This window comes from Engystomops pustulosus, chromosome 5, assembly GCF_040894005.1.
Source record: "Engystomops pustulosus chromosome 5, aEngPut4.maternal, whole genome shotgun sequence".
Lineage (NCBI taxonomy): Eukaryota > Metazoa > Chordata > Amphibia > Anura > Leptodactylidae > Engystomops > Engystomops pustulosus.
The window spans coordinates 58,659,272-58,803,450 of record NC_092415.1 but is presented as its reverse complement, the minus strand read 5'-3'; the positions used below and the strand labels follow the sequence as shown (position 1 = coordinate 58,803,450).

The 144,179-nt window shown below is 42.2% G+C and overlaps 2 protein-coding genes across 3 annotated transcripts in view; both read right to left on the bottom strand.

Moving 5' to 3' along the window:
- The window catches only part of USP14 (ubiquitin specific peptidase 14), a 16,954-nt gene extending 540 nt beyond the window's left edge, over positions 1 to 16,414 (bottom strand). The window contains exons 1-16 of the mRNA XM_072152100.1: positions 16,206 to 16,414; positions 13,502 to 13,647; positions 12,995 to 13,027; positions 11,970 to 12,074; positions 10,920 to 11,023; positions 10,377 to 10,435; positions 9,525 to 9,655; positions 9,224 to 9,304; positions 8,445 to 8,521; positions 7,347 to 7,461; positions 6,811 to 6,876; positions 3,432 to 3,524; positions 2,721 to 2,849; positions 1,906 to 1,960; positions 829 to 936; positions 1 to 127 (exon numbers count right to left, since the gene is read on the bottom strand). The exon at positions 1 to 127 is cut by the window's left edge and continues 540 nt beyond it. Of these exons, the coding sequence (XP_072008201.1) occupies positions 1 to 127; positions 829 to 936; positions 1,906 to 1,960; positions 2,721 to 2,849; positions 3,432 to 3,524; positions 6,811 to 6,876; positions 7,347 to 7,461; positions 8,445 to 8,521; positions 9,224 to 9,304; positions 9,525 to 9,655; positions 10,377 to 10,435; positions 10,920 to 11,023; positions 11,970 to 12,074; positions 12,995 to 13,027; positions 13,502 to 13,647; positions 16,206 to 16,221 (1,445 nt within the window). The 5' untranslated portion in view covers positions 16,222 to 16,414. The remainder of the gene's footprint in view (positions 128 to 828; positions 937 to 1,905; positions 1,961 to 2,720; positions 2,850 to 3,431; positions 3,525 to 6,810; positions 6,877 to 7,346; positions 7,462 to 8,444; positions 8,522 to 9,223; positions 9,305 to 9,524; positions 9,656 to 10,376; positions 10,436 to 10,919; positions 11,024 to 11,969; positions 12,075 to 12,994; positions 13,028 to 13,501; positions 13,648 to 16,205) is intronic.
- Positions 16,415 to 29,843: 13,429 nt separating this feature from the next.
- Positions 29,844 to 117,327, bottom strand: ROCK1 (Rho associated coiled-coil containing protein kinase 1). 2 transcript variants are annotated; one of them, XM_072152098.1, is made up of 33 exons: positions 116,740 to 117,327; positions 90,026 to 90,107; positions 85,899 to 85,999; positions 84,049 to 84,186; positions 81,892 to 82,067; positions 79,425 to 79,509; positions 77,261 to 77,405; positions 75,714 to 75,852; positions 70,840 to 70,931; positions 66,902 to 67,061; positions 66,714 to 66,780; positions 63,776 to 63,864; positions 63,031 to 63,079; positions 62,749 to 62,884; positions 60,793 to 60,884; positions 59,668 to 59,914; positions 57,126 to 57,232; positions 56,454 to 56,604; positions 54,717 to 54,877; positions 53,556 to 53,740; positions 51,358 to 51,427; positions 50,321 to 50,424; positions 49,956 to 50,121; positions 47,996 to 48,089; positions 47,648 to 47,733; positions 46,678 to 46,866; positions 46,329 to 46,494; positions 42,961 to 43,037; positions 41,767 to 41,855; positions 41,583 to 41,661; positions 40,039 to 40,300; positions 32,750 to 32,954; positions 29,844 to 31,588 (listed from the first exon to the last, which is right to left on the bottom strand). In XM_072152098.1, exons 1-33 carry the CDS (start codon positions 116,830 to 116,832, stop codon positions 31,585 to 31,587), a joined length of 4,086 nt encoding a protein of 1,361 aa, XP_072008199.1. In that variant the 5' UTR covers positions 116,833 to 117,327; the 3' UTR covers positions 29,844 to 31,584. The 2 variants fall into 2 exon arrangements, 1 of the variants encoding a protein (XP_072008199.1); XR_011855723.1 differs by lacking the exons at positions 29,844 to 31,588; positions 32,750 to 32,954; positions 40,039 to 40,300; positions 41,583 to 41,661 and adding an exon at positions 43,387 to 43,435.
- Between the last annotated feature and the right edge of the window lie 26,852 nt (positions 117,328 to 144,179).

Genomic DNA, 144,179 nt, shown 5'->3' with positions numbered 1-144,179 from the left:
GCTTCAATTCTCCTGGGTCCATATAGAAGAACGTATGCTATATGCCAGTCACCTCCTCCGGACAACCGCAGTATATCCTCAGGAGACACGATGCTTACTTTGTCGTCATCAAATTTAATCCACTCATCTAAAAGGGAGATAAGATAGATGATCTGTAATGCTGTGCCAGAGCGGATACACCGCACCAGTCCTTACATAGGGAGAATATATACAAAGCAGGGCAGATTGTGGGGATGATCGACAGTATATTCTAAATCTAAAACCAAATACATAGAAGAAAATTCTCTGCCTCCAGAATATATACAACTATCATCATAGCAGGCGTCAGTACACCATATGCCAGTGGTGGCACTTTGGCAAACTCTGTGCTAGGTTGATGGTCTAGGTGCCCACAGAGATTGCCCAGACAGAATGAGTTACTCAAGTAGACTCTTGCAGACCTGGATGTGCAGAGTTCAGCTCCATTTTAAAGCAATGTTACCTGGGCTTGCAGGAGGACTGCAGTTCTTCCTGTTCAGGGTGACCCTGGAGGAAAGCTACAATGATATTTTAAATTTCCGCTCCCTCTTTCAATTATGCGTTCAAAAACTTAAAATCAGGGAACACTAAGTTGCTGATTAAATTGGAGTTTTAGCTGTAGTTTGGACACTTGACCTCTAAAAGGTCCACCATCACTCCTATATGTTCTCAGACATTTATGGCATCTCTGCAGTACAGATCAGAAATATCTTCTGTATGAAGGAAAGCAAATAAGCTGCATCAGGAAAATAGAGCCCAGACCCAACGAACACATGTCATAAAGCGAGTTAGATGCTGCCAGTTATTTACCATGTTTCCTCCGAACCCATGATACGTAGTGACCCGAAGAGCTGGACCTTCCCTGATGGGTGAGAACTGCCTGCAGCTCATAGTAACCACAATTGTTGGAACCAACATCTATGGGGAAAAAAGAACATTGTAGAAGATGAAAATCCACATGATCCATTATTCATATTTTATAGCAATACCTGCCCCTCTCTGAAATGGTACTGGAGAACTGCAGATCTGCTTTTACCTACTTTTTTTTTCCCAGCGACACGATACACTGGAAGATGAATTCTGCGCCTAGCTAGAATCTGATCGGTGAAGGCTCAAATAGTCACAACCCCAGAAATCACATCTTGTGGAGTGGATAGTTCAAGATCAGCAATGGATGAGAGGCCGGACAATCCCTTTCGTACGTACACATATATCAATTTACATTTCAGGAGACCTCAAAGGAGTATTCCCATCACAAGGACAGTAAAACCCCGTCCGAGGTGCAGTAAGTTCCTGTCCTGTCACTTCTATGAGAATGATGCACAATTGCAGAGAGACTCCTGGGAAGTGAATAGAGCAAGCCACAGAGGTACAGATCTCTCTCCGCTCACTACCGCCGAGACAAGGATTCCTGGTCAAGGTAGATAAGGGTCTTGGATGTGGGACCCACATCTTTTGGACACTGACAGCAGACATTGTGGATGTCTTATACATGTTGCGATGGCAATACACTTACTCCTCGCTCACAGGAACCAATAAAGGTTATACCCCATGATCTTGAAACTTCCTACAAGAAGTTTGACCATGTGTGCAACCAGAATGGGCTGCAGGGAGCACACACGGCTACCAGTAGTTAGAAGGACACTAGCAAAACTATAACAGAATCAGTCAGGAAGGGTAACAAAAGTATAACCTCTGTGGCCACCACCTACCATTAATTTCTGGGAGCTACTAAAGCTCCCAGATTTACAAATCACGACTAACAGCATATATTACATTATGGTTTGTACTTGTTATTCTTTATGTGTTCCCTTATTTATTTTTTTAGGCAGTGTATATAAATACAAGCATCGGCCTGCAGTAGTATGCATTGTGCTATGGACTTACCATCTGGAAAGGAAAAGGGTTCATACTTCACTTCTTTTTGGGAAACCGGCTTTATCTAAGATTATATCAAGGAAACAAAGAAACAAGATTATTATTAAAGTACAACAACATTTTTACACACATTACACTATGCCTGATCTGGGTAGACTAATCCAGGAGGTAATACAAAGTGATAGAAAGTAGTCTAGAATGTGTATTGGGTTACACAAGGTAAAGTCACATAGTCAAAAGTGGTCATAAAATATCAAATCTGAAAATCAAAACTGCATAACCCCTAGAGGAGGCTGATGGCAAAACGTGTGTTGGGCTGCCGTGGTGGTGGTCCCTGGTCATGCTAACATGCAGCCTGGATTTTGACACACAGTATATATAGTGGTAGGATATTCTAGGTCATACTATATTGAACTTTGTTGATCTATACGGCTGGGAATAAGATATTACTCTATAACAACAAGTGTATCCATTGTTGCTATTGTGTTCATGTTAGTATAGAACTCAAGACCCAAGAAGTGTCATGTGACCACCACCACAATTGCGTTTTATGCTGGTTTTTAAGTCCACGTGACTGTAATTTTTCTGTGTATATTTACATGATATTTAAGTTTGTATCATTTGGATAAGAATTACTTGGATATGATATAGTATTGTTTTGGGTGATCCTATTTGTAGGTATATTAAATAAACATGAAGATTATGCTGTATTACTGGCTGTGGATTTCCATTGCCAGGCAGTGCATTAGAAGGTATCCCACAAATCTGCTGCCTCCATTAGAGAGCAAACAAACACTCCCACCAGCAGCTAACAAACAACTTACTTTAGGGGGCTGTCCTGAAACTTTCTTATCCTCTACCGCTTTAAATTTAGATCGGTAAGGGACCATCTTTTCCTGCAGCTCCGGAGTACATAGCTCAAATATATCCAGCATGAGAGGAAATTTGACATCCTGTGTAGCAGAGAGAAAAATTTAGGTTTCTGAAGTTTGTAAACAGACAAAGTCAAGTATCAACACTTGTATTCCCCATGGTGTTTAGGTTCAGACTTCCTTATGTCTAATATTAAGAGTGGACAATTTATAAAAGGTACCAGATTTATTGCAGTGGCTGACAAAGTAACTTTAGACTGTATAGTATGTGGTGAGACCACCTAATACCTGTGTAATACTAGTGTAGCACTAGTATTAGGAGGCCCACTATCATAGTCATATGTCCTTGCTAGGTGATGCAAGAAAGCCCACTTCCCACAAGCGACTTTGGTTTGACAAACTCACTCCATGCACTTGCAGGATTTACTGGACTGAACCTAAAATCACTGAGCCTAAATGGTTCAGCGGGTCTAGGTTCATCTCCGTAAATCCTGCAAACATATAGAGCGAGTTTGTTGGACAAAACTTGCTTGTGGGCAGAGGTCATATACCAAATAATAAATGTGGTGCAGAACTTTCCAAATGTTAGACACTTTTTTTTTCCTAAATGTGACTGATTAATGAAGTGATTGTGAGAAAATATTAAACTTAACAAATCCATACCTTAAGAACTTTGGCATTCACAGACTCCTTCTCTTTATAAAAGAACCGAACCATCTGGATCGTCAGGTATGCGGGTGCACGGCTTATCCTGGACTGCGGTGGGGGAAAAAAAAAAAAAAGAATAGTAAATATTCAATATGTTAGTGGTTACAAACCCAATAAACTAACTGTTTCTCGCAAGTTAAAGGAAAACTACCACCAGGATGAAGGATTATATAATCAGTGTCAGAAGCGCCCTAGATGAGATGGACTACTCTCTATCCGAAATTTTCAACACAGATGCAAGCAACCTTGGCACACGGGCAAAACTTGTTTCCTTTGGCAGTGCTCCAGGATTGCCGCACATCTGCAGACTTTCTACACTTCAAATTTATGTTCAGAACCTATAACTCTGCCCTTCACCTTACTAAACAGGTCTATTTAATCTAATATCCTCTCTCTCCAACAACCCCAAATGCTCTTTTATGCTCTTCACTCCTTCCTAACAGTAACTGTAGCTGTCACATGCCTTGGGGCTGAAGCTCTGACCCCTAAAGATAAAATTGATTGAATTTGCCATGAATATAATTGCTCAATCCACTGACTGCATTAATCCCCTTCCCTCTGGTAATGCACCCTGTCCGCTCTCTTCATTTTAGCCAGTCACAGAAGAAGAAGTGTCCAGGCTCCTTTCCTCTGCTCACCCCACTACCTGCATCAGTGACCCCATCCCCTCACATCTCATACAGTCTCTCTCCCCAGCAGTCACTTCTCACCTCACTAAAATCTTCAATCCCTCCGTTTCTCTCTTCGGGTGTCTTTCCCTCATCTTTCAAGCATGCTGTTGTTACTCCATTACTAAAGAAACCTTCCCTGGACCCATCCAGTGCTGCTAACTACAGACCAGTTTCTAACCTCCCTTTCATCTCCAAACTCCTGGAACGCCCGGTCTATTCTTGACTAACTCGCTATCTCTCAGCTAACTCCCTCCTTGAACCCCCGCAATCTGCCTTCCGCTCTATGCATTTTACTGAAACTGCTCTTCCTAAAGTCTCAGATGATCATCTCACTGTTAAATCCAAAAGGTGACTATTCTCTGCTCATTCTTCTGGATCTCTCGGCAGCGCTGGATACTTTGGACCACCAGCTCCTCCTCAGGGGCTTCGCTCCATTGACCTGAAGGGCACTGCACTCTCTTGGTTTTCTTTCTATCTCTCCGACCGCACTTACAGAGTCTCTTTTCCCCCTCTCTGTCGAGTTCCTCAGGGCTCAGTCTTCGGTCCTCTAGTCTTCTCCCTCTAAAGTGCCCCCGTCAGACAAACCATCATCGTATGTTCAATCTCTTGCTCGCTCTAGCCACATGCATTTCAGAAACATCTCCAGAATCCGCCCATTTCTCAAATTGAAACTTCTTAAATGCTAAATGTTGCTCTGATTCACTCTCGGCTAGACTACTGTAACTCCCTACTAATCGGTCTTCCACTCACTAAACTCTCTCCTCTACAATCTATTCTTAATGCAGCAGCCAGACTCTTCTTTCAGAGCAAACGCTACACGGGTGCCTCCAGTTTGTGCCAATCACTGCACTGGCTGCCCGTCTCCTTCCGGATTCAGTTTAAAATAACAACCCTCATCCACAAAGCTCTGCATAATAAATTTATATATAGCATTATAACTATAGTCCAACCAGAGCTCTTTGATCTGCCAGTGACATTAGATTAATCTCTACCATAATTCAAACCTCTCAGGCACGTCTCCAGGACATCTCCCGGGCTGCACCAATTCTCTGGAATGACCTTCCTCAGACTGATACCCAACCTCCAAAGTTTCAAACATGTTCTTAAAAGCCATCTTTTTAGGCAAGCCTATCACACTCGAATTGCATGAAATATCATCTCTCTCTTTACTAATCCATCCCACGTCCTCTTCCTTATCTGGCAATCACAAAATATATACCAATCTCTGGGCTTCTCTGTAGTCACACTGACCATGGACCTTGTATATAAGAGGATGGTTCAAGCAGCAGAATTTTTATTAAATTATTTATACTGTTCCCTAATAAAGAATGTCTGGACCATTATACAAACTCTTAAACCTCATGTGTCATCCTCGCTCCTGTTATGCCATATAACTGTTTGTACTCTGTAATGTAATATTATATTTGTACATGTGCCCTAAGATTTGTAAAGCGCTGCAGAATTTGATGGCAATAAATATTATTATTATAATAAACAAAGCACACTTGCATGCTGGTTGGTGCCCCCTCTGTCAGGATCTGCTCTTATTTGCACTCTCTATGCCCTGTTTTTTATGAAAAAAAAAAAAACATGGTTTCTGTTAAAACCAGGGCATAAGAAGCTAAAAGAAAAGCAGATCCTGCCAAAGGAGACACACACCAGTATGTCAGTGTGCTTGGTTTACAAGCCTTCGTCCTGGTGGTAGATGTCAGGAGGGGTCCAGCAATCCGAGTCTGCAGCTCTATTGCAGTTGTCCAGCCATTTCTGGTTGTGCAGCAATTTGGTCAGGAGCTTTAAATGTGGGAAAGGATGTCAGGATCAAAAGTTGTACATTTTTCACCAGTAGAGGCATGCTGCCTGTACCTTCTTATTCCAAGTTTTGGGCCAGCAGGAAGCCCCATGAAGACAGAGTGGTGATACATAATTAAAGGGGTTGTCCAGAGGTTGAAAGATATGGCTGCTTTCTTTAGATTTAAAAAAAACACAGCGCCATCACATCTGACCATGAGTAGTGCGTGGTATTACAACTAAGCGCCATTCATTTCTACACAGCTGAGCTGTCATCATAGTCAGGTGTGGATCTGTTTTTAGAAGAAAGCAGACATGGTTATCAACATCAGGTCAACCCCTTTCGGCAATCCAGGTCTTGGTCAAACCTGCAGCCATAATGGACAATATTTGTGCGCTGAACATATACTGGCAGACAGAGGCATAGTTGTTGCTTGTGTCTGACCACTATACACTGATCCGGATGGATGGAAAGACATAGCAAGCTACGTTTTCCCATCCTGCTGAGTGGCGTATGCGCTCACAGAGGGGACAATAGAGGGCTAAGGGAACTAGATCCAACGTATTGCATCCTTCCCCCCAGCCTCGCCAAGCGCATATGTCACTCATCAGGAGGTGGGGGGACCCCGTGAAGTCACTGTAATATGCCACTAATATGAGGTCACCCCCATAGCTGGCGCACTCCATGCCCTGCATTCAGGAATTGCCCCCTTTCCCCCACGTGTCCATACAACTATGGGAAAAAACTCAATCCTCAATGTGAACCCAGCCTAAATAAGGCAATATTTATTAAAATGTCACGTTCTGTCTAGTACCCAGCATTAGCCACAGGGATACATTTCAGACTGCCCAAATAAAAGCCCTTATGTACTCACAGTTTTGTTATATAAAGCATCCCTTTGTAATGACGGCGAGTGTTTGGTGATTTCATCTTGAAGACGCTGCAAAAAAATGTAACAAATTCCCTGAGCCACTGTAACAGAACTACATCCAGCATAAATCCATGGGAAAGCATTTAAAGAATCATCTATTAAACCAATAATATTCTGACCATCATCTACTGAGAAGTTACATTTACAGGGGTCCTGGAAGGCGAGACACATTTCATGGACAATTATGGAATGGCATTGTTAAAGTTTTTTTTTTTTTAATTTAATGGAGATTAATTTGCATCTATGGCTGCATGTTAATAACATACAAAATAGAGCCTATATTTTAATTACCTTTACCAGGTACATACACTGCTCAGTGCTTGACTGATGGATATTAATTGTGCATCCAATGGTTAGTGAACAAACCCCTTTAAGACGTACGCGCACATGCAGAAGGCTAGTATTTCATCATAGACTAACAAACCACCATCATCATCATGATGATCTCACTAATACATGACACAAGGAGCAGCCCTTACCAGCTTGAGGCCTGTGAAGAGATACTTCACTTCTTGGTTTATGAAGCAGCTGAGCTGGAGATGATTTTCTTTGCTTTTGGTTACATCTTCCTCTTCAGATTCAGTACATTTCATGCTTTGTGCATCATTAAGGAAAAAGCAGCACATAGAGATGACCAATATTTGTGTAACATGTAACATGGTGACTGGTGTGAACACGGCCTTATAGAGGTTTACTGTTCCTGCTCATATCAACTATCCACATCTCACAGCAAAACATTTCAGAAGCCCCAAAAGCCCTTACATTAGGTTTTTTTCACTAAATAATTGCATCGCCCATGTCTGGGGGAATATTATTGCCAAATCTGTGTTGAGCAATTCCTATGAGTAGAATTATTATTATCATGTCCTCCTTAACACCTTCGCAACTACCATACGGCTATATACGTATTATTTGAACATGTCCCTTGCAGATACCACGTATATATATATACACACATATCATGACAAACAGTCATAGCTCCTGAACCGTGGCACCAAGAAACACAATTCTAGTGGCATATTAAAGTGGAGAATCTGTAGTTGAAACAGAAATGGGATTTTTAAATACAAATCTTAATTCCCACTGTAACTTTAACAGGGGTAACACCATAGTGTTTCTATGTGAAAGGGTTCAGGACTGTTAAAAGGAACCCCTTCCAGCCAGTCATCTGAAGGCAGAATGACCCTCACGAATGAGTTGAAGAAAATGAAAGCTGTACTGTGATTACTAGCTATGGACAACAAAGACTAGCTTTCTTTTATACAGATTCCCAAATCTTCCTCATTTTAGCCAGTATGTACCATATTTAAAAAGGTAAAAATTTGGGGATTAACCCTTCCCATTAATGCCCTTTTCCGTTTCTTCCATATTTTTAAATTTTTTTTTTACTTTATATGTAGGCCCCCTAGGGTGTGATCACTACATTACTACAGTATATGGTGGATTTGCAGATGATCTGTTGCTACTCAATTTTTAAAAGTCTCAGCATAAGGCTAGAGGTTCTAATGTTGCACATCTTGTTAGTAAATGTGGAATATGTATTACAGATCTCACTTTTATTGGGCATAAAAGGATACGTTGCTTCAAATTCAAGGCCGAAAAATTGGTCGATAAAACTCTTCTTCTTTGGTGCAGCAGCTGCTCCTGAATCAGTCTAAAAAAGGTAAACCATAATTATATATTATTTAGCTGCACAAAACCCAGGGAAAGGTTTCAATATCATATTTCATACTGAAAGACTCCCAACGGGTGCCATAAAGAACACCATTGATGTCCAAAAATGCCACAAACTACCACAGATCCTACTGGGCTTTTAACTGTGCGAAAAGACATTTTCATACACAAATTTTATCAGAATCTACACATTCTGATGCCATTTTTGCCAGAATAAAAATTTGCTAAATTGTTACTTTATCTCTTAAAAAAACTATATGGGAAGGGAGTCAACATGCATTATTAGAATACCAGAGGAGTCAATATTAACCCTTTCTGCTTGCAGAGGGTCATGGCCTCAGCAGGTGTCAACTAGAACTTTACCTGTGCCAAGGTAATTTCACTAATGTTTAGGTCATTATTTTTCTCCATACATATGACCTCAGTCACAAGATACTACTAGTAAATTTCCTACAGTAACTTGTGACATTTTCCAAATGGCAGTACAATATAACTGACAGAAGGCATGGACATGCCAGGTTACCGGCAATGTTTTGTGTTTGCCCATAGTAATGTTTTATATGGCATACCTTCTGTATTCCATTTCCTTCAATAAGCATTAACCAGATGATAGGACTGACTGATGCTATATACGTCCAGAGAGGTATTGAAAGACATCATAACCCATAATCTAAGCTGTTACCTCCATTTCTGTGTCGCCTTCTATAGCTTCTAACTTCTGCTGCAGAACCCTCATAACTTGTACCCAGCATTCATTGGCATCCTACAAGAAAGCACACAAGATGAATCGTTTTGGAGGCATTACTCAGTTTGGCACACTTTCTTCATTCATTGGTTCAAAATCCATTGAGAGGAAAACATCATATAATAGAGTAGCACAACCACTAGCTAAGGTCTGAAATAAGGTTCACAGATCCGCTCACATTTCTTAAAGACCTCTAGTGTACATTTAACATAAAAATTGGCACCCTCATCATATTTACCTGTTGTAGATACTGTCCTTGTTCACCTTTTTCTGCAAACTGTGGGAAGGCCATGTGCAGGAACTGGAGGAGGATGATCGGTGGGATACTTGAAGAGGTCTTATCCATGGATTCAAACAGGTCACGAAGAGCTGTAAAAATATGGATAGGTTTTACCCTTATGGTTTAGAACATGAAATCTGCAGATTTACAGAACATGGAGGCATTCACAACTTCATCCATAGAAAGATCTCTAAATAGAGGCACAGGAAAATCATGTTGCATTAAAGACATCTATTCCCAAGACTCATTAAGACGTAACTCTTAAAAGGGCATTTGCCGCCAGGATGAAAGACTGTATGCAAATGAGCCTGAGGGGCTCCAGGCGCCTTAGGTGTTAATGGAGCAATGAGCCCCTCAGGCTCATTTGCATATCATAGTTTATATCATAGTTTATACGGTTGAAAAAAAAGACACTTGTCCATCAAGTTCAACCAAGGAAGGGAAGGGATTGGATGAGGAATACAGTCTTTCATCCTGGTGAAAGATATCCTTTAAGTACGGAGCCCAAAAACAAATGGAATCTATTCAATCATTTTCAAGTGCAAAGTCCTCACAATGCAGTGCTTTAGATCTCTGTAGTGAAGTGCTCCACCACCCCTCACCTCTGTAAGACTGCCGCTTACAGCTTCTAGTCAGAGAACCAGGAAGGTGCCGTGTAGCAGCTCAGTGCAGAGGTAAGAGCAATGCAGTGTGAGGAAAATGTATGCTTAATGAGATTGCCAGGACTGCTAACCCCATGCCATCTGCTGCTTTGTACGATCCAAATCGTGACAGATTTCCTTCAATAACATGTAATAATAGGACACAAACCTGCAGTAATATACTGAGCAGAGGCCATTTCTCCAGAAGCTCTCAGGGCACCTGCATAGCTGAACATAGACATAATAATAAATATTAGTATGCAAACTATATGAAGAAAAATATTAACATGATTTACATGTAATCCTGCACTACAGAACCCAAACATGGGCAAACATTAATGACTTCACCCTAACCAAAGCCAAACCATGTGCTATCCTTTGATTATATGGATGATACAAAGGATAAAGTGATTTCAATAGGCTCTCACACACGGTCATGGTTTCCACAACGTTCAGCTGTAAAACCGTCACTATTCCTTCCCGACTATATTCTATTTTAGTCCATGAATATTACCCATTAATATTGTGGAATTTGTCTTTAAGGATCAAGTAAACTAAACAGACCAGATACATTTTCATTTTCCACAATTATTACTAAAGTCGTTAATTCAAATGACCTTATCTATTCCTATTAGTCACAAATAGTGTTTGTGGTTCTTTTACCAAAAATCACAACTGTTAACATGTTATTCTTCATGGACCACAATCTTACCGCTTAAGAGCCTCTTTAAGCTCTGGCACTGAGCGGATACACTGAACGGTGGCATTCATGTAACACGTGTTCCCGAGGTTTGTTAATCCACAAGGCAATTCCATCTGCAAAAGATAGACATTCAGAAATTATATATCATAGAGAAGTTATGTTTTCAATACATCTAAGTACAAACATGTAGAAATAGATGGTTATTTCACCCTGTGTGTGTGTCATGATCTTTCTCTGCCAGATCCTGCGCCAATCACCAACAGGAATAATAAGCCTGATATATAACGTGCAACAGTGTTTTCTCTGAGGCTTCTAGAATATTTTTTTTCATGCAGGATTGGCTGACAGACAGTCTCTATATGAACGACTGATGGATTCAATATGCTTAATACTTTGCTCACACATACCTTTATATCTCACCCCCTTCCCCACAACCCCTGCCCTACTGCCCATTAAAGTAAACATGTATTTAGTCAATTCATGGTTGCATGTTTATGACAGAGTCCAGAAAGTAGTCAATGCAATGCTGATCATTAGGGATGTAAAGCATTACATTTTAATAGGCAAGACTTTCAGAAACATAGTAAGAACAATCATGTTGTGGTTTAGGAGCTCACCCAAAGATCACTCAAATGTGTATAGTTGTCATAAAAGTTGCAATGAGGTTTCCACAGGATAGGGCCTAACTTGCAGATCGTTGATGAGACTCCCATAGATCACAAGAACGGGGAGTCTGACTCGTTGCTTCCCGACATAAACGGATCAGCCGGTCCCACGTGGCCAGGCTGCCCTGCACATCTCTATGGAGCTGACAGAAATTGCCGAGTGCTGTACTTGGCAATCTCAGTCAGCTCCATAGAGATGAGCAGAGCACCCTGGCCATGCGCGACCAGCTGCTCCACTCATCTCAGGGAGCGACATTCTGTTCTCATGATCACCAAGACCCCCACCAATTAAATTAGACCTTAACCACGGGGCCTAAGAAGTTGTTTTGTGAGAAAACCCCTTTAATATATTAATTGACATCCAGAACAAAAGATCTGATATAAATAGACTTACTGCAGAGGCCAACTGCTCCTCCGTCATGTCTTCTACAAATATGGGCCTCACTGCAGGCTCCTCGGGCAGAGCCTCAGCAGAGCCCATCATTAACAAGCTCATCCCCTAGAAATGGAGAATATTATACATGTTATGGAAAATGACAATCATAAGAATGTGTATGTTTCCCCCATCATACCTTACACATATGTAATCATACGTCCCCACCAACCTAATGGAAGGCAGTAGAGTGTCCTTTTTACCTCTAACACAATAGTAATAACATACAAAAACAAATGCACACAACAGTATGGCTATACTCGACCCTTGAGGCTTCATGTCCCTGGGCTCACACCTCCTTCCCGCTGAAGATACCTAGTTGTTAAAGGGGTTATCCGGGTTTACATTTTTTTTTTATGTCCGGGCTGGGGAGGGCTATTTAAACACAATAAACATGTACTTACCTCCTCCGGTGCTGCCAATGTCCCGCGCCGCGGCCCGTCTTCTCCGTGCGCCGGTTTCAGTACAAGGGCGCACAGGGAGCTTCCGGCCGGCCGGATGCTCTCATGCGCACCATCTCCCAGCGCTTACAACGCTGAGAGATAAGGACGGATGGGAGGAGCCGTCCACAACGCAGACCGGAAGCTCCCTGTGCGCGGCTTCCGTGCCCCTGTTTGTTTACAGGGGCACGGATCGAAGTGACCGCAGCGCGGGACATCGGCGGCACCGGAGGAGGTAAGTCCATGTTTATTATGTTTAACTATCCCTCCCCAGCCCGGCCATAAAAAAAATTTTAAACCCGGATAACCCCTTTAATATATTTAAATGACAGTGGCATTTAAACAGTTAATGTCTGTGATCAGAGCCACAATTTTGAGTGTTCCGGTACCGAGACTGAACTCTCAGGATTAGGTTTGCCAAACTTTGGAAACCCAAACGGGTCTTCTCATTCCTACTCCTTGAGTAAATTTCCCACATCACATATTATGAGTAAGATGCAGTCTTTAGGTGATTCTAATTTTTGTATAGGTAAAGGAACAACTTACATTTTTTATCTTGAGGTTACCCCAATCATCATCCTGTGATAAAGAGAACACAATGCACATTAACACAATAAAAGCCCCCTCCTATTATTCGGTACATAATTCTACATACTAAAGGCACAACAGAGGAAAAGCAAAAGGAAAATTGTAGGTACTAAAAACAATTCCACATTTTTATTTTATGTAATTGTGGATTTAAGATGTGGGACCAATGTCCATCAGGGATTTATGGCATATCACTTAAAAGAAATATGCTCAAGATGAGAACACCCCTTTACACTGGATGACTATCCTGGGGATAGGCCATGAATTTGTGATCTGACCCTGGAAATGCCTTGGATTAGCAGAATTGGGCAGTTCTGTGACCTTTACATCAATGTGATCACACACTCCATAGAGCAACATTCTGTATATTGTTCTGTGTTCGATACTGAAGCTCTGGCCTATTCGTGTAAATAGGATATGCAGTTCCTGAAAACCTCTTTAAAGGTGGATGAGCCTTTGACATACCTTCAATGTTCCTCCTTTCACCATGACTTTTTGTCTGTCCGGCTGCACCCCAGTCAGAGCAAATAGCTGGGCCTTGAAAACCATCGGAGGCTCATCCGTGTTAAGTTCCACATTATCAAACTTCTCCTTCCCCCACTTCACGTTTACTGGCGGCACAAAAAAAAAACAAAAAAAAAACAAATTACTATAATTTAGGTTTAAAAAGAAAAAAAAAAAAAAGTTATGGTAACAATGAGATAAAAACTACACAACCACAAAAAGATTTAAGGAGGACACCGCAACATGACCAGAAATACAAACAGATGATGTTACACAATGTTCAGAGAGGGAGAAAGGAGCTATTGTTAGGATGATGGATGGCCCCCGCTGTACATAAACATACTACCAAGTTACTATCACCCACTACAGTACAGTACATTTGTAAAATCCAATTGTCACAGAGACCAAAAAAAATTTGTCTGGAGCTAAAATTATAAAATATACCAGTTCTGACTTACATACAAATTCAACTTAAGAACAAACCTAAAGAACCTATTTTGTACCTAACTCGGGGACTGCCTGTATATCATACAATGTTTCATAACCCGGGCATTTAGAGGTGCATAGGATTACACAAGTAGCAATGATGGCATGTTCACACGTTAGTACTTCACGTGATACTCAGGTATATAGTCGATTCACTTATAGACTTAATTCACTGGTGCCAGAGCAGTGCGTTTCGTGCCTGCCTTGATATTTCCCTACCCCCGAGTAGCATGGGTAAAAAATACGAGGAGGTACAGGCCTTGTTGTACATTATGGGGCAGATTTATCAAGCTGTCTGAAAGTCAGAATATTTCTAGTTGCCCATGGCAACCAATCACAACTCCACTTTAAAATATTCATGAGCACTAGTAAAACAAAAGCTGAGCTGTGATTGGTTGCCATGGGCAACTAGAAATATTCTGACTTTCAGACAGCTTGATAAATCTGCCCCTATGTGTACTGCCCGCTACAATTCACTCCTATAAGGTACCGACGGCAATTTAAGAGAGTTTTCAAACTAGAAAGCCATTGGCTTTTCCCTGCCCCTCCCCTTTCCAGGAGCAGGCAGGGGAGCTGTTCTCAATTTGTAAATGGAGTAGAAAAAGATGCAAACTGGGCATTTGCACTCTTTTCTATGTCAGATAGGTTTAACAAATGGCCCCCAGTAGTTATAATTTCCATAATGGCACACTGCGTGGGTGACATGGTCACAGGAGCTGCACAGCGGTCAGTAACAGCGTGGGTGTATGCAACCTGTGACCCCACTCCCAAGGGTTATGACAATATGTTGGGGCATTGACAGGTTAAAACGTGACTTGGGCTGTGCCCTACGGGAATTAGGTTTTGTTCATATCTTGTGTTTGCAGTGCGTTGTAAGGATACGTCAGACCTCACAACCCTTACATCACAGAGAGGCAGCGTTGTAAGGATGTAGTATTCCCTGAGGAAGCCGATATAACAGGCGATACACGTGGGGTTCCTTTTACTCTCCTTGGACTTGGTATTCTTAAGGTATATTACCACCGTAATACTGCATATGTTATTGCCCTTTCATGTCACTCTATGCATTTGATATTATTTAGATTTATCTTTATTATCAGGCATGTTATTATAAATAATTTCATATGCTAGAGTACATTTCCATACAATCTTTGTTATCTAAGTATTCATTGAGAGTGGGGGTGGGGGAGAGTGGGGGTGGGGGAGAGTGGGGGTGTCGATCTGTGTCCACATTTGCTCTGGTTTTTAATCTGTAAATGTATTTGAATAAAGTATTTTTTGTCCCTTATGCACGTTTTTTTTTCTTGGTTGACTCCTCTGTGAGGACCCTCTCGGGCACCCAGCGCACCCCGCCTGCCACCCTCTCGGGCACTTTCAGCACCCCGCCTGCCACCCTCTCGGGCACTTTCAGCACCCCGCCTGCCACCCTCTCGGGCACTTTCAGCACCCCGCCTGCCACCCTCTCGGGCACTTTCAGCACCCCGCCTGCCACCCTCTCGGGCACTTTCAGCACCCCGCCTGCCACCCTCTCGGGCACTTTCAGCACCCCGCCTGCCACCCTCTCGGGCACTTTCAGCACCCCGCCTGCCACCCTCTCGGGCACTTTCAGCACCCCGCCTGCCACCCTCTCGGGCACTTTCAGCACCCAGCCTGCCACCCTCTCGGGCACTTTCAGCACCCAGCCTGCCACCCTCTCGGGCACTTTCAGCACCCAGCCTGCCACCCTCTCGGGCACTTTCAGCACCCCGCCTGCCACCCTCTCGGGTACTTTCAGCACCCTGCCTGCCACCCTCTCAGGTACTTTCAGTAACCTGCCTGCCACCCTCTCGGGTACTTTCAGCACCCTGCCTGCCACCATAAAGGGTATTTTCAGCACCCTGCCTGCCACCCTAACGGGTAGTTTTAGCACCCTGCCTGCCACCCTACTGGGTAGTTTTAGCACCCTGCCTGCCACCCTACCGGGTAGTTTTAGCACCCTGCCTGCCACCCTATCGGGTAGTTTCAGCACCCATCCCTGGCACCCTATCGGGTATTTTCAGCACCCTGCCTGCCATTCTCTCGGGAAGCCTCAGCCTCAGCATACTATCATATAGACATGCCATGACTGCCGGTGCTGTAGGGGCGCATATATGATGGTACATTACTGTCAGCACAGGCGGGCGGCACCCTCCGTCAGTACCTGTATACATGGGCATGGCGGGTCCTCGGGCGCCTGGCAGCCGCTTTCTCCTAGTCTCATTCAAACAGGGCCCCGCAAAGCAGTGACGCTGCGAAATCACACGCTGCACCGAGCGGCGAGCCAATCCCAAAGTACAACCCGGTAACGTCTCCAATCACACTGCACTATGGAGACCTCGCCGCCAATCAGGGAACGCAATTTTGACAGCTTGACCAATGGCTGCGAGCTCTCATGATCAATAACCCGGAAGCGATTACAGTTTTGCTTCCTCAGATGTCACATGGTTGGGCAGAGTTCCGAGAGGAGAGGAAGTCGTGTGTTTCTACTTGTAGCGCGCGATCCCGTATCCCCTTTCTACTACACTGCTGTGTGTTGGAGCAGCCGATAGGGGGCGCATGTTCTCCCTCAAACTACAGGTCATATAGGAACAGTTGGTAACAATATGAGGTGTATGTGGAGATTGGACGCGGTTCACAGCGCCTGCTACTGGTGGAGGACTGTAACAGAAAGCAGTGAGATTAGTGGCTATAGTGAGGTCATGTGTGCAGTTAGATGTATTGTATACTATAGATCAGTGATGGTGAACCTTATAGGGACTAAGTGCCGAAACTACAAGCAAAAGCCACACATTTTTCACAAAGTGCCAAAAGCCAATTTAAAGTATTTCACAGGTTTCAAACGTATTGGCGCCCTGAGGACAGCAATACAGGAGAAAGGAGGAGAAATTCGGATTATGATTGTAGTTTCCCTCTGAAGTCTCCTTAACAGGATGAATCACAGGTTCGGAGAAGGGGCTACAATGCTAATCAAGCTCTTTCCACACCTCCTTGATTTATCCTGAGTCCTGAATGGTGACCTTTGGCTGGGTGATGGCCTGGGTGCCCACAGAGCGGGCTCCGAGTGCCACCTCTGGCACCTGTGCCATAGGTTCACCATCACTGTTATAGATTATATGTACTATAGTGTGCAGGGGGAGTATCTATATTATATTGTGCGAATATATACAATATTGTGCAGATATATTATAGTTTGCAGTGAAATTAGATATTGTTATTGTTAAGTTGCAACATCCTCCCACTAAAGCCTGACCGTTGTGTTGGGGGCAGCCGGATTCCCTGGTACCGGAGTGGCTGGTTTATCGTGGGGCCTGACACCAGTGTTATGTCACGGTGGCTTGATCCAGGTAATCAGACCTCATCCATGCTCAGCAGGGCCATTAAGGGCATGCAAGAAGAGGGGGAAGCCGCAATGTAGTGAAGGGGCATTTCCTGTGTACATGTAGTGTAGGATCCAGGGGAAGGGGAGGACCGTGATGTTAGCGGCAGCCAGGGATCATACGTTCAGACGCTGTCTCCAAAGGGAGACAGCATCTGCAGGCAGACTGTCTCTGCTGACTCCCTGAGAAGACTGATGCAGAAAGACACAGGGGGTAAACAGGGGTGCACCGTCCATGAGGCTAGTTAAGGCCTCTTGCCTAAGGAAGCACCACCCGCAGCAAGATGAGGGGGGGGGGCAGCATCAGGGGCACAATCATCTGCTATAAAGCAGGACCTAACAACTAAGAATAATGATGCCAGCATGGGTGTGAGACACTGATTGGAGAACCGACTTACTAAAAAATAAAAAAAACCTGATACATTACTTCTGGATGGGGCAGAGCCCTGAGTGTAAACAATAAGAACATTAATCCTCTTAACACAGGCATATCACACATCCGATATAGTACTTCAGAGAGTCACTAAGTGGTAGCATAGGATAAGGAATGTATCTATTGGCAAGTGGTAAAATATCTAGACTTGGCTTAAAGAAAACCTACCACCACGGATCTACCTATTGAGGTTGATCTGGTGCTAGGTGCATCTAATGTATGTAGGAATAGCCCTTAGGATTTTATGGCTAATCTTTTACTCCACTATATCTTTTATTATCTTTAATCGGGGAATATGCAAATTTTCTAAAGAGGCTACTGGGGTGTGGAGTAGCCGGAGCTGAGGCACAGCTACTCCACACCCCAGTAGCCTCTTTGATCCTCCTACCAGAAAGCTTTGGCACTCGTCTGCGCAGAATGCAGACCGACGGCTGCACAATCTCGGCTCCGAAGCCTAAGTTACTGCGCTGTCAATCGCATATGTTTAGCTGGAATTGCAAATGTGATAGGCCCGAGCCCTTCCCAATTGCGTTTGTAAATGCCAATCATTGTGCTCCAGAACTGGACTGGCTTCTTTAGATTTTTTTTTTTTTTTGTCAAAGGGAACCTTTCACCGGGGACCACATTTTCACTAGAGACCGGTTGCAGAAGCCCATTACAGCTGCAGTGCAAATATGCCTTTATGCATTTGTGGGCATTTGCATTACAATATAATTGTGTGTTTTAACTTACCTTGCACCCTGACAGTATCCTTTTTTTGAGCCCCAGGTTTTTTTTCTTGGTTTAAGTGCTTTAAAAAAAAACGGGCTAAGTCTGTGCTGCTCAGTCACTCCTCAGCTCTCAGCCCCAACCTTTCTGCTCCTGAACAACCCTTCACTACTTCATTCACACAAGAACAGAACTTTTTGAATTGAAATACTGAAAAAATAACATCAGTTGCCTCTTTGGTTTTCCACAAGCTCCCTCTCAAATTAGTACATGAGGTTCCTCTGTTTTTTCAAGATTTTTACTACAAAAAAGTAAAAAACATTACCACTGCACTCTGCATCATAAAACAGCATAAGCAGGCAAAAAAAATCCTATAAAACAAAATTCCATTAAAACACACATCTACCAATCGTACCTAGAAAAAGGCAATCATGTCAAAAACTAATGAAACTGAAAGAAATGAAAACTAATAAAATTGAAAGAAGAGAAACTGACTCGTTCTCACAGGAGCTGACATTCTCTAAGTCATGTGGGTACACTTCCAGGGTGCATCCACTTCTTTTCTTTCTTGATCCAATCTAGGTATTCAGGACACTGCTCAGATCAGATAATGGGGCCTATTTTGGATGATAATTATAGTTTTCTCCACATAGAAGTGAGACATGTCTGCTGTAGTAAATATACAGCAATCCAAACCACAGGTCATGTGATGGAAAACTAGACAATGGAACTCAAATATGGAACGTATATGTTGGTCAAGTCGGACTGGCCAATTGCAGCGTTTTGAGGCTGAAATGCGAGGTTTTATCTCCTTCCTCCAGCTGCACCATTTTGGTTTGATAACGCTGGAGAGAAGAGCTAAGCGTTACTGTTAGGGAAAGAGAGGTGCATTTGTAGCGCCTTGTTCCGCAGTGAACATTGTTGTTTTTTCCTCCCGGAGTGCCCATAGGGTTACCCGTAGTTTGATGCTCTTATCTAAATTTTGTGTGTTCTGGTTGTGCGGCTTGACCATGTAGTTGGATGCACGTGACACACAGTCAGCTAGTGGGGACGATATTCCCTTCTACCTCTCCTCTTCCTCATCTTCCAGTGTCCTCTAAGAACCCCCAAGAAGGCACCGCAGGGTTTATGCTGAAGAAGTGCCACATGGGTAGCCCCAGATAATTATACCTTTCAGGACTTTTAGGGCCAACCTGGAATTAAATTTGACAAGGCAGGGCCCAGAGCTGTGGACTTTTTAAAGTATTTTTTATTTTTTTTTTTGAGCTATTGGATTTCGTTTTAGTCCAGACAAATCTCTACGCTGCACAGCATATTGTCCAAAACCCCTCTTCATTTTATGCACAACCCTACAGTATTGGGGCATAATACTTCTTATGGGGATTGTGAAGAAGCCATGAATCAGGGACTACTGGAGCACAGACATTCTGTACCACACCCTGATGTACTGCATGGTGTTGCTCTTTGAAGCCATCCATAAGTTTTTGCATTACACCGACAACACACAGTGCCCACCCAGAGATGACCCTTGTTATGAATTTTTGTTTAAGGTCAGGCCCGTATTAGATCATTTTAGTGGCAAGTTTTCCAAGGCATATACCCTGACTCTACTATAGAGCCCCAAGAATGCCCCCCCCCCCTTCCTGGGTAAAGATTGTGTGGGATTTAGTGCACCTACTGTCCAGGGCTACCACCTCTACCTGGACAATTTCTACACCAGCACTACCCTGTTCAAGTGCCTCGCTTCCAGAAATACTGTGGCACGGTACGCAGAAATCAGAGAGGTCTCCCTAAGTCGCTGCTTGGGCAAAAACTTAAAGGGCACGATTGCAGGGCACTATGCAGCGACTCTGTATTGTGTGTTAAGGACAAGAGGGATGTCCTTGTACTAACAAAAATACATGGGCATACCACCACCCCTGTCCCAGTACGAGGTACCAGTACAGAAACCCTCAAGCCGGACTGTATATTAGATTCTAACAAGTACATAGGAGGGGTTGACTTATGGGATTGGCTGCTTCAACCGTACAACACCATGCGGAAGTCGAGGGTGTGGTACAAGAAGCTGGCCGTGCAAATCATGCAGACAGCACTATATAATGCTTATGTGCTACATTGATGTGCAGGCCAGAGGGGAACTTTCCTGGAATTTCAAGAGGAGGTAATAAAGTACTTTATTTTTATAGACCAGGAAGGAAGGAAGGGATGCTAGTACTTATGGAAGCGAGGCAATATCATGGATTGTGCAGAGGTGCAGGGTGTGCTCCAAAATGCATTCAGAAGGACACCATTTATCATTGTGAGACATGCCCAGAAAAAACAGGACTAAGTATGAAAGATGCTTCCGAATTTATCACACATCCCTGGACCTTTAGCTGTTACCCTGATGTACTATGCACAGGTTATACATCATGCCGCACCTTCCCTTCTAAGCCCTGCCATGTGCCTAGCCTGTAGTTTATTGGCCCATATGAGGTATTGCCTTACACAGGAGAACATGCATCATTTTTTTGGGGGTGTTTGTCTCCCATGGCAGGAGCTGGGCACAAGACTATTCACTATCCATTATGCATTTTATTTAGGGTCCACCTGTGGCGTTAAAATGCTAACTATACCCCTGGATTAATTAATGGAGGGGTGTAGTTTACAAAATAGGGTCAGTTCTTAGGGGTTTCTACTGTTATGGAAATATAAGGAAGACGAATAAAGATTTCTACAAAAAAAAGTTGTATGACTTTTTGTCTGAAAAGTAAAACATTTGAAACTTTTAATTTTTTTAAAATTTTCCTAAATTGTTCAAATTTTACACCCCAAAAAAGTAACTGATCAGAGAAATTATACTACTAACATAAGCTACAGTGTTTCACAAGAAAACAATCTCAAAATCACAGGGATATGTTAAAGTGTTGAAAAGTTATTACCACAGGAAGAGCCATTGATCAAATAAAAAAAAAAAAAGAATTGAGCCGTAATGCACAAACCGGCTACGTCCTGAAGGGGTTAATCTAGTCTCTATCTTGAAGTTGTATCTAGCCTCCTTGTTAGTATATTTTTGTTCTATTGAGGCTTCTTGGGCTCAACTTCATTTACAGTTTCCGATATTTTCTGATGTTTTATTTTTCAATTACTTGTAGACCCCATTCACTGTTTTTTCGGCTCATCATCCTTGTTGAAACCAGTTGGCAGTGTGCTCTCAATTTTCTCTGGACTCTTCTACCTTGGTGTGGCCTCTATGCTGGTTTATGATTACTAGGTCCTTTACCTAGAGGTGGTGTTGGTGGCTTTGTGTCAGGTACACCCTCTTTTTTTTTTTTTTTTTTTTATTTATTAAAAATTCCCTATTTTGTCTGATGTATTGTCTGGCTTAGTCTTGTCTACATGTCTTTGTTAATAGGTTATATACGTTTCATATAGAAGTCACCAGTTACACTCATGGACCTTCTCTGCTTGGTCGACACCAGAAGTTCAAAGCCACCAAAGTAGGTCAGCCTACAACAGTCAGCCCAGAAGTACAAACTGGGAAGTACATGCCTGTCTTCCGTAACCCTATCTTGTAATAGGCTATGTGATAATTAGACGTACTGTTTTTCCATATTCTAATGTAGAAGAATATATTGCATATCTTGTACGCCAGTCATATGACCCGGAATATTATCTCATGCCTGCTAATACAGGCGGTCCCCTACTTAAGGACACCCGACTTACAGACAACCCATAGTTACAGACAGACCCCTCTGACCTCTGGTGAAGCTTTCTGAATCCTTTACTGTAGTCCCAGACTGCAATAATCAGCTGTAAGGTGTCTGTAATGAAGCTTTATTGATAATCCTTGGTCCCATTACAACAAAAAATTTATAATCTCCAATTGTCACTGGGGCCAATTTTTTTTTTTGGTCTGGATCTACAATTATAAAATATACAGATTCGACTTACATACAAATTCAACTTAAGAACAAACCTCCGGACCCTATCTTGTACGTAACCCGGGGACTGCCTGTAATGCTGTCTATTGTATCATACTGTTTTTTGTCTTATTGTAAAGGATGAAACAAAAATTAATAAAAATTACACTAAAAAAAAACCCCCTCTGTCCGGCCACTCCCAATTCTAGATGTGTGCTACATGTTAATGTTCTACCTCTCAATCTAGCAGGGCTTGAACCTTAAAGGGTTAATGCCAAATTACATATTAAAAGTACATAATTGTATCAGGACTGTGTAAACACAATAAAAACCTTTCGGAAACACTGCAATCGTGCAGAACATCACAATTATTAACCCTTTAGTTTAGGTGGAATGGCCATAACAATATATTGTTATAAAGGAAATTTACAACAATATAGAATCCCAAAAAGTTGTTACCAAATAGCACAAATAAAATTCAACTTAACCTACAAATAAGTTCATCCATTAAAAATTCAAAGGAAAAGGGTTAATCATTTAAAATAGAGTACAAACATGGGACAATTCATGAATAAAGTATCAGAAAAACATGTATAATTTCATATAATGTATACCAGATTAAAAACGCATAAGCCAAAATAAAATGTGCGCTGGCTACAGTTCCGCAACAGGTCTGCGTGTAAGGCCCGGCCAGCACACAACTGTGATGTCAGCAGCGATTTAGCAGTGTGCACAAAACTATTGTGGAGCTGGAGCCAGCGCACATGAGGAAAGAAGAGAAGCTGCCCGGGGCTAATGGGCAGGCTATACACTACAGGGGGCTGGCTATATACTGGGGGGGCTGGCAGGCTATATACTACAGGGGGGTTATACTCAAGTCAATAGGTTTTCTGTGTTTGGGGTGGTAATATTAGGTGCCTTAGCTTATACTCGGGTATATATGGTATACGTATTTTGGCTTATGCATTTTTAATCCAGTATACATTATATGAAATTATACATGTTTTTCTATTACTTTATGAATTGTCCCCTGTCCCATATGTGTACTGTATTTTAAATGATTCCCCCTTTTCCTTTGGATTTTTAATGGATGAACCTTATAAAATATGAATTGCTATTTATTTGCTTTTTACTTTATATGCCCCACATGAGGTCATAAAATACCTTTATTTTATTTTTTTTTTTACAAGTTTTCCCATGTAATTGAGGCATCTGTAAAAACCCCAGTTACAAAGGAAAACCACTACCTGTTACTGGTGGTTCTGATCAGAGCTGGACTGGGGGTAAATAGATCAAGTAGCTCTGTTTAACTCCTTTAGACCCGGCGGTAACGTGACCACCAAGTCTATAGAGCCGGCGGCAGCGCTGGCTCCGGCTCCTCCGTGCATCGCACTCATTCAGGCGCTGCTGCAGACACAAGACCTGTGTCCGCTGATGTCTAAAGTCAACGGACGTCCAAGACCAGTTAAAAAGATCAAACAGCATATTTGTGTCTTGTATAAAAATAACCCAGTCACACTATTGTCCAATTGTAAGTGCCAACTTTGGGCACTATTTTCTGTTACGAGGTTAAACGCCGGGAATACTGCACAGAGCTTGCGATCCCTGTCCCCAATGGGGCTCACAATCCAAAACATACTGGTAGGTTGATTAGAGTGTGGGAGGAAACTGGAGCCAGGGGAAACCCACACAAACAGAGAGAACATACAAACTTAGACATTTTGGGACATGTTTATGATTTTTACTGATTATTTATTTCATAAATATTTGAATTTTTAGGTTTTTATTTTAACTTTTCTTAATTTTTTTTTCTAAATTGAATCGAAGCGCAAATGTGGGAAGCACCCTTAGGGCATTGCCACACGTGGCGTTTTGGTCCGTTTTTAAGCAGTCCGTCCATGCGTCATGCATTTTTGACCAGTTTTAATTAAGATAATTGGTAAAACCTGTCAAAAACAGATGAGTTTTCAAAAATGTGGCGCTATCAGGAGACAGGCCAGTACACCAGGAGACCTGGCGGGGCCGTAGGAGTGGAACAACTCAGCAGCAGGACCCCTACACCTCTGCAAGTAGGAACAGGAGGAGCCCTCCCAGAGCCCTGCAAAATGACCTCCTACAGCCACAACCTCCTACAGCTGTTTCTAACTGTCTGCACAGACAGTTAGAAACAGCCTCCATAAGGATGGTATGAGGGCCGATGTCCACAGATGGGGGTTGTGCTTACATCCCAACACCGTGCAGAAAGCTTGGCATTTGCCAGTTCACACTGAGCAGATGTGACAAAGTCTTGAGATGCTAGAGAGATCTGCTGCCTGCAACATCCTCCAGTCTGGTAGTGGGTCAGTAATGGTGTGGGGTAGCATTTTTTTTGGAGGTCCGCACATCCCTCCATGTGCTCGCCAGAGGTAGCCTGACTGCCATTATGAGATCCTCACTCACCTTGTGAGACCATATGCTGGTGCAATTGGCCCTGGGTTCCTACTAATACAGGGCAATGCCACAACAGACTGTCCAGGACTTGGCATGTTCCTGATGAGGTTGCGGATGGTCTTCTGAAAGATCTCTCAGACCTGGACTAAAGCATCGCCAAGGCATTGTGGGGAGGTCATACAGACACAGGGAGACCACACTGAGCCTCATTTTATCTTTGTTTATTGCATCAAAGTTAAGTGTGTTTTCCACTTAAATTTTGTGGGTGAATACAAACACAGGCCGCCATGGGTAATACATTTGATTTCCATCAATAATTTTTTGGCAATTTTGCTATCAGCACATTCAACTTTATACAGAACAAAGTATTCAAAGAGAATGTTTAATTCATTCAGATCTAGGATGTGTTGAGTGTTCCCATATATATATATATATATATATATATATATATATATATATATATATATATATATATATATATATATATACACACACACACGAGAGATTAATAATGAATTACCTAAGATGAAGCATATTTGTAAATGCAATGATATAAACCCATGTCAAAATTTTGTTCCAGCAGCAGTCAAACCACATGGCACCCTCCAAAACTGGCCATACACAAGAAACTGTATTCAGAGAAACTTGCTCTGTTTTCCTGCTAAATTTACTGGTCCGAATCCAGAACTGCTGAATTGAACACGACAGTTTAGCTGCTTCAGGGTGCGTTCACATGTTCAGTTTTTCAGATCAGGAGTGGATGGGAGAAAAAAAAAAAAAAAAAGGAGTAGCGCCTTTCAATGATATGTTCTCACACTTTATGAAAAATCTGAAAGCGTAAAGGCACCCCTTTAGGGTCAGCCCCATAAATCTAGTAGATACTTGGAGCCAGTGGAGCCACTGGCCTCACATACAGTTGGGAATTATGGTCCGTAAACTCTGCATTTTGAAACTCAATCCAGACAACATGTGAGCGCAGCTTCCGATTTGTGTGTTAAGCCGTTATGGACTGGCTTTTCAGGTCTTTTTTCACTGTGTGGGGGTTTACCCCATAATCATTGTTTAATGTATTTTCTACTTTAAAGAGGACCTGTCACCCTTAAAAACAGCACTAGGAGCTGCTTACTAAAGTGCTACAAGAGTCCCAGCCATGTTACACTGCTAGCGTTATCAGTGCTAGCGTTATCCCATAACGCTAACAGACACTGCTGCGTTGTACTAGAAACGCCGGACCGCTCTGTGCCTCTTCCCGGACCGCCCCGCTCACTCAATATGCTGGCAGTGACTGGCGAGCTTCATGCGGCAGTGACCACCACTAAATCTGCCCTTTCATGAATACGCAGGACCAGTGTTTCTATTGTACAGTGTTTGTTAGCGTTATGGGAGGTTTCCGATATCGCTAGCAGTGTAACACTGCTGTGTCTGTTGTAGCACTAGGAGCTGATTACTAAACTGCTCATAGTGCCGTTTTTAAGGGTGACAGGTCCTTTTTAACATCTCTTACCTTTAAAGAAAAAACCTTATCCTCCTGAACAATTTTCCTTAAGCCGTTTGTTAGGGAGGAAAAACTAATGTGCAGTCTGCATTTTCACACAATTTGAAATAAGGAACCAAAAGAAATGAAGGAAGCACTTCTCTCTAATTAGATATTTTAAAATGTCATACATAAAGACCATTACGGAGTTATTTAGAGGCTTTTCTGCCCCCACAGATTTTACTGTATGGTCAGAATTATAGATCCACTTCTTTGGGTGAGTACCATGTTGGAGATTCCACATTTATATGGGTTTTGTTCTTTTCTGTAGAAACATATTTCCACATGCTAAACATTTCAGGCCCAGTATAAACACCCGCATAGGGGCTATCAGTAACATACTCTGTTTCAGTAAAGTGAAAGGCCAAGTTCACACCAACGTTCAAATCTCAGTTCTTTACCTCCATCAAAAAAGGTAAAGAATGAATGAAGACACCAATACAGTAGAAAGATGGAGAAATTCCATCTAAGGTCCCCTTAACATAATGAATCACAGGAACTGTGGAGGGGCTTCAATGATAATCCAGCTCTGTCCACACCTCCTTGCTCCTCTACTTCAAGTCTCTATAAAATAGTGTTGAACACGGCACTTTCTGGGCTGCCTGTCACTGCAGGAGGAGGAGTCCTGAATGGTGACCTTTGTGCTGGGTGGTGGCCTGGAGAGGGCTCCGTGTGCCACCTCTGGCACCCCTGCCATAGGTTCTCCACCACTGCTATAGTGGTTGTGGTACTGGAAGCATTTAATTAACATATTATAGTAGAAGAAGTGGTCCTTGATTTAAGGACACCCAACTTACAGACGCCCCCTTGTTACAGACAGACCCCTCTGCCCCTTGTGACCACTGGTGAACCTCTCTGGATGATTTATTTTAGTCGCAGGCTGCAATAATCAGCTGTAAGATGTTTATAATGAAGCTTTATTAATAGTCCTTATTCCCATGACAGCAAAATATTTTGAAAATCCAATTGTGACTGGGACAAAAATAAATAAATAAATGTTTGGAATTACAATTATAAAAAAAATCCAGTTCTGACTTCCATACAAGAACCTTTCTTGTACATAACCCAGGGACTGCCTGTATTATATATTCGTGATCTACCTTATGGAATGCACATGCGGTCTCTAGTACATAGGTCGAACATCACAGCACCTAAGAACCTGTATGAACAACCATCGCAGCAACACTACCAATGGTTTCACTAAGCATAGTGTTTCCAGACACGCTCTCACGCATCACCAAACAGACTTTCTAGCTTTTTCAATAACCCCGATAGAAGCAATCCCTGAGGGGAGCCAACGACTCAATATACTCCGCCAGAGAGAAATGTTTTGGATCTTTAAAATAAATTGTCTGGTCCTGAATGGTCTCAATGAATCATTAGAAAGTAATTTTTAGAATAAAAGGATAAAGGTAGAAAGGGAAAAAAAAAAGAGAAAAAGGAAGCCACGCCCCCATTTTTAACACAAGCCACTCCCCCATCAATCTGTTTAAAGTGACCACACTCCCACCACACCTTTACAGCTCTGAGCTTGTAGGTAAGAACCCCAGTCCCTCATTTATCTATTTGCCTCATGTTCCCCTGCATTGCATTATTTACTTTTTGTCTATATGACCACTAAATTCCACAAGCTATAAGTATTCCTTTGTTATCTGCCTACTTCATTATTGGGATCCATCATGGACACTCCACTTCCAATCCACATTCTTTTTACCCTGTCGTTTTTATATATTCATTGATATGTCTATTGTTGTATCTATATTCACATTTATTTATATCTATACTTATATTTACATTCATATTTATCTATATTTATATTTCCGCTCAATTTCATTATACGCTTAATCCATTTTTACTAGACTCTGTATCAAACTTATTCCTTTTTAACTTGGTTGATGCTTTTTATGCAATTTTATGTTGGCTTACCTATTAATACTTGTTATGTACGTTTTATACCATGCTATCAGTTTATACCATGCTATGATATCATGCAATGTTTTATCTCCATCGCCTTAACACTATTGGCATTTTTATACGGATTGCTTTTATTTATTTTCTTGTCCTTTATCGACACATTGTACCTATATGTTCTTTTATTCTCTACTCACTTGAAAAAGGAATCGCCGCTGATTCCAAAACGCATTGTGTTACCGAGACATCCAATAAACAGATTTGTTGTGAAGTACTCTCCGAATCACTTTCAACTACCAGTGTGCACCATAGTGACAATCACCTCATCATCCCATGCATCTGATCCAGACCGGTGTGGCTACTGCGCTCTGATGATCCCGTCAACAGGCAGCACCTGATTGGTACTCAGCTCAAACCTTCCACTAGTGTTGTCCCTGGGACTTGCACAACTCTATCTGGTGAGCCTCATTCTTTCCTCCCCCATCGGAATTTGTCCATTGTTGTACAAACTACTACTCTATGAGTGCTTTTTGGTCTCTCCTATACATATTTTAAACTAATGTTCACTAATTTTCTATTCTATTTCTATTCATACACCCAACCATACTGTATCTGCATATTTATCATGGGGGAAGGAGGGATTCATTAGCTTCACTGTGTGGAGTATTTACCCCAATGGTTGTGGAAATAGTAGATACAACAAGTAGGGTCCATGCATTGTAGATGGTGGGCTTAAACTTGTGTGTGAGATTTCTTCATTGAAAGCCCCCCCCTTTGATTAAGAGCAGTAGCAGGTTTCTGTTTAAATATTACAGCAGAGGGTAAGGGCTGGGCAGCAAGTCCAGCTACAATCCTGGAATATAAATGCATTATCCGCTACGCACACAAGTCTGGTCACACAGAACTCCACATTTTCTGCCAAACACGGTCTGCAACTTTGTAGCAGCATCCTTAAAGGGGTTTTCTCACAAAAATGTTAGGCCCTATCCAAGTGCAGAGAACCCCAGAGAGCACGAAAACAAGGGGTCCAATGGGGTCTCACATAGCTCTGACAGACTAATGGAGCCGTGCATGACTGCTCTGCTCCATTAATCTCTATGGAGCTGCTGGAGATTGCTGAGCGCAGCGCTCGGCGATCTCCGTCTGCTCCAGTCTACTCCATTAGTCCAACGAGGGGTCGGGCAGACCCCTAGTTTTCCTGATCTCTGGGGGTCTCATCACTAAGATTAGCAGGTTAGGCCCTATCCACGGGCAGGGCCTAACTTTTGTTCGTGGGAAAACCCCTTTAAAGGGAGTCAACCATACAATCTTTAATTGCTACCTCCAATAACTTCCACATGGTGGCTCTAAACATATTAAAAGTAAAAAAAGTTACATACAATTCTCATCAGTACACCACGTCAGTACTAGATATTGCTTTGTCCCGAGTGGAAATACTGGATGCTGGTATAATTGTAAAAAAGCAGAAACAAATCCCACAAATATTAATGAAGAGAAAATCCAGATTTCTATAAATAATTTTTATTTCTTTTCAAATGATCACACACTCATTAGCATATTAATAACAGATATGTTCATTACATATCCATCAGTGCGGATTTCAATACCACTTGTAACATGCAAATAGCCTTCAGACAAACTAGGGTTCCAGTGCTTTTTTTTTGTCTATTTTTGTTTAAGAAATGAAATTGCAAAGCCATTATAAATTACTGAGGAGGTATTTGGTAAAACAAAAATAAACCATTATTGCCCATACCTTAATTTGTCTCTGCTAGTAAGCAGGGGTATTTATATTAGAATCCCTATATTATCAAGAGTTTATAAACATGTCAAACACTCTAGTTTAATGCTTTCTAGCTTGTATGCTCAGCATATTGTATTACAAAAACCAGAACAGGTAGTTTAGCTCAGTGATTGTTCAGAAACCACATGATATGTCGTATCACAGATCATGAAATAGCAGAAAATATCCTCCATAAAAGAACTGTAATGGTAAGGAATGGGCACGTCAATGTAACCAGCCGCCGGGCATATAAAACCTATGGGAACCTACAAATAACGGGCTGGCTAATAGACTGATTTGCTCCAATATGGAGCGAATCAGAGATTTAAAACCCGAGAAATAATGGGTTTATCTACTAGGAATGTAATACGGACGTTATAAAAAAAAAAAAAAAAAAAAAACCTCTTACAACTTCTAAACCCTTCTGCAATCTCTGTATCCTTTCAATCTCTCTCCATTAAAAGCAGTGTGATCCGAGACAGATAAAACCTGTGAATTGGAAAGGGTATTACTTCCAGGATACAAGTATTGTGCCCAAAAAGAAAACAAAACATGGCAGTAAAATAAAGGAGATAAGGCACTAATAAAAAGATAGGACAAAAGCAATACCCAATAAAGTGTTCTAACCAATAATTTACAAGTCCACACAGTGCATACATATTTTATATGTCCGTTAACTTAACGTTCTTTATCTTTAAAAACTGTAAGGCAAAAAAAAAATTATAATAATACAAAACAAACAAAATGATGTACTCCAAACACACATAAAACTTGGATTGTACTGTTAGTTTCTAATGCCTCTATGTATTAAACACATTTCAATATGGCTTGGCAAAAAAAATTTAAAAAAAAAAAAAAAAAAGTATAAAACAAATAAAATGTATAGATAAAATTTTATATGTTGACCTTTCACTTTGATGAATGGCTGTAATATATATGCAAAGCACAAAACAAGCTCCGTCCTCCTGCAAGTGCTCTTGCCATAAGGCTATTAACAGCCGGGAAAAAAGTGAAGGCACTAGAGTTCAAGTGGTCACATATTCAGTCTTCAGGAAGATGGAGACGGCATCCAGGAACTTGTGTTCTCACTGAGACACGTTCCTCTGATGGAGCAGTAGACGCTCCAATCCTCTTCTATGCATGAGCTGCTTTCCACCCACAGGCTTTCATAGATATCCCCAGAATATCTTTACATGGATTTGAATATTATAAATATATATATGAAAACATGGCAAAGCTCTGCTTAACAACTTGCATTACATAGTAATAATCAGTCTATTCTATCTTTAGACAAGCCCACAAGAAAGAGACCCTCATATTATGCTTCTGTGCTTTAGCAAACGTAGGAGGAAGAAAGTGTCACCCTGAAAGCCTGTTACTCTGTTGCTGATGGATATAGCAGCTTCTTTGCATCAGTCTATTATATGGAAGACCAGCTTCATGAATGCAGTGACCAACTAAGATTAGCTGAAAGAGAAAGCACAAAAATATATGTAAAAATAAAATACCATGGCTTCTATTACGACAGTCTAGCCCCTTTGGGACAATTTTAAGCTTTAAGGGAACCCATCACCACATTTACAAAAATACAGCTAGGTGGCAGTTAATAGGGCTTTATGGGAACCTGACACCCTTCTTTTAGCTAAACATTGCTTGCCTTACATCCCCATCAACTTTATGTTATAGTCAAATGGCACCAGAGGAGGCGTGTCTTAGTCCATTGTAATCCTCTCATCATGTGACCAGGGTGATGTCATCTAAGGTCCTTTAACTGGCTTCATATGCAATATATACCACATGCACGTATCTGACCACATGAAATTGTAAAGCGCTATATAAAGATTTTTATTCTGAAATGTATATATATTATATATATATATATATATAAATTTTGTCACAGTGTGGGACTTGAACAAGTTATCATTCAATGTTCACAGTACAGGCAGTCCCCGGGTTACATACAAGATAGGGTCTGTGGGTTTGTTCTTAAGTTGAATTTGTATGTAAGTCGGAACTGTATATTTTATCATTGTAATCCCAGACAGAACCTTTTTGGTCTCTGTGACAATCGGATTTTTAAAATGTTGGGTTGTCATAAGAATCAATATTGACACTAAAGCTTCATTACAGATGCCTGTGATAACTGTTATAGCTGATTATTGTAGCCTAGGACTAAAGTACAAGAAATTACCAATATCCAGAGGTCTGTTTGTAACTATGGGTCGTATGTAAGTCGAGTGTTCTTAAGTAGGGGACCGCCTGTAATATAATGCAATGCTAACAGCCTATTAATAGTTGGGAGGAGGACCCCTAAAGACGTCATAAATGGTTAAACAGCCCTGCTGTGCGATTGCCCGTCCCAAGGTGATCTCATCAGCCCGTGCAACCACCATGACGTACCTGCATGTCAGCGTGCGCCAACTACCTGCACACAATGACCTACAGTTAAATCAAGGTGTGGGAAGGGGGTTAATAAATTTATAGTTGTGGTGATGCTGTATCAGGACCTTTCACATAGTGATGTGAAAGTTTAGCAATAACAGCCAAGCAAGGTCCAGTCCTAGGAACCAAGCAATCCCCTCCACCCCTAGTAGAGTAGATCACCGTAATCATCACAGAAATTCTTACCTGGCTTTTCCTGAACCAGTTTTCATAGGCTTTCGGAAGGACTGGTTTGTTGACCTAGTAGACATACTCCTTGGGGAGGCACGGACAAAATTTGATGGTGGCGTTTTGGGCATCTTCTTCAATAAATGAGTCACCCATTTCTTCTGGTCATCCTGAGTACACGCCAACAGCAGCATATCTCTTGCACTTGTCACATCATAACTCACTAAGAAATGAAAATAAAGATGGAAGATATAAAAAAGATTGAATCAAGAGAATAATAAAAGAATATTTATTCAGGAAAGAATAAAAACAAACCAGCGGTCCCACAATCTGTCTGCTTCCTCTGTAGCAATGACATGCTCAACATCCATGTAATTGCTTGTGAATTACTGGCCTCAACGTTCACATCACCGTTGAGCCAGTGATTGGTTGCAGCGGTTACATTTATGTATACCACCTATTGACCAGTGAAGGAATCCAAAATTTTACATGTGAGTGGTGGTTGTTTTTATCATGGGAAATTATCAGATGTAAATCTGATGGTAGATTCCTCCCGCCTCTGTCCTAATCTGTCATTTAATAATCCTGTAACCTAACTTGTAATATGTAAATTAACTCTAGAAGTAGCCTCTGCAGTTAATTTGCATATTACTAAAATAACATTACATATTAGGGCAGAGGCAGGCAGGAGGAATCTACCCAAACTACTTCTGATGGTAGATTCCTCATGGTAGGTTCCCTTTAATTTTAGAACATTTCCTGCAGATACTTGAACGACTAAGTTTTTTGGTGTTTTCATTTTTCACTCCCCACTTTCAAAAATCTATAACGGGTTTATTTCTCCAAGTAAAGATCTGTGTGACGGCTTGTTTTCTGCGTAACTAATTGCAATTCATAGTGACAGTATTTAATATTTCATGCGGTGTACTGGGAAGCAGTAAAAAAATTCTGAATGCAGTGAGAATAATATAAAACCGAATTTGCTGCATTTTCTTGTGGGCTTCGATTTTACAGCTTTCACTGAGAGCTCTAAATGACATGTCTCCTTCATTTGTTGGGTCAGTACTATCACTGAGATATTAAATTTGTATAGGTTTTATAATGTTTTCATAATGTAGGTACATTATGCACTGTATGCACCTACAGCTCAGAGTTAAAATAACCTGACAAAGTGTCTAATAACTCTTTGCAGAAAGTCCCCAAATAGTCATATCTCCTCAGAGAGATCAAAAGGAAGTATGCCCAGGTATAGCAACAGTTAATCATTAGCCCCCTTATCTGTCCGTAGTGGCAACTACGCTGCTCACTACAGAAGAAAGGAGGAAAAAGGTACAGACAAGTCATTTTTTTCACTAAGGCAAAGTTCAAAGAAGATAGGAAAAGATGGCACTACTCCTATCCACCAAATAAAGGAGTAAATTATCACATTTAGGAGTGCATGGGTTCCATATATATGGAGGTATGTATCCTCAGTGGTGCTCAATTCCTCAAAACGTAAAACGAAAGTCCAGGCAACAAAAATGTTATGTAGAAAGCAAGGATGGCACTCACCGAAAAATGGTTGTGGATATCTTCTTTTATTTCATCAAGTACATATACTCACACGAAGTGGGTGCGGGGGAGGGAGTGGGAGCTGAACGCCCAAAGGAGGGCAACGGCCGTTTCGCGCTGTGCTGCGCTTCTTCCGGCCCTGAAGGTGAAGTGATTAAAAGCCGTGGGGTTTTTAAATGCTGGTGGATCAATTGGACAATCCCACAAAGGGGAGTGTCCGAAGACCACACTCTTTGGAATAGGCTAATGGCACCCTGAACTCTATAGCCAATCGAGGGATAAACAACACCCGAATGGGAAAAAGAAACAGCTGGGCTTACCTCTCGTGCATTGGGTCGTTCTTCCTACTAGGTGTGACGTGTTCTCACCGCCAATAGTGGGTTCCGGCGGGCGTTAGCCTATTCGTCCTGAAACCGGACCGAGACCCCACCCCTTCCGGTATTTCCCACGTGGGGTTTGTCACGTGCGCGGACAATTTGTCAACACCTCTTTTCTGGTCATGTGACTCGTTGCCTCGACAACAAGGCACGGCGTCACTACACCAGGGTGATCGAGGGTTTTTCTGACGCTGTCCGTACCTGGGAGATAGACCACACTGTGCACTGTAGAGAGGCATGTAGCCCGCAAATGTAAAAGAGTAGGTTGTGCCATGTACCTCGCCATAGTTCTCGTATTAAACCATATAATGCATAGTAAACCTGTATCTAAAAACGGCATATATTAAAAACAAAAAGGTGAATAACACCTATAAAAATCACATTACACAGTGCAAAATACTTCGATACTGTACATACATTTTATATTTGCTGGCATACACCTAGCCTATGTTGACACTTTGACAGGTCGAGGAATATATCATCTGTGGGTTTTCATAAAAACACCCCCATGTCTATTTTGTCGTTAAGACCAATGGGCCCCATAGCGTTTGATCTCAGTATCCATCTGCTCTCTGCTTGTAGTAGCAACCTCTGCCTGTCCCCTCCTTTTTTCGGGGGAGGGACCACCTCTATACCTGCGAACCTAATAGAGTCTACATTGCCCCCATGCTCTTCTCTAATGTGTTGAATCAATCTCGGGGCCCCGGCTCCTGACTTTATAGACCCTAAATGCTCTCTGACTCTCAGGTATAGATTTCTTATGGTTTTGCCAATATAGAATCTCTGGCAATCACAGATAAGGATGTACACGACATAGCTTGTTTTGCAATTAATAAAACTTTTTACCTTAACCTCCAAACCACCAAACGACACTACCTTACTACTTGAGTTATACGGACAGCACTTACAATGACCACATTTGAAGTTCCCGACAAGTGGGTGTTCTTTAAGCCAATCCCTGTTCTTCTTCCCTGAATTAAAGGCACTATGAACCAATTCAGATCTAATCGATTTACCTCTCCTAAAGCTAATGAGGGGTCCTCCCACGGCTTGCTCAGCGAGATCCCTATCGTTCTCTATCAGGTGCCAGTTGTCCCTCATGGCTTTTTTTATGGTGTCGGCTAAGGGAGTGAAGTCAAAGGAGAAGGTAAATCTTTCCCTCTCCTCCTTCTTATCACTATTCCTCAAGAGTTCTTTTTGATCTTTACTTTTGACTCTTTCATATGCCTGGTCAAGTATTTTTTCTGGATAACCCCTCTTTAGGAGTCTCTCTTTTAGCTCCCTGGCCTGTGTTTCAAAGCCTTCTGAGGTATTATTGACCCGTTTTACCCTTAGGAATTGTCCATAAGGGACGGCTTCTTTCACGTGCCTAGGGTGGTAGCTTTCAAAATGTAGGAGGGCATTGGTGGCCGTTTTTTTCCTATGGACCGAGGTGCGTATTTCGTTATTTTTTACTTCGACCAATACATCAAGGAACTCTAGTCTCTGTTTGTCTATGGTGCACGTGAACGACATGTTCATTTTGTTGGTCTGGTTGAGGTACTGTACCATTTCATGGAAACCCTCTTCCGTGCCGGGTGGGTTACTAATGTCCTTATGTATTTTTGGTAGGAAATACCAGTCTGGTTTTTTAGGGAACTGGGGTAGTAGCCTTTCGGCCATTTTTTTGGACAGAACTCCTCCTATGACTTGTGATCTTAAAAACATTCTTAGTTGTTCACAATAGGCTTGCGTAGGATCCTTAGACAGCTTATTATAGGTTCTGGAATCCCCCAATAATCTAAGCGCTTCATTTTTATAATAATCACTTGTCATGACCACTATGTTCCCCCCCTTGTCTGCGGGTCTAACCACAACCCCTTCATTGTTCTTTAATTCCTCCATGGCTAAGATTTCTTTTTTAGTTAAATTAGAACCCTCCTGTTTGTATATTAGGGATTCCACGTCTTTCATAACCTGCCTGCGAAAGAGGTCAAGAGAGCCGCCCTGTTGTACTGGTGGATTAAACCTAGACTTTACACCCCCTCTAAAGGGTTCTTTTTTTCCTGATGTTTCTTTCTCTTCCTCACTGGCTAGAAAGAGTATACATTCTTTCTCAATGTCAGATAATTCACCTGTTACAAAGAACCCTAGAGGGCCTATCTCCAGTGGGACCTCTGCATGCTTCTCCTCTTTCTGGTCACCCCTTGATCTACCTTGTGCTGTAAAGAATTTTTTCAGATTCATCTTTCTCAAACCCTTAAACATCTTTCTCAAACCCTTCTGCATTAAACGAACAACAATGGCAGGAAGGCTCGTACTTGGCATCAATTGATGTCGAGAGCCTTTACACGTGTATACCGCATAAGGAAGGAGTTTCAGCAGTGAGCGATATCATCAGTAAGGCCCAAAAAAGTGAAAGTTACAGGACCTTTGTCTGTCAGGCTCTCATGTATATATTATCACATAATGCATTCCGATTCGATGGCACCTGGTTTATACAAATAGATGGAACTGCCATGGGGACCCCGGTCTCCTGTACGTATGCTAATATTTTTCTTGCGGTCTTTGAGAGTATATACATCTATAGTGAAGACAATCCCTATGTGCGTTTTATTCAGATGTATAGAAGATTCGTGGACGACGTGTTCATAATCTGGACTGGCACGGAAGAGGGTTTCCATGAAATGGTACAGTACTTCAACCAGACCAACAAAATGAACATGTCGTTCACGTGCACCATAGACAAACAGAGACTAGAGTTCCTTGATGTATTGGTCGAAGTAAAAAATAACGAAATACGCACCTCGGTCCATAGGAAAAAAACGGCCACCAATGCCCTCCTACATTTTGAAAGCTACCACCCTAGGCACGTGAAAGAAGCCGTCCCTTATGGACAATTCCTAAGGGTAAAACGGGTCAATAATACCTCAGAAGGCTTTGAAACACAGGCCAGGGAGCTAAAAGAGAGACTCCTAAAGAGGGGTTATCCAGAAAAAATATGAAAGAGTCAAAAGTAAAGATCAAAAAGAACTCTTGAGGAATAGTGATAAGAAGGAGGAGAGGGAAAGATTTACCTTCTCCTTTGACTTCACTCCCTTAGCCGACACCATAAAAAAAGCCATGAGGGACAACTGGCACCTGATAGAGAACGATAGGGATCTCGCTGAGCAAGCCGTGGGAGGACCCCTCATTAGCTTTAGGAGAGGTAAATCGATTAGATCTGAATTGGTTCATAGTGCCTTTAATTCAGGGAAGAAGAACAGGGATTGGCTTAAAGAACACCCACTTGTCGGGAACTTCAAATGTGGTCATTGTAAGTGCTGTCCGTATAACTCAAGTAGTAAGGTAGTGTCGTTTGGTGGTTTGGAGGTTAAGGTAAAAAGTTTTATTAATTGCAAAACAAGCTATGTCGTGTACATCCTTATCTGTGATTGCCAGAGATTCTATATTGGCAAAACCATAAGAAATCTATACCTGAGAGTCAGAGAGCATTTAGGGTCTATAAAGTCAGGAGCCGGGGCCCCGAGATTGATTCAACACATTAGAGAAGAGCATGGGGGCAATGTAGACTCTATTAGGTTCGCAGGTATAGAGGTGGTCCCTCCCCCGAAAAAAGGAGGGGACAGGCAGAGGTTGCTACTACAAGCAGAGAGCAGATGGATACTGAGATCAAACGCTATGGGGCCCATTGGTCTTAACGACAAAATAGACATGGGGGTGTTTTTATGAAAACCCACAGATGATATATTCCTCGACCTGTCAAAGTGTCAACATAGGCTAGGTGTATGCCAGCAAATATAAAATGTATGTACAGTATCGAAGTATTTTGCACTGTGTAATGTGATTTTTATAGGTGTTATTCACCTTTTTGTTTTTAATATATGCCGTTTTTAGATACAGGTTTACTATGCATTATATGGTTTAATACGAGAACTATGGCGAGGTACATGGCACAACCTACTCTTTTACATTTGCGGGCTACATGCCTCTCTACAGTGCACAGTGTGGTCTATCTCCCAGGTACGGACAGCGTCAGAAAAACCCTCGATCACCCTGGTGTAGTGACGCCGTGCCTTGTTGTCGAGGCAACGAGTCACATGACCAGAAAAGAGGTGTTGACAAATTGTCCGCGCACGTGACAAACCCCACGTGGGAAATACCGGAAGGGGTGGGGTCTCGGTCCGGTTTCAGGACGAATAGGCTAACGCCCGCCGGAACCCACTATTGGCGGTGAGAACACGTCACACCTAGTAGGAAGAACGACCCAATGCACGAGAGGTAAGCCCAGCTGTTTCTTTTTCCCATTCGGGTGTTGTTTATCCCTCGATTGGCTATAGAGTTCAGGGTGCCATTAGCCTATTCCAAAGAGTGTGGTCTTCGGACACTCCCCTTTGTGGGATTGTCCAATTGATCCACCAGCATTTAAAAACCCCACGGCTTTTAATCACTTCACCTTCAGGGCCGGAAGAAGCGCAGCACAGCGCGAAACGGCCGTTGCCCTCCTTTGGGCGTTCAGCTCCCACTCCCTCCCCCGCACCCACTTCGTGTGAGTATATGTACTTGATGAAATAAAAGAAGATATCCACAACCATTTTTCGGTGAGTGCCATCCTTGCTTTCTACATAACATTTTTTTCACTAAATGAATTGGCCAGGTGAGATTAGTAAAAGTAATATACTTTATTAGGAGAAAAAAAAAAATCAGCGTTAAAGATTTAGTTACACTCTATAAAAGTTAACTTAGGTTCTTTATATTACCATGAGAACTAACATTGCAATGGATCCCTGGGCCTCTGTTTTGCTATATTGACGGTGCAGAGAGTAATACATTTCCTGCTCTGCCACAACACACAGCAAAGTACCGCGTCACCTGCAGTGGGACACGGATGTTCCTTAAGTTGCTTAGTGTTATATAGTTTATTACTCTCTGCACTCAACCGGTTGGGGATAGGGTGGAGGGGGGAAAAAACATGTAAGTGCTCAGTAGAGCTGCATTATTGTGTGCTGTGCAGCTGTGAATGTTCTATTTATATATGTATGTAAATTGTGCAGAAATGTGTTTATTATAGGTTTATATGCTTATGTAAATGTATATATGCATATGTATGGATGTGTATATACATATGTGTGTGTATTAATCACAGTATAGCATGAATATTTCTGTATTGGGAAACTATGGCAGTAATATAACTGTTGTTATGGTGGTGGACATCATCATGTAGCATTATTTGCTGGTATTGTTGGTAATATTAGGCAGATATAACCATTTAGGGACTTCGATAGATCAGTGTGTTAGTAGTTGCAGTTTGGACACTCGCTCCCAATTGTAATCTAGCCTATAGATCAGTGATGGCAAACCTTTCAGAGACCAAAAAGACGTTATAATTGAAATACTAACCTTTGCAGGGGGCTATGAGCTCCTCTTTTTTATCCAGGTGGTCCTTATGGCATTTAACATGGCACTTTCTGCATTCTAGTGCAGGGGGTGGTTTGAAGACGTGCCATAATGGTTTAGAGCAAGCTTCACAATTCGCTGGGAAATGATAGAGTGTAGGGATGAACTCGTGTCCCTTGTGGTTGAGGAAATTTGTCTTCTCTACTTGCTGCACTGGATCCAACTCCAAATCTTTTCTGCATTCTCCTTCATTGGCATAAAGTATCTGATAGGATGAAAATGACATATGGAGAATTCATCTTATAGTAAAATCCAACCACAAAAAGGAAATCTCCAAACACTGTAACCTGCTCATTTGTGTAATTCAATTTAACTGGTTAAGGACCGGGCCCTTTCCTGTTTTTTCATGTCCATTTTTCACTCCCCACCTTCAAAAATCTATAACTTTTTTCATTTTTTATACGTAAAGAGCTGTGTGACAGCTTGTTTTCTGCGTAACAAATTGCACTTCATAGTGATGGTATTAAATATTCCATGCCATGTACTCGGAAGCGGAAAAAAAATTCCAAATGCAGTGAAAATGGTGAAAAAACGCATTTGCGCCATTTTCTTGTGGGCTTGAATATTACGTCTTTCACTGAGCGCCCCAAATGACATGTCTACTTTATTCTTTGGGTCGGTACGATTAAGGGGATACCAAATTTGTATAGGTTTTATATTGTTTTCATACATTTACAAAAATTAAAACCTCCTGTACAAAATTATTATTTTTTTTATTTTGCCAACTTCTGGCGCTAATAACCTTTTTATACTTTGTTGTACGGAGCTGTGGGTGGTGTCATTTTTTGCGAAATTTGATAATATTTTCAATGATATTTTTAGGACTGTACAACCTTTTGATCACTTTTTTCCATTTTGAAAAATATAAAAAAAAATCTATAAAAAGTGCCATTTTCGACTTTGGGCGCTATTTTCCGTTACGGGGTTAAACGCATTGAAAAACCGTTATATTTTGATCAGGCATTTTCGGACGCGTCGATACCTATTGCGTTTAAGATTTTTTACTGTAAGACCCGAGGCTACCATGGAGACGGATCGCCGCTCCCCGATGACGTCACGGGGAGCGGCGATCCCAGGTAAGATGGCATCGCCCATGCGCCGCTATCTTTTTGAGGCTGCCGGCAGCCATCGCTGTTATAACACCCGCGATCGGCGCTAGCACCGATCATGGGTGTTACTGGTAAGCCTTTGCTGCAGTATGCAAGAAAGACTTACCGGCTATGGAGAGGGCTCAGCCCGTGAGCCCTCTCCATGCAGCGCGACCCAACCGCCACCGTTAATACACAGCGGGCGGTCGCGATCCGGTTAAGGTGAGGGGTCATGTAAAAAACATAATCTAAACCCTATGTAAATAATCAGAAAAGTGTCCGTGTAATACAGGTCTTCAGGATGGGATAGGTTTTAAAAGGCCAATAAAAAAACAAAAATCACTAAAATGTAATTTATGATGGTTCACTCCCGTGGCTGAAATATAATATGGTATTTACCTGGAATATCTTCGGGATCTCATCAGTATTCGCTCGGTAAACATCTCCTTGCGTTACAGGGCGGACGTGGAAAAGCTTACTAAATAAATAAAATGTGTTACCAATGAAAACCATCAAACATGTATTTAGTCTCATTACACAGGTTTAGCTATGGTTTAGAATTAAATAATAAGGTAATACTCACTCTATGTCAAGTACCATTGATGGGTTAGACTGTTCTTTATCCAGCTCATCGTTGTAAAATAGTATCTTCTTACTGCTGACCACAACATACTGTTTGGGAGAGAAACATCATCACAGTTAAAAAATCATAAGCTCATTAAAAACATTACTACATCAAAACCAGTTCCCAGAATGTATTCATCTGAATACAAAGCATAAGAGCTATATGTAGCATTTTGACAATGGTCTTTCATCAAAGGCAACTAAATTGGACTACTGTGACCCAACTGCAAGACCTGGAGGAGTGGCAGTATGACCATCGTTCCACTAACGCTTCTAGCTGAAACTTCTATGCAAAGTCTTGGCAAAGATGGATGGAGAAGACGATGATCAATGGTCAGAACAATCATATCCATTTGTTGTGTACACAGTTGAAAAGTGATATGTTTTAGGGCAGGATATGATGTCATTTACCAATATATTTCTATGTTATGTGATCTCGAAGTGTCCATGACCAGCTGCACTTCCAGGGCCTTAAAGGGGTATTCTCCTCTGGGCACTCACATTCAGTTTGATAAATCTTCCATTTATAAACATTTCTTCAATTGGATGTTATAAAAAAAAAATGTTCCTGTGTGAAGATAATTTCTCATAAATGTAGTCATATGGTCCCTTAGAAACGAGATGGCTTCCTCGGATACGGCCACTTCTACTGGAGAGATTGCACAAAGAAACAAAAGGTTTTTGTATATGAAATGTCTGGGAGTTACTGCATGTTCCGCAGCCGTCCTGAGGTAATGATTGCTGAAGCCAGGAGGTCAGGCAGGGCTCAATAGCGCATGTCTGGCCACCGCTGCCAGAGTGTGAGGTGGTCGCATCCGAGGAAGCTATCTCGTTTCTAAGGGACAACATGACTACATTTATGAGAAATTATCTTCACACAGGAACATTTTTTTTATTAACATCCAATTGAAGAAATGTTTACATATGGCAAACGAATTTAATTAAATGTAAATGCCCAGATGAGAATACCCCTTTAAGCTTGTATTCATGAACACCATCATACGGTCCTGAAAGGCAGATCGTTCAACTACAGTTACAATCATATGAACCTCCATTTTATGGACAGCAATGGTAAGACACATTTCTGATCCAGGGAGCTTTACTTAAAGTTTAAAACGTAGACAAAGGGACCAACAATTTAATCACTTTATACCTGTTTCTTCCAACCATGTCTTTTAATATTCCCGCGGTTCGGAATGGAAAGCCAACCCTCAATTCTTGATTCCGATTCTAAAAATAAAAGTCAAGTTAAGCATTTTGTATGGGTGAACCACCTGTCACGTCACAGTGCAAGACATAGAAACATGCAGCATGAAGACGCATGGCAAAATTAGGAAACAAAGAATGAAAACTCTGCGGTCAACAGTTCATGCCCACAAAACAGAACAATTACTTGCAGGATCAAATGCAAGTTGAACATGAAGATCAAGGTAAAAGGAAAAAAAAGTAAACTGCAAACAATGAAAATAGAATAGAAATGACAGTCACTGACTCCAAGGCGAGAAATCATATTTGGAAGGGTAACAAGCTGAACAAGTGGTCAACAACAACAGGTAGATGTAGGTTGCCATTTACTCACAGAAGACAAGAATAGGAGAGAAAGAAATAAGGAATGCAGGTAGACTCGACTAAACGGAGAATAAGAGACAAACGTTTTATTTAGTGGGAAGAAGAGACTCGAATCATCTCAAATTTGTTCTATGCCAGAGCTAAGCAGATGTGCCAACCACTACTGCCCATATGCCTAGTTCTGCTAGTAGCCGATACCCATAATTACGTTAACACTTTCTTCCCCATGTAAAAGAGACACTGCAATGACACACACACACCTACGAAATGATGGTCCAGCAACAGCACTGAATGCTAGCAAAATGAAATACATTATTTTGGCATACTAGGTACAAAAATATGACAAGTAAATAGGGAACTTCCCGGAGCTAACATTCACATACATACGCCACAATAATGCTGTTGGCTGGGGGTGAATGCACAGGTAGCAGATCGGATGCAGAGACTGGTGCCTGTGACATGCGATTGCTGAGGGCCCTATTCACATAAACAGAATAGCAGCAGAGATTTCTGCACCATGTATCACTTGTGCATTCACTTTGGGGGGATTTTTCATGTTAAACATATTAGTGACCTCGGGACAAATGATATTAGATTGGTGGGGTCAGACACCCTGCAGCCACTAGCATCATAAGCCGCAGAGAACTGAATATGAAGCACATATCCATTCACTGGGGCAAACGTATCATTTGTTTTTCCTTTGTGGCTTTCAGAGTCGGCTGAAGTTGGCATACTTTATCAGTGCTTTGTATATTTCTAAATTTGACGTTGTGATACAGGGTTTTTTCTTTGTCTCTGATTTGTGTTTTTTTTTTTTTTTTTGCAACTTTTTAGGTGCATATTTGAAACTCAACATGGGGCTAGCTGTACTTCGTTTTGCACCTTAAAATGTCTCTAATTTGCAGCTAAAAAGAGGCAAAATAAAGAAAACATATGTCTTGGAAAAAACATTTAGGAACACTGCAACAGACAACCACCTGCTAACTTCTTAAAGGAAATCTACCGTTTTCATGTATTGTGAACCAAACATACCTTGAGAATGCTGTAGCTACACTGATGCAGAAACATATGTTTAATCCCTGAGCCGAGTGGTTTTGCTCAAAAACAATTATAAAATTCAGGTCATTGGGAAAGCAGAGTTGCAGGCTGTCTACATACCATATATACTTGAGTATAAGCCTAGTTTTTCAGCACAAAAAAAATGTGCTGAAAGCCCAAACTTGCCTTATACTCAATTAAAAATAATATAGGTTTTACCAGTTTTTGTGGTAAAATCAGGGGCCTCGGCTTATACTCGAGTATATACCTTAAATACTTTACACTGAGCTTAATGAACTGTATAGGACTAATCATCAACCTGAGCTAGACGACTCATACACAGCAGGTGGGGGATGGTGCAGCGATTGATTACTTCTGCCTGTCAGGGACAACTCCGTAAATAAAGCGTTATCTGCAGCAGTGCATAATTAGGGTAAGAGGAGAAGCGCCGGAGCAGCCAAAGGAACGCCAGAGCATCATAATCATAATTTTATAATCATTTTAGCAAAATTACTCAATCTCAGGGATTAAACAAGATATGTTTCTGCATCATTGTAGCTACAGAATTCTCAAGGTATGTTTAGTTCATAATGCATAAAAACAAATAAGATAGTAAATTTCCTTTAAGATCTTGGCATAGTCGCAAAAATGCACCCAAAAAGTCCCCCCAACAAACCCCCACAAAAACAGAAAAAAAACCAAACAGATCACAATAAAGATACATGTCCCCCACTGTGTAGTTACTGCACCTTAAGGCCCCCCATTTACTATGATACTCTGCTCAGACCTAAACACCAATAAATTCTGATGACAAGATGGGTTACCATCAACATTTACACAAGATATTTTTCTTAAAGTTATTGGTAAAAATGGGACCGGTCACCAAGAAAATTTAATGCAATCTGCAGGCAGCATGTTATAGAGCAGGCAAAGTGGAGCAGCATATACATAGTATTCTATGTAGAAGTAGCACATTGTGGAGCAGGAGGAGCTGAACAGATTGTACTTTGTGCCCTATCTGCAGGCAATGTGTTCTAGAGCAGGAGGATCTAAGAGGATTGTACCAAATGCCCAATCTACAAGCAGTGAGTAATAAAGGAGGAAGAGCTGTAGAATGTACAGATTGTTCTATCTGCAGGCAGTTTGGGATAGAGCAGGAGAAGCTGAAGACATTGAGATGTAGTTTTGTGGGAATGGATTAGCTTTAACTCATGGTTTATTTGTTTCATTATTTTTGTTATGTTATAGAGTACAAAGCAGAGAAAAGAATTACTACAATAAATATATGTGTATATGGGATTAGCCCATAAAATCCCTAAATCTGTCTAGCTACTGCACTATAACATGCTGCCAACAACTATTTAGTGAACTTGAAAAAGCAAAGTTGTACTTACACATATTACACATAGATCTTCCTATACTGAAGTCTAATTTAATACTTGATGCACTGGATGTTACAACCAGAGAAGATTTTCTAGTTTATAGAAAAAACTGGGAAGACTAAAAGTAGCTACTAGTCCTAACTAGATCGTAGACTGCGAAGGAATCTGAGCTTAGCATAGTCCTCGCATGTCAATATAGTTAATATGCTCAAAACTACTTGTAATCAAAGCTAATGTCACCACTGTCAGTTTAGAGGAATACTTGTGAAAGTCGTAGCGCTACTTTTCTTAGTACTCTGTTTTGTGCAATTCACCGTGATTCCTCCTATAAAACTTATCAAGTAAGTGGCATATTACTACACACAGACACTGATCTGTGTAACAGGCAATGCCCATCTGTCAATTAAATGATACTACAGTGATCCAGGTAAATGTGCTCTAGAACTTATTTAATAAGGAATACAAGTATTTATCAAATTACACAGTCAGTAGAGGTGACAAGACGATCTGGACTCAGATTAATGTTTCTTACCTCCTATTGTTCCATCAGCTTCATCCGTCTGCAGACTGGCAACACTCGTAGAGTCCATACGTAGCTGTAGCTCTGCCAGCCTGGCACGCAGCTGTTCAATGTCACTTTCTTTACTGGCGAGCTGCATCTGAAGTTCGTTCCTGGTATTGCTTTCTTCAGTTAATTGCTATAAGATGTATATGACAGAATTCATTACCAAGGGAAAACTAGAGATACCACATGAGACTCTATAGAAAGCAGACAGTCTTCAATTGTGCTGGATCATCAAGACTAACATTTAAAGTGTGTCTTTTTAGTAAAAAAATAGAAAAAGGTTTTCTAAAAACTTGATTTAAAGAACGTTTCTCACCATTAACATATCTTCTGTCTCTTTCTGAAATTTGGTGACCATCTGGTTGTATTTCTCTTTCTCCTGGTTAAGATCTAACTGCAGCTTCCGGTTCTCCTTTTCCTTCTTTCTCAGGTCCTGTGAGCTGGCTTTCCTTCTGTCCAGTTTGAAATCTTTCCTATTCATTATCTCAGCTAACTTGTTCACAGCCTAAATCAAAGTACAACGGATACTTGTTACATGCCAGCGGCACAATTTCACATTTTGGCGAGAAAAATTAAATATGTGCATAGGAGACAGATTTTGCTTCCACTAATACATAGATGGGGAAAATGAACTTCCTATAGACATTGTTTTATATCCCATGCAAAACACTGTAAAAATAATTAAAACAAATTTACAACTTTGAAGAAATGAAACACATTTGGCACCAATCGTTGGTGTTACCCTTTAAATGCTGTTGATGGCAGATAAATGATTTGATCAGTGCTGGAACTGAGGGCAAGTTCGGGTCCTTTCATCACTATTCAAAAGGACTGTATGTTTGACCTCCAAAAATCTCACTGTGTAGTAGAAATCTGGCACAGCCATTACAGAGAATGGAGGTGTACTTCCGGCTCCAGTGCCTGTCAATTACCCAAAATATTAGCTATTCTCGCTGGCCAATTTGAGCTGTTTAACGGAAATTAATACCCAACACATGACTTTTTTTTATACAAAATATATAGCAAATAAAGAGTTAAGAGATAGCAGAAGTTCATTGAGTGCAGTAACGGCTGACAAAGATAAGTAATGTATCAACTTGATAAATTAGATTTGAATTAAAAGGACTTGCGCGACACATTCTGCGGACTTGCTTATCCGAGCTCATCAGGAAGATCTTTGTTTCCGTTAGATTCAAAAGTTAAAAATATGACGTTTATTTACATTAACCGTCTAAAAAAATTCCATAGACACCAGGCCTCTGCTGTATAGGTGTTCACTAGATTACCTGTGTTTTAAGGGTTCGCTCAGTATTTATATTCTTCTCATATGTGATCTTCAAATTACTTATTTCTTCTTGCTTCAGTTTAAAGTCTGCAAAAAATGCCAACGCATGGTCAGATTATAGGGCATCTGTCATGAGACCCCCTTTAACTCGGTATGTACCAAACAGTTGTTTCTTAGCCCAACTAACTTTAGAGTGTAATGTATCCACATCTACCGCAGCTTTGAACTAAGGTCATTTGTCCGTGCGCTCTCAGTAATAACTATAGTAGCCAAGAGCCCAGAGCCCCAGGTGACATGCTCAAGGTGTAAAACCTCTGTCCCAATACTAGGTAATATAATGGAAAGGTACCTTCATCCAGCGTCTTCACCTTTTCACTCAGAACAGCATTTTCTTTGGTTAATTCTTGAACATTTTTGGTTAGTGTATGGTTCGATTCCTCCATCTGCCAAAAGAAGTTAAAAATTGTGTTATATTCCTATTTACCCAAAAATAAGACACCCCCCCCCCAAAAAAAATAAGAACTAGTGCAATTTTTTCAAGCTCCCCTGAAAAGCAGCATTTGTTAACTAATTAGAATTAACCTCTTCCAGTATATGAAAGACCTGCTGAGACATGGGTGAAGAATTTGTGAGATGAACTCCAAAGAAGGGCTCAATCTCTATGGCACTCAGCAATTTCCGTCAGCTCCAAAGAGATTAATGGAGCAGAACAGTCATGCGGGGACGTCTGCTCCATTACTCTGACAGAGTGCCGAGGGGTCCGACTGAGGTATGTGGGACCCCATCGAACCCCTCGGTCTCATCTCTGAGACCTCCACTGATCAGCAAGTTAAAGGAAACCTACCACTTGAAGTGGCAGGTTTCAGATGGAAATACCGGGCACCAGCTCAGGGTGAGCTGTTGCCGGAGCTTATTTTCGTTAGTGTTTTAAACCGCGGTATAAAACACTTTTTAAACTTTATAGCCGGCGCAGGGAGTTACGCGCTCGGCGCTTACCATGCGTGCGGCTCTCCTTCACTTCCTATGTGGTCGCGCGCATGGTAAGCGCCGAGCGCATACCTCCCTGCGCCGGCTATAAAGTTTAAAAAGTGTTTTAAACCGCGATACCGCGGTTTAAAACACTAACAAAAATAAGCTCCGGCACCAGCTCACCCTGAGCTGGTACTCGGTATTTTCTTCTGAAACCTGCCACTTCAAGTGGTAGGTTTCCTTTAAGCCCTATCCTGTGGATAGGGCTTAACTTCTGTTAGTCGGAAAACCCCTATAAGGAAATCGCTTTTACCAGTTTGGAGAGTTATAAGGATGTTTGACAAGGCTGGCCTGTAAATGAAAAATGTTGCTTTTTGTTCATACATACACGGATTGTTAAGTGTACCATAGATTATTTCCTTGTACAGCAGAGTCCCTAGACTTTCCTGATGAAATTCAGAGCGTTATGCTGAGGTTTGTGATGATATGCCTACAGTATAAATGTAAATTCTTGTTCATAGAAAAATAAGACATCCCCTGAAAATAAGACCTAGTGCCTCTTCAGGAGCAAAAATTTATATTAGATAGAGTCTTATTTTCAACGGAAACCATCACTGTAAATTGTGTCACTTCACTAATTACATCCAGCCCAATCTCAAATGTCTAAAAAAAGATTTGCCCAAAGTGACCATTTGGGAGAGATCTTATTACAAGGGACCCTGCATTGATTTCAGTATTATGGGACTTGCATAGTGGATGATGTTATGATATCTCCCAAACACATTGCATTTACAAAATATCTGTGGGAAAACTGACCTGAGGCTCACAATTTAGAAATGAGCACCAAGGTCACATTAACACTTTACATTTCCACAACAAAATTCCCATAGCACAACACAACATATTTGAACACAAATTACATGGAGATGAACTTACAAATAGGTACATGTCCATTTTATAAAACACTTTCACTCCTCAAGAAAAAGTAATTCTGGTCAATCTTTTCTCATTGTAGTATCATCCCATTGTTGTACCATTTCTCTATAATTCTGAAATTATTAGTTATCCAAGTTGAGGAGGGGGTGGGGACTACCCCTTTACAGTCAGATATTGTCCAATCACTGCTGGCAATGTCAAACTGTACAGGGACAAACCCCTAATGGGCAACACCCACTGGTTAAATAAACAGATTTGCTAGAAAGAATAACATAAACTACACAGCGTAGAGTTCTACGGAAAAATGCAGAATTGTAAATGTATAATGTCTGCAATTATAAAACAATTCTACTTGCACATATTATGTACCAATTTTATGTTATTAATTAAATCAGTTCAAGTACCTTGCGGATGGTATGATCTTTGTCCACTACATCTTGTCTGGTTCTCGTCGACAGCTTTTTGTTCTCTTGGGTCAATTCGAAGCATTGTTCTTCCAGGAGAGCCCTGGCCAGCTGTTCAGATTCTGCTTTTGTCACAGCCAAATCTAATTGCGCCGCTAGAGTTTCTCTGTAAAATTGTGGATATAAGTTTAGTCACTACCTGCGTTGTGATGCAAAACTCTGATTTACAAATATTACAACACAATATAATTTTTTAAAAAGCACACATTCACCCAATATCAATGGCTTTTTAACTTGGATCACATGGTTTGTGCCAATTCAGAGTGAGAACATACAGCATTATATGAGATATGATAAACACATACTTATCACTGTGAAGCTCCTGTAACTTCTTATCCAGTTCCTGGCTGAGCTTAGTCTTCTCTTCAACTTCTTCCTTAAGTTCTTTAACCTGAGTTTTATACAGTGTCTGTAAAACAATAATGAAGATGTTAAACGAACACTAGTGCAACATAGAGCAGATAAAACAGCACAACATTTTGCACAGAGTAGTATAGCTAACTAATACTAATTCTATAGCAGGAGACAAGGATTGTCTTGTTTGATAGCTCAATCCAATAGTTTTAAACAACAACATGTTGCAATTCACACTCAGGGTTTTCTGGGATGAAGATGAAAGATATTAAAGGGGTATTCCAGTTACTGCAAATTAATGTCATTCTTTTTATTATAAAAAGTTAAACAATTTTCCAATATACTTTACGAATCAATTCTTTACAGATTTCTAGATCTCTGCTTGCTGTCATTCTATAGAAATCCTCTAGGTTTACTTCCAGTAGACAGAAATCTGACCATGGTCACACAGGTGCACGGGTCGTTATAGAACATAGCTCTGATTACTCTGATATAACGAGCTGTGCGACCTGTGTGACCGCGGTCAGATTTCAGTCCACTAGTAGTAAACATAGACACATTTCATAGAAGGAAAGCAAGCAGAGGTATAGAAAACTAGGAGGAATAGATACAGAAAGTATATTGGAAAATTGTATAACTTTATATCATAAAAACAAAATTTTTTGCAGAAATGGGAATACCCCTTTAAGGACCTGCTTTTTGGATGAACAGTGGATCACAGATTGGCGGGAGTCTGCTACACCTATGATCATCTATTTTATAAATAGTTGGTCATGGGTGTAGCAGTCCCCCATCAATGATGAGGTGCTAAGGTAAATCTGGTCTTTTACAGATTGTATGGCAATGGTGCCTAAACTGCAATACGTTGCACAGCCACCATGCAATGAATGGTGATTTGCTCAAATATTTCGTAAAGAAAATTTTCAATCCTCTTTATGCATTCGAAGTTAATTCACTCTAAATTAACCGATATACACAAAATACTTACAGAAAAATACTGCTCAGCTTCAAGTTGATCCTGAAGTTCCCTCATTTGACCCTCATTGCCTCTGTACTGCCTGATGGGGGACAAAGATAAATTAGATTTTCAGGATTTCTACAAATATAGTCTAACTTCAGTTCTAGGTATTCCTTTGCAGCCCTTTTGACTACAAAGTCTGCAGATTATATTAAGTTATTAGATCATCATCTATTAACAAGTGGTGAATTATGAAAAATGGTAATATTTAGCATTTATCAATAGAGTGATGAAAATATTTAACATTTTATTTTTGCACTCATAATCTGGAACAAATGGTATTGTAAAATAAATTACTAGATAGTGCCCCTTTAACAAGAGTAATCTATAGGATGCTAATAAAAGGAAATATGATGCAAGGACTCCCTGTCTGCCGGTTGAAAACATTGTTGGCCTCTTAACAGTTCTTAAAGTGGCGGCCAAAAGAGACAGAGTCCTTGTAGCACATTTCTATAAGATGCAGGGACTCCCATTCAATGTACTGTGCTCGATCCAGGAACTCTGACCAGCACATGGGTCCATTTAAATGGACAAAGCACAATAGTGTTCAGTGGGCATATCAGGAAGATCTGGAATTCAGGCCTGCAGTGAAAGTTTAGTTACTTGACTTATTTTTACATCTGGGAATATTTCAGATACCACAAAAGAAAAGCTACGTTTTTACATCTAAATATCATCTGTGAAATTTAATGGAAAGTTGCCATGCCCTTTCTGTGTGCCCCTTACTGGAATTAGTAGGTGGAGGGGATACTGTGACTATTACAGTGAAGATACCATCATCTGTACAGAGCAAGTGACAGGTTCCCTTTAAGGCAAGTATTACAAAGAACACCGGCTATTGTGTAACCACAATGACTCTATAGGTAAAAGGATAGCTGGGTGCGCCCTCCAGCAAAAAGACAACACAATTGATAAACCTTCAGAGCACAGAACAGCTGGGTCACATTAAACCTATTAATATTTGAAGCTACTCTTTGGTGCTGCACACATTAAAAGCATTACTAAAGTGAAACATGATGTGTCTTAGCTAATCAAACGGATAAGATAAGGGAGAATGAGCACTGAAAAAACTAATATTAGGAACGCTGGCATACCTTTAACAGTTTGCCAAAAACATCCATGTCTATTTAAGTATGAACTAAGTATAATATATTATATATTTATATATATCACAGAGTATGCCAAGAATGCATGTTATTAAAAGGAACCGTACAGAGAGCTCCACTAGACTTTATGTCCCCAGCTATCAAACACCACGGCAAAGGTGGGCAAGCCTTTCCGGCTGCCATAGGGCCTGGAATGTCTACATCACAGGCGATAATTATTGATACATCATTCTGAGCTTTGCAGGGAAGTTACATCACATTAAGCCAACATAAAGTAACGCAGAAGTTCATCTAAACTGCCACTGAATAGTAGAGCAAAAATATACATAAAGGTTTATCAAAAGTGTCTTAAAGCAAGACTAAGGCAGCCTTACATACAGCACCAGATTTATCTTCGCGTCTGCCACAGGACGATAAACCTGACAGAGCATAAAGACTCATGTAGTCAAACTTGGCATCACAAAAGTGTCTAGAAACTCTCAAACTTTGTCAGTGCTGATTTAGCAATTCTGTCATCATTTGCACCAAAAAACACCATCAAGAGTTTATCAGCAGAGACATTTAATAAAGTTATTGGATCAAACAAAGGGACAGTATACGTCTACAACACTGCGAGTGGTTGCATGACAACAACCCAGAGCGATCGTTCGCTCAGTCTTGTTCGATGGTGCTCCAGACAATTGTTTAGAGGGACAGCAGTCAGTCCCATAAACATGAATTAAGCTGCACTGCAACAGAAAGAGGGCCACAAGCCTCAATGAGTGCTAAGATGCATTCATTCTCAGAATCAATGGCTTCCCAGCCGTGGGACCTCCGCCGATCATAAAAGCACTGACATATTTTAGCCATCTAAAAAATATAAATATGCCATCTATTCATATTGTTATAGTATGTCCCCCCTGTCCCCAAACTGTAGTTTACATGGTTCCCCATGAGCTTAGCATATTATAGTGGTCTATGGCCTGCTTTTCCCTGCTGCACATATAACACACACAAGAAAGTTTGGAAGATTGGTAACGGATTTATGTACCCTATATATACACAGAAGATAAATATACATACTTGGTTAACTGAACCAGCTCAAACTCCAACAACCTCTTGGCTTCCAACAAGGTATTTATTTCCTGTTTTAACTGTTTCTCAGATCCCTTCAAATTATCAGCCTGAAAGGCGTGCACCTTCATCTCGTTCTGCACGGTTATCCTCTTCTTCGTCTCTTGCTCCAGCTGCAGTGTCAGCTGCTTCACCTACAGGACACAAACATGGAGGCACATTGTGAGAACAGAATGGTCTCCACTAGTCTTTATCTGTATAAGATTGACAAGCTACATCTCTTGTTAATAATATTATCATTGAAAATTGATCCATGTGCTAAAGGGATCTCCCGAACCTCTGATCACTGGAAAGAAATTACACGCCAAATTCAGTTCAGTGATCAGTGGTTCGGTAGATCCTTAGGGGCAATTTTCACTGACTGCACTCGCTCGTGGGCAAGAGGCCACACCATTAATGTGCAGGAATTTAAAAAATCCTAGAGTTAAATACATGACTGAAGAAAACCCAATGATTTTAATTATGTTCAATTATGAATTGAACTTTCCAATATCGTTTCATTATTCCAAGAATCTTCACTTAATGTTCAGTTCTTACCATTCATCTGAAATAGGAAAGCACACCAACTGAGTAGGGCAGAATGATGGATCATTGCCACCACTTGGCCTACAGTAACCCACCTCACATCTACATATGAAAACATGTGTATATATGCTATGTACTGTCTGATCTTTCATTTCTAATTGTGGGAGCTGTTCTATATGTAGGGACTGGATTGGGTCACATTCTTAGATTTGCATCAGGTAACCAGGATTGGTTTGTGAATCACAGACTGAACGTTAGCCAAACATCTCAGACAGACTACACTGCCAGAAAAGAGATCCAGGGCATCTTAGTGGTACATGATGTACAGAGTCCCTACAAAAAAAGCAGCACCAAACCGAAATCACCATGCATCTTATACAGCATTCCTAAGGATGAGACTAGAGACCCCAGCCATCTACTGTCCAAACAATATTTTCGGTAGCATTAATAATAAAGAGTCCATTGATTTTTCTGGGAAGATAAGTTCTTTCCATGTGGTTCTACTCTATTTTTTAACCTAGATAACGGATATGCATAACTTATTCCCAAATCTGAATTGCCGCCTCTGCTAATGAACATTCGCACCTCCTCTTCCAGTCGCTCCTTCTGATGCACAAGGTGCTCCATCTTCTGATGTGACTGTTTGAGGTCAAAATCCATCATAGAACACTGCTTCTCCAGCTCCATCCTCCTGCTCTCAGCCTTCTCCTTCGCTGCTCTTTCTGCTTTCACTTTCATTTCCATTTCTAAGACCAAAAAAGAACATTGTCAAATCCAGACATGTACAATTGCCTAAAATTATAATAAAGCACTGAAAAAAACTGGCATGATTTGCAAAGGGCTCAGATAATTTAGGAAAGGGTTTTTTAGCCACAGAAATCTTCCCACCGGAGCCTGGGTTGGGGTTTAGTAGCTGTCTCAGGGCTCATAGACAAGAGCAGTGCTGTTTCTAGACAAAAGTCATAAAGTCTATACCTAGACGGGACATTTTAAGGACACAAAGGTCATCCTATTTCATTTGTAACTTCCACTACAAAATACAATATAAATTAAAACAAAAAAACCATTGCATTGGCAACTTATCTGTACAATCCTATCAAAAAGACAGCACGTAACTCACAATGTGTTAAAACTGTGTTTGTATCTGATCACATGAAGTCACATGATCACAGCATGCCTCAATTGACTCCTACTTCTCCCCAACCTTCATCTGGCATCCATGTAATCAGATACATGCTTGGGGTACAGTTTGCAAATATCAGAAGGCAAAATGGCCTTAGATGAGATAACACCCCCATAGCCTACTACTTATAAGGCAGGAGACCATGGATAACATATAACAAGATTAACACAGTCACAGATCTAGGAGTAAGCTTCCCTGGTTTATCATCCTTGATTTTGATGGTAGATTTCCTTGAAATAACCCTTAGTGGGAATATCCCCCTTAAGCTCAGGTATTGAAGTAGTGTCTATTATTCTAAGACAAGTTTCTTATATGTACTCAGGATAACAAAATAACACACTAATTCACTGTTATTAACAAAAATGCAGCATTTCACAGGTATAAGTCCAACCTGTGTCTATCGGTCCATGTGCCCCCTGTACGGAGCTCAGACTCTCACTGATCACATCCTGTCAGCACATGGTGAGCAGAGAGAGGCGCTGCAAACTACAAGGAGATAAGTGACCCGTGGGAAGGGAGAGGCAGGCACATAGCCGTGAAATGTAGCAGGGCCCAGAGTGTAACAGTGTAATGGTCTATCAGCCTCTGTAATCATCTCATGCATCTCTCATCTGTCTCATCTCTCTGTCTGTGTGTCAGTATGTTAGTACAATGTCAGAAGCCAGATGAAAGTGTATATACACCTGTACCCTAATAATCTAACCCCATTGTTACCCCACAGAACTAGATGGATAATACAGTAATGGGTCTGCTTAAAGGCCCCTCCCCCACTCCCTGGGATTTTACACTGAGAAGCCAGAAGAGTGATAGGAGCTAAAACAGCAATACAACTGAGTAAAATTGTAAAGTAAGGGGTTAAAATCATCTTTATTGTGTTAACATCACTAGGGGATTGAAATGTGAGAATTTTCTTTCATGGGAAAACCCCTTTAAGGTTATGTACATTATATCACAATAGTGTTCATGAAATGTAAACCATACAAAACTGAAATGACAGCTGCCAATCACCATGTGCTTTAGAGAACAGAGTCCTGGGCAGGATATATGAAAATAATGAAAATCCCACATATACTCAAAGCCTCAAACACATACAAAAATAGTGACATCAAGCTTAAAAACCAAAGAAACCCAGGACTCACCGCACATAGCCACTGACTTTTCTTCCTCGAATGACTGGTGTTTGTCACTTAGTCTCGCCTTTGTCACTTTATGCTCATTGATCTCCTGGTCCAATCGCTGCTGTAAAGACTTCAGCTGATAGTTCAGCTCTATTTCTAAATTATTTTTTTCCTGTTAGTAAAACACAGTGGGGAAAATTTATGATTTAATTTTTTGTCTATGTGCGGCATTGTTCTGACACGGTTTGGTGCCTTTTCATTCCACAGACTAAGCTTGAAACAAATAAATTAAACTTGCATTGCCAAGTTTCCACAACAGGACTGCATTCATGTATGGGGTCTTTCTGTTTAGGCACAAGTTTTGGTGCAAATTGACCTTATAAACTACGGTTTGTTGTGAATCATACTTCTGATCATATGGCATCAGCCAGAAAACGTACTTTGAATTGAGATGTAAACTGGTTGTATAACGTTATGGAGGTGGAGAATTAAGCAGCACTAAAGTCAAGCTCTCCATGCTTTAGAATTACTGTTTCAGTGTAATTGACTCCCCTGTGACCATGAACACCAGTAACCAGCTCTCCTGAAGTTTGGTTCATGATGTCAATTATAACAGAGGAGACTTCCGAGATGGGGAGAGCTGTACTTCAGTGCTAAACTCTGCCTATGTGGCTTTGTACTTTTATCACTTACTTTTTCTGACTGGTTAAGGAAATCCAATGCCTCTTTCCTATCCATTTCTGCTCTTTCAAGATTGTGTTTGAGATGCTTCAGTTCTTCTTGCATTGATGACATTCTCACTGTTAAGGAAATAAGAAATAAAAGATGTCAAAACTACTCAAGGGAATGTGTGTACACATGTATAGCCACAGAGGGGTCTGACCCATTCATCACTAGAGCCTTAACCCCATTCTGCTTCATGTCTAGCAGGTAGTTGTATGTATCCATCTCATTGCCGCTTTCTCCCTCCAACTCTGTCACTCAAACTGTCGGTCTTACTCCAGCAAGAAGACATTTAAAGGGAACCTGTCACCAGGTTTTATCCAACTACTAGCCCCCTCGGGTATGGTATGAAATGTTATTTCAAGAATTCTCTCTTGTGTGAAATTTTACCCATTTACCTATAATAATCTCATCCAAAGTCAGGCAAATATGACTCTTCTCACCTCATTTTCATGCGAGATGAGAATTTTCGTTGAAAGTTCAAGTTCGTTGAAAATTTTGGGCAACGTTTTGCATTATTTATGAAAGAAATGGATATTTAGCGAAACTTAAATAATTCTCGGCTTTTAAAATATTCTACTTTTTTGGCAATAATAACACCAAAATATTTTGTAGGATGTTATGAGGCTTAGAACTTCAGGTGATATTAATAAATAATCATAAAATCCCATTAATTAATCCATTTTAGAAACTACACCCCTCAACGTACACCCCTCACCCTTTCATTGTTTCACAGGGGTTAAAACAAAATTCAGGTGCAAATTTGTAATTTAAATTATTGTGTCTAAATTAATGTATTTTTCAAAATACTTCTACAGAGTGGATAAAATACTAAAACGCTCTACAAAGTTTGATACCCAAGGTCTCCCAAGTACGCCAATCCCCCATATGTGGTGGTAAACTGCTGTATGGGCACACGCCAAGGCATTGAAGGGAAGGGGCACCATACAGAGCAGATTTGTACTGTCACTTTTTAAAGGCCATACAATCATTTTTTTGGGCAAATTGTACAAATAAGGGCTTATTTTTTTCCAGATTAGATGCACTGTACAAATACTTCATTTCAGTGGGTCATTAGCTAATTGATGAGATTTTATTAACTCTTGAATGTATGGAGGAAGAGTAAATCATCAATTCTGGTTTCAGATTTTTTTTTTTTTTTTGGGCTGTTCTTTGTACCATTAAAAAATATGTTACCTTTATTCTATGGATCACTGCGATTACAGCATTACCTCAAAGTTTTTTTCATATATATTTTTACAATTTAATTTTTGAGGCACAACTTTTTTATTTTTTTAGGTTGACAGAGGTGGTTAAGGGCTTCTTTTTTTTTAATGAGTGATGAGTTGTTCTTTTCAGCGATACCATTTTGGCGCACATAACTTTTTTGATCATTTTTTAGAAAAGGGATTTTATGAAAAATTAACATTTTTGGCAAGGTTTTCATTCAAGTGTTTTTTATTACGGCATTCACCAAGCGGGTCCAATAATGTTTCTGATTATACAGATTGTTACAGAAGCAGAACATGTGGGTTTTTTTTGTGATTGTCTTTTTTGTACTTTATTAGATTTGTATGGGAAACTGTGGTGTTTAGGGGACTTTCACATTAACTATACATAGTAAAAACAGATTGGCTTGATCCTAAGCAGCTTGGGGCGGAGGTCCAAACCACTTCAGAAGCCCCTTACATGCCGTGGTCATGCTTGAGCACACCATGTAAGATGCCACACCCATGACCAGAGTAATATACAGGTTCTGGCACCTGCTCTGCTTGGGGAGTCTGTGCCAGAAACAGGACGTAATACTACGGGAACAGGTTGGGAAGTTACCTTGGCCCATGCAGTACTATTACGCCCTAAGTCGTTAGGGAATTTAAGTGCAATTTTGATTATATATATATATTTTCTCATATTGAAAGCTCTTGGGATTTGCCTATTACTTTCATTCCCATATCCAGCAGTTTCTTTACCATCTTCCAGAGATTAGCCCATATAGCGCAGTTGTTGTCTCCTCTTTCCTTTGTGCTGCTCCCTGTTCACTCTGGAGCTGGCAGGAGATCCTTTGTCTGTGCAGAATTGTGGATGCAGAAGTATCTTGCACAGAATAGTGAGGAGTAGATCTACCCTGTTACCCACCAGTCCCTCCATATCAGTCTGTTATTTTGCATAACTTTGTCTCTGCACCTCACGCTTTATCATAGACCCCCAGCCTCTGCTTTCCACAGTATCATCATGGCAGGGAAGGTCAAAGGGCATTTTCCACCAGGATGAAGGACTGTATGCAAATGATTCTGAGGGGCTCCATTAAACCCTCAGTAGCCCCTCAGGCTCATTTGCACACAGTCCTTCATCCAGGTGGTAGATGCCCTTTAATGCTCACATAGCAATTTTGCTGCAAGCAAGAACAAAACATGATGGGAACTAAGCAAGTCTTATAAACGGTAAGTCTACACCCACTTCACTACTGCTGAGGAAAATTGTAACCATTTTAGGACATTCAACATCTATTCACCTTGTAGATCCCCAATCAGTTCCGATCCTTGATTTCTGTCCCTCCTCTCCGAATCTAGGGCCGCCTGTAGTTGAAAGAAATCCTTTTCTACTTGTAACTTGGCACTTTCCAATAGCCGACACCTTTCCTGTAATTCCCGATTAAGTGCTTCCAATTGTGTAATAGTCTTGCTCATTTCATTTTGACTTTTTCTTAGTCTTACGGCAGTGTCTGACTCGTTTCTCAAGAAATCATTGGCTTCTTCCAACTAGAAAGATAATACATCTTACCATTACAAGACAAGAAAATACAAAAGAAAATCTAGAGAGATGGGGAACAAGAATATGACTGGGTGGGATGAGCTTACACCTTTATGTGATGCTAGGACAGTCATCATTGTGAAAAAGGCACAATGAGGGTTATCTGTATAATATAAAAGACTAACTTGATTTTTACCCAAGCTCAAGGGCAAAATTGTGATTGGACAAAGCTGGAGTCTAGTTAACTAAAAACTACAAAAGTTTTGCTGCCCATGAATACTATGAAATTTAGATAATGGGGAGTCAGAAAAAAAATTATTTAGTGCTCCATGCTTGTAACTCTGTAGCTCTGTAACTCTACAAATAGACCTGTTTAGGGGTGTGGGTCGTGAGAGGAGATCTCGTTAAGTCCTCTTGTAAACCAATGTGTGCTTGCCCAGGCCGTAACCTGGGAGAGTACGCAGCCGGGTGCAGGATGGAGGAGGAGTGAGCGCTCCTCACCATTCCCCTCTCCATAAAATGTCATCAGTCATCTGGCTAGATTATGGTGTGGCGAGACAGAGTGTGCTCACCGCATTGTGACCAGGTGACCTCTTGGCTGTGAGCAAGAGACCGAATACTTTATCGTTAATACTGAAATCTATATCAAATAATTCTAGAGCATCTCAGTTGTGCCACTCGCCTTGTGTTCCTCTTAGAAGTTAAGGAATAAAATGATAACTGAGTGTGACATGTTCACTGCCAAATGACTGATTTAAGGACAACAGGATTCTATTTGACAGTGAATGACAATATTTAGTAGCATATAACATGTCAGTAGTATTGACTGTTCCTTTCAAATTCCCAGAACACACATACATATATATTGTGTGGAACAATTACTTACTTGCTTTTGTAGCTGAGCTATTTTTTCATTTGTCATCTGAGAATTCTGACTGATTTTCCTTAAATCTTCCAATTGGTCCTTTAACGTTGAAACTGTGCAGAGATTAAAATAAGCAAAATAATTATCTCATCCACAAAACACTACTGGTTAAAGGGGCAGGTCAGTGTTCATTTCAATACATGTGTAACATGCTCTAGAATAGCAGTCAAAGTTCATGTGGTAAGCAAAGTCTCCACTCCACTAATACTCAAGCAGGTTAATACATATTGATGGCTCTTATTAGGTCCATTTAAATCACAGTGATGTGCAGCTGGGTGAGAACCACAGAAAGAAGGCTGCCATAGAAAGGTAAATGGACTCTGTGCACCTTTACAGGGTTCAGTTACAGGGACTAAAAACAGATGACTGTACAGTGGGCTGTGATTTAGGGACCAACAACAGAGGGTGGGACGCCTTGCATTATATATTCCAACAAGGTTTCCCCTTCCACAAGGGAGGGGGAATATATTGATGGACCCCGTTAGTATATACACCGAGGGTGGCTGGGAAATTACAGTTACAAGTTGAGTTTTATTATTTAACCCTGGTGGCTAAAGGGTATTTGTGGTCGCTGGCCGTGCGACTTTTTGGAGTTTAAAGCCTTGCACTATATGGCACTATGGTGCAGTGGCACAGATTTGTTATCATGACCACAATATGGTCTGCACCGCAAGGAAGAAGGGACTGATCTATAAGGAATGACTTGCAATCCCACTCAAAACTCCGGGACTTCTACAGTGTTGCACCAATTCTCTGGAATGCTCTACCCTGATCTATTAGACTATTACTCATATTACTTATCTCCAAAGCTTCAAACAAGCACTTAAAACCCATCTCTTTAGGCAGGCATTTCACACTCCCTAACTACATGCAACTTTAACTCACTTCTTATTAACCAATTCTGTGTACACCTTACGTCTGTTGCCTAGCAAAAGCTAGGTACCGAGCTCCAGGCTACTCTGCAGTCCCATTAACCATGAACTTTGTACATAAGATGACGGCTGATGACTGGTTCAAATAGTAGCATTTTTATTCATTAAATGATTTCATTCTGTTCCCATATAAAAAAAAAAAAAAAAAAAGGTGCCCCGTTCTACAAGCTCTTATACCTCGTGTCACCCCCTCATCCTCAGACTGTAAGCTCTTGTGCCTCCCCACTCATCCTCAGACTAAATTCTTGTGAGCAGGGCCTTCACTCCAATTGTTTCATACCCAATTACACTGTACCTGTTATGTCCTATTTTATTTGCACATGTTCCCCATAATCTGTAATATTTACAAATTTGCCACTGGCAAACTAGATATGTGTTTGGATATGGGTTATCTAGTTTGCCAGTGGCAAATTTGTAAATACTATTGAGTCTTATATCCCTGCCGACACATAAGGTCCGCTGTTTTTTGTACCATAATCTGTAAAGCGCTACGTAATTTAATGGCGCTACATAAATAAAGATAATTAATCTAACTTGCTTGACCATTGAGGCAAATCACTGGTGGTGCCGTTTGTACAGCATGTGACCAAGGAGGCCAACAACTGACGGCAGCAGTCATTTGAGCGATATACATGAAGTCATATGTCCAAAACAGATGGGTAGTGCTGGAGCAGCAGGCCAGATAACCCCTTTCATTACTACAATTACTGACTTGTGATAGGATTTACAAGAAAGATAAGAAATAAAGAAATGTAAAAGCAGTCATGTCTCAAAAACCTTTTAAAATACAAAGTGGCATACAACCAATCCTCATTTATGTACTGTAGATTGCAATGACTCTGAACTATGACCCTATTCTGCTGGTAATCAAGTCCAAATGTGATTATACAATACTTCCTTGCCAACTACCAATTACCCAATTCAAAGCCCAATTTCCTGATATGGACCCTGTGCCCAAAAAAATTAGGCTGAGAAATAAACTTGCCTTCATTCTCCACATTCCTCCTCTTTTCGCTCTCTTGCTCTGCCTTTCTTTGGTATTCACCGATTCTGTGCTGCAGCATCATCTTCTCCTTCTCAATCTGAGACACAACAGATTCCAAGTTTTTTCTTTGATTTCCCTGGAAATATAAACCGTGAATGATTGCACCTTACATAATAGTCTATTTTTAGCTGGTTAGAGCATATTTCTACTTATCAGTAGCATAAATGAGTATGAAAATCATGAAAATAACACAGTTGTGCACAAGGACATAAGAAAGCTTACTTCTTCATCCAGTTCCTTCATTATCTTGTCTAGTTTAATGTTGTACATTCTTCATCATGGGAAGAGAAGAAAATACATTAATTAAAGTAGAAAGGGCTGCCCTAAATGCAACACTTTTACTGGATCAACTCACCAGAACGTTTTAATGAATCGCACATCCATTCCATTAATAAGTAGAGCGCTTTCTAGTCTGAACAGTTTACACGTTTCACAGCCAAGAATCACGTTTGGTCATGTGGATATAGAATATAGAGTACAAAGTCCTACCATCTATTTAGCTATAGATCTTGCACCAAAATATTCCTTGGTTTAGCCCAAGTCTAACTACATATTGACAGAGATTGTTAAAATTAAAAAGAATGGATTGTGTGGAGTAATTTTTTGAACACTTGGTTTTGGCTTTCACAATGGCATCAATAAAACCTCTTAACATATTAATAACTCATCTTAAACATCAAGCAGATCCCCACCAAATGAATAATTTATGCCCAAAGCACAACTTCGGCACAATAAAAATCACCTTTAAAAGGTGTTTTCAGAGACATTTGTGTTATATTTACACTTCATAAATGCTTCATCAATGCAGGTCCATCTAAGGGAATGCTACTCTGACCTGTCTGCAGTGAGAAAAAGAGGCGGCACGGTTCTCTGTTCATGTTAGGAGACTACTGAGAGTATCCGGAGAGGAGTAGTATTTCCGTACTCACTACAAGGAAGCTATAGGCACCTAAGTGTAAGAGGTTACCTGCACTTCTGTTCCATCTCATCTTTTAGCTGCATCTCATTATGTAACTGCTCTTCCAGTTGATAGATGCTCTTCTGCAAGTTCTCCACCTGTACAGAAAAATATTTACTGTAACCATAACCAGCAACATGTAAAACACATATTCAACGACAATCTATAAACTTACAGAAACAAGACTAACAATGAAATTATTTATTCCTTGTCCCTAGAATATGAAAAACGAATGGTGTGTTCTTGCCAGGATAACAATATATTTTCTTATAGATTAATCCATGGTTATTTTGCCATTTCTGAAATCTTCTGTGAATGTGGATAGGGAATTAAATCTCCATCCACATGTTTTTTTTACAGGACACTTCTTATGCAGAATGTACAAGTCAAAACTGTGGCTAATCTGGTAGATATCATCGCAGATCAATTTTTTTTACCTTTTTGTATGCAAAAATACTTGAGCTAAAAAGGAACATTTTAAGTAAAGCAAAGGATAAATGCTGCGGATCACAATCTGTGTTTAGAAACCCATTTGCAGCGAGAATAAGCTTCTCTCACATGCACGTACATACGTCACTGGGGCAAAAAAAATTTTTGTCTGGAGCTACAATTCTAAAATATACAGTTCTGGCTTGCATACAAATTCAACTTAAGTACAAACCCAAGGAACCCGTCTTGTACTTAACCCAGGGACTGCCTTTATGTTAAATACCTTGCGCCACATTTATTAACCCCTTAGGGAGACACAGCCTCAAAAGGACCTAATGACCAAGCATTTTTAGCAAATTATCACACGCGGCGGTTTGAGGGGCACAATTTTTTTTTGTGCTACCTTAAATTTTGCACAGTTTTCTTCAGTACACAGAGCTAGTTAAAACATAGTAAACGTTTAATCTGGGGTTAAAAACTAAACAATGAACTTAAAAACTCAAAATGAACATTAATAATGAATTCCCCATTTTGTTTTGGTATATAATATACAGTGTCTCGGACAAAGGGGCCTGCGGCACCTACCACCGCTGATATCTAAAGTCAGTGGGTGATCAGAGAGAAGTTCATGAACTGTAAAGTTCCTCTCCCTCCCACAAATCAATATCTCTTGGTAACAAAAATAATAAGCAAAGTTGTTTTACATTCCTATATCCAGCAGTTTCTTTGCTATACCCCTCAGATTATTTCAGTGCTGAAGTAGCTCCTTCCCCTGTCTGTGCAGACAAGGCCTGGAATCAGTCTGATAAAATCTATGGTTTAAAGGAGGGGAGGGGCTGCTGCTCCCTGGTCACAGAGGTGGAGGTCATGTGATCAAGCTCTTCCTGTGTATGTAGCAGGGCTGGATGTGTTCAGGACTGTCAATACAGATGTCTCCTATATATAATAGTGAGGTACAAGATCTCCTAGGTTCCCTTTCAGCACCTCCATCCCACTGATTCTACAGAACAATCGGTCTCTCTTCACCTCTTGCTGCTGCCCTCCCCCACCTTGTACTCTGCGCTAGTAGCTCTGTACAGAGAAAACCATAAAACTAATAAATCTTAGTGCTCACACAGCACAGCCTATACACCGTTTTACTTATGATTTCTTCCGCTTATTACACAAGGCGTCATGGGACTTGTGGTCAGACTGAAATGGACTAAACTTCAGGGCAAGTACAGGAAGACGTTAGTCTCTGCCCACTTTACCTCTGGCGAGAAAGAATTTTGGCAAACACTTTCAGAACAGTCATAACTTTGGAAAGAAAAAAGGCTGAGGAGCACAATATGGGCATCTTTCTTTTTTTAAAGGGGGAATCACATATGAGAATTTGGCAAAATCATAACTTTACAGTTGCACTGTAAGGATTTTAGACCATTTTTTAGGCAGTTTTGCAACTGAAAAGGTTTGCGGCATTGGGAAAAGCTGTGCGGATTCCTGAAACTTCATCGTAAATTAGACTAACTAATAGCTGGTCTGATTGTACAACTCCACTGTTCTGAACTACTCCAGATACATCATCCAGCATGATAAAATTGGGGCAGAATAACACTGTGTAGTTAAACTCTACTTTGATAAATCTCCCCCATGTGTGTTGAGTTTTTCCATGTTACCATCTTTATTTAAGAAATACAAACTATAGCCTTCTATTTTCAGCCTGGTCACTATGTCCTGTATCATACTGACATCTTCTATACGGGTTTTCTGGAAAGAAACCGGCTCATTTGCATCACAAATAAGAAACCGTATTACAGGGGATTTCTATATTTGTCAGTTTAATGACAGTGAAACAATTATGAACATTGCCTGTTGATTTTCATGAAGGCGGATCATGGAAGGCAATAGAAGTCCTCAAAAAAAAAACAAACACAGATTTTCATGGATGAGGCGGAGAAACCAGGAGTTTCAAAGCAAGATGTTTTCAAAGCAAAGGGTTTTTTTTTTTAGCAGATGCAGAGACAAAATGTAAGCAAAATGGAGACAAAAAGCAACGGGCACGCAACAGCAATGGGAAACCACCTTAAGAAGAATCGATCACCACAAGCCGTTTTATTAAATACTCCCTGTGAAAGAGCAATTCTGGAGCATCTTTACTCTGCATTGTGTGGTTCCTTTGTCCTTTCTTCTAGCAGTTAGCCAAGTAAATGTGTTACCAGCCCGGGGTGCAACTGCAAGTCTCATTAGGCACACTCCTCCCCCAACCGCTAAGAATGATTTAAGCTACTGTAAAATTTAATTTAAAGAAAAATTTCAAAAACACAATCGCAGTATAGGAAAATTATTGTGCCATAGAAGATACAAGTGTTTAGGAAAACAGGGTCTTTAAAGTTGAATCCGTTTATCCTTTTAGTGTCCCCACACACAAAAAAATGTAAAAGCTTACACGGTTGCTTTGAAATTTGGAAATAAAAGTAAAACAGTATGTGGCAAGATGTCAACCTGATAAAGTAATTTTAGAAGAATATAAAATACATACCAGGTTTTTATCTACTTTAGAACTGGATCTATTGTCATCAGCCCGTGATGCAGGATCAGATAAATACCTGAAATATAATAAAATATACAATGTACTGTTCAAGAATAGTTGGAAAGTTCATATAAAACATCTCCACATTCATTGCAGCTTACACACATTACGCTACGAAACATAAATTATTAACTTACTGCCTGTTACTGTAATATGTAAATCCTACAAAAGGAAGCTGGTTCCCCACAAAGGCTTTGGGTATTGGGAATGTCTCATCTTCTCCTTTATCATCCTCCAAATCATCAAAGTTACTTGTGTCAATGTCACTAGTTAAATCCGGCACTACAGGCGCTACAGCTAAATAGAAGAATAGAATTAGTTAAGGAAAAAAGTAGAAATATGTGCAGATAAAATATAAACAAATACTCTGTTGTGTTATACAGTACAAGAAATATCTGCTATGACCATTGCCAAAAAACACTGATCCTGGCTGAACAAGGTCTTTAATGCCACAGTAAACCACAGTCACTTAACCCCTTCACGCTCCGCGGCGGATATATCCGCCACGGAGCGCAGTGACTTAGCGCTCAGTGGCGGATATATCCGCCACGGCGCCTATGCCGGCTCGGCTCTGGATCAGAGCCGAACCGGCATCGGGAAACACGGGGTGCCGGCTGTAACTAATAGCCGGCACCCCAGTGTAACACCCGCGATCGGAGTTGTCTCCGATCGCGGGTGCTTAACCCTTTAGATGCCGCGGTCAGCGCGACCGCGGCATCTAACAAGCATCTGGGGTGTCTTTCCCCCACGATCGGCCCCCCCGAACCGTTTTCGGGGGGCGCCGATCGTTGCTATAGTAACTCTGGGGTCCGATCTGGACCCCAGAGTTACTAGCAAGAATTGCCAGTAAGATGGCGTCTGTGACGTCATCTTACTGGCAAAGTGCCAGCCTATGCAAGTGCATAGGCTGACACTGATAATACTCTGCAATACATGAGTATTGCAGAATATTATCATGAACAAGCAATCAGAGGATTGCTTGTTCATATCCCATGGTATAAAAGTAAAAAAGTAAAAAAAAAAGTTATTCAATAAAAAAATAAAGTCATAAATCACTAAAAATGCCCAAAACCCCCAAAACATATAAAGAGACATATAACTCAAAAAAAAAGTCTAAATCATAACACAAACCCCACATATATAGTATCACCGCGTCCGTAACAACCCGTAGAATAAAAGTAAATCATTATTGAACCCCCACGATAAACGCCGTAAAAAAAAACTGTTATAAACCCTCCAAAAATTATGATTTTTACCTTTTCAATCCCACAAAAAATGCTATAAAATGCGACCAAAAAACCATATGTACTTAGACATGATACTGGTGCAAAGTACAACATGTCCCGCAAAAAACAAGCCATCAACCAGCTCCGTAGCCAAAAACGTAACAAAGTTATGCCACTTGGAAGACGGCAATACATAAATTATAGATTTTTCCCCACATTAGGGTTTTGTTTGACAAATTTAGTAAAACGTAAGAAAATATATTCATGTCTGGTATCCCCGTAATCGTATCAACCCATAGAATAAAGATAACAGGATTATTAGTCTATACGGTGAACACCAAAAAAAAAAAATTCAAAAATCCAGTACAGAATTGATGCTTTTCTACTCCTGCCCTCAAAAAAAGTTCCTAAATTTTCAACAATAGGTGATACCAACCCCAAAATGGTAACAATGGAAAAAGCATCTCATCCCGCAAAAAAAATGCCGTCACATGGCCCCAATAACGGAAAAGCGAAAATTTTATAGCCTTCAAAAGGGGCCAATGAGGAAACTAAAATCCTGGCAGCTGCAGGGCGCTCCTTCCCTTCTGCGTCTCGCTGTGCGCCCATAAAACAAGTCACAGCCACATGTGGGGGGTCTTTGTACTCAGGAGAAATTGCAGAACAAATTGTATGGTGGGTTTTCTCTTTTTATATTTTGGAAATGTGTAAATTTTAGTGCTAAATGAACGTATAAGGGAACAGTATGACCATTCTAAATTTCACCTCCATTTTGATTCAATTACTATGAAGATCTCAAGGGGTTAACAATCTTCGTAAAAGCTGTTTCTGATAGCTTGAGGGGTGCAGATTTGAAAATGGGTAGATTATATAGGGGGTTTTGATGCTAAATATGTAAAATTTCATTCAAAACTGTATTTATCCCCAAAATAGTCAATTCTGAAAATCCGGAAAAGCGATATTCTATTTGTAAGCCGCGTGACGTCAAAATAAATTATCCAGACATTTCAGAAATTATGAAAATGTAAAGTAGACAAATGGGAAATGTTATTCAGCAACTTATTTAGGTGGTAAATCTATCTGCCTGAAAACGCAATGATTTAGAATTTCGAAAATGGCAAATTTTTCAAAAAATTTATCATATTTTCTTTTTTTTGTAAATAAACGCAAAACTTATCTGCCAAAATTTACCACTAAAATGAAGTACAACATGTGGGGAAAAAACAATCTCAGAATCGTTTTGATAAGTAACAGTGTTCAAAAGTTATAACCATATAAAGCGAAGCAAGTCAGAATCCAAAAAATCGGGCTGAGCCTTAAGCTGTAAAATGGCTGCGTCCTTAAGGGGTTAAAGGGGTATTCCCATTTCAACAAGTAACTGCTATTGTTTGAATAATGAAAAGTTATACAGAAAGTATATTGGAAATTTGTATCACAGTTTTCTAGATCTCTGCTTGCTGTCCTTCTATAGATAGCTTCTACGTTTGCTTTCAGTGGACGGAAATCTGACCATGGTCACACAGGTGCACGGCTTGGTATATCACAGAGTAATCATTTAAAATAATTGATTTACTTAAAGTTATATTGTGTTGTTTAAGTGTTTCCTATATTTTTTTGAGCAGTGTATCATGCAATTTTGTTCCTTCTGCCAGCCAAACCACCACATTGAAACTACATTAACTATTACAGTTCCGTTGTGCCTGTTTAGCCTGCAGGAGGAACGTCCTTCAATTATATTTCTATTTAAAGGAACCTGTCATCAGGAATTGGCCTGTTAAATAACTGCCAGCATACTGTCAGGTATTGTATTCAGGACCATCAACAGAGAAGGAGGCTTTCTGTGGAAGAGAGCTTGATTTCAGCATTAAAATCTCCACCTCGACTTTATAAAACAGATTTACATTTCACTTCAAAGTTGATTTTCTGGATACTGCCATCACGACGGGTTCTGAAAGAAACATGAGCTGGAAGGTGTTCAGCTGCTTGACAACCTACTGGTAGTGGTTTATTATGTCATTTTCTGATGACTGGTTCCCTTTAATACAGACACTCCCTTCCGCTGCTATGTGTGCAGCCTGTGGGATCGTGCCATCATATGGCAAGTTTACTTGGGCTGCACACGATTGTGTGATCGTCCAATAGTACGGGGCAGCTTGGGAGAAGTCCTGGAGACGTGCGCGAGGTGCGAATTAAGGAAGATAATAATCTCTGAAATTTGTAATTCTAATAAGGTTCTAATAGTTTTTTATATTTTTGCAGGTGGAGCTGACATTTTCATTTCTGTTTTCGGGTTGGTAGGACCTTTCAATCACTTTAAATTTGAGTTGTGGAATGATGAAATTTGATAATTTGGCAATCTGGCCATTGCATTTGATGGTGTCACCTGCAATTTGTGCTGGCACAAATTCATCCTTAACTGATGCGACATGCAGATAAGTCACGTCATTGAAGTGTAAAATTTTCAACAATAGGACGCTGGATTTCATAGTGCTGGACCTTCTACTACTTTTAAAGCAAGGACTTAACCGAATCCATCCTGAGTAAAATCACCAGCTTCTCAATGCACAAATGATGGCATGGGGTATATGGCCCTACCTGTGGGGGACTATGAGTGAGCACAATGGCAGATGTCCAAAATGGGTCCAGCCCGAGATTAGGGCCAATTGTACCTTTTTGTATGTGTGTGCATAAAGAAAAACTGTCTGCCAGTGGTATAGTGAAGGCCTCCCAGCAATCCTATTAAGATGGTAAAACAACTCACATTGTCTAGGATTTTTGGCAATAATGTTTATTGGGGGGGGGGGGGACTAAATTCAGTGGTTCTGTAAAATTGCTGACAAAGAACTTACTATCTCGGAGAGTCTCCCATGCCCACTGGTCATTTTTAAAGAATGGATGTCTTTTAATTTCTTCCACACCATTCCGCCCCAACCGGACTTCCCTATGAGGAACAAAGAAGCAGCGATCAAACAACAGGAGACAGTATGGACAAAAAATCTCAATACATTCAGGGTGTATGACCTCCAAACTAATAGTCTGGAGGAAATCTACCACTAAAGGACAGTAAAACTAAGCTAAACATACTTGCCTATTGTCCTCTTCATCCCAATCCTGGAGCTGATCTTTAACCCCTTAAGAACATTGCTCTTGTTTTCTGTGAAACAATTTGCACTTTTTCAGGCAATCCCGGGATATCAAGATTAAAGACGACCAGTCCGCATACACGTCCCCATTGAGCCGCAAATTTGCGGCTGCATATACATCCATCCATTCCCCCAGACGGCCATGTGAATGAGGCCTTAGCAGCAGAATTGAGCCAGGTGCAGTACAGTACAGCTGCCAAGTACTTGCCACTCCTGGGTCCCCTCCTGTGGCGCTCTGCTTTGGGTCCAGATCTGTAAACATACAACCAGTGTCAGGACACAGAGTGGAGTGGTAGGAGAGGACCCAGGAGCATGCTCAGCTGCAGTCACCGCTACTAGGCCTCCTGCTCCAATGAACACTTCCATCAGTTAGGTGGCTCAACAGGTTGCACAAGGTCTGTTGGTGCAGCTTGGGCACCCCTGATCCCTCTTTTAGTGGAGATGAATGTGGCTGCGCTTTATGTACATGCTCAGTGACAAAACTCCTCTTCTACAGACACTGCTAGAGTGACCAGGTAAACAGGACTGTGGAGTTGGTGACTTTAGGATCATAACACTGAACTAGAGAAATGGCTTTTCGCTTTTTGGGAAATAAACTTTTCCTTTTCCATAATGTGCTTGTCAAATCACAGCACAAGCACCATTGAAAAGGTTGTGGGAACAAAAAAAAAAAAAAAAAAAGAGGGGGACCTAAATAAAGGTATTCTTCCATTAGATAAAAGTAATTAAGCTGTAGACTACCAATCAGTGGGGTAGTTAAAGACCTTTGGCATTTACAGGTCTTTCGGGCACTTTGTGTACAAGACTTTGATTATATGATATTTGAAATTTCTGGGGGTTAACAGAAAGCCATCTAAAGTAAATTCCTTGCTTAAAATCCCCAGTAAGATTGCAGATATTACAGCTGGAAGTCAGACACCACAGCAGTGACAAGTATAAATATATCTGTATAGTCATCTTTTTATAGCCTGAGCTATACATATAACATTGGGGCCTCAGCTATGACAAGGGGAAAGGAGGTTTTATTCACCACAGAATTTTCTTCAATGCTTTGAGACTATGGAATGCGGAAAGATTATATATATATGGGGAAGACAATGTCACAGATCCAGGGATTTAGACAAATTAGGAAGCAATTTTTATAATCTGAGGTTAGAAAAAGTCATACAGCCATTTAATTCTGCCTATTCTGTAATGTTGATACAAAAGGAAGGCCAAATTCCCATAAAGCATAGAGGGGGGGTGGGGGGGGTGTATTGTGTCTGAATTACCACTATAGTACCACTTAAATTGTGCTTATGTTTTTTCATCAAGCTTTATTACTTACAGAAAGTAGGCTTAAAAAAATAATATATATATATAAAAATAGAATGAAATAATATCTAATTCTCTATGGGACACTCAAGTTGTCCTGAATGGTATCCATATTTAGTAACAAAAAAAAGGAACCCGTTGCCTGCTTTAACCCCAATAAACTAGCTGCCTCCCTAGTTAGGGAATGATGTAGCCTTTTGGCGTTCCCTCCCATGTGAAATCTCGCACCTTTACCTATTAAGAGGTGCTGTTTTGAAGTGTAAACCCTGGTGATTCTGCGCACCTCCAATATTTAATTATGCACTCCCCATCTTCGTTGTGTTCCTCCTTAGACCGAGAGCTGGTGACGTCACTCGGCTCTTGCGCAGCCGGCCACGACACATTGCAGCTGTGCGAGATTAACTGCGTGCACGCACCTCACCGTCTCTCGGCCCAAGGAGGAGGAACACAACGAAGATGGAGGGTGCATAATTAAATATCGAAGGTGAGCGGAATCGCCAGGGTGGCGTAAGTGAAGTGCCAAAGCCACATTTCTATAAATTATAAAATACTTTTTTTTGGCTAAACTATCAGTTGCCTAATCAAAATATGTCCTGAGGTCAATGGTCAAGAGCCAAGAGTGTGGTGTGAGGAGGTCATTTCATGAAGTGGTAGGTTTCCTTTAAGTGACAGTCCCCCGATGCAGCCTCTCAGCATGACACTTCTCTGGCAAGTGTTTTCTTCCCAAGATGTTGTAAAATTTTTTTATTATTATTATTATTGGTAAAAACAGCAACATTTCACATAAAATGAATTCAAGAAAGGATATTTCATACCCTGCACAATGGTAGATGGGGACCAAAACATTTTATATACCCACCAATGTTGGAAAAATACAGCTTTATATTACTCTGAATAATATTTGTCTTCCTATACAGAATCCAGTTTAGATAAAAATTGGTCGAACCTGGGTCAATAGTCCATTTGTAGGAAAAGCAAACCATGTAAGATAGAAGTCTAGCAGTAAAAAAGTGCCAGGACTGTACACAGTCCAATTCAGTCACACCAACAATACAAAATCCCCACAAATTAGACCCTGCCGTTCTTCAATTCCATTCATTTATTTCTGCAGAGATTAATTCAATGAAATTCCATCCCATAACTCTTCACCATTTTCATACACAATCGCAGACTGCAAACATTTCCTTACAAAGGCACTTGTCAGATCTTTTTCATGGCTTACATATACTCACAACTTGCTTTATTTAGATAAAAAATGACAGCAGCAGGCAGTGATTTCAAATGCATTCAATGCTGCTTGCAAACCCTAGTATATATATGATTTTATCTGCCTCTAGAAGCCCTGGTGCTGCTGCCTTATAAGGCTTTCCATTACCGCACTGGAGCACAGAACACTCTATACCTCATTGCCTACATTTTACAATTTAAAGGTTTGAGAACAAGATAATTTCTCCTTGTGTCCCCATACGTGTATTTCTCATTCTCCTAAAGAAAAGTGACGCATGAAAAAACAACAAACATATACAGAACACGCCTGATCCATTTATCACAAGTCGTGGATCAAAATGACAAAAGGCGACATGTTCTCTGGTCTGCTCATAACTTATAGTGGTCACTCCTCAGGCCACTGGTATCAATTACAAGCTGTTCTGCAGCAGCTACACCATAGACATAGCAGAGAGCTCCAGTGTATACTGATAATGGGAGACACTTTATGCTTGGATGCACAAAAAACTTATTTGTCCCCAGAAAATGAAAAGCCTCTAAGAGGGGACACCTCACAGGAACAGACCATAGTAGGAAAACAACAGGCTCCCGCCAAACACTTAGCTAGAGGGTAGATTTTTATAGAGTTCCTTCTCTTCAAACCCAATAACAAACAAAGACAGATTCATTTTTTAAAGTATCGAGTAAGGCTGTCCACACAAACATATGGAGGACGTATGTACAGCCGGAAGTTTGTGGCCGTACATACGTCCCCCATCAACGGCAAAGGCAACCGACATGTCCTATCTTTTCCCCTACGCATGGCCGTGGATCTCTATGGGTCACCCATCCTCCTCTCCAGCACGCCAGGCAGGCATACATTTGTGTAAGTGCAGCCTAGCTATTAAATTAATGAGGTGATATAATAGGCCTGCGAACATAGGGCGTCACTCAAATAGTTACCTTCCCTGCAACTCTCCATTAACGCGACTTCTTGGGTTTCCCAGAACGCCCTAGCGGAGACATGAGCCGGGTCACCTCTACAACAACTGAGTTGCCTGGAGCATCAGAAAAAACCCAGGAAGTAATTGCCGTAGGAGTATCAGTCAATAAAGAGAACCAGTCAGCAGTTACACTAACCCCTTTCAAAAACCACAGACAGAACTTTATACATGTTCCACTGAAGCCTTATCTATGGGATTAGAGCCACCATTCGTATAAAAAAACTTTTTTTATGTCCTCTGTTCCAGTCATAGAGGTGGGGATCGGTATTATACTGTCAAGCCAACCTGCCCTCCTCACTAAAACTGCTTACCTGGCTGAAGAGAATTCCTGAGGGTGGGGGAGCAGGAGAGAGACACACAGTGGCTTTGTGTTACTCGGCTCTACTGAATCATTAGCCCTTCCTCAGGAATAAGTGATGCTGGCTGTATGAATAGAAATAAACTGCTTACCTGGCTGAAGAGAATTCCTGAGGGTGGGGGAGCAGGAGAGAGACACACAGTGGCTTTGTGTTACTCGGCTCTACTGAATCATTAGCCCTTCCTCAGGAATAAGTGATGCTGGCTGTATGAATAGAAATAAACTTGCTCCTCACCCAAACTTCAAAAATTCTCTTCAGCCAGGGGGGCATGCCAGCAGAGCCAGTGCCGTGTGACTGCAATCTTTTAGATGATAGCAGGATCAGTGGGACATGTATTAAGATTTCTTGAATTTAATGTGTGCGGTTTGCAGGAGGTCTCCCTGGTATCCACCATGTTCTGTAGCTTTATAGTCTTACCATTCAACTCCCTCAGAACTTCCCCTCTTGCTCTGCCTGATCTCACAGCAAAAGAGGATGTTTTAGCATACAATATGGGGACGGGGGTGTTCTCATGCACTGTGCAACAGCCTAGGAAGCTGCAGCACAGAGGAGCTCTGGTAACATCCACCAATGATCAAAAAGGAGTATAAAAAAATCTATAGACATAGATTATAATCATTAACATACATGCTATGGGGTAGAGCTCAGGAGTCCAATAATGACACTGCAGCATGAGTACAGATTAAGAAAACAATACCTGTCCGTGAGGAATGCACATATCAAGTTTTTTGCCTCTTTTGAAATGTCACTGTCCTCTGGGAATGTAAGCGAGTTTTTGTGATTCATGATCTTGCTATATGTACCGACCAGCGAGTCTGCATAGAAGGGAGTATCTCCTGAGGAAGAGAGACATGCTATGTTGTTAAATAGATTTAAACAAAACTACACAAACATTAAAAGTATCACATGTCTATTACCCATGCCAAAAAAAAAAAAAAAAAAAAACACACAAGACACTTGTGTGAACCATTATTACATTAAAGAGGTTGCCCACTAATCTCTAACTTTACCAGGGTAAGTATAAGAACCTCATAGGCTCACCCATTTCATACTTACCTGGTTAAAGTTTGGGTTCCATTGACGGGAGCCATGGGCTATTACCATCAGCCCCCCCCCATTTTCCCCTGAATGATAACCACTCCCATAGAAGTAATTGGAGGGGTGTGCGTATGTCCTGATTTGGGAGTGGTCGTCTCAGATGGGGTGTGCAGGCAGTAATGACAGAAAGAATGAAATGGGACCACACAGAAAGTCCTGCTGCCAATGGTCACGTGACTCACAGCACCTGGCAGTAAACCCCAAACATTAAAACAATAAGTATGATACTAGTGACCCAATTAGAGTTTATTTTTACATACCCGGTTACCATATAAGCAAACTGTTAATTTAGCCACAAGAAGAAATAAAAAGAATTTCTATTATTTCACCACAACTCTAACTAGAAATGGCATCCTTGGTGTAGGTCACCACTCTCAGTACGAGTCCGACACGTTGCCCCTCCACCTGTCATATGATGGCAGAAGCTGAAGCTGCCTGAGGGCGCGGTCACATGTAACACGCCGATTCCGTTTGGAAACTGAATCAAAGTGAACAGGGCGTGCTGCGGCCAAATCACATTTGCGTTTCTATGGAAACGCATGTGATTGGTAACCAGCATACGTCTTGTGATGTTTAAATGCAAGACACCAGGTGCTGGTTACTGATTGCACGTATTTCCATAGAAACATATACGCGGCGAGCCGTGGTACGTCCCTGTGTGCTTTGATTCCATTTCTAAACGACTTGTGACCGCACAGGTTGCGGAATGGAAATCTGCAAAAATGTTTTTATGTGTGGATTTCATGCAAATTCGTCTATTTTGACATGATTATAAGCAAAAACCGCCATCAGATCTGCATCATGGTGTGGTTTTGATGCAGATCTTCACCCTCTCAGACATCAATGTAAGAAGAAAAAAATCCCACCTGTACAAATATAAAAGTAACATGATCATCATTTTATTTCCCATGTTTGCATATCGCCTTAGGTAGTATATGGGGTATAGAGCGATGCGTCAGTAGGAATTACACAGCTCCCTACACCAAGTAGCTACTGCAGCTCTATTCCTTTTCAAGTTTTTAGGAATTGGAGTGAAGCTGCAGTGACCTTACCAAAAACACCAAACTGTAAAGAAATATAACATCTGTTGTCCATTATATGATTTAATTACCCAATACCTTCACAGGATATCTCCAAGGAACTCACCTACAAGCATTTCATACAGGAATACTCCTACAGACCACCAATCACATTCACGTCCATAGTAACCGTCACCTCCCTGCGATTTCAATACTTCAGGGGAGATGTAGTCAGGAGTTCCCACAGCAGTGTCACATCGTACCATTCCTTCCTATATAAACGGGAGCAGAGAATTTACTGACTAAACACATTCTAAAATAATCAGAGCTAAAAGATTATGAGCGATCAATATTCATTTACAGAACTACTTATGGAAACTCCCTTTCAAAGCCAAAAGTTGAAGTTTAGAGAATCAACCACTTGATTTAGATTAATGGAACAGATTTCCAGTTCTATGAAATGATATGATAAAAGCTGATATGTGCGAATCTACCTTGATTTTACAGACACCAGATTAAATACCAAGCAGCCAGACACAGTTGTGAGGGGATAGGGGCACCACCGAATAAAGGTGCGTTCACACATGGCGTCTTGGGGATGTTTGGATGCTTAGAAAGTTTTTCATGTAGCTGTGAAAACGTTAACACTGCTGCTTACACTTCCCACAATGAAGAAAAAAATGCTTTCAAAGCATGGTAACATGTAAAAACACATCCTCAAAACACCAAGTGTGAACACACCCTTATCAATATTCCCTTGCATATTGTAAAATCAAAAAGAAAATAAGAGCTGTAACTCAGATGTTTTAGTGGAGCAGACATCCCTCTTTGGAAAAGACATCTTGACAAAATCATCTTTTACTACTATGCATTAGACTTTTTGTCTACTTAAGTTATGGATTTTTAAAATTTCCCCTATTAATTATACACTTTCCTACTTATTATGTGATTTTCAGTGAAGAGTGGGAAATAACGTTTAGGAACAAAACACAAGGTACATGAGAACACCCAATTGTTGGGTTTATGCATTTCTAGTAAGAACAAGATTGGAAGCGCACAAGGTAGAGGATAATTCAGTAGGGAATACAAAAATTTAGTAAGAAACAACATACTAAAATATCTGAAAATGATGGGAGGCGGCCATAATGGTAAAAGCGTTGACGGTAGGTTCAAAAACATCTCTACTTTCTCCCAGCACCACCATAGTCTGTAAAGTTATTGCAGCTCAGCTGTATAGAAATTAAAGGATCCAAGTTGCAATACCGTGCACTATCCATGGTCAGGTGTGGAGCAGTTTTTGGAAGAAAGCAGCCAGGTCTTTAAAAACTTGAAAGAGCCCCTATAACAGTGGTGGCGAACCTATGGCACTGGTGCCAGAGGTGGCACTCCGAGCCCTTTCTGTGGGCACCCGGGCCATCACCACAGCACACTAGACAGGACTCAAAGAATTTTCCTCCAGTTCCAAGCAACTTAAAAGATGCTGCTTTCAGTCATATTTTGATACTTACTTCGCTACTTGGAACTGTAGGAAGAGGGAGAATGAGTAGACAGGGCTAAATTACCTTTGGAGGACCTCCTGCTGCCCCACAATTCTCTGTGTACAGAAGGACACTGCAAAGAAGCTAAAGTTATGAAAATTTTCCATCTTTGAACTGTGTTGCTGTCCTCAGAAGGTAAATATGAAGTTGTTGAAAGTTACAGCTTTAATTTTTGGTTGGCACTTCACGATAAATAAAGGGTGTTTTGGGTTCAGTTTGGGCACTCGGCCGCTAAAAGGTTCGCCATCACTGCCCTATAACATAACCTCTCCCACTGTCTGACACCTAGTTGTACTGCGGTGCTGAAGATTTGTTTAGTACCGTGGAAAAGCTATACAGCTGTGGCAACTACGGATTACCCTTTGGCACAGACACCCATACATGTAAAGTAGCTGTATTATAACTGGTGGGGGATAACCAAGTGTAAGAACAGAGGTTCTAACAAATGAATGGCTCAGTGTGCTTCTTGCCGCTACATTCAGTGCCACTGAGTGCCAGAAGTTTTGGGGCATAGTGAATGAGTGTGCCATAGATAAAATTTGCAGAGCAAATTACATTTTTAACACAACCAAAGTAATAAATGGAGCAGTAGGATGCATGCTATACGTGCTGCTCCATCCAAATGGAGAATAGAGCTCCTGCACCCAGGATTGTATCTAAACAATGGGGTTCAGAAAAAAAAGAAAACTAAAAAAAAAAACAAAAAAAAATAATATAAATATATATTTAGTATTTAATAACCATGCAACTTACAGAGTTCATCTTCATACAAGTACCAAAATCAGCAAGTTTTAAATGACCGGACTTGTCCAGCAGCATGTTATCAGGCTTCACATCCCTGCAAGCAAACAAATAAAGCCTATTTTAATATCTTATCAGCAACAATTTTTTATGTTTTAGAATTTTATTTTCATAAGTCGTATAGCAAATCCCCAGAACACTTGAAGACTTCTACGGATGACAAAATAAATTTAAAGATCTTTGTACAGGTTAGGCTCGGTTCCATGATAACTTTAAAATAAATTAAAGATTTAATCCTCTCACACCTACAATTGTAAATCTACCCAAATAACTGAGCCCTATGCAGCCAGAGCATAAATGCACAGTCCTCTTAAAGGACACCTGTCATCAGGTCTGTGTCACTTGTCCTGTCACTACTACCTGTTGGAGCAGCTCACAAGGATCCATCACAGCCTTTATCTAGTTATTTCATACATTATTCATTGTAAAATCATCTATTTTTTATCATGTAAATGAGGCTGGTCACATGGTCAGAGGCAGTGATGTCACCCCTGTTCCACCTCTCCTCTCCCTGCTCATGTCTGTGTGTAATGTATAGTAAAGCATGGCTAGTGTGTGTGCTGCATCTGCTGACATGCTGCATCCTCCTAATACACATGTGAGAGACACAGACATCAGCTACACATGGACCTGACATGTTCTGCTGTAACATGGCTGCCTGGAGCTGCTGTATCTCTCCTAAACACACACAGGCTGCAGGGGGCGCCAGCACCAGGAAGCACATCATTATACAGCCTCACATCATTATACAGGCTGTCAGTCATGCACTGGGGGTGTGGCTGTACCTCCCACTCATGAATAAGCTGGACAGCTTGAATATGCTAATGACTCATTGGACATTTCACAGGTCATTTGCATAAAGCTTTAGGACCTCATTGCTTAGGTTTACAGGCATGTAGAGGGACAATGAAGGGATAGAGGCAATGCTCTCTAATGGCAGTTTATGAAAATATATTTAGTTTAGGGGGTTATTTTGCATGACGGGTTCTCTTTAACCACATGAATGCCGCATTCCTATGCCAGACAATCTGCTGTTATTCAAGAGGTTAAAGGGAACCAGTCACCAGGAGACCCATTTTTAGCACCCCCCATCCCCATAGAGCATTGCACATACACAAAAGATCTCTCGTAAATTACCTTTGAATTACATGTGCTGAAGAGGAGTAGTTTCCCACCACCCTTGGGAAACAGCTCTTGCGTGTGTGAGGATTTTCAAAAATATATTCCCGCCCCTCCCCTTCATTCTTTCTGCCCCTGGCTCGCCCCTTGCACACGTCCCCTACCGACATCCCGCCCGCTGTCGTGAATTCCTGTGTCTACGTGGTCAGCATGTCTCGTACTGTGTGCACGGACATGCGCAGATGAAGCGGTGCCGGCTGCAAGATCCCTGCATTTGTCTGCGCATTCACCACACTACGCTGCCGACTCAGGTTGGCTACATAGACAATGAGGCACCAGGAGATACGCAAACTATGTAGCCACTCCAAGTCAGCAGCGCAGTGTGGCGCATGTGCAGAAAATGCGGGGACCTTGCAGCCGGCACAGCTTCCTCTGCACATGTCTGTGCACACAGTACCAGACATGCTGACCACGCAGGTGAGAGAATGCCTGGCGGTCAGCGAGAATTCAGGATAGGATCTGGGTAGGTGATGTGTGCAGGGGACAAGCCAGGGGCCGAAAGTATAAAGGAGAAGGGCGGGTGAGGGGCGGGAATATACTTTTGAAAATCTCACACACGCAAGTGCGGTTTCCCAAGGGTGGGGGTGGGGGGGGAAACAACTACTCTTCAGCTCCGCCCAGGGGACGACTAGACTAGTCACACAGTAGATCTAATTTAATGATAATCTAAAAGATATATTTTGTTCTGTAAAACAGATTTTTCATACAAAAAATGTTTAGCAATGTATGCGCAAAGCTCTATGGGGGGGGGGGGTGCTAAAAAGGGTTCTCCTGGTGACAGGTGACCATTAATAACTTGGTTATTGGCTCAAGTCTGCTACAGTCTGGGGAACTGAAATGGTTAGCTCCCTGTCAAAAAATAAATCACAGTAAACAAAACATATCCTTGTAATGTGTCAATACTAGACCATGTAAAATGAAAGACACAGATCACTTGTTCTGAGGCAGTTACTTTGTATATTGGTAAAAATCTTACATGTTTGGTATCAAAAGGGGATTGTGCTCTGCTAAAAAAATACTTTGCTTAAAGGTACAGTAATAAATCCTAATTATAAAATGGAAAACGTAGCAAAAATTGTTTCCTCGCATCAAAACCTAAATAATTAAAATACACTACTTTTGCCAATTAAAACCTCACTTGAGCTGAAAAAAAAAAAAAAAAAAAAATTTTGCTTCACCAAAAAGGTCAAATTTTCCTAAGAGGACGACCTTGCCCTGCAAAGCTTTCTCAAGCACTTACCGATGAATGAAGCCCATTGAATGAATGGCATCTAAGGCTAATACTACTTCAGCTGTATAGAATCGTGCCCATTTCTCCGGTACATCGTAGTTGCTCATTAGATTTACCAGGTCGCCACCTGGCATGTACTCCATCACCATATACAGATACCGATCATCTTGAAAAGCATAGAATAGCTAGATAGACAGAAAAATAAAAATCAACATAAGTAACAGATTTGGCTTAGTCTTAACAAGAAATTACAAAACGTAATTATCGATTCAGGACCCTTGCACAAAAAAAAAAATTTTTTTAGTCAATGGGGCCGTGTGCTAGCCGTATAAAAAAACCTTATGGCACTGCTAGTACTTTAATGGAAAAGATGGTCATTTATTTAAATGTCTGTATTTCCCAACATAGCCGAAATAACTTTGTAAAAGTGGCAGAGGCACTCAGGCTTCCCAAAACTTTAATATATGGCCTCCCGCTATGTGTACACATAAAACATGGTCTCCCCGTCCCCTAGACACAACAAGTAGCCTATTTACGACACTCAACCACCAGAAATCTTGTGGTAGATTTCCTTAATCTCCTTAACTCCCAGGCCCTTTTTTAATTTTCCATAGCTGCGTGATGGCTTGTTTTCTGCGTAACAAATTGCACTTCATAGTCATGGTATTTAATATTCCCTGTACTGGGAAGCGAAAAAACTAATTCTGAATGCAGTGAAAATTATGAAAAAACTGCATTTGCACAATATTCCAAATGGGCTTGGATTTTATTTTTTAATTTTTTTTAAAAAAAATCTTTATTTTGGCGTCTCCTGGCGCTGAAAACTTTTTCATACATCAGTGTACAGAAATTATTGTCATTTATGCAAACCCCCCCACCCCCATCTCATTGTTATGCCTCTCCGGGGCCAGACAGCTGGTGATGTCACCCGGCTGTCTGGAAATCTCGCGCACGTGTGAGATCTTATTTCTTGTGCAGCCGCACAGGATACCTGCGATTTCTTGTGCAGCCGCACAGGATACCTGCGAGCTGCACAACAAAGATGATCTTGTACCTGCGTGAGAATACCAGACAGCTGAGTAACATCACCGGCTGTCTAGCCCTAGTGAGGCATGGGTGCGAGGAATAAAAAGGAGGTGGGGGCGTGCATAAATTGGGTCTCCGAGGAGCCAGGACGCATTCGTCGGACCGGACCTTCAGTGCCTCCTGCTCATTTAAATATTTTTAAAAGGCTATTTTCATGATGTAACGGAGGCCTGCCCAATGTGTGGGATCTGGAAGCAGAACACTCCCTACACAGAGAAGTGACTGTTCTGGCTCCATATGTTGTGCAGCTCCAGCAATGACTTGCCAGCTGATCTGTGGTGGTAGTGGGTGACTGATGCCCGCTGATCTGATATTGATTACTTGTATATTGGTAACTTATTTTCTGAACAACTTCAAAGCTAAACTACACCTCCTCCCTGAGAGTGTCTAGAAAATGCATAGATCTAAATGAGTCCGCCGAATATTATTGTTCTCTATAGCCACGAGGCTGCTGTAAAGAGCTCAGGCAAGATGTGTCCAATAATATGTCCATCATTATTCCAGCATTCACATTATAAGTTTGGTAAAGAGTTGTACGTGTCATTTGCCAACCCTTTATGTGGGCCAGTAGTCACACTATGCATTAAGTAATGTATATCGCCTATGTTTCATTAACAGACTGTATTCACATTATGTATTTTGTGCTTAGTTTGGGATTTAGCAGCACACTGTGATGGGAGACATTCACACTACATATCCAGCAATGTGGCTGCCTTTTCTCTTTTACTCTGTTCATTTGTGTTTACACGAAGGTTTTGCATTTGTATCTGTTTTTTTATACCATGAATAAGAACTAATCGAAACGCGTAGGTCTAAGTCAGTATGACCATGACGTCTGTACAGCTTTCTAACCTACTATGAAAATAAAGTTTTGATGTTTTATGGAAGTGCCGCGGCTCTTGCAGCATTTTTCTAGGTCCAAGATGGCAGCTCCCATGGACAGAAAATAGAATTTAAAAGGAAAAAATAATGAGATTTAATTGAAACACATTCTGTTCTCTGGTTTTAAATGTCAAGTGAAAAGTTGGCAACATATCCGCTTTTACAACCCCTACAAAACTGATTGTGTTTTCAACATACCTGCACGACCCAGGGACTGTTGGCAAAGGCCATAATATCTCTTTCTTCCCAGAAGAAAGCAGAATCCGACCTCTTGATCATTTCCAGCTTGCTTAAAAGCTTCATGGCGTACACCTTCCTGGAAGATTTATGCCTTACCTTTCAAAAGCAAAATATGCAAACAGTTATAAACATAACAAAAACATAGCAAAACTTTGGGTATATGAATCTAAAATAGCTGCTGGTGGTATTGTGTATGTTTATCTTAACCATTTCATGACTTGGGGTTAGTGGTACCTGAATGGCCAGGTACATTTTTACAGTAGTTTAAATGATATCTTTGAAACAGTTTTAAATATCATATGTTAACATTTTTTAACATTTAATGAAGCAATAAAATTGATAAAATCATTTTCCAGGTTTAAAAAAATATGTTAAAAAGTAAGGTGTCAATCCCTGGGTTTAGATACAAATGCAGATGGTGCATATACTTCTGCCAATTGTCAGCTCTGTCTCCCTGCAGCTGACTGATACTCAGAAGAAGAAAAAAAAAAGATCAAGTCTTTTGGGCCAAAGCATCAACACAAAGACACAGACCATGCGCTATTACAGTCATCTATAAGATACTGTTCAGGGTTTATTGTGGGGTTTTGAGCTGTCATAGTTGCAGGGTCAGAGAAAAAAACAAAAAAACAAAGCACAAGTGAGGTGTCTTTCTGGATTGTTGCATTAAAAAGTTCACGTGTGTTACTGGTCAGACTTAGCCACAGAAGCAAACTTAGCCTTTTACCCCCTTAATGCCAATGCCCTGTGTATGGGGTTGTTTTCTGCATAACAAATTGCACTTCATAGAGACAGTATTTAATGTTCTATGCCGTGTACAGGGAACCGGGATAAAAATTCCAAATACAGTGAAAATGGTGGGAAAAAACCCCCACATTTGCGCAGAATTCTTGTAGCCTTGGATTTTAACGGTTTCGCTGTGCGCCCAAATGACATGTCTACTTTATTCTTTGGGTTGGTGCGATCACAGGGATACCAAATTTGTATACGTTTTACAATGTTTTCATACATTTACAAAAATTAAAACCTCCGGCACTTTTTTGATGACGTTATCAATGGTACCATTGTTAAGACTGTTCGTCCTTTTGATCACTATTTATAGAATTTTTTATATTTTTGGGGCTATTTTCCGTTACAGGATTAAACACTATAAAAAACCTATTATTATATTTTGATAGATCGGACATTATGGGACACGCGATACCCAATTTGTTTCTGATTTTTACTGTTTATTTATATGACTTCTAGGCGAAAGGGGGCGATTTGAATTTTTAGGGTTTTTAATAAATTTTTAAACTTTTTTTTACACTATTTTTCACACCCCCTAGGGTACCTTCACCCTAAGTTGTCTGATTGATCCTACCATTTACTGCCATACTATAGTATAGCAGTATATGAGGATTTTCCTCTTCGTTGCACATTGTAATGAATAGGGAAGACCAGATGCTGTAACGGCAGCCAAAGCTGCTTGATGGGCACTGCGGAGATCTAATCCAAGATGGTGACCAGCAGCCGAGCACTGATTGCGGGTGTTAAACGCCCACTTTGTGTGTAGAGGACTCAACCCTCTCCATACCCTCACAGCCGGCATGTGACGTAGTAGTACATGACATGTTGGTAAGGGGTTAATTTCATGCAAAATGCATGTTCATGAAATTTTTCATCAAAGCACTGAAGGAGGGGGGGGGGGAGGGGTCTTTTTCGCAAATTGATTTCAGAAAAGGTTTGTCAAGTAACAGACTGAATCATATGGCATTAGATACACCTCCATACAGGCACCAGGTTTAGCACAGGAAGGGGCAACCTACCAGTTGGACTTCACCAAAAGCTCCTCTCCCAATGACCTTCACCACTTCATAATCTTCCGCTTTCATCCGCAAATCTCGAATTTTACTTATCGTGTCTTTATCTAGCATCAAAAAAAAGGGAGAACAAAAACACGATCAGTCGCTGCTAAATGCTATTTTTAAGCCAGTAACCAGAAAGATGACAACAACAAGAGCGCTGTAGAGTTGGCAAAACATCCATCTTTGTAGGACTGAACACTCGGCTTTAATTTAAAACATGCGATGGGAATAACTAATTATTTGTATAAACCTGTCACTCTATAAACTAGAATACATTTACAGATTCCCAGTGGGCAGATATTTTCAGCTCCAAATTTGGTCATGGCTGAAAAAGGCTATTTTAATCCACTAGGGTCAACGCTGGCATGAGATTGTATGGAAAAAGTTCAGAATGCTAGTGTTCTCCGAACAGAGAGCTATTAAACTGCTGGATAATAATATAATAAGATCAGCAGTATTCACAGTCAGTTTTTAGGGATTTTTTTTCCCCCCTTTTCTAAAATATGTTATTTATCTGATTTGTAAGGGCTTAGCCTGGCAAAAATACAGGGATTCCGCTAACATTTCACAAAAGTGACATCAAAACAGAAACGTTTCTGCATTTTTTTAATGGCAGGGATTTCAGTTCAAGAGAAAACTAGACCGACAAAAATGTCACATTTTAAGCTTTGCTCCAAACTGTGCTGCAAAGCCAAAAACACATTAACGGCTCAAATGTACCTAAAACTATGAACCACTTTCCGTAAGTCAATAGAGACATAGGGAGCGGCTTACAGTTACTCCTTTTTACTTTGGTTGGAAGCAACTGCAGAGAATGAAACATCTGCTGCTTCTAGTAAGATTTCTCTGTCACACAAAAGTTCAAAAATCCCAGCTGTCCTCTGCATCACTGCTGTATAATGTCCACCATGCTGCTGAGCATACACCATGTTTGGGCCTATGAAAACCCCAAATGCTGGGATATTATCTTCGTAGGTACTTCAGGCTAAAAGTATATAAGTTGGCAGCTGCACAGTGGATATAGTCTGTGTGTAGTTTTTTTGAGTGGACAGCACATGGTTGCTACAATTTTTTATTTTTTTATTTTAAAGTTCGCTTTATTTATTTCAATAGACCACACATCCTATGTTTAAAAAATAGAGCATCTCCTAGGTACTATTTTTTACTGACCCAATGTCCAACAGAAGTCAAGGGGGCCATGATGGCAACAGTCTGGTCCGTGAAAACAGGCGGTTACTAAGAATCACTCGTGTCAAAGTTTACAATACAAATCTTCAAATTTTTTTGCATGCCAGACGGTATGTAAAGAGGGATGGACAAATCCGAGAAGAGGGCCAAATAGAAGTAAATCAGCCCATGAAAAACATTTTTTGCAATTTTTTGCAAGAAGCCTTAGTCTGCAATCGCACTTTACATTCGTTAATGAATTGCAAACACAATTCAATTGCCCTTACAACGTGTTAAACGTCATTTACTCAGCCTACAACAGGTTGTCCAGGTTTTTCCTTAAAAATAATAAACTTCACACAGGTTATTTTTTGTGCCAAAAAACTCTGCTTATACATGAGTATATACAGTATTAAGACCCAAATAATTCCAAAACTAACAGTATACATGGGCCAGGATATCTACAAAGGAGTCCTCCCAGTCATATCAAAAAACAAAACCAACTCATCAATAGGCAACCAGACCCAAGAAAAACTAGCAAAATTGGTTCAAAAATAATGTAAAATATCCATACATCTTTTTATTGAAAGTATAACAACAGGAACAATACACACACACACTCCTTATCGTTTCGGCCCCATGTGACGGGAGTAGCGTTGGGATATCCATCTGGGTTCATTTCATCACCATGGTAGGTTCCCTGTAATATCCTAAACTCTAAACCATCCTTCCCTAACCCTATAACACTTTCTAACCGAATTACATTTTAACTTATATGCCAATTTCTGACAGAAGCGACTGGGACATGGAGTAGCCTCTCCAGAGAGTGGGAGCAAAGTCTATTCTAAGTCCAAGTAGCCTCTGTGATTCCTCTCACCTGCGTGTGGGAAAGACTAATCTGGTGCACCACCGGCTCCTGCAGCACCGCACATGAGCTGTAGCTCTGGCTTCAGGGGGTACAGTACACATGTGCAGTGCTCCAGGAGCCAGTGGCATGCCACATTCAATGTCTGTGTAGTAGCCTTTGCAGTCGCTCCACAGTAGCCTTAGAAAAAGATTACCATATTAGTTATGTAGATTAGGTTAGAAAGTGTTATAGGGTTAGGGAAGGATAGTTTACAGTTCAGGGAACCTACCATCAGATTTACCTTAATAGGTAGATTCCTGATGGTTGTTTTCCTTTAAAGCGCCCTCAGCCATGTATTAAAAAAAATAAAAAATAAATAAATAATGACAGCCTGTACCACCTCTTTAAAATAGAGAAAGAGGTGAAGACCTTTTGTCTTTGAGCAATACAGAACTACTAGTTAAACGGTTCTCCGGTAATTGACTGTACTTTAGCAACCTCTATAACAGTTATCACAGGTGTCTGTAATGAAGCTTCATTGTTAATCCTGGTTCTTATGACAATCCAACATTTTTAAAATCCAATTGTCAGACCAAAAAAAAACAAAAAAAAAAAACGTCTGGGGTTACATTCATAAAATTATATAGTAGTTCTGACTGACATACAAATCCAACTTACAAACCTACAGAACCTATGTTGTACGTTACCCAGGGACTGCCAGTACATTGGAGACAACACTCTTCCCGTCTCAATATACTTCCAATGTCAGCAACTTTGATCAAATCCTCAGTGAACCAAAAAAGAACTTGTGAACTTAGAATGATGAGTGTAAAAAGCAAATGGGAGTCGATGAGAAGGCAGATAAGTGAAGATTACTTTTTCTGACATGAGCTATAGTATAAAGCTGTACATTATAATATGCTTTAGACACATTTCTTGAGTTAGGCCAAAATGAAAAACCCATGTCGTAAAACAGATTTAAAAACCCTGTAAAACCTAAAAATTCATTCAATTAATAGTTAAGTGACACTTTTATTAAACAACACTATCTGCAGTATATTTACTGAGTTACTCATGAATTTCCACACCTTAGGCAGCATTTGCAGGCCAGCTGTCTCCAGGAAAGTATAGGCAGCTGTACATTTTCCACTCAACACTGGAACAGATATACTGATTTGGCTTTCATTCCACATGTCATTAGGCTTCTTGAAAGTCATTCTAAAGAGGACCTGTCACCCTGAAAAAGTGCACTAAGAGCTGCTTACTAAAGTAAGCAGCTCCTAGTGCTAAAACAAACGCTGCAGTGTTACACTGTTAGCGTTATTGGAAACCTCCAATTACGCCAACACTGAAGCAATGTATAGTACAAATGCCAGACCGCTCTCAAAGCACGCTGCAGTCACCGCTGCCCCATGGAGTGAGCGAGGCGGATCAGGGAAGAGGCAGCGCCTCGGACCACCCCCTCACGATTACGCTTTGAGAGCGGTCCGGCTTTTGTACTGTACATCGCAGCGGTGTTAGTTAGCATTATCGGAGGTTTTCCATAACGCTAACAGTATAACACCACTAGTGCACTTTTTCAGGATGACAGACCCTCTTTAAAGGACATCAATCACCGGGATCATGGATTGTAAATTAAGCACACTTATATACGGAGGTGTGCCCCATCAGGCAGGATCCATTCTTCTTTAAGCTTTCTATGCCCTTGTTTATAAGAAATAAAGGCTTTAAAACTATGCAAATGAGTCTGAGGGGCTCATTTAACATCCATGGAGCCCAACAGACTCATTTGCATAATTCTAAACTAACTTTTTGGGGGGGCAAGGGGGGGTGTGGTGCACACCAGCTTGTCAGTGGGCTTGGTTTACCTTTCCTTCTTCTGGTGGTAGATGCCCTTTAATGGTACGGTAGCCAAAAGAGGTAATATTTTCCTTAGTCCATCCTGGAAAACACATCTGCACATCTCCCACAAGATATATCTACACATTGACAATTCCTCTACCCAGTATAAAATGGTTCTGTAAATTTCCTCTTTGTTTTCTTATTTACAATTGAAGAAAACAACACAACTTACATCGATTTAGGAAGTTGTCAATGTTCTTGTTTTTCCTCATAGCTGGGAAGTCCAGATCATACACCATAGCGTCCAAGCCATCCTGCAGGATATAAAAGAAACACAAAGATCAGAACCTTCAATGCATTTACAAGCCGAGCATGGCAGAACAATTTAATAACATTTACACTGAATAAACATCAACGTATATCTGTACATTAAGACTTTTAGCCAACTCGTCTAGTAAGAGGTAATTAACCCATCACACACCAGGATGGACAAAGAATATTGAAATATCCCACTAATATCAGGGGTGGCTATGTTACCACTTCCTTCTCCCTTGCATTACCATCTGACTCAAAGAAACATGGTGTAAAACCTGTCCAAATGTGAATACACCATTACTTATACAATAAATAGAGTCGGGTCAGCAGAGCAGAATTTTTGGATTCACTTGTCAGAGGATGTTATAAACCAGATCCTGTTCAGTTTTAAAAGGGAACCTGTCACCAGGAGACCCATTTTTAGCACTCCCCAGTCCCCACAGAGCATAGTACATACACTGCCAAAGTGTTTTTGTATAAAAAATTGGTTTTACAGAAAAAAAAGATATGATATATTGTACCTTTCATTAGCATCTGCTGTGTGACTAGGCAGTTGCCAAATGGGAGGGGCTGGAAAGGAGCAGTCCCCCCCCCCCTTGGGGAACAGCTTCTCCATGTGACCTTTTCAAATATATGAAAACACCCATCACTTGGCTTAGCGACGCCCCCTGCTCCTCTACAGCCAATCCTGAGTGTGGGGAGTTATTCATATATGTGAAAAGGTCACATGTTTCCCAAGGGTGGGGTGGACTGCTCATTTCCAGCCCCTCCCATTGGACAACTGCCTAGTCACACAGCAGATGCTAATGAAAGGTACAATATAACATATCTTTTTTTTCTGTAAAACCTATTTTTTATACAAAAACACTTTGGCAGTGTATGTACTATGCTCTGTGGAGACTGGGGAGTGCTAAAAATGGGTCTCCTGGTGACAGGTTCCCTTTAAAGCAGCCTAGTAATACTTGGGAACAAAATAAACAGAGAACTCCAACACCCTCACAAAAAGTTTGATAAGCTACTAAAATGTATCAGTTTTTTATTTTCCCTCCAGTGATACAATTGTTGCCATGTAGACGTTTTGATGGCTTTCTAGTTAGGGGATGGTTTCGCTCTGGCTTTACTTGTTTTGATTATAACAGGAATAACTTGTATCATGTTTCCAGAGAGCAGCTGTTTTAGAAGAAGGAATTAGGATAAATACCATCTCAAGAAAAACAATGTAATGAAGGGAATTCTAATACGAGTCTTTACTATAGGATGGCTTCATGCCGCCACATTATCTGCAGAGGCTGCATAGAGCGACAGAAAAGCTGCAACAATAGCAGCCAATGCTTGTATTGTAAGATATTTCTGGCATATCCTTTGGACAGGTCAGAAAATGGCTTAAGAAAGGAAAACCCTGTTAAAAAGGGGAAAGAAAAATGGCTCTCTCCTACAAAGAGCACTACACTCATTCTCAGGCCATGCCAGGTATTGTACATTATTACTGTGCTGTAATAATGTGAAAGAGGCTAAAGCTCCAGTGACACATACATCCTGAGGACACACGTGGTGCAGCTTATAGCACCAATTATTATTTTTTAATCCTGGTCTACCCATTCAAATATTGTGCCACATATCAGACAATGGAATAAACGTTTCTAGAGCGGTTCCAAGATGCAGTGGTTTTTAGTTATATATTATTTAAGTGGTTGTACCAAACTTGATTGTTATACCCGATCCACAGCATAGAGGGTACAAGCTGAACAGAGAGGGTCCTACTGCTGGGAACCTGATGATCTTGAGAACATTGCCCTCAGCACCCTCTTAAATGGCTGGAGTTGCAGGGCAAGTATTCAATAGTAAGGGAGTGTTACAGATAACAGACAGTGAGAATGGCCCCCAATATCATTGCTGTCTCTACAGTCAGACCCTCAACACACCCTTATACCGCCAATGCCTCCAACTATTCCTTTAAACAAAAAAAAAGTTTTTAAAAACACTCCTAGATTAAAATAAATGTATTATCAAAATCAAGCATAGAAAAACCATAGATCCAGGCACAATGATGCTGCATTTAGACAAATGTATGCCCGCACAGCCGTGGGGGCATATGTCCGCCGCAATGGAGAGGAGGCCTTTGCCCACTGCAAAGAAATGCACAACATATGGGCCGTAACATGGGGAAAGTCCATGTCCTATCTTTTCCCTGTGTACGGAGCTATACGGTGCCACACCTGTGCGGCCATTGCAGTCTACAGGGGACTTGTGTGGCCACAAGCTTGCAGCCGTACATACGCCCCCCATACGTTCTTCTGAATGCAGCCTGACTGTGGTAATCTTGTATGTTATCCATGTCCTCCTGCCTCATAAAATAATTTTGTTACAGGGAGCAGAACAAAGACAGTATAATGAAAATACAGCACTGAAGGGCCCTGGAAACAACCACCAGAGCCCCTCGGGCTCATAAGCTAATTGTAAAAGTTGCTGTTAGAAGGAAGGAGGCCATGTATAACACATAAGAAGATTACCATAGTCACAGTGTCTGGATCTATGAGTAAGTGTCCCTAGTTTATCAAATGATTTTGACGGTATATATCCTTTAAGTATTCAAACAAATTTAGGAGAGCAACATCAAACAAGGTTGCCTCGGCTACAGTAAGCTCCACATATCCAATTGGTAAAATTCTGGGCCTGAAAGGATTGATGGGGAAAAAAAAAAAAAAAAAAAAAAAAAAAAGGTGATCAAATCTTGAAAGAGCTCAAACTACAGCCAGCAGGTGCTAACATTTCCATTATTGTGCACAGAAACCCTGTGCCTGGGCCCAAATGTCTTTTCCAGACTACAACAGCAGCCTACAACTTTAGACTAAAAATAGGTGCGGTGCTCCATTATGGGAAGAAATGTATTCTTGGAAAGTGCACAACACTAAAAAGAAAAGGATGTGTTTCTTCAACAAGAACTGTACATGACAATAACACACTGAAAGCATAGGTTAACATCCACTTGCACACGGGGTGGATAAACGCAGGAATATTTCAACATCCCTCAACTATATTTTCTCTGAAACCTGAGAAAGGTTCATGTGCTTCCAAAGAAAACAAAATTCCTACAAGTGAATGACTGCAGGAAAATGCTGAATGGATCACCAAGATTAGAACACGGCGTCTTTGCTTATTCCGCATATTAAAAAGAAGAGAAAATCTTACACAGAGAACCAAAACAGGATGGAGGACTCAAACGGCATGGCTTATGTTCTCCCCCAAAGTCTTTGATATATACGTGACATATATACGTCTCCCATCGGCCGGCAATGAGCGCACGGGGCCATACGGAGCTGTACTGTGCAGCACACATGTGGCACCTTACCGTTCCATAACCGGGAGAACAATAGGACATGTCCTATCTTACCCCGTAATACGGCGATGTGAGCCATGTATCTCTATGGAGAGGGATGGGGACGAGCAGCGCTCACCCCCTCCTCTCCTGTGTACGGATGTGTGCCCGCCGTGCTACGGCATGGCGGGCACACGTTTGTGTGAATGTAGCCTTAGTAAGGAGTGAGGACTATCAACGAGTCATTGTAAAAGAGAGGATATTAGATTGGCGAATTGGAGACCTGTTTGGCGTGGTGAAGGGCAAAGTTATAGATTCGGAGCAGATGAGGGACAGCGATGGTGGCAAGGTTTCTGTGAGTTTGTAAGTATGGCATAATGGTTGTGGTATGTACCATGGGTTGGTGGATTCTGAGAAGTCGAAGTATTAGAAAAATTAAATATGAAGATAGATATGTTAGCGGAGTTTAGGTGTGAAGAGTTAAAATAATCTGAAGGTGGGACAGGGTGAGGAGATGTCCACTGCAGCATTAGAAAGAAAACGAAAGGGATTTTTAGACAAATATAAACTTAATATTATTCCCCGGCGGATTATTTGGCCCTCTGGCCTGTCTGACTGCAGCAGTCTTCAGAAAAGGCTATGCAAGCAATCAAATGCAAGCATCCAACCTTACCGCTAAATGTATACAGAGAGGACAAGAGAGCAGGCCCCAATTTATAGATTAGAACAATAAATCTATGAGACACAAAGGAAATCTACCACTGGCCACAGGTAGTTTTTGGGTAATCACGCTTACATGCCAGAGGTAGGATCCTGATCCAGGATCTTATCTTCATTAACGCTATAAAATCAACAAATCAAAAGAAAAGGAGTTTAAAAAAATCGCAAATTAAGCTTGGGCGCTCTTGTGAGTCATCCACGCTGCTCGGCACTCGGTCAATTTATAATTATTCACCTCTGACATAACAAACAGGAGAATGGGAGGAATGGGAGGAGCTACTCTGTGCTCAGTCGGATTAAGCCCAAGCTTAATTTGCATACTTACCCTTGATTTGAGGATTTTTAGCATTACCGAAGAGAAGGTTCTGGATCAGGATCTTACCATCGGCATGTAAGTATGATTACCCTAAAACCATCTGGGGCCAATGGTAGATTTCCTTTAACACATGTCAAGTGCCATTGCTATGCAGAGGAAAACAAACGCCTTCGAAGGGCAAGATAAACATCAACCACTTCACGATCCCTTCCCATTTCAAACTTCTTGGGTCATTTATTTACTATTATATCAGAGTTTTTTCAAATTTTAGAGAAATATAAAACAGATGCTGGTCTGCGCCAGAGCCCGGATGAGCATGCCATCGGGTGCTGGAGAGAGGTGTTCACCCCTACCCTCCTCAGACAGAAAATATACAGTAGTTGTGGGCAGTGTTTACACCAGTCGGTCCATCAGCTTCCGAGCCCATGCAAGGACCGAGATGTAACTCCATGTCACGTTGTACAGTTATATTGTGCTGCATCAAGGTTAAAATATTACCAGCAATTCACATAAATCTTTATAGCATCAACATATTATGAAATCGCTGTACAGCTCATGGGGTGCGTGTACAGACAAACAAAAAACATTACAGATTGATAACATGGTCAGATGAATCATTAGAAATGAGGGCCCTGCTAACCAGACCTTACAATCTATAACAAAAAATATTTACTCCTGCAGAGGTAGTCAGGTTTGTGTGAGAATGCACGCAAAATGAACTATTTCTTATTATAATTTAATAAAACGTGTAGCAACTCATGAGCTGGGATGGCTACTACACTCCAGTGTCAGCAGCCAGTCCACAATACAATGTATACTCCTGAAATCCAGCCATTACATTTACATCATGACACTGCAAGATCCAGAAGTTGTACAGATTCTATGTGCGCCTCTGTTCCACGTCCGTCAGAAGTTTATTTAACCGCCTTCACGTGCTATAACAACAGAAAGGTGTGTTAAAACAAACAGCTCTGCCTCTAGTCCCTCTGACAGATAGGATATCAGGCCGCCATCTTTGGGGAGGGGGAGATAGCCACATTGTTTGAAGAAAGAAGAAAAAAAAAAAAAAAAGAAAAAGAACACGGTTGGAGTTTTCCTAAGGGCTTTTAACAATCCTTCTAAACTTTTTAAAGTACATTAACTAAAACAACAGTTTAACCACTTGGTATTTATTTGTACCCCCGATGCAGCGGAGAGTGCCTTTGGCAGTGCGCCATGGTTTCCAGAAGCCATTTGGGTGCAGGCTCTCTCTCAAGCTTTTATTCTACACAAACAGCTCCCAGCTCAGCAGCAATGTAAGCCGTCTGCTCATACATTGTATACGGTCAGCTTATATTATGAGCTTTAACGTGTCCCCTCCCTGTCACCACATAAAAATGATAAACATGTCAGCTATTATTGTAGTGTCTACTGCTCCTATGGATATAATATTACATGGTGGTGACCGTCTTCTCTGAGATTACACTACAGTAATGTCTACATCAATTCAAAGCTCATAGAAAATACAGAGGATTTATCAGAAGAATAGCAGACCTTTAAATGACCGTCATGCTCAAGTTCATGCATTTATTCGCAAACTCTAGCTGCCCGTGTACTAGCACGAGAGCTTAAAAACTTACAAGCCTCCTTACTGCACTTTTATTTGGCCTTATAAGAGACACAGAAGGACAATTTATCATGCACAGGGATATGATGAAAGCTTCCCCCTCCAGCGGCGTCAGATATGTACAATTGTACACCGGGTACAGGAGAATTGCGCTATAGCCACCAACCATTCAGGCTACAGAGTGCGCCACCGCCGCTGTCCGTGCCACCTTGCCATGTAAGTGGCATAAAAGGGAAAAATAATTACACCGACTGCAGGTTCGCGAGGCACTGTTATTATTTCTGGGTAACTGCAGTACAAGTCCCCCATGGACACAAACCGTTCTACTGGCACAGAAGGGGAGGGGTGACTATCTTTGAATCTTTGATGTCCATAGGTATCATCAGACTGACCACCTTAGATAAGCTCTGGCTTGTTCCACTATGTTAGCATACCAGAGATGGATAGAAACAGAAAAACTTTTGGTGGCACAGACTTATCCGAACTTTTACTTACGGTCCACCTCTTCTTTTGTTAGGGCCAATGCTATTTGAAGAATTGGGACAACAGCAGAACTAATTTTAAGCTGAAGTTAACTAAATCCACCATAACTTCATCCCCATAGAGTAGTTATGAGTATATGAAAAGGAAGGGACTTGTCCAAGCCATGGCATAAAGATACACCGGTAGTATAGTTGGTTACACTGAAATAGAGCTTAGAACTAAATATCCCCTTCCTTGGAAGATCTATATTGCGCTACCATAACATAGCTGATCTCACCATGCGCAAATACAACATTACATACAAACACTTCACGGCTCGCTGAGACTTTCCACTCCTATTGGAGTTAATATGCATATTGGGCTCCTCCACTAAAGGTCTAAATTCTGATATTTATAGATTGTTGCTAGAACCGGAGCCCAATGTTTCGATTAGGAATTCCAACACAAACAAATGACAGTTGTATTTGGGAGAGACTATTCTCTAGTGGAAAGTTCCAAAGTCATCCATATGCACTTCTTATAATGAAAAATATACAATGTAATGCACGTCATCACTTCTAGACAGACTATTTCCGAATACAGTAGAAATTTGCTGGGACGCAGGGTGAAGAGTTACTTATCTTTTGGTCACCACCATCTTTTAAAAATCTTGACGCGTAGTTACTGGAATTTCTATATCTTTGGATCCCAAGCATAATTCCGTCTGCCAAGATGGGTAAACTGGTCACTAAATGGACTCTACATATCACAACGGTGGCTCATTGCACAAAGATGGAAGAGTACGAACAATCCCCATCAAGGGCTGATTTATTAGGGCAGATTCAAATGGCCATAGAATAGAATATTCAAAGGCTCAACCATATGGAATATTTTGATAAGGTTTATGGGATGCCCGTTGGGCAGAACAGGACACATGATGAATAGCATACTTCTGGGTCCTTTGTCAATACCCCTGAACTCTTCCTAGTCCCGCTCTTCTCTGTTTGATGTTGTCTTGTGTTTAACTGTTCTACCAGTCAGTTTCTTCTTTGGTACACTACCTGTCTATTACTTTCCATTAGAAATCTCATAGGAGGTACCTGTAATTTTCTGCTCTTGAACTCTTACTCTTCCTCTGTAATCTGAGATCCATCTGTTATTCCTATGATGAGACATGCTTCTCTTTGGTGTTGCTAATCTGTATATTGTACTATTACGCTTTTAAAAATACAGTTTTATAAAAACATATTAGAGTTTACACAGAGTAATTTATAATTTATGTTCGTATAGTTATAGTGATTGTTGACGTCCTTACACAGATTGAATAAGAAACCCAGCAAGTTCTATCAACCATCTTTTACATATAGTTGTCATCTAATGTCTATGGGAGGCTTTAGAGTAACAACCAGACATATTTAAAAGCATATTTTTGGAAATATTTAGTATTTCAAAGCTAATATAATTTATTAAAATTGACACCATGAAACAATGCCTGACCTCTAAAGCCCACAACTGCAGAAACATTTTTGATGGCTGAGACTTTGTTTCAATGTCTTCCGATTGGCAGCTCCACCTAATCCGGACATGTTGCTTTATGGGCTGCAGAACAACAAATCAGGCAGCGGTAAGTCCCAAGGAACCAGGATAGGTGGAGCAGCTGAAAGGAGGACATAGAACATAGTTTGTGTCCGGGCATCTCTAGTGGTAAACATAAAGAGCCTACAAGCTGGTAGCCCGACACCAATAACTACCGGTATTCACACTTTAGTATACAGAGCTGTGAAGGAACTAATTTTTTGCGGGTTGACCGGATGTTTTCATCAGTAACATTTCAAGAACTGCACAATTGCCATCATGTTGACAACTTTGACAATTTATACATTCATTTTAAGGAAAGCTGGGTGTGGATTCAAATCTTTTTACAGGACTGATCACACATAGGTAATAATATAAAGTCCATCTCACCTCCAACCGATTCGGAGTGCCCGATTATGGCACGGATCACCCCTCTGGAAGGGCAGTGGTAGACTGTGCAAAAATTCCAAATCCAGAAGCAAAAGCAACTCGTTCTTTAGTAAGAGAAAATATTTAAATCCAAAGCGTGCGTCTTTGCCAACGTTTCAAACGGACAGAGCGTTCTTAGTCATGGCTAATATAAGACTTAATCACACATTAAACTGCAATACAGTATCACAATATACTGTGATCGTACGGCCTCTAGCTAATAGGTCTGAGCACTTTTCCAACTTCCAAGGCAAAAGATTAGCGCTTCCCAATGATGTCGCAGAAGTCGCCAATATGGCGAGGTACATGTGCTTGCGCTGTTTAGATGCTACAGTTGACCATGGCAGTAAACGGCAGGTGTTTGCTGTACAATACAGACAACACCTGGCCAGTATGGAGAGGGTAAAGTCTGCGAGTCCTCTGCATACTGGTTTAATTACATTACAATGGACAAATTAGGCTCAGTTCCCCCTACCGCTCAGATTTCAGTTTCTACCTTCTGCTTAAAAAAAAAAAACGATTGAACGGAAATTAAAAATCCCATTGAAATTAATGCTGTTAGATAGTAATCAGCTTTTCTTACATTTTTATTGGACAGACAAACTGACAGGGCTTGCAGTACTTTTCCGTAAAAAAAAAAAAAAAAAATCATAATGGATGATGTCTAACTGACCATAATGGATGACATTAAATTATCTTTCACATTGTCAATGTCAGTGAGAGGTTCTACATTTTTTTTTTTTTTTTTTTTTTTTTTTAAGATTAAGAAATAGTTAGAAATATTTCATATATAGCTATAGATCAATGTCTTGAAAGAGAAAGTAGAGGGTTTGTACTTTAACAGACAACAACGTAATCGTTATGTCCAGTTGTATTACCGTGAACTTGGCCTTAGAATTTATATTCATAAAAATAAAAAGTTGTGATTATTCCATTAAACAGTAAAATGGTGGTTAAATTTGACCTGCCCATATTGTCATTATGCACTGTCCTGTGTGGCTGCCAATGCAATACAATGTTATATCATTAAGGGTAAATGAGTGATGAATACTAGCACACAGATATCAGGCAGGAAGGAGGAAAGACGAAACACAGGTAGATCCAGCTGAGGTCCTTGTTACAAGACCTTTCCTCCGGCAGCAGTGTGGTGATCCCCTCTGCAGTAGATACAAGCACAGACAATCCCCTTATAAGTACAGTCTCCTCTGCCTTCACTGAGGGAAGATCCTTCAGTGCGTCCCAGTCTCCTGCACACTGGAAAGCAGTACAGTAGCCTGAGAAAAAGCCAAAAAACAAGCCCGGAAACAATGGAATTTTTCCTTCTAATCTCTAACAAATGAAATCTATATTCTGCTATAAAATCTATTCATATCTTGCAAATTGCTTCCCTCTCAGGTTAACAGTGTATGTAGTGACCTGGACACCAAGCGAAACCCTGTGAATAAATGTTGGAAGCATCTTGGAAATGCTACATATAAGGAACACTCCTGGATAAAAAACATTCAATCCCTGGCACCCTCACCTGAGAAATCTGCACATAAAGATGGCGTCCTCCCTCTCAAAAGTCCTCTATCAATCCCAAGATGCCTCAGCAGAGAATCACATGGGCAGCTGGAGACTGATGTATGGCTGCTGAGGGGACCCTATGACTATTATTCTGACTACATTCTCCAGCTAAATCTAAGATATCAATATACAGTCAGCAAGGCTGCACCATCATGACGGTAACTGCTTCCCATCTGAATTGTGAGTCTAATCATTAAGGAGGGAGAAGCGGAATTTAATGTATTTTTTACATGACAAAACTGAATAGACTGATCCCAGGAAAACCGACGTACTAGCTATACTAAAAGGAATAAAATTGAGGAATAAAATTAAGGAATAACCTCTATCACAGGTTTGGCCAAAGATGGATTTACCCATTGCAAAGGTTAAATCCACAATAAAACCTGCCAAAAAAATAGACACACTGGGTTTGTTAGTTTTTTTTTTTCTAACTCCACCACAGAGGTCACAACCAAGGTGACTTTTAGGAAAGGGCAGATCTACATAGAACCATTTCTTTATTAGACAATAGGGTCATTTAAGGGGTATTCCCATCTGGGCATTTACATTTAATTCATTTGCCATATGTAAACATTTCATCAATTGGATGTTATTAAAAAAAATGTTCCTGTGTGAAGACAATTTCTCATAAATATAGTCATATGGTCCCTTTGAAACGATATAGCTTCCTTGGTTACGACCACCTCAGATTTTGGCAGCGGTGGCCAGACATGCGCTATTGAGCTCTGCCTGACCACATGGGTTCTGTAATCATTGCCACAGGATGGGTGCTGGAGTAACTCCTGGACAGTTCATATACAAAAACCTTTTGTGTCTTTGTGCAATCCCTCCAGCAGAGGTGGCTGTATCCGAGAAAGCCATCTCGTTTCTAAGGGACCATCAGACTACATTTATGAGAAATTATCTTCACCCAGAAACTTTTTTTTAAATAACATCCAATTGATGAAATGTTTATATATGGCAAATGAGTTCAACTGAATGTAAATGCCCAGATGGGAATACCCCTTTAATGATTGGATAAACCATCTCTTAATCAGACAGACACAGATTTCAGTTGCACCTTCCTGATGCATGAACTTCCAAATCTCTACAAAAGCATTGGAGACCTGCACTGAAATTCAGAAAAAAAACATGAAACATTTCTATAAACACTGTTAGCATTCAATGTATAAAATTCCAAAACAAGCACTCACAAGTTAAAAGAAAAGAAATGTGAGCTGTCGGTGGCAACACTGGCAGAACAGTCCAGAAACCAACAGGAGGGACAAACCAAAGGAAAGGGTTCTCCTGGTTTGGGATAGTAGGCAATAAATAGACACTTATTATATTAGTTATTTCAAGTGCAACCTTTTTAGTTAACCAAGTACAAAATAAAAAGAGGAAAGTCTAAATACCTACAAGATAGGACCACCATCCAGTAGTCAATGCCAGTGAGAAAGCCGCACTGTCGTGGTCAGCAAAGTAATAGGCGCCACTATTCCCGGCTCAGCATCGGACAGGTTGCAAATTGAGCAAGTCCTATACCTGTTTGTGTTTGCAGATATGTGTCCCCCACAAGCCAATGACACACGGGTCAATTGTTTGCGGCCTGTAATCATCGATCAGTAGCCTAAAGTGTAAATCACTTGCAAATGAAATTGCCAAATCATAAGTTTTGATTGTTGGACTTGGTGACTGGACAATAACTTAGAAAGAAACCTGTAGGATGTCCAATGGAAACCATCTTTAGAGCTTCTGATTTGATAAATTATCACTGCAAGTGCTTACCCAGCAATTTACAGTTTACAGAAAGTAAAGACGACAGCCTCATACACACAAAATTAGTTGTTAAATTTGCTACCTAGCTGGCATTTCATCGACTACCACACATCCCAAAGTATTTAAAAAGGGCTCACACATAGGGACGTGGTCCTATCCCATGGACCTTACATGCAAATGACAAACAGATCACATCAGGGAGCCCCAAAATGCTACAATTTTATTTTTTAACCGAGACCATCTCTTCTATTTGTGAAGGAAAGCTCTACTACAGCAGAATGTGAATGGTGCCTGACATTATTCCATCTACAAATGTTTGTAGTCACCAGGAAACCGGATTTTATGAGTTATAAATATTTCACCAAGTGCCAGTTAATTCCACATATTTTATTCATTTAGGACTTTGTAGTTTTAGTAGATTCCACTAAAACAATTCCTATAACCATTTATAACAGTGAATACTGGGAAGCGCTCCAAAGCAATATATGTCATTCCCTACATTCCACGTTGTGAGGTATTCAGGGCTAAATGTAAAAAAAGATGTTCCCTATACGAAGGGAGGAAAAGAAAAATAATCCTTTCTGGGTTACCCTGCTGTAGGGCGCACAAGTAGAAGGGTAGGTGTTGGCGACAAAAGTCTACACAAGAAAAATAAGGGATGACAATTTACATGTCTCACCCAAATTCTGTGCATAAAGACTGCAGAAAGTCAGTGCCATTACCCCGTTCATGCCTGGCGCCCCCTGTTAGGCTACATGCACACTGCACAATTTGTAATCGATGAGGCCAGACACCAGCCGGTGAGCACGTTGTGTCCAGGCCGGACGGCCGGAATGCAAGATATAAAGCTCATGGACGCTGCTACGGCAGTGTGCGTATAGCCTTAGGTTATGTGCACACAACGGCCGGGTAAAAAGAGTAATGTCTGCGGTTAATTTTGGCCAGTTTGGTCACAGCGAGACACTGTCAACGCACTGTAAGTGTGCACAATAGACCACTATGTGGGCCATAAGCAATTTGTGCAACTACCTCACAGCCCCATATTCGGGTTGTTAGCACAAAGCCTTTAGCCCCATAGAGGTCTATTGTGCACTGTGCCATGTCTCACTGCACCATGACTGAGCCAGGGTTCTCCCGACAGGACTTATCCCGCTTCAGGCTGCCCAGGATGTACTGCTATCAGAGCAATGTTAAATACTGTGAGCAGCCTGGAACAGCAGGAGGAATCAGGAGGTACACAGTGTGCCGGATTACCATTGCAGATTCTGCTTCAAGGCTTGAGTGAAGCTACAATGATGATCCAGATTGCTCCTCCTTTTAACTGTATTGACATCCTAAGAAAGCCAATACAATTGACAGAATTTGGCAGAACAGGGAGCAATAAAGTTACTGTTGGTGTTGGTGTTGAGTATTAAACAAGTGGTTTTTGGTTGTAGTGTGGGAACTCCATCTCTGAAAGGTTCACCATCACTGCCTTAAAGGGGTTTTTCCAATTTTACTCAGTGTTATTGCTGTTTTAGCTCCTCTCTCTCCATTGGCATATTGATGGGTATGAAAGTGTATTTCTTCATACTGTTATAATTATACCGCCATATAGTGCCAATAAGACATACACTGTCTAAGTAATACTTCTAATATCAGTGTAAAATCCCAGAGTGTGGATGGGGCCTCACTAAGCAGACACATTACTGTATTATCATCTAGTTCTGTGGGGTAACAATGTGGTTACATTATCAGGGTACAGGTGTATATGCACCTTCATCTGGCTTCTGACATTGTACTAAAACATGATATGATTACACAGAGTCCGATAGACCATTACACTTACACTCTGGGCTCTGCTACATTGCACAAATATGAGCCAGCATCCCCCTTCCCCCGTTCACACTTTGGGACTTCACACTGAGCAGCCGGCAGGCCACATACTGCAGGGGGCCGGCAGTTCACATACTAAAAATTTTAAAAGTTATGCATTTTTGAAGGTGGGGAGTAAAAAATGAAAAGACAAAAACTAAAAAGGGCCTGTTCGTTAAGGGGTTAAATAATACTCAAGCCCCTTTTTTACAGGGTTTTTCCCCCAGGGTGTGGACTTTTTTGTCCACGATTATGGGGGCTGCCTTCTTGCCTGAGCTCTAGTAACAACATGCACCAACAACTTGCAAGCCTCATAGCCCAAGGTAGTAATAATCTGAAGCCAGTGAGGTCTAGGGAGAGATAGCTAAACACCTATTTATACTGCAGGTTTGGATATCACATCATCTACTGACAGTAGTGGAGGCAGTGATTTTCTCCTTCTGTATTCCAGTCTGATGTATAGGAGTTCACTGCTGCACACAAAGCTATAGCTTTCTTTTATAAAATGTACACAATATAGAGAAAAAATAATAAATGTTCCAAAAGTGTTCAAGAGAAGTGGTCACTGTAAAATGCAGTGTAATCTGCAGGCAGCATGTTATAGAACAGGAGGAGCAGTTCATATTGATATACAAGTTTTGTGCAGAAGTTATAAGTCATCTTTGCCGAAAAAATATCTGCTCAGCTATTCCTGCTCTATAACATGCTACCTGCAGATTACATTATTCTTATGGTGTGTGGTTCACTTGGCTCCACTGGCACACAAAAGTAGTTTCAGGATGTGGACTGCGAAATGTAAGCATTTGTTGCTACTACACCTTTACTTTCCATGGCTTGGAGACAACAGCCCTTGACTGCAAACTTCAAAGAGTCTAATAGCAGTAATTGTTTAGATGCAGAGGTCTGATTATACTAAATGGTGCATAACCTCAAATTGTAGGATTTTCCCCATGAACAGACTTGCCACAATTGTGTTGATTCATAAAGGTAGATTACACATGAAGAGAAAACTACTGTGACATTATGGGACAAGAACGGAACCATTTTGAACCATAGAAATTCTATTTTGCAACTATACGCCGCTCTAGAAAGTTATCCTGTTTTTTTTTTTAAAAAAAGTAAATTAAAAAACTCATTATCTGAACAAAAACAGTTAAATAGCTTTTTATTTTTTAACTTATCAATTGGTGAAGGGTGGGGGTCACCAGCACACTGGCCAAACAGCTGCTTGATGTGGTCACAGGGCATGTGCAAGAACTGCATCTGAACAGGACAGTGACAACATGTGGCACTCGGCTGTGGAAAGGTGAGCACACACGCGTGTCACTGTACATTAGCCGAGTGACCGCGTGTTTCACACGTTCGAGCAAAAGTAGCCTTATTAATAGATCCAGGCACTGTGACTGTGGTAAACTTTTTATATCTGTTATCCATCCTCCATCCTTATCTAATCAACTTTTACAATTATGTTAATGACCCTGAAGGGCTCCTGGTGGTGTTACTAGAGCTGCATGTTCTAGATTCACATGCTGTTAAATCGTCTCACCTTTCCCCCTTGGTACTTCCCCGCCCCCTCTACCTGATGTTACCTTACTGCAGTAGAGGAATAATAATAAATAATCCCTTTATTTATAATGGAGTGAGAGGAAACTGGAGGACAGAGAGAACAAACTCTTTGCAAATGTTCACCCAGGACCCCAGCGCTGCAAGGCTGTAGTGCTAACCACTGCGTCACCGTGCTGCCCTGGTGATCTTGCACAGTGGCAATCTGCAGCACAGAGTCTCTTAACACTTGCCAGGGGCCCTTCAGGCTCAGAATAATTTTAAAAGTTGATTTTAGCAGGAAGGAGGCCATGGATAACAAGCATAATAAGATTATCACAGTCACAGTGCCTGGATCTAGTATAAAGTGTCCCTGGTTTATTATGCTTGATTTTGGTGGTAGATTTCCTTTAAATATCATAAAAGATTCTATTAACAGATTTTCTAAAATACACTATACATACTGAATATTGTATGGTTAAATCCTAAAGAGCCAGTATAGAGACTCCTTAGGAAATCGCCCCATACAAGACACTAGGAAATATTTCATTACACACTAGAGAAAGACACATTCACTGACAATTTCTTGTAATCCCTAAACTCGCACTGCAAGTTCATTGAACGCATCATTCACCAACCACATCCTGTGACGTCATGTCCTGTTAGCAAATCAGAGGTTTCTTCACTTCTACCATCTGAATATCACAAAGGATGTCGTCAAAACACTAATCCAGTATGAAAACGCACAAGTATACTGAACGGAACAAAACACGTGTTTTGTCTGCTGGGAGACCTTTAACAATGGGCCTAACAAAAACCAGTTGAGAGAAAATATTTTTTGGCATGACTAGAAGTCACTTCTTTAGTGCGGTCGGCCCTGTTTTTATGTGCATCGCAAGTGCTGAAAGCTGCACCAGGATCCTCAGACATGCTACAGATTACAGAAGATAATAATAACCAGCGCCTATTAGAAATACATATTGCTTGCCTTTCCAGTTATATGCACACTGTCTGTGTTCTTGTTACATGTTTTTAGAGGTCTTTTAATTGTTTTTTTTTTAATCAGATGTACTTTTGTGATGTATTGTAAAATTAATTCTGTAACAAAGATTTGATCTATTCATTGAAGTTATTGTGTGTGCTCTTCTATGGATGTTTAGTAGGGATTATCTCGGTATAAAACAGATTACACATATACAACACAAGCAATAACATATATTGAGGACATCGTCACCTATGGTGCTATGGTAAACTAAACCCAGGTAAGCTGCTAGTTACTAGACACTTATCAATGGCCAAAAGACATCAAAATATATGAATGCAGGGATCCCCGCTACTCTCCTCATTTCTCTTTGTGGGACATGGTCATGCAAATTACAATGAAATGTTTGGAAAATCTCTCCTGGAAATAATCCAAATGCTAAGTGCCCCTGGGGATCACCAGGTATTGTCCCCATTACATAGTCTATAGGGGTCAACTCAACTATAGAGTGTAGAATGAATGAGGGGGTGGAACGCATCACTACGGTTATATCAGTTTTCGGTCTTCAAAATTTCTCCAAAATCCACAATACAATGTGGTCTATGAGCCTTCGGCTTGAGAAGTGCCACTCACGTGCCAATGATAGTAGAAAAATCTCGGCCGTATCCATAGAAAATCGCTTGTCCGTGTTTTATTGAGCCAGTGAATGACAAAAGAAGAATACTACATTCAAGTGCATTCTACTACATTCCCTCTATCCCACTACATGTGTTTACAGATATTATAAATGTGATGTGCTAAAGACTTCTTAAGAGATCCTAAAAACTAGAGCAAGGTCCTGCCTAATAATTAATCCATTCTATGGATACAATGTAAGAAAACAAATACTATCCAGATGTAATTCACGCAATTCCCATTATGTTATTAATAAACCAATACAAGTCTCCAGAGATGGCTTACTGTTCTTGGCGAGTCGTCATTACAAGTCTTTCCCTTAACTCTTACAGAACTTTTTAGTTATGAAAATAATCAACAAACATTTCAAGCGTCTGATAAAACTCATGAGCAAATGTTACAGTGAAGTATACAGATAAACCTGATGGAGTCCAGGAAAGGTAGGAGGAGATAAAGCCATGAGCTCTGCACCACTGCCAAGTCACATAAAATCACTGCCTGGCCACCAGCAGGGCACAGGGAGCGCTAAAGAGTTAATGCAGTAACAATATGGGATGATAGCCATGCGCGCTCAGGACTGGAATGAGAAGCAGCTATTTTGAGCGTGGCATGTGGGAGACACTTCAGTTTCGTGTGCAGCTTGTAACTATGACAACATGAAGTTCTGTCTTCTGCAGCTGCATGTGGAGCGCTAGGTGTCCTCGAATGTGCTAACGGGGCTGCCGAATATTATACACCTACAGGGTGCTCCCTCCATCCCACTACATGTGTGCACCCTGGGAACCCAGATTGTGGCACTGGAAAGTTACAAGCAGTGAGAAGCGCATTGTTACCTTGTATGAAACTGTTATGACAGCTCTGAACTAATAAAACTGCCTCAGAAAGCCAAGGTATGTGCACTATTTTCTATGGATGTGGCGCTGAAACTATTGTGCTATACAGGTTCCTGACTAAGGTGTGCAGGACAGGATGCAATAGGCTTATACACAGTTCAGACAGGTGTTAAAGGAAATCTACCGTTTGATTTTATGCATTATGAAGCAAACATGCCTTGAGAACGTGGTAGCTACATTGATGCAGCCCCTAGTGCCGTATTTCTGGCTGACAGGTCCTCTTTAAGCCTCTTCGTACAAGGCAACTGTGGTCCCCTCTCTGGGGGCCACAATAAATCTAGTGTGGGTGGAAGCTCTGGCTTCGCGGCCTTCACCAACTGAGGTAATATGGTAAGTTTGTACCACGAGAATTGCCCAGCCACTGGATGCTGATGCACTCTCAGGGGCACCACACTCTCAGCCGGAGTCACCCAACCTCTGGATGTTGTCAGCTTGCATGGCATAGGTTAGCAATTACTCAACTAGAGCCTTTAAAAGGGAATCTGTCACCACATGTGCACATATACAGCCAGTGACAGTCTTATTAACTGACTGACACCCTTTTAGATAAAAATTGTCTTGCTTACATCCACGTTAATCACCTTTTATCTTATATTACCTGGCATCAGAGGGGACGTGTACCACTCATACCCCTCCCATCTGATACTACCCATGCCTTATGCCTCCTTACTGGTCACAGTTCATGACATGTGACCAGTTTGACATCATCTGAGGTCTTTTAGCCTCTTAACATTAGCAAACTGTACACCATGTATGTATCAGACCACATGAAGTCACAGCAACCTCTATGTACTTCTACTCCACCTCATCCTCCATGCAAGCTGCTGTGATTTCATGTAATCACACACATGGAATACAGTTTGCTTTTCTTAGAAGGCTAAAGGACCTGCAATGTCACTCTGGTCACATGTCATGAGTGTAACATAAGACACTGTAAAAAAATTGACACAATATTTCCCATCTGTACATTGAGCTTTATATATCTGTAGTTAAATATCAGCAAAAAGTCCCTTAGTACAAGGAGGCAGAGAGGTGATTTGAAGAGACACAGAGCTGTCAGTCAGAATAATGGGGTGTGGGTCACTGCCAGCCTGAGAGAGAAGAGTCACAGATACCAGACATGAGTCACAAAAGCTTGCATATCAGAAAAACATCTGTAATTAAGGTACAGTGCCCGTCTGGCAGCTAATTTTAGATAATATGGGGAGGACTTATAGGATGGTCACAACCTGGTGACCGATCCTCTTTAAAAACCTACAATACATCATGTGCACTGTGGGTTTCACGGTATTTCCACCCAGATTCGCACCTTGATGTTAGATTTACGATTTTTGGGTAAACAGCAAGGTAAAATCTTACGGGATTCTTAGGAAAGACACCTTTCACAAAACTTTCTCAGATGGAAAGTATTAGAAGCAGTTCACAGTAGCATCAGGGCTTTCTGTTACACTCGCCTTGTTAGGAGAGCGCAACAGAAACGGAAGGTCTACTGATCGCCACTGACAACAATACTCAGAAATTTCTGTTATGCTTCAGTTATTAATACTGAAAAAAATGTTGCACAATTTGATAACATGGGGGGGGGGGGGGGGGACCTGTTGAAAGCAGGTGCGCTGTTCATCCCTTCACTTTCCATTGAAGGCCGTGCTCAGGCCACAGACATAGCTATAGATCGCACACTCTTTTATCTCGCGGTGGCACACTTGTTCCTTCCGTGCTATGCACAATGCAATCCTATGGTGGCTGTTTGCTAGCTGCCATGCATGGGCGTCTGAAAGGGCCCTTACACTGCACCACACTATGTTAGAACTATATGGTTAGCTTTAGGTAGCACTAAATACTTTGTTATTTGCAATCAGACACCTAGCTTTATCACTAGCATTATATGCCCAAACTTTATTCCCACAAATAGCTTCCCTCTCCATCCACTTAGAAGTCTGACAGCTGAATGGTCACCGCTTATCTACACTGCACAGAGTACACAGAACTTTCCACAAAGAATGTTTCCAGGTCCCGCTTATCAAACAGACCTTGTACTGCACAAGTGATTTGCTTTTTGAAATGAAAGGCAAAAAGTTCTGCCTTTAAAATAAAATCTATGCACCAAAAATTCTTGTTTTCCAGTCCAAGAGCACACATCGGATGTGCATGAAGTAGTTAAACTATAGAAGGATATAGTAATGGCAGAGACTATGGTAATATTAATACTTAATTATGGTAATAATGCTATTGGCCGTTAAATAGGATATATTAATTGTTAGATCAATCATGGATAGTTCTATTAGGATCCATCTGGGACAAGTTACAGTAAATGGTTTCCTAAGGAGGAGAGGCTGATGCAGGGATTAGTCTGACTACCAAATTTGGAATAAAGGACCTTTCCTCTAATATTGGGTTAGTAAAAGCAGCTTCTGGAACAATATTGTAGAAACATAAGTTGCTCATGGTTGGTTTATTTGAGACATGAATAGTGCTGCATACTCTACTATTCTACTAAGAACCAAAGTAATTAACTACAGCGGCTCCAAAACACAAGAAATTGAGAAAATTTTATTCCCCATCATTTAATAAAAAATGAAAACAGTTGCTCTTGTTTATTCACATGTCGTTCCCTGGAAATGCTCCCCCTGCCTTCCTTATGGACCCAGAATGTGGTTTCACCATTGTCTCCCCCTACAAGGACAGCGGATTCTTCACTGCACTGAAAACAACTCAACATCCCAAAAATAAGGAAGGAAGGAAACAAAGCATCCTACCCAACCAGGACAGCAGAGGAGGACAACAATTTCCAAAAAGCCTGTTTTGGGACAGGGTGACAATGGTGACCAATGCTGGATTTGAAAACCATATAGAAAAAAAAAAATGAGTTGTTGCGTTGGGCTTTTTTGGTAGTTTTCATTTCTGTCTTCTCATCAAAGAACACCCAAAGTAAGGACACGTTCTGCATATACTTTAGTATCAAAAGCTCCTTATAATCATTTGCAGCTGATTATTGTGGTATAGAGATAGAGTTAAAACATTACATGATGCATGGAAAGTAGCCAGGATAAGGGCTCATTCACATGGCCGTCTGCGAGGACGTACATGCGGTCGCATGTACGTCCCCATAGACGGCAATAGCGGCGCGTCGCATGTGTGGCACCGATCCGGCCAGCACACCGCAAAAAGATAGCATGCTCTATCTTTTGGCGTGTGTGCGGCCGTGCGCCGTTATTCTCTATGGAGGGAGGAGGGGCCGCCTCCTCCTCCGCTCCAGCACACGGCGGTATGCCCAAACAACTTCCACACCATGTTTCTTTTATTTTACAGCTTAGTGACATCATCCAGAAATCAACTTTGAAGTGGGATGTAAGTTAGATGTATAAAGTCTGGGAGGCAGAGAGTTTAACACTGAAGTCAAGCTCTCCCTGCCACTAAACGCCTCCTCCCATGTGATTTACATCATGTGCTGGACTTCAGGAGATCTGATAAATGATGTCCCTGGACCATCAATTGCAGTAAAGGGGACATTCTACAGCAGGGAGAGCTTGACTTCAGTGTTAAACTCTCTGCCTCCTTGACTTCATAAAACCAATTTACATGTCACTTCAAAGTAGATTTTCTAGATGATGCCACCAGACCAGGACATGAAAAAAAAAACATGTTTTATAAAATGCTCAGCTGCCTGACAGCATCCTGCTAGTAGTTTATTAGGCCAATTTCTGATGACAGGTTCCTTTTAAAGACAATTAATTGTTTATAGCTGGTTTCACAAGTAAAAAAAATTGACACCAAATTGACACCAAGTCATGCTGAAGGCTAGATTGAATGAGAAACTACCATAAAAATCAAGCTATTACCAAGTAGCCTGAAGGATTTCTGGGGGTGTTACCAGAGCCCCTCTGTGCTACAGATTCACAGGCTTATAAAGTGCGCAAGCAGCACTTCCCCCGCGCACTGTGCTGAACTTTCCTTTGCTGCAGTATGATTACATCAGCCCCAGGGCCTAAATCTATAAGTACGTGCCACTGGTTTATCATGAGGGATTTTGATGGTAGATTTCCTTTAATTCCTCAGGTAACTAGCACATTGCGACTTCTCAGCTACGGAATGAAGGCCTTTTTTAAATATAAGCACGCCTTTATAATGAAGGAAGGGTCAAAAAGATATTTAATACTATATCTGCAGGCGCTGTAGGTTTAGTTATCAAAAAGAAGCTGACAGGTTTCTGTATCTAAATCCTGAACAAAGCATCGACAATCATTGGTTCAGTATTTTGCATCAATGTTTATAAGTGGATCCAAAATACAGAAGATACAGAACTTGTCATGAAATCTTTGCTTTGTGTAGGGTCCGTTCTGGCTTTTAAATACTAATGCAAAATATGGATCAAATACTGTGTTAAAGTGTTTTAGGGATAGTAAATCCAAGGCGACTAATGATGTAACTACAGTTCACTGCTGCTAGAACACAAGCGACTAAGTCAGTATAAGGCTACATTCACACACAGAAAACAGAGCAAACTATCTTTTGCCCGTGTACGGCACAGAACCGTACCAGCGCCGCGCTGCTTTTGCCGTTTATGGGGACGTATATGTAGCTGCAAATACAAGTCCCACCAAACAATTGTGTGAATGAGGCCTTAGGCCTCTACAAAAAGTAGCAAAGAGCTCCGCTACTTAGCCTTATATGTAACACATAAAAGCTATTAGAGGAGTGTGGTTTTAATAATCTGGTGTTTAAGTGAAATTTATCAAACCCACTGTGAGGCTTCCAAAATATTTTGTAGTTACTTAGCAATGTCACACACCCGTAGTCTGAAGTACACATTTGTCTCCACAATAATGAGCATGGGAATGTGACTCTCCCAACAAGGTCTCATGTTAAGTGATAGTAGTGCCCAAGCACAAAAACTAGTTTTTTCAGATTGCTGTGGGCGGTGGAAATCAAACTTTAACATTTTCCCTTTCACGCCATTTTACTTCCTTTTTTCTTAGGACAGATACTCCATTGTTACATTTCTTTAAGATATTTTACTCTACATATTAATGAGCCTTAAAGACAATAAACAAAGAATTATAAAAGCAATATTCTGAGGCAGGGCCTCACGTGGGCCTGGAGATTAGCATATCACAACCAGACCAAGAGTCCCTGTCTGCATCAAGAACCCTCCCATGACAAGGTACAACTATAACTCTCAGCATATCCCGGCAAGTGGTGAGAAATAATCTTTAGATTTACTCGTTATTCAAGGGCTATGGCCCAACTTTCTGATGGAAGACTTGTTTAGTAAAACAGAAGGCAGCACAGGTAGAGCAGTCCTCAGGACACGGTGCTGTAGGTTGTATTTGCGCACCTTTCATCACAGAGTAAACAATTCCTTGTCCGATAAGAAATGAAAGCCTTTCCAGCTTAAAAAGATCTAGATAACTTCTCACATATATTTTATACATATACAAGGCACAATGGATGCATTACTATCCACAATGTTAGATTCTTTCATACAACAATCCTGGTGGCCTCATATACATTCCCCCTGATGCATGAACAGACAAATACATGCTAAACCAATCAGGTGCAAAGTTTTATGCATATTACATAAGTGTGTGATGGGAGGGGTCAGATGTCAAGGGTGGAAGTAAGGATCAGCAGTTCTCAGCAGTGCCCTCCATTCAAAAGCACAAGGGGACCGGCGAATGTGGTAAAAGACTGGACATATTAAGATTCAACATATACAGTCCTTTCTTGCACCAAGATAAATGTTTGGGTACAGACAGGATACCACCCTACACAAACTATGGACCAGATTTTGGTATATTACCAGCTTGGGATTTATAACACCCATCAATGATTTCTCTTTATATTCCCACTTGGTTATTAAACAGTGTTTTCCCATCTTATGTTTTTCTTCCCGTCTGTAACAAAAGGTTCTACAGAAGAAGCCAGGACGATTGAAGAATAATCTGAGAACATTTTATGTTGGGCATTGCAAAATTTAAAAGGAATGGCTTGGGGCAAAACATAAAAGGCCAAACACCGATATGAGATGAATACGTGAGGCTTGGCGACCCAGCAGTATATTGCGTCTATACACTATAGAACTAGGCAGCAGCAGACAACTTCTTCCCTGGTGTAGCAGCCACACAGTCTAAGCTTCCAATCACTTCAATGATAGCAAATGCTGCACAACACACAGTACCATGTATTGCAGCACTGCACTCTGCTAATGTGGGCTGCTGTGCCCTACCACCTGGAAAACCTTTTAGGGGCAGTTTTTAAAAGAAGGCAGTGAGTTTTGTTTTTATAATATCTTGCAACTTGCTCTGCAGGTTATAATATAGTGTACTAGGGTCAAAATATGCATTGGAAGCCCTGATGAGTCCAAGTGGTGTGAACTGAAACCAGCCCTAAAAACACAACCACACCGCTACTATGTTTTCTCAGAGGGGCTTGTAACAAATATAAAAAAAATCCTACCATGTCAGATTGTGACTGCAACCTTAAAGGAAACCTACCACTTGTAGTGGCAGGTTTCCGATGGCAATACCGAGCACCAGCTCAGGGTGAGCTGGTGCCGGAGCTTATTTTAGTTAGTGTTTTAAACCGCGGTATCGCGGTTTAAAACACTTTTTAAACTTTGTAGCCGGCGCAGGCAGGTACGCGCTCGGCGCTTACCGTGCGCGCGGCTACATAGGAAGTGAATGAGAGCCGCGTGCACGGTAAGCGCCGAGATTTTCAGTCTTTGATGAAACTTTAAAGTTCCTGCTCCAGAGAAGCTAGAGGTCAAAGCGTTTCTAGATCTTTGAACCCAGCAATTACTTATGTCACATCTCTATGTATTGTACATTGTGACTTTCTACACATAGTAAATTACCCGTAATTTTTCCCACCCATAAGATACAACACAATAACTATAAAGGAGGAGAGAAGTTGAATGACAGGGATGCACTAAATCCACCCACACATCTTATCCCAGGGAGGTAGGCACCAATCTACAGATCAGATGGCATGTAAAGTGGGTGCTTACAGGGGCTGATGTTAGAGAGGACTGATCAGGTCTATGTAGGCAGCAGTCCCATTGTGCGTACACGTCTACTACTATTATCCAATTCTCTCATAATCCATTCTGTTATTGCTCTCAGAAACGCACCTAATATTTGCATCAATTGCACATTTGGCATTAATTACAAGACGCCAGAATCCATTAGTAGTGGTGAACCCCAGTGCAGAGTATTCATGTGTTATAATACTGTATAGATACTGAAAATCAACTTCAAAGAGACAACATTTCCTGTGTAGGCTCCAGGGTGGCACTTCCGTGTGTAATTCACCTCTTCATACTCGGCACCTGGATATAATGGGGGTCTCAGAGATATACAAATAGCTGAAGGAAGGGAGAGTCCCGCGACACATCCACACTGATCTGTATAAAAGTAGGAGATGTTACATTACCCCCCCCCCCCCCAACCACTGGGGGCACATCTGTCACCCTTGGCTGGAGTCAGGCGCTGGCACACACTGGGCACAGCACATCTCACACACAAGGTCTGGGGCTGCAGAGAGAACATACCCACCATCTGGCTACGTGTCAGGATTTCTACAAGCGGGCACCTATCATTTCTCCCGTGCAGAACCTGCCCGGGCAACGCTACCTAGATATAATTATATGCCGCACAGTCAGACCTATTCTGCACTTCCCTCTTTCTACACAAGCAATTTCATCATCAGGTGACTTAAAGGGGAAATCCGGTAAAATATCAGAATTTACATTGGGACCAGCAAGAGGCTCTCATTTAAAAGATACATCATCCAGACAATTCCTTTTTTTTTTTTAGCAATTTGATATTCACCTAGGGAACTGCCATCACAACTCCTGTAACCCAGCTTTCTAGGGCTCCTGAGCTGCAGGAATACACAGAGAAGAACATAACCAAGAAAGCATTGTGACTATGCGTGATGGTCTGAGAAGCAGACTTACATTTATATGGAGTGAGGTGATTGGGAATATGCAAGAATTAATCTGTTTCCAAATAGTGTGTGACATGTCATAGACCAGGGGTGACATTCACGTTATCTGCATGTGGTGAAGTGCGTTTTAGACAACTTTGGCTGCGCAACAAGTACTGTCACTGTGCATTTCTCGTGTTTTGGACGAAGCCGCACAGTGATGACACTGCACGACATTGCACTCCCGAAGATGGCTGAATCGCACTTGATCGCACATGGATAACACGAACATGGTGGCTCCACGACTCACAGGGAACCTAAAGCGCCTGCACCCAACGGAGCTGCCCCTAGCCCCGGCCTGCACCCAACGGAGCTGCCCCTAGCCCCGGCCTGCACCCAACGGAGCTGCCCCTAGCCCCGGCCTGCACCCAACGGAGCTGCCCCTAGCCCCGGCCTGCACCCAACGGAGCTGCCCCTAGCCCCGGCCTGCACCCAACGGAGCTGCCCCTAGCCCCGGCCTGCACCCAACGGAGCTGCCCCTAGCCCCGGCCTGCACCCAACGGAGCTGCCCCTAGCCCCGGCCTGCACCCAACGGAGCTGCCCCTAGCCCCGGCCTGCACCCAACGGAGCTGCCCCTAGCCCCGGCCTGCACCCAACGGAGCTGCCCCTAGCCCCGGCCTGCACCCAACGGAGCTGCCCCTAGCCCCGGCCTGCACCCAACGGAGCTGCCCCTAGCCCCGGCCTGCACCCAACGGAGCTGCCCCTAGCCCCGGCCTGCACCCAACGGAGCTGCCCCTAGCCCCGGCCTGCACCCAACGGAGCTGCCCCTAGCCCCGGCCTGCCCCCAACGGAGCTGCCCCTAGCCCCGGCCTGCACCCAACAAGCTTCTATAGAGTAGGACTGACAGGCAATCATTACCGGACATTATAAGTGAGGACTAGTAAGAAGGCTGCAGTAAGTGCAGTCCTGGGACAGGTCCCTTCCGTCACCTCCGTGTCCGTACACACTCACCAGCAGACAGTCCGTGTTCACCTCCGATTTGGGGTCACGGAGGAGGACGTCGATCTTGGCGAAGCGGGAGTCGAAGCTCTCCCCGGTAGACATGGCTGCGAGCGGGCGGGCAGGAGAGGCCGTGTAGTAGCGGCTGCAGTCCGGCCAGGCCTCACAGTAGAGCCGGGGAGCGGAGGAGGCCGCCTGCTGCTGCTGCTATGTGCTGTGTGTCAGCTCCGCGCTCCCTCAGCCCCTCCTCAGCGCCGGGCTCAGCAGCGGAACGGACCCCGGCATCCTCCCCCTCCGCCGGACACATACACACAGGCCCGGGCACAGTACAGCGGGGCCCCGGTGACAGCTACTGGGACAAGCCGCCGGCTCCGTGTAGTTCCCTCTCCGCTGTCAGTATCCGGGCCGCACGGTCATCCCTGAGCTCTGTCCTTCCTCCGCCCCGGGGCGCACAGCTCGGGCAGGGCAGCTCTCCCTCCTGAGGCTCACAGATTGATGATGATGAAGCCGCAAGCTCCTCCTGACTCACAAGCGCTCCACAAACATGTCCGCCTTCCTGTTCAAACACACAGCCGGGCGGGGAGGGGAGATCGAGGCCGCGCATGCGCCTGAGAGCGGGGGAAGCGGAGGCGGGAGGGAGGCCTGGGCGCAGCATTAGCAGCCGCTGTCACCCGGCTGTCAGGACCCTCAGACCCTAGAAAACCACCTTAAGACCACGTTATTTTAGTTGTTTTTCATGTTTCCGGTTTTTACTTCTCTTCTTCCACAAGCCATAACTTTTTTGTAAAGCTATAACTTGTTTTATTATATGTGAGAGAAATTTTACTTTCTAGTGGCACCACTTAACCCATTCCTGCCATGCGGCCCTTTTTCGTTTTTGCGTTTCCATTTTTCACTTCCCACCTTCAAAAATCTCGAACTTGTCTGGGGTCGCAGACACACCCATGTGCCTCCGTGTGCCCCTCTGCCTAATCTATCTTGCCAAGTTCCAGAGGCTTGGCGCGCGTACCCGCCTCCTAGGGCACGTGCACGCTGGCTCTGTAAAATTTAAAGGGCCAGTGTGCCGTTAATTGTCCCTGGCTGGCTGCCAGTTCTGTAAAATAGCCAGCCCCTTCCTGTGTCCCCTGCCGGATCTCTGTGCCTCATAGCCTTAGAGAAAGCTTTATTCCCGTTGTGACCCGGTTCCGTTCCTGACTCCGCTCCTCCGCTACCTGCCTTGACCTTTTGCCTTGCTCCTGACTCCGATCCTGTGCCGCTTGTCCTGACCTCCTGCCTGTCCCCAACCATGATAGCGTCTCTGGATTCTGTACTTCACCTTGGCTGCACTGCAGAAAAAGTTGCAGCGCCTGTGGAGTGACCTGGTAGATACCACGCTGCAGCAGGCTCTGGTGAAAACCGGGTGCCACTTAGACTCTGGTCCTAGGGTCGGCTTACATCATAGTCCAGAGGATCCACTACCACTGATCCTGACATAACTTTTTTATTTTTCAATGTAGAGAGCTATGTGGCGGCTTGCTTTTTGTAAAACAAATTGCACTTCATAATGATGGTAATTAGAATTCCATGTCGTGTATTGAGAAGCGGGAAATAAATTTCAAACGTAGTGAAATAGGTGAAAAACCGCATTTGTGTAGTTTTCTTGTGAGCGTGGATTTTATGCACTGTGCACCCCAATGACATGTGTGCTTTATTCTTTGGGTCAGTGCGATCACGGGGATACCAAATTTTTATAGGTTTTATAATGTTTTCAAGCATTTATAAAAGTTAAAACCTCCTCTACATTTTTACCTGCTTTTCATACTTTGGTGTAAGGAGCTGTGGGTGTCATTTTTTGCAACTTTTGATAACGTTTTCAATGCTATTTTTTGACTTTTTGCACTATTTTCCGTTACAGGGTTAAACACAGTGAAAAACCGTTATTATATTTTGATCGGGCATTTTTGGACGCGGCGATACCTAATGTGTTCATGATTTTTACTATTTATTTATATGACTTCTAGGCAAAGGGGGTTGATTTGAATTTTTTTTTTTTACTTATTTCTTAGTATTTTTCAGACCTCCTAGTTTACTTTAACCCTAGGTTGTCTGATCGATCCTACCATATACTGTCATGGCAACCGATCGCCTCTCCCTGATGACATCACGGGGAGTGACGATCTTCACCAAGATGACGGCGCACATGCAGGTTAACACCTGCAATCGGTATTACCACCGATCGCCGTGAGTGTTACCAGTAAGTGTTTGCTGCAATATGCAGCAAATACTTACCGGCTATGGAGAGGGCTCAGCCCATGAGCCTTCTCCATGTACCCGCAGCCAACGTGTGACGTACTATAACTTCACTGGTCGGTAATATTCTGTGCCACTGTGAAGCTGGAAAAAAAATTCCAAAGGTAGTGCAGTTGGCATAAACAGTACAGTTGCATCATATTCTCATGGGCCCGTTATAGGGTTCATCTCCAGAAATAATGGTTTTAAATTTTTATAGATTGGATGATGCGGCGATACCTAACATGTGTATGATCTTACTTGTTTATTTATTTTTATATGTGTTCTAGGGAAAGGGGGTGATTTTATTTTTATTTGTTTTTATATTTTTTAAAAAAACTTTTATTAAATTTTGTTTTACTATTATTTCAGACTATGGTACTTGAACACTAGGGCAGTGATGGCGAACCTTTTAGAGACCGAGTGCCCAAACTGCAACCCAAAACCTAATGACTTATCGCAAAGTGCCAGTACGGCAATTTAACCAGAAAACTGACGGTTTAGTTTAGAATCAATTTACACAGGACTGTCTGAGCTCGGATTCCAGCAGTCCTATACACACTGAAACGCCACTTTTACACCATTTTACATCACATAAAAGAGTAATAAAAAGTTATCAAAAGGTCACGCAGTCCTAAAAATGGTAGCAATGAAAACAACGGCTCATTAAGCAAAAAAATCACCCCTCCCCAGCTCCGTGAACTAAAGTTATTAGCGTCACAAGATGGCGAAACTATTTTCTTTTTCGTACACTGTTTTAATTATAGAAAAAGCATTAAAACACAATAAAACCTACAAATCTGGTATCACTGTGATAGGACCGAACCAAAGAATAAAGGAGACAAATGATTTGGAGCAGCAAAAGTATTAAATTCTACAGCTTCCCAGTACACGACATGGAATAATAAATGACAAGTAAAATATGTTACGCAAAATATAAGCCCTCACACAGGTATATATAAATGCACATATAAATTTATAATATAATATGCATATACATAAATACATACATAAAAATACATATGTTACTTACTCTTGCTCAGGTGTCTGTTGTTCCAGGGGGGGGATGCAGCATCTGGAGTTCTGGGCAGTTTGGTTATGAGGCATGAGTTCCAGGGGAAAGGGTGATGGGGGGGGGGGGCAGTGACCGGAGTTGAGCGGGGGGGGGGGGCGGTAGTGAGAGCGTCCGGAGTTCTTGCGGGGGGGGGGGTTGAATTGCGATAGCGGGCAGAACAGGCTGGGGTTCGGGGGCAGGGGGGGGGTGTGATTGTGGTAGTGCTTGTGGCGCAGTTTGTGCACTGACTTTCGGCCCGGTTGCGGGCGGAGTTTTATGGGAGGTGCGGGAGCGGGCAGGAAATCAGCCTTCCTATCTATCTGTGAAAGCGCCGAAGTAAAAAAATAAATAAATACACTCACCTCAGACTCGGCGTTCCTCCGGCTGATCACTGCAGCACACACGGAATAAGGTTCCCCAGCGCTGGCAGCGTAATGACATCATTTCGCTGCCAGCGCTGGGACGCTTACCGTCCTGTGCGCTGCTGTGATCGGAGTGACAGAGGAGGCAGTGTCGGCGCCCTGCACTGTCATGGCTGTTAGCAGTATCGGAGCGCAGCTCCGATACTGCTAGCAGCCATGACAACCAGGTGTGGACAGTGGTTGTCCGCACCTGGCAGTGGTTGGGAGGATGGGGCGCGTGCCAGCAGTGAGGGCTCTGCGTGCCCTCTCTGGCACGCGTGCCATAGGTTCGCCACCGCTGCACTAGGGGGTCTGACCACTTGTGCAATAAACTGCAATACAATTGTATTGCAGTACAGGCGGTCCCTGAGTTACAGTCGACTCCTAGTAACGGAACTCTGCCCACTGTAATCTCCGGTGAAACTCTCTGGATGTTTTACTTTACTCCAAGGCTGCAATGATCAGCTGTAAGATGTCTACAATGAAGTTTTATTGATAATCCTTTGATTCACAAATCCACAAAATTTTGAACATCCAATAACACCTCCTAGCACAACCGCAGTTCTCTCTGTCGGCATCGCAAGGAATTGTTATTGCACAAACGCAAAAGGAGATGGTGATGTATTTCAGAGCACTCCGCAGGCGGTGCCAGGGCGTGCTTAGATTAGCTTGCGGCAGTGCAACGAGGTGCTCTGCAGAGCGCTTAGAACTCGTTAGCTTATTTTATATAGTACAGTTTTGACAAAAATTGATCTGTTCTAAGAAAAAAAATGATACCGGGACAGGGAGTCAGGTAAACTGATTGTAGATGTCCTTCAACTTAACGACATGTGACGTAATAGTCACACGTTGCCTGGCAATGTTTGGAGAGGGCTTACGGGCTACTATACAGAATTGCATAAATTGGAATACTGTTAATGTGATTTACGCTATATTTTGTGATAAATGTCAAGTTCAGGATATATGACACACAAGCACAAAATTTAAGATGCGATTTTTTGGAACACCTGAAAGACATAAAACACCCAGAGGGCAAGAATCTGTCAGATATATCTAAACACTTTCTACACGGTGGCAAAACCAACATCCTAAGAGCATAGGCTTTTGAAAGAGTCCGGTCTCCAAAAAGGGGAGAAGACATTGGTTCCTTATTAAAAATTAGGGAAGCCTATTGGCAATTCACCTTGAAAACGATCTTCCCACAGGGGATGAATTACAAAAACTAATTTATGCACCATTATAAAATATGCAATATCGTTAGATAACTCAACTTTATGGTACACATATTAGTACTTTTGTTATGCGACTGTCAGTTCCTATTTTATTCCTTCATTGTAATTGTTGTTTTTAGTTTTGCAAAACAAACCGGTTTCCATCTTACGACCAACCGGAGTTTGTTTTCATCAAGCTACTATTTAAACATCTCGTTCTACTTCCCGTAGAGCCCCAATCCTTAGGTTGGTCCTGGATGGACCCGTATTTGCTAGCTGTGAGTGGGCAAAAGAAACAAGGGAAATGTGGTTCCCCTCGTTCACTAAACATCAAGTCATGTGAAGTGTCAAGTGACTCACAACCAGGGAAAGCATCAGGAATCCCTGACAACGGACACCGAGCTTCCCTTCCATTCGTATCAATGCATAACCAGAAGAATTGGCAAGACATACTAAGGACATTGTTTATTAATTCGTTTTAAATATGAAAATATTGTTGTCTAATGCTATAGGTTATTTATCTTCTGAGGGTTGTTGGGGGGAGGTAGTGCCCAGTCCGGACAACAGGTGTATAACTTACCGGCAGCCTTCTAGTCATGAGTAAGAGCACGGATTTGTGCTAGAAATGCGTTGATGTTGACCTATATATTGCTTTTGGATGCAATATGACGACCAATAAAGGTGGTATTACTTCGACAAGAGCTGGATCCATGGATTTCTTCGTTTTACAGTGTACACAGTAGCAGGGTTGTATCCGTGCTTTACAAAGACACAGCCGTGGATCTAGTTGAGCTGGAGAAACCTTTTTTCATTTTTTGCGGTGTCCTAAGTAATGCCTACCCTGGCCTTCCCGTCGTCCTGGTACTCCTAGTTTCCTGTCTAGCTTGCCCCAGCCTATGGTGAATGGTTGTGGCTAAAACAGATGACTACATGTTGTGGTTAAGATTGTAGAAGACACATTTCCTGAGATTCAGCTTCTGCGGTTCAGTAAAGTTTTGTCAGATTACTGTGGCTATAACTGTCATATGATTATACCATTGCACAGCATAGCATGCAATACAATTACACCTAATAGAAAAATAGCTGCTTGAAATCACTTGCATGAAATTACCTACCTTTATATTTTTATCTAATGACTAATCCTAAGGGCATTTCATCACTATGCAAACTCTTGCATCCAGATTATCAACATTGCAACTGGCACTAGGCTAAATTTGGATAAAGTAGAAAAATCTTTAAGAGATCTTTCTTTGCTTTGCTTGGATAGAATCCAGTCAATTTTGGCACTACATAAATGGCTCATTATAAGATAAAATATTGGGGTGGCTCTGTAGATACTCTACTGAATTAATAAAATACTATATGTAATATATATAATGTAATTAATTCAAGAGGGCACTGCATTTTATTTAGTAAAGGAGGGGTACTAAATATAATTTTAATAATTCGAGGAGCATAAGGCTGCAAAATAGGTTTCTGAGTTGAGGGTGTAAGCAGTTAATTTAGTCAGGATTGGAGCTTAGGTGCTATTTTGAGATTTGCTTGGTAGTTTTAGTTGACATGATATATATGGAAATCAAGGGAGGACCAAACTGAGCTCTTTCAACAGTGACAGAGAGTTTTTAGTTAGGCCACGGTCTAAATAAAAGGACCTGTGTACAACAGTTTGCAACTGTACTGTCCATTGATCAGTCCCAACAGACAAATGAATGGTGGTGTCCAAGAAATTAGGGGATAAGTTAATGATTTCTGGGGTCCAACTGGCAACCTACTGTCAAAAGTTAATAGGGTCCACTAGAACTCACAAATGGAATTTTGGTCCTCAGTTCTGATCTTTTTTAAAAAATCTTCCTCTCTACTCATGCTTTACTGGCCCCTTTTTCCATGACTTATTCACCAAGCTTTCTCTAAGTCTATGAGCCACAAAGATCTGGCAAGGGACACAGGAAGGGGCTGCAACTTACCAGGGCAGGTGCTGGCCAGCAGCAATTATCGGCGCGCTGGCCCTTTAAATTGTACAGAGCTGGCGCACACGTTCCCTAGGAGATGGGAACGCGTGCACTGGAGCGCGGGCATTGCAGATGGAGGTACACAGGTGCGCCTACGACCCGCGATATGGGTCGCAGGGGCACCCTTGAAAGTACCCCCCTCCCTTCGCCTTCCCCCATTTCTTGGACTGAAGGAACCTTTGAAGAAGACCACAATCCTGGATGTTGTCCTCGGGCTCCCAAGACCTCTCCTCTGGCACGAACCCCTTCAAGTCAACAAGAAAGAACCGCTTCCCTCTGTCTGACTTCATACCCAGGACCTCTATGAACTCATAGACATTGGTGGAATGCGCATCAGGAGCTAATGGTGGTACTTGCCGGGAGAAGCAGTTCAGGATGACTGGCTTCAGAAGGGAGAGGTGGAAGGAATTTGGGATGCACATGGTGGGAGGAAGGTGGAGCTTATAGGCCACAGGATTGATTGAGGATTCAGCACCTCAAATGGACTCAGATAGAGGAACAAGTTTGTTGCTGGGAACCTTCAGATGGACGAATCAAGAAGGTAACCTAACCTTATCACCTGGAGGAGGCCTGCGTCTCTTGTCGGCCTGGGTCTTGGTGCGGGCGGAGGCCCAAAGTAGTGACTGCTGTGTTTGCTCCCAGATGGACTTGAACCAATTCCTCCACAGCAGGAACATCAGAAGGCTCAGACAGAGGAAGAGGTGGCCGTGGATGTCGTCCAAAGATGCCTGTATTACCATAAGAAGATCGGAGATCCGTAATAAAGTCCATGGCTATGTGAGGCCACGGGCAACTGGGTATCAGCAACGGTAGCAGCAGACCTGCTGGGTTGAGATGTGACGACTTGTTATGGGCACAGGAAGCACAGGAACCCACAAAATCTCGAACGTCCTTAACCAGATCTGGCCACCAGTAGTAACAGTAGTCACGAGTGCCCCTGCGCCCCATGTCTCGGATTGCAGGCGCACCCGTGTACCCCGGCCTCTCACTCACCTCTCCCGGCTTCAGCAGTGATCCAAGCGATGTCCGCGCTGCGGCACGTGCGCTCTTGTGTCCTAGGGCGCGTGCACGCCGGCTCTGTAAAAATTAAAGGGCCAGCTCACCACTAATTGGCGCTGGCCAGCTGCTTGTCATTATGAATTCCAGCCACTTTCTAAGTCCCCTTCTGGATCTTTGTGCTTCCATGCTCGAGAGAAAGCTATTTCCAAAGCCCTTTGCAATTATCCTGATTTCCCGTTGTGACCTTGATTCCGTTCCTGACTGTCTCAACCTCCTGCCTGTCCCCAACCACGAATTTCCTGGCGATTCTGTACTACGCCTTGGCCACCACCTCAGACAAAGTCGCGCCTGTGGAACGACCTGGTGGTACCATGCTGCAACAAGTCCAACCTGCTTTGCGGTGGGCTCTGGTGAAAATCGGGTACCACTTAGACTCCGGTCCCAGGTGTCGGCTTACGTCATCATCCACGGTGGTACAGAGGATCTACTACCACCGATCCTGATACAAGATATGAGTGCAATAGATCTCTGCACCCCAGGGTGCCCAGCCACACGAGAGCAATGTCCTCAAGTTAGTATCCTCTTCTGAAGAGCAGGTCGGATATAGGTCTTGCCAGGAGGAAGCTGCCACAGGTCCACAGCAAGAACCAGTCATTCCGGGGGAACAATATGACAAGGAGACGATTCTTCCCCAACAATGTCGGAGGCACGAGAGAGGACATCAGCTTTGACGTTCTTCTTGGCTGGACAAAGCTGAATTAGTAAGTTGAATCGAGAGAAGAAGAGGTACCAGCGGGCCTGATTAGGATTGAGACGCTGAACAGTCTGGAAATACTAAAGATTCTTGTGGTCAGTGTAGATATAGACCGGATGATGAGCTCCAAAGATAGCGCTATTCCCCCAAAGCTAGCTTTATGGCCAGAAGTTCCCGATCACCAATGGAATAATTCCTCTTAGCGGCTGAAAAGGTCTTGGAGAAGAAGCCGTAGGTGAGGGTTCGACCTTTGGGCCCTTTCTGGGTGAGGACCAACGGATGAGGCATCAACCTCCAACTGGAATGGCTTCTCCGTATCAGGCTGTGTGAGAACTGGGGCTGAGGCAGACTTCAGCTTCTTCAGCCACCGAAGGCCAGAGTCTAGGATTGGCGTTCTTCTTGGTCAGTGCCACAATAGGAGGCTGTGGGAAAAATTGCCAGCAATAATTGTTGAAGCTCAAAAATCTCTGTATGGCACGAAGTCCCACTGGGCGAGGCCACTGAAGTACGGCAGACAACTTGGTAGGATCCATCTGTAGTCCTTTGTTAGAAATTATGTATCCCAGGAACGGAAGACTACTCTGATGAAATTGGCATTTTTCAAGCTTGGCATAGAAGCGATTGGCCCTTAGGTGCTTGAGAACTTGCCGGACGTGAATCAGATGAGATCGTAATTCAGGAGAAAATGCCAGAATATCGTCCGAGTAGACAATGACACAAATGTAGAGCAAGTCTCTGAAGAAATCATTGACAAATTCTTGGAACACCGCTGGGGCATTGCAGAGTCCAAAAGGCATTACCAGATACTCAAAATGCCCGTCATGAGTATTGAATGCTGTCTTCCACTCATTGCCTTCATGGATGCGAATGAGGTTATATGCCCACCGCAAATCCAGCTTGGTGAAAACCTTGGCAGCCCGTAGGCAATCAAAAAGCTCAGTGATGAGAGGCAAAGGGTAGCGGCAACAACCAATTGTTCCGGAGAGATAAAATGCTTTCTTCTCCAAAGACATCGGAGGCATGGGAAGGGGCATCCGCTTCGATATTCTTCTCCGCGGGTCAAAATTGGATCAACAGGTTGAAGAATGAGAAGAAAAGTGACCAACGGGCTTGCCTAATATTAAGGCGTTGGGCTGTCTGTACAAGCTATTGTTATGATGTGTGTATACGCAGACCGGATGGCGAGCTCCCTCCAAAAGCTATCGCCATTCTTCCAGGGAAGTTTGATGGTGTGAGACACTGAAGGGGTTAACTGTGGATGGGCAATAATAAAAAAATGCAATAAATGCAGGCTAGACCTGTTTTGGACTGTACCTTGGTGTCACTGTCTTGAACTGAATCCAAAACCCCGCTACCTCAGACTCTACTGGGCCAAATCTCCCACAATGGCTAAAAGTTCTCTATCACCAATAGAGTAATTTCTCTCTGCGTGAGAGTGTTCGGACCTTAGGCCCTTTCTAGGTGAGCACCGGCCCAGCTGCAGAGGAGGACTTACGTATAAACCCTCTCCGCAGGTTCTCTTTAATATACTCTGACATGGCAGCGATCTCGGGTAAAGAGAGAGGGTACACCCGACGCCAGAGAAGAGGTACCCGGCAACAGTTCAATAGGGCAGTCGTAGGGACGATGTGGTGGCAATGTCTCTGCCTGTTTCTTGGAGAACAGGTCAGCAAAGTCCCTGTAACACGTTGGTAGGCCCTCCAAAGACTTGGGCATCATGGAGGAGGCCAAGACGGGTACTGGTAAAGAAGCCACCATGCAGCGGGACTGACACTCTGGGCTCCAACAAAGAATTTCCCCTGTCATCCAGTTGAGAACAGGTGCAGGAGCTGCAGCCACGGAAGACCCTGCAGGAGAGACGAGGTGGAGTGTGGCAGCACGTAAAAGGACAGTTTCTCCTTTTGCAAAACACTGACCTGCAGGGAGATTGGCTCAGTGTGGTACCGGATAGGAGAGGATTTGTCCCCTGACCGAGGAGATGACCAGAGGCTTCTCGAGAAGGACCACAGGGATGTGATGCCGGTAGACCAAAGCGGCATCCATGAAGTTTCCTGCAGAACCGGAGTTCAAGAAACCACAGACCTGGATCTGGGTGCAGGTGCCAATGCTGAGAAGCACAGGAATATCAGGTACGGAAAAACTTTGCTTGCACCCAGGGACGCTTCTCCCAAGAACCCTAGGTGCTGGCGTTTCCCAGACTTTGGGGGTGGACAGGACAAGACCCAATGAAGTGCTCAGGAAGGGCACAGTACAGGCAGAGTTTCCCCTGACGTCTTCAGGAACGCTCCTGGGAGGCAAGTCCACCTGTATAGGCTCCTCTGCAGACAGTACAGCTGGAAGCAGCCTTTGGAAAGCAAGAGCCAGGCGAAGTAGACGTCGTGGAAGGACTTGGGGTTGCTTGTGATGTAACTCTTCGGCACGCTCCATAAACCGCACGTCAATCCAAGTTCCCTTGGCGCAGATTCAGCAGCGCAGTCTCAGCAAAGGAGGCCCATGCAGGTTCTTCGAAAACAAACCGGAATTCTGCCAGGAATTGCGCGGCAATCTGCTGGGATTGCTGGGCCACAATAGTGGTAAGATTGGACCGAATAGGTAGCGGAACCTCGGCGGGATCCATGCCCGGATCTTACTGTCTGGGTCGGATGTAGTAGATCCACCGTGGACGATGACACAAGCTGACACCTGGTCTTCACCAGAGCTTGCCGCAAAGCAGGATGGACTTGCTGTGGCGTGGTAACACCCGGTCGTTCCACAGGCGTGACTTGTCCATGGTGGCAGCCAAGGTCAAGGTACAGGAACGGCAGGAAATCTCATAGTCATCAATTGCTGCAACATGGCGATGACTTGTCCTAGCTGTTCACCTTGTGCGGCAATTTGCCGGGATTGCTGGACCACGATGGTGGTAAGATTGGACCAAATAGGTAGCGGAACCTCGGCAGGATCCATGGCCGGATTTTACTGTCAGGATCAGTGATAGTAGATCCTCTGAACCACTCCGGACGATGACACAAGCTGACACCAGGGATCGGAATCTAAGTTGCACCCGGTCTTCAGCAGAGCTTGCCGCAAAGCAGGATGGACTTGCTGTGGCTTGGTAACACCCGGTTGTTCCACAGGCGTGACTTGTCCGTGGTGGCAGCCAAGGTCAATGTACAGGAACGGCAGGCAATCTCATAGTCGGTGACAGGCAGTAGGTCAGGAAGTGCAACATGGGATCAGAGTTGGGGACGAAGCAATAGGTCAAGGCAGGCAGCAGAGGAGCGTAGTCAGGAATGGAACCAGGGTCACAATGGGAAATCACAATAATAGCGCAGGGTATCAGGCAAAGCTTTCTCTAAGGCAAAAGGCAAGAAAGATCCAGCAGGGTGTGATGGGAGAGGCAGGCCTTCTGGGAAATGGCAAGCACCAATTAACGGTGCGCTGGCCCTTTAAATTTCCTGAAGCCAGCGGGCACACGCCCTAGGAGACGACATGCGCACACAGGCCGCGGGCGGGAATCCAGAGTGGGGACAGGTAAATCGCACCTGCACCGCGCCAGTGGGCACCCAGGCGCACCGGTGAGCCTGCACCTGTGACAGGCAGATAATGGCAAACCTGCAAGAAAACATAGTAGGAAGGAAAATGCCGTCCAATTTTGTGTTGCACAGGAAGATTTCTTGCATGTAGCTTCAGAACTGAAAAAAAATTTACAGAATTTCTGAAAATATAAAAGTGAGCGGCACAATATTACTTTTATAGTTGTGAAGGAAACCACGACGATTCAGACCCCTGAAGGGCACGCAAGGTCACTTAGTTATCCTTTTATAGACACTCCCAGAACGCACAGGTTCTGAGAGGCGCAGGAAGTGATTTAAAGTTGTCCACACAACTTTCAGATATGGCACAACAATAAATCACAGCCCGAAATGGCTATAAGATCCCTCTCACTAGCCTCAGTGAGACAGAATATTATCAGCCCTGAGCTGCCACCAGTTGTCCTTTAATATTAGCCCAGTCTGTAACGGGATTCTATAGGGTGAGGAACCAACCCGGTAGCATGTATATATGCGAGACTTGGACGTGGGGATTCGTGGTTCGAGATAAAAGAGCAACACAGATTAGATATTATATTAAATTGCCTTAAGGGCATACTAGAAAAACAATATAGACAAAATACATGGTAGCACTAGAAGTAACAGCAGTTCAGCAAGTTAGTTACCTTTGTGTGTGGTGGGCCTATTGGAACCAGATAGTCCAAACTTTAAGATCCTTCTCTGCTCTTGATGTTACAATGGTTCCCAGACAAAGACAATGCCGCCATATAGGTGCCTGCTTATATCAGGTGGATTCAGGTGGTCATGGGTCCCTCCTATCTGGTACTACAACCAGAGCCATTAAGAAGCCATAGTTTCTCAAGGGGAAGTTGTAGGGTCATGGTTCTGGTATCATTGGATCCGAGTGAATCCCTGGATCGCATTGATACCAAACCTCTGCTGGCAGATATTGATATCTCTGGAATCGAGTATTCCAGAGTCCCAGAATTTGGACTATTATGATCTCCTGAAAATAACAACCTAAAATGTATTTGTTCTTCTGGTGAGATGGACCCCTAACTGTCCCTATTCAACTTAGTGGTTTAGGAGTTTTTATGGCTCTTTGAGACTTGGAGGGGGGGTGCAAGGAGACGATCTGACTGCAGAGGTCTATTGAAGCACGAACACATGCTGTGTGATCGTAAACAACCTAGCTCAATTAGGCCAATTAAGAGGAGGCTGGCAGAAGGTGAGGGATAAGGGTGGCTTGATGAACAGGACAATATCTGGCCTGTGAATCTCCCTTGTACCTGTATGTTTATCACAATAGTAAATAATAGCGATGAAAATTTTTTTACCGATAAATTCAGTGCTGCAGGCCTTCATTCACTTTGGAACGGCAGAACATTTTTGCAGTCAGTGAAAACTGAAAAATTAGGCTGCCAGTTTAATAAGGGTTGTCTCATAATTAAGGAAATTAGCACCAGGTGCCAGATTAACACCAATTACTTTCCGGTATCTTAAGGTATTCTCTAATGATCAGTGTTCTTTTTCAATTACATTTTTTTTCTTTGCTTTAGAATATATACAATTTATGAAATAAGCTTAGAATGCTGCTATTTTACTCTTGTTAGGATATATTCACATAGGACTACACAATGACCTTGACATTTAGGACATTTTGTTCTCTTGTTTTGATCTCCAGTGTTATATGTTATATAATTTTGGACTGCTAGAATGCAGCAGATAACTGATGCAGTTTATTATTGCAGTTAACTGATAACTTAATTATTGTAGTTCTTTGTAAGGGTGCGGTCACACGTTGCGTTTACTGCATGCTTTTAAAAACGCATTGGAATAGCTGAAGAGTGATTTGCCTAATTGAACAGCTGTTTACAAATGCTAACGCTTGCGTTAACCGTGATGTTAACACATGCAAATTAGGCAAATCACTCTTCAGCTATTCCAATGCGTTTTTAAACGCATGCAGTAAACGCAACGTGTGACCGCACCCTAAGAGTCTACTAACTGAAATAAAATTCAGATGTTTAGGTAAAATGTGTTTTCCTGCAAGAGACATTTATGGTATATCCACTGGATATATTAACCTACAAAAATAACCTATCCCAGGATGTCTCATGCTGTTTTGCCTTACAACACTTCTTAACATGAAAGCAGCACAACTAGGAAAAAAAAGAAAAATAGATATAACAAATTTAATGCTCAACACAGAAATTCCAGCTTTATTAAGGAATAAATATATACAGACATAAAGTGAAGAACAAAAAGATACTGAAGCAGCACTCTGTAAATGTGATTTATTCCACCTTCATGATGCGACTTTTCGTCCATTCAATCAAGACATTTTCAAGCAACATCATTTCTCTCTGACCCAGACATAAAGTGATGTACATTTAGCTTATAAACATTAAAAAGAACATATAAACTAGGACAGTGGTGGCGAACCTATTGCACGGGTGCCAGAGGTGGCACCCAGAGCCCTTTCTGTGGGCACTCAGACCAGGACAGAGTTCACCATATAGGAGCAAATCTCCCTGCTGTCCCAGGCCAGAGATGCTGCTTTCAGCCCTATTTTAAAGCTGTTTGAAACTATAAAAATGTAGAAGGTGTTGAAAGAACTGCAATATCTCTGGAGGTCCTCCTGCTGGACTCACAATTCTTCCTCTACTTAGAGACCCTGGAGAGAAGCTACAATGTCTGAGTCTGAATTTGCCATTCTTTTTTTCAAATGTATTGGATAGGATTGAATGATTGGAAGAACAGGTAGCAATAAGTTACTGCTTAAAATGTCATGTTGGCACTTCACAGTAAATAATTGGATTTTTGTTGTAGTTTGGGCACTTTGCCTGCAAAAGGTTCGTCATCACGGAACTAGGACGTAAGACAACTTAAAAGCTAATTGTAAGAGAGGACTGGGGCACTAGATGGCAGCATTGGACTACTTGCATGGAGATATAGCCCCTGGATAGTATATATCAATAGAATCCTATCACACATGAAACTATACATACACAAGTTATCTTGGCCCAAATATGACTATAATAAACTTCATATATATTAACCCCTTAACGACCTGGCCCATCTTTTGTTTTTTCATTTTTCACTCCCCACCTTCAAAAATCTATAACTTTTTTATTTTTACACGTAAAGAGCTGTGTGAAGGCTTGTTTTGTGCATAACAAATTTCACTTTATAGTGATGGTATTTAATATTTCATGCCGTGTACTGGGAAGCGGGAAATAAATTCCAAATGCAGTGAAATGCATAAACGCATTTGCGCCATTTTCTTGTGGGATTGGATTTTACAGCTTTCACTATGACTGGTGTACTTTATTCTTTGGGTTACCAAATTTGTATAGGTTTTATAATGTTTTCATACATTTACAAAAATTATTATTTTTTTTTTATTTATTTTGCCATCATCTGCTCGCTAATACTTTTTCATACTTTGGTGTACTGTGGGTGGTGTCATTTTGTGCAACTTTTGATGATGTTTTCAATCCTATTATTTTTAAGACTGTCTGACCTTTTCATCACTTTTTATTGACTTTTTTTATATTTTTCAAAATGGCAAAAAAGTGGCATTTTCGACTTTGGGCACTATTTTCCGTTATGGGGTTAAACATAGTGAAAACAATATTTTGATAGATCAGGCATTTTTGTACGCGGCAATACCTAATGTGTGTATGATTTTTACTGTTTATATTTATATCAGTTATAGGGAAAGGAGGGTGATTTGATTTTTTAGGGGTTTTTAATTTTTATTTTTCCTATTTTTCAGACCCCCTAGGGTACTTTAACCCTAGGTTGTGTGATCGATCCTACCATATACTGCCATACTACAGGGGGATTTTCTACCTCATTCATTAAAATATGCAAATCGCACATTGTAATGAATGGGTTAAAACGAGACATGGGGTGTATGTCTACTGGCCTCCTAGGATCCCCCATAGAACCTATCATCATGCTCACGGGTAAGCAATAAATGATTGTGTGTTTAGTGGGAGCCGGTTGGTACCCCCGGTCCCCACTGCACATAGGACTGCATTGAGGAGACCTCCTCTTTCTTACACTCCCGTTTGCACCATTTACTATTATCTATCAGACCGTGCAGTCTGTAGCACTAGTTTTCCTACATTAGGTTCAGGGGTTTCTTTTAGGGCGTGTGGCAGGGTGGCTGCCACTAGAGAAGCTTTTGGGCATAAAATGTGCATTTTGCCTTATGAAAAGCTGAGTAGAAGACAGACCTGGAAAAGTTGGGTCTGTCTAATTAAGTTGATTAGTTTTCAGCTGGAGGGGCTGCACTAATAGATGGGGCAGACTTCACACTGGGCTCCACCCTGGGGAAGAGACAGGCTACGGCAAAGGCCTGTGGAGCGGTGGCAGTGAACTGTTACTGTGTTTTTTGGGGTGGCTGGCAGTAGGCCAGCACCTGGTGAGGTAGGGAACCTCGATGTATAGTAAGTGCCGGAGAGGCTTAGGTATTATTTTTATGTTTTGAGTTTGTGTACTGCCAAATAAAGCTGGCTGAGGCCAGTCTTAACCTTACTCACATTGTGTGAATTCCCTGTGTGTGCTGGTCGTCTGCTTAGGAGACGACGATCCCCGGAGCTAATCTCCTACATATGGTGGCGGGATGCTGTGGCATGGAAATCAGCACACACAGCGAGATTTAAAGGGCCAGTAGCCCTCATGTGAGAGACTGTTGTTCCTGCTGCTGGAGGCGCTGTGGTCACGGGAAGATTTGTCTTGGTGTGAGAGATATACAGAGACTGCTTGTTTGCTGTGGGAGTAATCACCATGGGTCCGATGGATGAGTTCCAGAGACGCTGCCGGCAGATGATGTGGGAGGACCTTGGAATGCCAGAAGCCATTCGGGTTATGGAGACCCCAACTGCCAAGGCGAGCGGATCCCAGCCAATGGTTCGAGATGTCTGTGATCGGTCTGCAGTTCCTGAGGAGAGGTTGCTATGTGCCATTGCCGGGGGCAACCGACGGGAGCAGCTTTGCAGATGTCTATGGATGAACCGGTGTGTGGCGGAATGTCCTGCGGCCAAGTGGCCACGTGTTGCAGCGTGTATGCAGCAGCGCAAAGATGTGGTTGCTAGGGGCAACCAACAGCGACAGCATGCGGCTGTGCCATGTGAGGTCAGTGCACCTCATTGTCCTCTGGTCAGGAGACCAGAGAAGTTGCCAGTCAAGACCTGTGAGATGATAGTGGGTGGAATCCCGCTGATGGTGGAACTGGACTGTTCTCAGGATGTCTCCAGAGTTAAACCGGACATCTTATTGTTCCTGAAGTACCAGCCAGGGAAGGGTAAGACTGTCTGGATTGACTTTGAAAGTGATATTGCGATTGTGACACATAAGCTGGAGATTTGTGCAGATCTGGAGGTGGAGTTCATCCTGGGGAAAAACCTCCCTTTTTTCTGGGACTTGTGGCATACCTCCCAACTTTTGGGCAAGAGAAAGAGGGACACAAAGCCCCTCCCCCTTTTTCTAAACCACGCCCATTGTCCCACCCACAGGTATAGTATAATATCAAACTTGATGGTCCCCACATGGTACAACGCCACTTAATTTGCCCCCCCTTCCTGTGGACCAATATAATATCCCCTAATGCAACTCTGCAACATGTAAAACATATAAACCCCTCTTTAATTTTATTCTCCCTTTACATTTGGTTTTCCACTTTTATTTATCTCCCCAAACTTACACATAATCCTATCTGTACTCCCAACCCTTCCCCTCCTCACATGGTGTGGCCTCCTGTCCTCTATCCTCCTCATTCTGTGGCCTCCTCCTGTAGTCTCCTGTCCTTCAGCCTCCCCCTGTAGTCTCCTGTCCTCCATCCTCCTCCTGTAGTCTCCTGTCCTGCCAGCCTCCTGCTGTAGTCTCCTGGCCTCCAGCCTCCTCCTGTAGTCTCCTGGCCTCCAGCCTCCTCCTGTAGTCTCCTGTCCTCCATCCTCCTCCTGTAGTCTCCTGTCCTGCCAGCCTCCTGCTGTAGTCTCCTGGCCTCCAGCCTCCTCCTGTAGTCTCCTGGCCTCCAGCCTCCTCCTGTAGTCTCCTGGCCTCCATCCTCCTCCTGTAGTCTCTTGTCCTGCCAGCCTCCTGCTGTAGTCTCCTGGCCTCCAGCCTCCTCCTGAAGTCTCCTGTCCTCTATCCTCCTCATTCTGTGGCCTCCTCCTGTAGTCTCCTGTCCTCCAGCCTCCTCCTGTAGTCTCCTGTCCTCCAGCCTCCTCCTGTAGTCTAATTTGGAGAAAATCTTGTACATTTTAGCATCACCGTCTTTTCATATGCAGATCTTTTTTATTTTTTCGGCTGACAAATCTGGTTAGGGGCTTATTTTTTGCGAGAAGAGTTGTTCTTTTTAGTGGGCTTATTTTAGAGTGCAGAACATTTTTTTAAAGAATTTTTTTAAAGGTTTTTCATTTTCGGAAAGTATTTTGCTTTTTTTCTCCGGCGTTTACCGTGCGGGTCCAGTAACGATTCTTTTTTATTATACAGATTGTTACGGACGCGGCAATACCAAATATGTGGGGGGGGGGGGTTGTGTTTTTGTTTTTTTTTATACTTTATTAAGTGTTTTAATGGGAAAGTGACATTTTAGGGGCTTATATTTTTATGTATTTATTTTTTATTTATTCTAATGTGTAGTGTTAAGTGTTTTTACACGTTTTTCCTTTTCCATACTTGAACCAGCGATGCTCTGATTCTCTGATCACTGGTTCAAGTCCAATACACTGCTATACAATACTATTTCATTGTAGAGCAGTGTACAATGTCTGGTGGTGCAGAAGCATGCACAGACAGTTTACGGTCAGACCCGGAAGGGATCTGACTTCCAGGGAGATTGTGCAGCCCCAGGGCACTTGGCAGACCACGGGGCTGCCCAGAAGAGGAACACCCTTACACGCCGTGGTCTTGCTTGACCGCGGCGTGTAAGGGGTTAAACCCTGTGATCGGAGTTGGGAGTCGGAGTTTGCAGGTGTTAGAGCACGTGTCAGCTGTGATTGACAGCTGATAGCCGCTACGTCTGGTGCCAGCTCTGTTTGTGAGCCGGTGCCAGAAGCAGTACGCTATACTACGTCCCGGTGCGCTAAGTATCTAGCCGCAGGGACGTAGTATAATGTCCAGGTGCGCCTAGGGGTTATTAGCTATATATATCCCTCTCGGTGTGGAGAAGGGCAAAATAATCGCAATGTCTGGCGGTTCGCAAGACATTGCGATTATTTCAGGGCTTGTATGTCACAAAGCTGCCATACAAGCCCTGATAGATGTGTCCTCTCACACACTGAGCTGTAACTGTGCATGATGTCTTTGACTGTCCTACCTCATGCTGGTAGATGCTCCTAATAGACGTCTGTAGCTGCTGGAGGGGGGCACATCACATCTCCTGCTATCTCTCTGTGCTGCCTCCCTCCCCCTGCACAGCTATCAGGTGAAGGAGCAGAGGAGTCTCCACATCTATGGCCAGCAGCCGCTCTCCAGGTGACCCCCATGATGATTCCTCAGACACTGCAGCTCACGCAGGGGGAAGAGTTGGGCACGGCTCTGCTGTGCTGTGCCCTGCATAGCTGGCAGCTCAGGCTCAGACTTCAAAGCAGCCGCTCTCCTGGTGAGGACGCTCCCCCCCCCTCCCCCATGATTATTCCTCCTCACACACGGCACGGCTCACACAGGGGGAGGAGGGGCGGCCCGGGGGAGGAGGAGGAGGGGCTGTGGTGGGAGCAGAGCTCGCGTTGTCTCCTCTGCAGTCAGTGTCCCGGGACCAGGAGACGGGACAAAGTCTCCTGGTGCGGGAAAACGCATAACAAAGCGTGACAACCTCTTAACCTCCCGGGGCGGCGGGACAAGGCTAAAAAAACGTGAAAGTCCCGCCGAAACCGGGACGGTTGGGAGGTATGCTTGTGGGAAAGTATTCCAAGTAGTGGGAATAGCTGCTTTTCCTGGGAGACCCCTCTGACATCGGGTACAGTCCCAATCTCCCCAAAGGACGGTCTGGAGAAGCCTCAGCGACCTGAGGTGATGGTGGGTGGAGTCTCAACAGGTTGCAGTCTGAACTGTGACCAAGGGGTCTTGATCCCACAGAAGGAGACTCTGCCACTGAGACTGATAAAGTCTGATGGACTATGTGATGATGATAATATTTGTGATGCCTTAATTTCTGAAGTTAAACCAGAAAAGTGTAATGTTGTACATAATCTGCCTCTAACCTGTGATTATAGTGTTAACTGTGATTATATGACACTACCTGTAACATGTGACAATTCTGCAATGCCGATAACATCTGATAGCGTTACAATGTCTATTCAGAATTATGCAGAGTGTGAACTAGGTGCAGCCCTAGATACTGAGAGAGTTAGCTCAGAGGTGCCCCTAGAGGTGGTGAGTTGTAATGACACAGGTAGCGAGCCTGAGATGTGTAATGTAGCTAATGGCAGTTCAGATAGGGATACCACCATAGCAAGGGCAGGTGAAGATAATGAGATCCTGATTGTTAGTGGTTTCCCTTCAGCCCAGAGTTACACAAACAGTGAGTGTGAACAGAGCCCTAGAGAAGCAGCTACTCGCTCAGAACCTGCAGGAGGTGAGGATAGCCTGTGTCAGTCACCTGTGGAGGAGTCTCACATCAGTGTTCAGGAAATGTCAGGGGGAGACCAGACATCTGATACACCTGAGGCTTCTGAGGAGATTGAGGTACTGAGTTCGTGTGTGAACAAGGCCAGAAGAAGCATCAATAAACTGAAGCGTCATGTGAATACTGGTTTGCGGAATAACTGGTATAAATGCTACAATTGTCACGTGTCTTATAGAAGAAAAGATGATCTAAAGAGACATATATTACAGAAACATGAGTTGAAGATTGATATCTCGTACTGTCCTTTCTGTGATACAGTGTTTGCAAAGAAAAGTGAATGGGAGGTTCACATGTGTACGTGTTCGGGGAACAAAAGAAAGTGCCAAAATGGTGATGCCGACCTCCAGGTGTGTTCTGTCGTGATGTGGCACCAGAAGTGTCCTAGGAAGGAGACCAGGCGTAAACCAGACCCCTGTACACCTGCTGATGAACCGCAGAATACGCATGATGGCGTGCTGACTGAAATTGTGTGTGAACAGGGTGGAAGCGCCACTCTTAATCATACACCTACGGATGAGGGGACCCCAGATCCCCAGAAGGTGGTGGAACATGTGATGCACCAGCCCTTTGGTAGTTCTGCCTGCAGTGTGGTGAGTGCAGTCTACAACTCTGTGAGGGAAGGTCGCCCATGCATCCGCAGTGATCGTGATGTTGCTGAGAAGGAGGAGAAGCCCTTGACTGACGTTACAGTGACTGGATCAAGGCCTCTCATAGGCATTCTGGAGCCACCGGTTGCCACAAGTAATGACTTTGCTTGCAAAGGTTTGGGGAAACGGGAGTCCAACCTGGCTTTTCTTCAGAAGCCAAATGGAAAATCCGTATTGAAGACAAATAAAGTGACTGGTGCCCGAGACACTATTACAGGTGCGATGTCCGGTATATTGGGCTGGGAAGCTGGTGCAGGACAAGGCGGTGTGGGTGTGACTAAGTCTGTAGTCTCAACCGTGATGGCCACCCAAGTGGGATCGCTTATAACCAGTAGCCTGAATACAGTCTTGGGAAAATCCGAAGAATGGGTTGATGGTTACCTCCCGAAGACAGGTGAAGAGCTGTCTCAGCCTGCTGAACCTGTGGAGAAGGTTGAAGTGGCGCCAAGTCTACAACAAAGGGACCAGCCGAGTTGCTGTGTACGTGTGGAAGCTCTGTCGTCTCGTCTCTGTCATAGTGCATGCCAGCATTCTCTGGGCAAGTGGAGGAATACCCAGATGGGCCCTACAGAGACTCCAGCACAGCTGCACCCAACGGTAGATCTGCCTGATCATCTGAAGAGCGAAAGTGAAGATGGTCTGGATGGTGAGAAGTGCCTTGAAGATATACCGGGTGATGACTGCAGTGGATGTGAGGAGACGGTGTCTGATATAATGTCAACAGAGCCCTCGAAATTCCTACACAGGAAAGACTCGGTGAAGACTGAGGTGTTGGCCAGCAAGGCGTATGAAGGACTGACCGAGGAAGAGGTCAGCCAGGAACCTAGTGCAAGCCATGAAGAGCTTAAGGCTGCCATTGTGGAAAGTCCATGCCAGGACTTGGGTCCGAAGTCCGAAGTGTTAGCTGGAAGTGATGAGGATGATGCTGATGTTGAGATGAGTTTCACCTACACCGAGAGCGGAGGTTGTGACCTCAGAGGTAGCAAGCGCACAGCTTTGCAGACATGTGACCAGAAGCTCACCAATGTGAATCGTGCCCTGGTTCTGAACGGTAATGCCCCCTTCAATGACAAAGAAGGTGCCGAAGCTGAAGACTGGAAAACGGGCAAACCCGTGCGTGTCGTGTGCAATGCTAAGGGGAAAAAGCACAGTGCATATGCCTCAGTGGATGGTAACCGGTGTGACGGCATCCACAAGGTGATGAAGAGATGGGGCCTAACCATGCCAAGCCCTGAGGGGTATGTGGAGTCTCCAGTAAAAGGCAAGAGAAAGAGGAGAAGAAAATCTATCATTGTTAATAGAGACATGATTGAAGATGATCAGTTGTATGAAGGAAGAGATGCTGGGACTAATTTTGAGCTGTCTGTGTCTCCTGCAGTTAAGGAAAAAAGCTGTCTTTTTCCAGGTATAGAAGATGTAGTAGATAGTAGGGTCTCTACAGTGCTTCTAGGAACCGTAGGGATTAGACCCCAATATAGGAGCTTTGACCCCGGAGGGAGAATTAAGTTTATTGATCAGGCCTACGGCCTTGATCACAGGGGGAGGATATGTGGCAGGGTGGCTGCCACTAGAGAAGCTTTTGGGCATAAAATGTGCATTTTGCCTTATGAAAAGCTGAGTAGAAGACAGACCTGGAAAAGTTGGGTCTGTCTAATTAAGTTGATTAGTTTTCAGCTGGAGGGGCTGCACTAATAGATGGGGCAGACTTCACACTGGGCTCCACCCTGGGGAAGAGACAGGCTACGGCAAAGGCCTGTGGAGCGGTGGCAGTGAACTGTTACTGTGTTTTTTGGGGTGGCTGGCAGTAGGCCAGCACCTGGTGAGGTAGGGAACCTCGATGTATAGTAAGTGCCGGAGAGGCTTAGGTATTATTTTTATGTTTTGAGTTTGTGTACTGCCAAATAAAGCTGGCTGAGGCCAGTCTTAACCTTACTCACATTGTGTGAATTCCCTGTGTGTGCTGGTCGTCTGCTTAGGAGACGACGATCCCCGGAGCTAATCTCCTACAGGCGCTTATGTTTTCGATGGTTGCCCCAATTTCCATCAGGGGCCAAATTGTTCCCCCCCCCCATTTCTGTCCTAATACATGTTTTTGTAATGTGTGCATTGTCACTTTAATAAAGTATATTGTTTATTTTATTCATTTATTGAGGTTTCCTCTGGCTCTCTTTTGGGTTGTGTATTGCATAGTTTTTTTGGGAGTTGCGGTGATATACTGCTGTACCAAATTGGGCTGCCTCTTTCTTTTTTGGTTTGTAAAACGAGACAGCCTCAGGTCTTCGGCAGACCCGAGGCTGTCATGGCAACCGATCGCCACTACCCGATGACATCACGGGGAGATACGATCGTCACCAAGATGGCGGTGCCATGTTAGCACCGATCGTGGGTGTTACCGGTAAGTCTTTGCTACAATATGCAGCAAAGACTTACCGGCTATGGAGAGAGCTCAACCCGTAAGCCCTCTCCATGTACATGCATCCGACGTTGCCCATACTATTCCCTTCAGGAAGGGGATAAAGCATATATTCCCAATTCTGTACTGATTAGGGGCAACAGTAAGATAACATTTCCAAGGCAAGTACATTGGACTTGTATTGTCATATAGGACACTATAATGAGAAGTGTAATCATCCTGCCATAGCCAGTTGTCCTTATGGAAGTGCCTCCACTGTCTCCCGGAGAGAGGACTATAAAGGAGAGAAGTACCAATGAACATGTGGGACAGAAATCACTTGTCCTTACAGATAAGTATATTATTTGGTTAGTGGACTAAAACATCCACAACAGCACTTGATGTGTTTCCCAGATCACCGGGACAACACATGCCAACCACATTCAAATGACTGTGACATCTGTTACCCCACAGGATTCCGGCTGGCGCCACCACTCCTAGAGAGCAGGACCGCGCAGGCACTAGAGTGATAGAGGGAAAAGAGCATTGCCATTTTGGGGTGGATCCACAGAATATGCTAAAAATTTGTGGCCAATTTATTTGTACAGTGGGTACAGAAAGTATGCAGATCCCTTTAAATTTTTTACTCTTTGTTATTTTGAAGCCAATTGGTAAGATCAAAAAGTTCTTTTCATTTTGCTTCTTTAATGTAAACTCTGACCCCATCTTGTCAGAAAAAGCAGAAAAGAAGATATTTTTGCTAAGAAAAACTGAAATATTACTTGGTCATAAGTATTAAGACCCTTTGCTCAGTATTGAATAGAAGCAGCTTTTGAGCTAGTACAACCATGAGTCTTCTTGGGAATGATGGATGTTTTTCACACCTGTATTTGGGGATCCTCTGCCATTCTTCCTTGCAGATCCTCCCTTAGGTTGGATGGTTAACATTGGTGGAAGCCATGTTTAAGTCTCTCCAGAGATGCTCAATTGGATTTAGGACAGGGCTCTGGCTGGGCCAATCACGAATGGTCACTGAGTTGTCACGGTTACACCCGCGATGCTCGGTAATTAGTAAAGGGGGGGGCCCTCTAGGGCCTTTTAACGAGTAAAGGGGGGCCCTCTAGGGCCTTTTAACGAGTAAAGGGGGGCCTCTAGGGCCTTTTAATTAGTAAAGGGAAGCCTCTCGGGCCTTTTAATTAGTAAAGGGGGGCCCCTAGGGCCTTTTGATTAGTAAAGGGGGGCCTCTTGGGCTTTTTAATTAGTAAAAAGGGGGCCTCTAGGGCCTTTTAATTAGTAAAGGGGGGCCTCTAGGGCCTTTTAATTAGTAAAGGGGGGCCTCTAGTGCCTTTTAATTAGTAAAGGGGGGCCTCTAGGGCCTTTTAATTAGTAAAGGGGGGCCTCTAGGGCCTTTTAATTAGTAAAGGGGGGCCTCTATGGCATTTTAATAAGTAAAGGGGGGCATCTAGGGCCTTTTAATTAGTAAAGGGGGGCCTCTATGGCATTTTAATTAGTAAAGGGAGGTCGCTAGGGGCTCTTAATTAGTAAAGGGAGGCTTCTAGGGTCTTTTAATTAGTAAAGGGAGGCCGCTAGGGGCTCTTAATTAGTAAAGGGAGGCCGCTAGAGGCTCTTAATTAGTAAAGGGAGGCCGCTAGGGTCTCTTAATTAGTAAAGGGAGGCCGCTAGGGTCTCTTAATTAGTAAAGGGAGGTCGCTAGGGGCTCTTAATTAGTAAAGGGAGGCCGCTAGGGGCTCTTAATTAGTAAAGGGAGGCCGCTAGGGTCTTTTAATTAGTATAGGGAGGCCGCTAGGGTCTTTTAATTAGTAAACGTAGGCCTCTAGAGGTTTTTATTAGTAAAGGGAGGCCGCTAGAGGTTTTTATTAGTAAAGGGAGGCCGCTAGGGGTTTTTTATTAGTAAAGGGAGGCCTTTTATGACTGTTTTAGTGTCATTTTGAGCTATTTTGGTTGGTAGTGTGCCCCAGGATTTTCTAAGGATAAAAAGTGTGCCGCGGCTCAAAAAAGCTTGAAAATCACTGCTCTAAACCTTTTTGAGGATCTCCTGTATCTCTTCCCTAAATTCCCTAATATGCTGTTAAAACCAAAAATCACCACCCTGCGAAGCAGAGGCTCCAGCAAGAGGAAAGCTGTCCTCCAGTGCTACACCATTGGAGGCAAAGTGAGAATTTTTTCCTCAGGCGGCCTTTTCTCCAGCCTGTAGGGGGCGGCAGTTTTGATGTGATACAGCCTGTCCAGCTCAGTATTTAAGAAAGTCAGATTCAAGACAGCTGCTCTTGAATGCTGATTTATTGGCTGATTAGAAGTAGCAAAAATTATATGAATGACAAAGGTTTGCCAAGTGTTCTGCTGATCTTTCGAACAGATCATCTGCAGTGGTCTTCATTCTCATATGAGGAGCTTGTCTGCTTCCCTTCTGCCCTTCTCCCTCTCTGTTCCCTGCTTTTGGGAACCAGCATGTGGGAGGTTTAGCGGTTTTATTTTCTACAGTGCAGCATGGCAGTTGAGTCATTGAAGATGGGGGCTTGGTAAGGTGTTCTGCAGTTTCAGTGCAGTGCAGTTTCAGGACACTCTTGGTGGGATGAGCTGTAAAATCTCCCAGTGGTCCCCAACAGAGATGTTACATAAGTGGAGACAGAGTGGCATACGCTGCACAGCACTGTTCAGTGCTGCAGACATCTGGTTTTGACAGAGTCTCCACTGTGCTTAGCAACTCCAATCTGTGCTCCTGCAGCACTTCTTGTCCCTATCCCCTACCTACAACAATAGACCTGCAGTGCTTCTTCTTAGATGCACCCAGTAGAGATGAGCGAGCACTAAAATGCTCGGGTACTCGTTATTCGAGACGAACTTTTCCCGATGCTCGAGTGCTCGTCTCGAATAACGAGCCCCATTGAAGTCAATGGGAGACTCGAGCATTTTTCAAGGGGACTAAGGCTCTGCACAGGGAAGCTTGGCCAAACACCTGGAAACCTCAGAAAAGGATGGAAACACCATGGAAATGGACAGGAAACAGCAGGGGCAGCATGCATGGATGCCTCTGAGGCTGCTTAATCGCACCATTATGCCAAAATTATGGGCAACAGCATGGCCATGACAGAGTGACAGAATGAAGCTAGATAGCATCTAAAACATCCAATAATTGACTCTGACACTATAGGGGACGGCGTGCAGAGGCAGCGGCAGGCTAGAGAGTGGCATGGCGACATACCCTAAATGGACTCAAACTTCAAACCAATGGGTGGCAGAGAGGAACCGAAGGAGGTGAGCAAGAAGCGCTCAAATAATATCGGTACATGATAAAAGTTTGCCAGTATATTTTGTGGATTACACAGCAGGGTGGCGACAAAGTTAACATGGAAGCCATGAAAACAATCCAAAATTCTGCCTGACACAGCTCGTTTGATAAGGGGACCATGTATGGAGGCAGTGAACTAGTAGTAGATTAAGGGTGCTGCAGTTAAAACTATGTTAGTTGGATCTTGGGATGGAGCTGGCGCTCCGCTGCTAGGCGAGCTTTCGCCAATCCAA

What these genes read in the sequence shown, in the direction of transcription:
- ROCK1 (XM_072152098.1), bottom strand. Translation starts at nt 116,832, where the DNA reads ATGTCTACCGGGGAGAGCTTCGACTCCCGCTTCGCCAAGATCGACGTC. An exon ending in TCAATGGGCTTCATTCATCG is followed by an intron (nt 79,510 to 81,891) that starts GTAAGTGCTTGA and finishes GTTTGCTTGCAG; the next exon opens with GGATGTGAAGCCTGATAACA. An exon ending in AAGATCATACCATCCGCAAG is followed by an intron (nt 48,090 to 49,955) that starts GTACTTGAACTG and finishes TTCTTTTGGCAG; the next exon opens with ATGGAGGAATCGAACCATAC.